The sequence below is a fragment of the Choloepus didactylus genome, chromosome 23, assembly GCF_015220235.1.
Source record: "Choloepus didactylus isolate mChoDid1 chromosome 23, mChoDid1.pri, whole genome shotgun sequence".
Lineage (NCBI taxonomy): Eukaryota > Metazoa > Chordata > Mammalia > Pilosa > Megalonychidae > Choloepus > Choloepus didactylus.
Window position 1 is genome coordinate 13,997,966 of NC_051329.1, and position 143,461 is coordinate 14,141,426.

The following is a 143,461-nucleotide window of genomic DNA, read 5'->3' on the forward strand; positions in this document are numbered from 1 at the left end:
GTTTAAGACCAAAGCATTGGCCACACTGTGCTTTCTCTGCAAATCTGCAGCATTCTGGTCCCAGCTTGCTGGCAATCCTTGGGGTTCCTTGGCTTTCTGCCCATATGTCCTTTGCTTTGCATATCTGCTATTCCAATCTCCACTGACTGCCTGCTTCTTCTTCCTGTGGCTTCCAGTAATCTAGATTAAGGCCCACCACAACCAAAAATAACATCTTCAAGACGTCCTATTCACAATGGGTTCATACCCAGAGGGACGTGGATTCAGCTTAAGAACATGTCTAAACTGGGGTATATAATTCAACCTACAGCAAGCACTGCCCTGGAAATGGGTTGTCCCAGAAGCAGAACCTGCAGCAAAGATGTGCATGCAAGTAGTTTCTTTGGCGGATGACCCCAGAAAACACTGGCAGAGGAATCGGGATGTGAAACAGGGAAGGGAAGGAGCCCAGGATAGGGTGCAGTAAGGAGCAAGTTTTCACTGTGGCTGTTTGAAGTGGAATCCCAGCAGGGACTTCAGAGTTGGCCAGGCAAAGGGCACAGAAGCTGGGGTAGTCATTGGCTGAGGGCTTGTCCTTTCAGGGGCATCGACTCCCCAACACATCAGACTTGCCCCATGCACGGCCCGAGCATGTTCAGGAAAGCCCTTGGTGGAAAGCCCTTGCAGGAATTCATCAGCAAGCACAAGACAGTGAGTGTCAAGGAGACAGAAGGTGCCAACAGTGTCCGCCATTAACATCAGAATCAAAGGGCAGCCAAGGAGAGAATCTAGATGTGTAGCATGGGGCCCAGAACTTATAGAGAAAGGGTACATTAATTGTGGCATAATCAGCTTATTTGAAATTTTATGTCCTTTAGCTCTAGTAATCCATCCTTCAGAAATACTCACATGGCACACAGGGTTGTAAGAGGCAGCATTGTTTATAAACTACAGAAAAATGTAAACAACCTCTATGTCCAGCAAGAGGGGATTTGCTAAATAAATTGTGGCATGGCCATACTGTAGAACACCAGTCAAGGGTTTAAATGTACTGTCATGGAAATGTATTCATGATATATTATTAAATGAAAAAAAAAAAAAAAAAGGCAAGTTGTAAGAAAATAAGGTTAGTATTATCTAAGGTTTTCTATTTTTAAAAAACATTAGAAGATAAGGAAAGCTACTCACTAAACTGCTGCTGATGGTTTCCTCTGGGGAGTGAAATTGCTGGGTAGGGGCTAGAGGAAACTTACTTTCTGCTGTATACACATTTGCCTTTGGTTTTTTGTTTGTTTGTTTGTTTTTCAATTCAATTTTATTGAGATATATTCACATGCCATACAATCATCCAAAGTGTACAATCAACTGTTCACAGTACCATCATATAGTTGTGCATTCATCACCCCAATCCATTTCTTGAACATTTTTCTTGTACAAAAAAAGTGAAAATAAGAGTAAAAAATAAAAGTAAAAAAGAACACCCAAATCATCCCTCCCTCCCACCCTATTTTTCACCTAGTTTTTTCCCCCATTTTTCTACTTATCCATCCATACACTGGATAAAGGGAGTGTGATTAAGGCTTTCACAATCACACTGTCACCTCCTGTAAGCTACATTGTTATACAATCGTCTTCAAGAGTCAGGTATTTACTTCTAGCTATTCTAGTACAATAAAACCTAAAAAAGGGTTGTCTATATAGTGAGTAAGAATGTCCACCAGAGTGACCTCTTGATTCCATTTGGAATCTCTCAGCCACTGAAACTTTATTTAGTTTCATTTTGCATCCCCCTTTTGGTCAAGATGTTCTCAATCTCATGATGCCGGGTCCAGATTCATCCCTGGGAATCATATCCTGCATCGCCAGGGAGATTTACACACCTGGGAGTCAGGTACCACATAGCGGGGAGGGCAGTGAGATCACCCACCGAGGTGGCTTAGCTAGAGACAGAGGGCCACATCTGAGCAACAAAGAGGCACTTGGGGGGAGACTCTTATTGCCTTTGATTTTTACAATGAATCCATATGATTTTATAATAAAACCAAGGCAAAATTATGTGTGTAATGAAAATTCAACTCCTTGGCTAGGTAAGGTGGGAATTGAGCAGAGAACAGGAAAGGACAGCAGCAGGGCTAGCAACATTCAGCCACAGAGGTGACCAAGGCTCCATCATCTCCACCCACCCAGTGATGACAAAGAGCCATGGGCATATCCCATGGGTGGGACAACTACCTCCCCAAGCAGACTGGACACATTTTTGTGCTGCCTGGATCCCAGACAGAATTTGAAGGGCTCCAGGCACAGCCGGCTGTTGCTTCTCTCTGACATTCAATTGCCTTTTTTCTCTTTATTCAGCAAGAATTTTCTAAGCTTATGCCCCTACCAGGCCCTAATCAGAATCTGGTACTACCGAGGGAATGAAGCAAGCATGCCGCCTGCCCTTGGCGAGCTTCCTCCTAAAACAGGAAGAGAACAATAAACACATATTTGCACAACTAATTATTTAATCAGTTTGTGTTAAGTGTGGTGAAGAATTTCAGGAAGCCTCAAAACTATCAGGTAACCCACCCTGTCAAACACAGAGGCCACGAACAGCTTCCCCATTAATTGTTTGTTTGTTTACTTTAGAATAAAACAAATTATGTAAACGTGGTAGACAGTTCTTCTAAAGGAATTAAATATCCCTGAGGCATCATGAGCCAATACCCAAAGTAGAACAACTTGGGGACTCTTGCTGAACTCAACCAAAAGCCCAGACTGACTATGTGGTCTCCTCTCTTTCCTCTTGGTTTTTCATCCCAATCCACCAAGCACTTGGGATTTTCCAGCAATTACACTCACTCACTTCCTTAAAAAAAAAAAAATCTTAGAAAGCCAGCCTTGGAAGAGGCCTCTCTCCCAATGCAGCAACAAAATAATGTAATAACTCTGCATTATTCACAACATATTCACAAGTGCTTGATTGCCTCTGTTGACAGAGAGCTCATTGTCTTTCAAGGAAGCCCAGTTCCCATTCTTGCAGCTCTGAGGATTAGGAATCTCTTTCTCCTTCTGTGCCCCCTTAACTCCTTCTGAATTCAGCCCTCCGCTACCAAGGAAAAACCTGCATCCCTTTGAAACAAACCATTTTCTCCCTTCCAGTTCTTAATTTTTAGGGCTTCACAGTTTGTGCACTTGCAGAGGGGTGGTTGGAAGGTCAGGATGTCATCTGTGTGGAGCACATACAATTAAACCCCAGCCTCCACTTCCGTAGGACCAAACATCCACCCAGTCTTGGACTGGAATAGCCTTTTCTACATTGGCTTCTGTTTCCTGACTATGGGTTTAGTATTTTCCACTGGACCAAGCTATAAACTGTCATGCTGACAGTACAACCCCCACTACGAGGATGTATGGTGTTGTGTTAAAAGCATTCACACTAGAGCAAGACTGCCTGGGCCTGAATCCTGGGGTCCAACTAACTAGCTGTGTGGCCTCAGGCAAGTTGCTTAATCTCTCTGAGCCACAGTCCCCTCATCTATAAAACTGGAATAATAATGTAACCTACTTTATAACGTTGCTATGAGGATTAAATGAGGCAAAACACAAGGAAGTTCTTAGAAAATAGTGCCTGGTACCCGGCAATGGTCAGAAAATGTTAGTTACTATTATAATAATCACCTGTTTGTGCCTATTACAGAAACTTTTCGTTTACAATTTGTGATTTTTTCAACTTCTCCATAAAGTATTTACTATTTATTCCTGTCTTCCAGATTAGGAAATATATATGTGTGTGTGTGTGTGTGTGTGTGTGTGTGTGTGTGTGTGTGTGTAGATAGACAGATTTTTTTTTTTCTCAAAGAGAAAGAGAGCTCTTAAAACCTGCTATCTTCTTTAGCACTTACTAGGTGTGGTAATTTGTACTTTCCAAAAATGACCGTAGCAATATTTCTGGTCCTGCACGCTCTTGCAGAGCCTCACCAGCCCTGCTCAAGAGCTAGAGTCTATTTCCCCTCCCCTTGAACCTGGGCAGGTCTTTGTAACTTATTCAATGAATGCAACGTGGCAGAAGTGATGGCGCGTGACTTCTGAAACTAGATCATAAAAGATTGCGTGGCTCCCACCCCCCTCTCTCTAGGGAAACTCGCTCGTGGAAGCAGCCGCCGTGCTGTGCAGAAACCCAAGCCACGACAGGTGTCCTGGCCACTGGCCTCTGTTAAAGGGCATGCAAAGGAGTGAACCATCTCATGATCCCAGCCCCCAGCCTCAGCAGAGAGGAGCTGTCCTCCCAGAGCCCTGCCGAGTTTGCAAATCTGTGAGCAAAATAGGTGTTACTGCTGTTTTAAGGTACTAAATTTTAAGGTGGTTTGTTACATATGTTTTGGATTAAGAACACCTACCCAACTTAAGGCTGGGAAAAACCTAAATGATTTAGTACCCACCAGAGCCATAGTACCCAAAGATGAGTTCCCAAAACCAAATAAATCAATTTAGACGTTCTACTTCTTTCAAGAGTTATTTTCCCAGATTAAAATCTAGCAGGGAGCATCTTGCAAAGTGTCCCTCCTCAATGGGGCTCCTTGACGTCCTGCCTCCTGCTGCTGTATTCCTTGGAGAGACCCAAGATTGTGGGAATGGGATGTGCTATGTGTGGGAAGATGTTGTTTGGAAGTCTAAGGTTTTATGGGAATTCCTTCATCTCTGGGGATAAATGGTGGCTTAAACTGAGCCCCGATAAACACGCTGATTAACCTAGATTGAGGAGGCTTGTGATGGGAAAATTCAAACAGAAGCATTTCCTCCAACCCACCCCCTCCACTGAACCTGGAACACAACCCCAAGCACCAGCAAGAGTGGCCTCTCAAGAAGAAGCATTATTAAATAATTCACTAGTAATTATTGAGAGCTTACCATGTGCCATGGTTTAACTTGATCACATCAATCTTCTGCAGCGTGTATCATTATTGCTCCCATTTTATGGATGAGAAAACTGAGGCCCGGGGAGGTAATGTTTTGACCCAGGTCAAAGAGCTGGAAATGGAAGAGACAGACTTTGAACCCAGTTCTGTCTGATTCGGAAGCATCTGCTCTTGATAACTGCAAGACTGGTTCCCGGTGGATGACGAGCAGAAGGTACACCAAGTGGAAGGGACAAAGCAAGGAAGACGTAAAGCCAAGGAACCTCTGACATTACTGTGCTAAAGAGTAAAAAACATAAAACACTGAGGAGGAGGATGTAGAATGCATTAACTATAAAGCCTCCACCTTTGCCCAGGAGGAGTCCAAGAAGATTTACAGAAGGGATGATGTTTGATTCTTGATGTCCAACTCAAATGCCAACCACATAAGGAGCACACAAAGGGGTGGTGTCCATAATTATTGATGTTATTCATGTCTGTGGAGCGGTGAGGACTTCGTTGGTTGTAACCGACAGAATTCCTGCTCAAACCAGCTTAAGCAAAAAATATGGGATTCAGTGGTTCGTGTAAACAGGAAGAGAAAATGTGGATAGAGATATTCAAACAATATGGGCAGGTTTCAATTCAACTCTCCCCAACTCCCTTCTTGTCTCCCCTCCTGCGTTTGTCTCATTCTAACCCAGTTCAGCCAGCTTCTTGGGTTGGAGGATGGGAGTCTCAGGGCCTCAGGAAGCTTCAGGCTGACATCACCCCAATTCTCCAAACCTAAGAGAAAAGCATTTTTTCCCTCCAGCCTCCAGACACACCATGCCAGGAAAGGATCTGATTGGTTAGCCTTCGGTTTGAGGACTCTCTCTGAGCAAATCACTGTGGATCCGGAGGCTGTGATTGGCAGGTCTGGGTCACATGACCCCTTCTGGCCCATCAAATGGAACAAATACAATGCCTCCCTCATAAAGCTGATGTGGGCATGCAGTGAGTTCAAATTTGCCAGAGATTAGAAGAGTGTTCGGCATATGTTAAGTGAATATCGTCATCAGTTTACCCCTTTTTATTCCTTCAGGAGATCTCAAGCTCCTTGGCTGCTGAGAACAGACCTCATATGCCTCTGTTTTAACAGAATATACAACATACCAACATCATATTTGCTGTCCTCTAAGAATGCTATGAAAAGCTGTACATTTTTTGTTCCCACTTGAGAGATGAGGAAAACAAGCCTCAGCATCCAGTTGGGGGCCCGCACTGAGATTGCAAATCGATACACAGCTTTGGAAAGAATGCCTTTAGCAATGGAGGAAACAATCTCGGAGAGCAAATGCATCTGCTCATGTTTTGGGAGTATCAGAGATGGGGTCAGAATCCAAGGGCTCGGACTCTCAGCCCGGTATTCTTTCCACTACCTTGGCATGAAGTTCCAACTGATTGAATGCTTTTTATGTGCCAGGCCCTGGACCCAGCCCTTTGCAATGATTCATCTCCTCCATGTCTGCAAACCTGAGCTGCTGGCAGGTCAAGAATCTTCCTCGAGGTCATACAGCTGGGGCATGGGAGAGGCAGGGTGAGAATTTACGACTGTCAGACCCTGGAGATGACATTCCAAATCCTCATACCACAGTGCCTCGGGCTCAGATGACATTTACTGAAGGGGATTCGAGAAGGCTGCTCTGTGCCAGGTTGGGAAGAAGTATGGGGCCATGGAAAGGGTATACACTTAAGCGCCACTGAGAACTGGGATCGAATACCAGTTTTGCCATTTGTAAACCACATTACCTTGAAGGGTTTCATCTCTCAGAGCCCCAGTTCCTTCTCTAGGACATGGGGATAATTGTCTTGTTGCAAGGCTTGGGCTGATAGTTTGAAAAGATTTAGATAATTACTGTTAAATTGCTATCGCTTTATTTTTATTCTTATATTTATTTATTGGAGGAATGAAAATGTTCAAAAATGGATTGTGGTGATGAAGCACAACTATATGATTGTACTGTGAACAATTGACTGTACACTATGAATGACTGTATGGTATGTGAATATATCTCAAGAAAACTGAATTTTAAAAAATTGCTACTGCTGTTGTTAGCTAAAAGATGTGAATTTACATAAACCTGCCAAAGAACTGACCATGGAGGCAATGAAAGAATATTGCCACCAGGGGGCACCAGAGCTCCAGCAGAAGCGGTCGCCCCGCCCCAACTCTGGCCACGCCCCTCTGCGGACCTCGGTTGTCTTGATCAGCCCTTCCTTTGTGTGGTTGGAATCATAGACGGAAATTGCAGGTCCACCTTGCTTCAGGCAAAGCCAATTTTTAAAGAAACACAGACTTCTGGAATTAGAGCTGGCTGTGTGACCTTGGATAAGTCATTACCTTTCAAAGCCTCAGTTTCCGTATCTTTAAAATAAGGGTAACAACAGTAACTTCTTCCATGGTATTGTAAAAATTAATGAAAAGTGAAGCACTTCAGGCATAGAGTAAGGGTCCACAAACAATAAATAGTCGTTAAAAATAATTAAGCACACAGTGAATTTTTTTTTTATTAAAAAATTTTAAAGCTTGTGGAAAGAGCACCTGTTTATACTGAGGAAATTTTGGAAAGATGTAAGCAATGGTCTGTGCACAAGGATGTTTGCTGCAGTGCTTTTTAGATAGTGGAAAAATTGGAAAGATTGAAAGTCCAGAAATAGAGGATTGGTTAAGTAAGCTAAATGGTAATGGTACCAAGGAATACTAAGCAAACTTTAAGTGCCTCAACACTGACGTGGAGAGAGAGCAAGGATATATTATTAACTAAAATGTAACTGTAGCCTTCAACTTCTCTAATTATATATATATATTTTAAAAAGTAACTGTCATGAGCTAGCAAGTGTGTCACAATCCTATGCATGCAAAATTACCTGTGTGCGTGTGCATACATGTCTGAATTCTTAAAGAATTGTCTGAAAGGAGGTTCATCAGGTATATACAGTGGTTACCCTTGGGTAGCGGGATTTGGAGGTCACTTTTCTAAAATAAAAGTTCAAATTTGACCGAGAAATTGCAGGTATAGTGCAAGGATTCCCATATTCTCTTCAGCAAGCTTCTGCACATTGTCAATGTTTTGCCACATTTGCTTTATCTCTATTATACATCTATACCTAGATCTTTTTTTTTTAAGTGGAAAAGATGTTTATTAACATTCAAACTCCCGTCATACAAGGCCATATAAAAATTCTTAGCTTTTTGATTATACATAAGTCTATACAGTCTACATAGTTATAATAATGTATAATATAATTTAGCTTTTCTTAATACATTGTTAAAATACGTCTGTTAAACATAAGCACTTATTTTCAAATCCAATACTTGAAATAAACAGTTTTCTTCTGTACATAGTTTAGCAGGACTAATAAGCATAAGATGCTCTTCATTAAGAGGTATATGATTTGAGCATCAACAGTTGGCTGAAGTTCATTATTTGTATGCAGCATTTACTTTTTGCTTTGATCACAACCACATAAAACACTTAAGGATACTGAAAGTCGGTAAGTAAAGTTCAGAGTCATTACTTTAGTTGCTGAATCAAATTCACACATAACATCATACTATACCTATATTCTTTACCTGTAGCTATAGCTATACCTCTACCGTCTGTATCATTACATTTATACACAAATATATATATACACATATATATAAACATGCTATGATTACTATTTTCAAAGAACCATTTGAAAGTAAGATGCAGATACCAGGACTTTGCCGTAAGTTCTTCAGCATAAATCTCCTATGAGTAAGGACATTTTCTTACCTGTCACAGAGCAGTCATTTGTATTATCTGATATGCTAACCACATGCAAATTTCATCAATTGTCCCAATAACATGGGGTATGTATATTTTTTATTATATGCATTCTTATTGGAGATCATTTTTATTTTCCTTTTCATGCTTTTTAGAATTCTATTTTTTTGTTTCCTGAGGACAGAAAACTCATTTTTGCCATTGGAAGGAACCATAATGTTATTTTCATTTGAGGGAAAATAATAAAATGCAACTCAGGGACTTGATGGGTCCTCTTGAGAAAAGCGCTAGTCAGAAAGTAGCCACCAGGCCCTGCACCCACTGGGACCCCATCACTGCCCTGGAGAGCTGCCCTCTGCCTTCCTTGTTCTATCTGGGGGTGGGGGGTTGGGGGGTAGAGCTTGGGTATCAAGGGATCTTAGCTGGGGAGATTCATCCTGCCTGGGTCATCGAAGAATCCAAATGTCACCCAAACCTCACTCAGATAGTCATCGATGGCAGGAGAACCCACTCCCATTCTGCTCTCCTCCCATCTCCCTACCTGCTTGCTTCAGCAGGTCAAAGGAAAGGCCCTTGGGCCATTTAAGGTTATGGACTAGACATCTTTCTCTTACACTTTTTTTTCCCTTTATAATGGACCTTTGGGGATGGATGAGATAGGACGAAAACAAACACTCCAGGTACCTGTAATTCTTCCCCAGGAGACCAAGTGTAAAGGCACGATAACGACTTTATTTAGTAAAGTTGAATATATGCATGCCCCGTGCCCCAGCAACTCCGCTCCTGGGTTTGCTCCTTGGAGAAACTCAGCTGTGTGTGCACCAGGAGATGTGGCCAAGGAGGTTGCTCACACATCACTGCGTGTGACAGCTCCAAAGGAGAAACAACCCCAACATCCCTCTACAGTAGAAGGGAGAGGTGGTGGCACAGTCATACAGTGAAATCCTACACCGCGACGAGAATGAAGCGACTCTGCCTGCAAGGACACGGAACAATCTCACAAATGGAGCCTGGAGGGGAAGCTGCCAGAACCCCTAATTCCCTAGGGCGTGATCCTATTCCTATTGAAAAGAAAAGTGGCAAAACTAAACATATTGCTTAGAGATGCTTACATAGGAGTAAAACAATAAAGACAAGCAAAGAAATGATTTTCCCAAAGCCAGGGCAGCGGTTATTTGTAGGAAAAAGGAAGCGACCCTGGGGGAATTCTTGGTTGCTGGCAATGTTTTGCCTGCTGCTAACACGGATATTCACTTTATAAACATCGGTTAAACTGTGTATATCCTGTGCAGTTATGTTTCATGACAAACAGGCTATAAAATAAAATAAAAGGATTGAAGTATCCCATCGTGCTTCTTGCAGCACCACAAGAAAAACATTTAACATGTGTGTTCATGCCAGTCGCCCAGGCATAGGAGATGGGACTTCCGAGTTCTCCAACGTTAATTCAAATGTGCCAGGTAGAGTGCTAAATGCTGATGGATCTCTGATGAGTAAGACGCAGTTTCCACCCTCGAGGAGTTTAAAATCTAGACGTGAGACAAGTCAACAGGCAGGCGTGACAATGTCACATGATAATATGTACACAATAGGGCAAGCTCAGTGGGCTGGAACGCTTCCTTGAAGAAGAAGCCCCCAAATGAGAACAAAAGAACAAGTAAGATTAAGCCAGGGATAGAGGAAACCCAGCATGTTCCAGACAGTGAGAACCGAATATACGAAGTTCTAGAAGCAGGGGTGCATCTGCAGGAAGAGTAGGTAATTTGATGAGGTTGGTCCATGGAGTATGGGCACAGTGAAAGAGTGAGATGAGAGATGAGACCACGGAATGCAGACAGTGCCCTAAAAGTCCTGTTAAACAGTTAATCCAAAGGCCACAGGGAGCAATTGAAGGATGTAGAGCAGGGGTGTGAGCTGCACTGGGGGAGCAGAGAAAAGACTGTTGGGCTGATGCAAGTGAGAGAGGACGATGGTCGGGGCTAAGGCCATGACAGTGGACAAGGAGACAGGGGACACCAGAAACAGCAAACGAGGCCAGTTCTGGACATAATTCAGAACTGATTCGATAAGAGGGGCAAGTTGAGAACCCCCATATTTATATACCCCCAGGTAAGATGTCTACTGCCAGTTCACAGACCACACTTTGAGTAGCAGCAGCTTTCTAAATGCCACTGGGCCAGGCTGGGTGGATATCCACTTACTCATCCTAAAGGTGTCCTGCGCACAGGAAAATGAAGACTGAACTGGCCTCAGTTTTCAAGGCTGCAAATTGGGTGCAATAGTACAAAGCTCAGTAGGGTTCTGGTGAAGGTTAAACAAGGCCATCAGTCTGAAAATGGGAGCTCGGCTGTTTGTTTCATCTGCTCTCCGTGTCTGAGCCCTGGCTGCGTCCTGCTGCTGAGCCATCCTGCCAGCTCTGACCAGCAGAACAACAGATTCCTCATCAGCCTGAGCCTCATCTTTAGGAAAACAAAATATCATCAAGTGGACCTCAAAGGCAAAAAAAAAAATAAATTAATTTTAGATTAGGGATTCTCTGTGGTGCTGTTCTCCATGAGTGCTGATGGATTATGAAGTTACAGTATGATTAGCATGTACTCTGAGCTTGGAGCCACACAGATTCGTCTGCATTGCTCTCCAGGCTTCCAAAGGTTATCTCAGAGCCCTCCTTGCCCCAGCTGCCCTACCACAGAGGATTGTGCATCGGGGAAAAAAGGCAGGGGGGACATTCTGATCACTCTCCCAGGATTTTTGGTTTTTAGTAACATGTATTGGCTTTGATCTTTTCATGTTAAAAAAATATATAGGTTGGATGAAATAGATAATAATTGCCCCCATTTATTGCATCCCTATTAAACACTTTGTTTTGCATTCTTTATCTCTCTTAATCTTTCTAAATTCTTATGATGAGATCCATGCTACTATCATTTCATTTTGCAGCTGAGCAAACTGAGGCTCAAAGATGACCTTGCTTGCCCCAAGGTCACATAGCTTGTGAGCAGCAATGGAGCAAGGGTGTGAAGCTGGGTTTCCCCCTTCCCAGTGTGGGTGCAGGTTCCACTAACCCATTATCTAAGAACTCCTGAGAGGAATAAAAGAAAAAATTAGCCCTGCTCAGCCCATTGACATTTTGGTATATTTTTCCCAGTGTCTTTATCTCAATATTTTTAAACAATAAGTTTGGGAGCATACTTTATATTCAACCTCATTGGATATTTTTGTGTATATTTTATGCTATAAAAGTAGCTCATACATGTGTTTTATTGTTTTGTTGTTGTTGTTGTTTTTAATTAAAAGAATATACAAATACATTCAGGCAAAAGAACAAACTCACTCTTCCCCAGTGCCCCTGCCTAGATGTCCTCACTCATCGCCACTGGATCTTTCTTTCAATTTGCCAAATAGGTATTTAACCTGTTCTATGCCAAGCCCTGTGCTTGGCATTGGGATCAAAAATGGGTTAAAAAGATTAAGAAGACACAGCCCTAACCTTTAAGGCCTTCCCTCAGTTGAGCCAAGGCAGGAGGGTTAGACAAGGGATCTCAAACCCTGAGAGATGGAGTAAATGTGAAAAGGAGAAAAATAAGGTGCTTTGTTGCACTGTAAGACGGAGCCCATCCAGAGAGATTTTCTGGAGAAGGTGAAAGGTGAGGAGGCCCTGGCAGGAAAGAGGAGGAAATCATGAACAAAATCAAGAAGGGTTGTCTGCAAATCCAGGGAGAGCACATTCGGGTCATGCACTGCAGTTCAGGGATGAGATGTTACCCTAAAGCAGTGGGTCCCAACCAGGGGATGTCACCCCCCAGGGGACATCTGACAATGTCTGGAGACAATTTTGATTGTCACAAATGGGAGAGGGCATTCCTACTGGCAGCTAGGGGGCCAGGGATGCTGCTAAAGCTCCTACAGTGCCCAGGATGACCCTTATCTGGGCCAAGAGGTCACTTGTGCCGAGACTGAGGTCTCCTGGCCTGGGTGGGTAAGTTAGGAGGTGTACGATGCTCTGGAAAGCAAATCCCAGGGTCAGATCCCAGGTGGGCCCCTTCCTAGCTAAAGCACCTTGCAAAAGTCCCTTTACTTCTCTGAGCCTCAGTTTCCTCCTCTGTACAATGGGAAGATCATGGTAACACCCACCTCGTAGGCTTGCGAGAAAGGTAGATTAGTTCAATGAGCAAGTTTAAATGCACGGCCTGGCACATGGTAAGCACTGATAAATGTTAGGGGGTAAAACAAGAGGCAGAGGCCATGGGGAGGTTGCAGAGGTGGGGAAGTGTCCTTGAGTGCCCCAGACAAGACACAGATCCTCCATTTGCATAGCTGATGCCTTGGAAGTATTTCAACATTTGCAAACTTTGATATTCAAGATAATCACCTGATTTTTAAAATATCCCTTTAAACACACACACATACCTGTTAATTCTAGGGAGATGAAATAATGTGGGAGTATTTTTAAAAGTTAGGGAGGGGTGTACATTTTACTTCTTTTAGCAACAAGGTGTGTATTCCTTTTGCAATTCCAATTACATAATTTTAAAAGTGTCCAGTTATGGTGGGGTCTCCAAATGGCAAAACAGAGCAATAATAAAATACATTACAAAATAAAAATAATATAAATAATTCATCTCTAATAAGTCTTATTAAAAAAATTATTTGGTCACAGCTAAAGAAAGCAATCCTTGAACAATTCAGTGACACACATGTTAACTCTTATGGCTGCTTGGTACTTATTTCAAAGAGAAATATGGAGCTACACTTCCGGAGTTTTTTCCACAGAGCACTCTATCTGTGGCTCACTCACTCAGGTCTTAGGCATAGCAAAACTGACAGCACTGTCATTTAAGAATAAAAGCTAGATGTTCCTATTACTGGAAATACGTGTCAGGGGGTGGGGGTAACGTTTTCACCTGTATTTCCAACATAAACCATTTCTAGGTGGTTCTGAACTTGTATTTGTGCAATGGAAGCCAACCATCAATGCCCATGAACCACCAGGGAACTTATCCTTCAAACCTTCCCAATCGCTCCAGAATTGCTGAGTTTGTGCCAACGCTGAAGGTGCCCTGGTGCACAAAATTCCCAGTTTGGGACCTGTTTACTTCAAAACCAGCAAAAGCTTAACAGGTCTGCCCTGAAAATCCTAGTTTCCAGCAGCAGATTTTAAATTCAAGAGAGTTGGGAGGGTACAGAGTCATGCAAAAGATGGGAGACCAGGAGTCGGAAGCCATCCATTGGAGTGTGGAAGGTTCTGGGTTTGCAACCTTGTGACCCTGGGCACACTGCTTAACCACTCTGACCCTCCGTATCTTCCTCTATTCAGATGGGACTATTGCCTGTCAGCCCTGTCAGGCTGTTGTGAAAGTCCAGAGAGGAAAAGGAAGTAAGGGGGTTCTGAAAAAATACCCAGGACTATATAAGGGGCCTTCATTGTTACATCCTCAGTGTCCCCAGACAAAAACTGTCACCCAGTTTGCCTCCTGGGCAGGCTGTTTAGGCCTCTCCAAGGAGACTCCTTATCAGCCAGGAATGCTGGGAACACCCAAAATGGAGCCATTCCGGGCGTGTCATCAGCAGGACTGAACTCCCTTTTGAAGTTTGGGATGATTCGATGATTCCTTGATTTCGCCTTTTGAAAGGGATGGTGAGGGGTGAGATTTCTTATCGGGAGCCCTTTCTTTGCATACACACTCACTGGAAACCAGGAAAGCTGCTCTACCAGATCATCCATGTCAGCACAGAAAATGTGGGTCCAGACAAATTGAGAGAGACAAGAAGAGAATGACGACCTAGAACATTGTCCGAGAGACTCCCAGTCCTGCGAGGTGCAGCTGAGAGGCTGAGAGAGTCAGTCCCAGCATCCCAAACAGGATATTATTTCTCCTGGAAGAAAAGGTGTTGATGGAACCCGTGCTGAGGCCTCTCGGGAGCGCCATCTTGTGGCCGAGTTTGGAATTTAACTTTCTGATTGCTCACCACCACCACCACCATCCTCTTTTTTTTTCTCAGCAGAGGAAAGTTCGTCCCATTCCCGACTGGAATTGGGTGTAAATATCATTGTGTGAGACTTGCTAGACTGGAAACCTTAGCCTGCAGTCCAGTTAGTGCCAGTTCTCTCTCTAACTTGTCAGACAGGTCACTTACTCTAACAACAAAAATAATGAGTGATAATAATGTACATTTATTTTGAGTTGTGACCATGTGCAACACACTGTACTTTAAATACATTTTCTTATTTAATCCTCATAAGAATTCCGGTCTCAGATGGTGTTATTATCCTCAATTTACAGATGGGGAAAAGCAAATTTGCTCCTGGAGATGATGGGAAGTTATCATAGATACTAAGTAATGGACAGGGGGAAGGAGAAAGGGAATTAGGAACAGAGCTTCTGGGATGTAACTTTGGACTGGGGGTGTTGGATGGAGGGAGGGAGAGGACAGGGGTCTGGAGTCAGGTAGATTTTTATCCCCTTAATGCCAGCACAGTCCCCTCCGGGAGTAGAGTCCCATTTTAGAGATGAAGATTCAGATTGGGGTTGGGAGATTAAATGTGTAGCCTGAAGTCATAAAACCATCAGGGTGAGCAGGAGAGTCTTGACCTTGAATCCAACCCAACAATAAAATTAAAGAGGTAATCTCTCTAATCTCAAGAGGCAGATTGGGTGCTTTTGGAGTAAGGAATTACAGAAAGAAATCCACTATCCCCTTCTGATCTCTGTGCAAACAAATAGGATTAGCACATCAAAGACGAGGTTCTTTGGACTGTAAATAGTGCTGCCCACTGAAGTGGGAGGTGGGCCAGATAGAAGATAGAATTAACAGAAATTGTTAATTCAGTGACTTCTTAGGCTTCAGTCCTTATGAGCTGTGTGACCTAAGACAAGTTACCTAACCTCTCTGTGCCTTACATTCCACATCTATAAAATAGAGGTAGCATTAATAATATCTCCCTCATAAACTTGCTGTAAGGATGAAATTAAAATAACACTAATGTTTATTGATCACTTACTATGTGTCTGACCTTGTAATTAGGTTTATGGTTATCTTTGTTAAACAAAAGGGAGCAGGAAAGGTGAGAGGAGGTGGAAGGAATGGCAGGTTTACAGGTAAGTGGTAGAGACAAAATTCTGAACCCAGGGGTTTGGATGGCAGTGACATCATTTAATGGTGAAGACCCAAGTTTGAATTCAGACTCCAGCAGGTGCTGTGTGACCTTAGATGGATTTACCTCTCTGAACCTGCATTTCCTTATGAAAATGAGTGACCAGAAAAACACCGAATGGATAGCAGCAGCAGCAAAATCACCAGGACGAGCACTAAAACCTGCTGGCCCTTGCTGAGCATGTTTTTGGTGCTGAGCAGTCTAGGAGAATGACCTCATTTTGTCCTGACAACACTGTGATGCAGCCCAAATGTCATCATCCCCACTCCTAAAATGTCCTTGTCAAGGTCTTAGCACAAAGCCTGGCTCAGAGGGAGCACTCAGAATATAAGAGCAAAATTAAAGGGGAAAAGCTTCTCACTGCTTTATTTTTTCATCAGTAGGGAAAAATAGGGGCCGGATCCTTGACAATTCCTTCTCCTGGTTCCCTTGTCCTAAAGCCGCATTGTCATAAGAGGCTTTCAGCTAGTGGAATTTGCTCTTTTTAGTGATACAGGTTTCATTTTTACCTATCTAAAACAGGGTGCTGCGGAATGTTTCCTAAGACAATCCAAGGTGGGGGAGAAAAACTTGACAAATCAAAATTAATAGATACTTAAATGTTGACCAAATGTAACTTTATGTCAACCACAGCAACAACTCAACTCTATTATCTGTTAAAATTGTATATATTATGACTCCCGGGGATGAATCTGGACCCAGGATCATGGGATTGAGAACATCTTCTTGACCAAAAGGGGGATGCGAAATGAAACAAAATAAAGCTTCAGTGGCTGAGAGATTTCAAATGGAGTCGAGAGGTCACTCCGGTGGACATTCTTGTGCACTATATAGATAACATCTCTTAGGTTTTGATGTATTGGAATAGCTAGAAGTAAATACCTGAAACTACCAAACTCCAACCCAGTAGTCTTGACTCATGAAGACGATTGTATAGCAATGTAGCTCACAAGGGGTGACAGTGTGACTGTGAAAACCTTGTGGATCACACTCCCTTTATCCAGTGTATGGATGGATGAGTAGATAAATGGGGACAAAACCTAAATGAAAAATAGGGTGGGATGAAGGGGATGATTTGGGTGTTCTTTTCTACTTTTTTTTTTTTACTCTTATTTTCACTTTTTTTGGTACAAAGAAAATGTTCAAAAAATGGATTGGGGTGATAAATGCACAAATATGATGGTACTGTGAACAGTTGATTGTACACCATGGATGATTGTATGGTATGTGAATATATCTCAATAAAACTGAATTAAGGAAAATTGTATATATTAGGTAGTGTGGGTGCATTTTAAGATGTAGGGGGAGGGCCCCCCAAAAGTCAGAATGCTTGGGACCTACAAGATCCTAAAAAGATCCTTGTTCAAAATTTTTGGAACTAGGTGATAGGACAGGAGGGTTTGTTACACTGTATATATTCCAGGTTTTTCATAATGGAAAATAAATGCTCTTTTCCCCAAATTCCATTTCTTTACCGATTCTTCCCTCTAAAACACTTTTTCATTGAGTCCATTCCTGAAGTCCCTGATCCTGAGGTGGTTTGAGATCTCTGGCGATGACAAGAAGAATGAATAAACAAATGTTTGTTTTCTCCTCTTTTAAAATTCCTGGAGGCACGAGGCAGTAAATGAATAAATTAGATCTTTTTGCGGATTTGGCCCTAGAAGGCTCGGCTGGCTCCAGAGGTCTCTTATCTTTGTTTTTCTCAACTCTGTTCCTGTTGTCCCCAGTCGGTTGAAAGGCCATCCCACCCTTGTTTTCAAAGAGAGGTGGTTGCATTTCAGCGTCGACTGAGAGGCTCCGTCCCAGGCTGGGATTCCCCGACCCAGTGGCGTCTTGCTGTCCTTACAAAGACAAGAAATCATTATCCCTAATTAAGTCCTCCCCAGCAGACAGACCAGAGCAGGATGACTTAGGAAAGTCTTCATTCCTTCCCTCCTTAGGAGGAGAAAGGGAAGTGAAGGAAAGCTGAAAGGTCTCTTTCCACGTTCTCCTTCAGGGTTGGTGCAAGTGGGGATGTGTAAAGGCCAGTTTGGTGCCATGTATCACGCATCTTAGAAATATGCTTATCTTCTGCCCTTCCCTCTCTTGGAATTTATCCCAGGGAATCTGGAAGATGGGAATGCTAAGGTGAATGTACAAGAGTATAAAGAGCAAAAAATTGCAAATTAAATATCTGTCTGGATGTAATCGTGATACAGTCATAGGATGCTTTGGTTTTGCAAGCAGTAAAATGATGAGGGAGGGGAGGGCAGGCTGTGGGTATGGGCATGAAAAAATGTCCTTAATATTGGCAAGGAAAAAAATCAGTTACTAAACAATAGTCTTTTTATTAAAAATTACACTTTAATGACAACAGAAGCAAAGTCATTGGGAGGAGGGTCAGAAAGAGTTCTGATTTGAGATCTTTCCCTGGCTGTCTGTTTCGTTAAGATTCTACCCCAAATGTCACCTCCTAGAGACCCTTCCTGGACAGCTCTATCTAAATTGGCCCCTCCCCGGCACTCTCTCACATCAGCCTGTTTACTTTTTTCATAATCAGGATCTGAATTTATCATGTGCATTTTTACCTGATTGGGGCTCTTTCTCCTCCCCAACCTCCCCCACTTAGCTGTGAGCAGTGACCTTGACTGCCTTGGTTCCAGCTGTGTGTCCTAAGCAACTATAGATAATGTACAATGTGACAAACACACTTCATTAATACTATAGAATAAGCTACTAAGTGAATGAGTGAGCAGGCGAGTGAGTGAAAGAATGAATGAGTGGGTGATAGAGTTAGTGAGTGAATGAGTGAGCGAACAAATGAAAGTTAGTGAATGCATGATTGAATAAATGAATGAGAGACTGAGGAAATGAGTGAGTGAATAAGTGAGTGAGTGAATGCATGACTGAATAAATGAGTGAGAATGAATGAGTGAGTGAATGAATGAGTAGGTGATAGAGTTAGTGAGTGAATGAGTATGTGAACAAATGAAAGAGTTAGTGAATACATGATTGAATAAATGAGTGAGAGACTGAGGAAATGAGTGAGTGAATAAGTGACTGAGTGACTGAATGCATGACCGAATAAATGAGTGAGAGTGAATGAGTGAGCTTTGCCTTTACAGGAAATGACTTTTCTCTGTGCCTGACCCAGCTATGTTGGACTGTCCCAAGCATGGTCACCATATTCAGCATTGGCTGGAAGAGGAGAGACAAACGGGCCTCCCAAAATCTGGAAGCCCAGGCCCCCGCACCCTCCACTCTGTTAGCTGACCCTGCTCAAGGTTCAAGGGATGTCAACAGCCGTGGATCTCTGTCCCCAGGGAAGGACCCTCCCCTGGGCTCATGTTCTCATGAATGTTTTGCACACACGGTTTCCTTTGGTCTTTACAACGACCCTTTGGGAGCTGTATGATTATATTCTGCTCTGAAAAGGAAACCGAGACCCAAAGAGGCTAAGTGTTTTGTCCCAGGTCACAGAACCAGCAAATGCCCTCCGTGCCCAGCGTGCCTCTCGGAGAGAGGAACAGCATTTTTACTACTGTTATCTCCTCTGATTCTTGCAACATGATTTTCATTTTCCCATCAAATCTAGGATTTGCTGGGGAGGTGGGAACAACATTCCTCAGAGATGGAGCCGTGGGAAGAGACTTCAGCAATCACAGTGTATATTAAATCCTCAGGACAGACATGCTTGAACGAACAATGAATGAATGAGACATCGTGAAATGGTTGGGAGTATGCACTCTGGGCCCAGGCCTGGATTCAAGCTCCGTCTCTCCCAAGTCCCTGTTGACTGATCAGAGACAAATGACTGGTTTACTGAGCCTCCTCTTCTCCATCTGAAAAATGGGCATACAACGATTGCTGTGCTCATTAAATACTCTAATGTCCATTAATGCTTAGCACAATATCTGGCACAAAGTTAACCTCTGGCCTACAGTACCTCCTGCAATCAGTAAAGATTATTTTTGTTATGCTATTTAAATTGGAAGCTGTCTATTGAAGACAAAATTGTCTCAGCTTTGGAATCTGAGGAATCTGGATTCAAATCTTGTGTGACCATGAGGATGTCATATAACTTCTCCAAGACAGTTTCCTCATCTGTAAAATGAAGATTACACTTGACAGGAAGTGGGGATATTTAAATGATACCATTTCCAAAGGACTCAGCACATAGGAAAATAGAAGTTTCTGTTATATTCTTATTATAGCTAAAAGCGGCCCAAGAGCTTTGCCTGAATATGGATTGGAAACATGGCATAGTTTCTGAGGATGATGCTGATGCTGATAGTAAATTGACTGAATATAAATAGACAATACCATACTTTCTAGATATGACCCTTCCAGCACCTCCTTTTGGAAATTGATAGATCAGAATGGTAGCATGTCCCCCACAAAGGCTGATACCATGTTCTTCATCTTTCTGAGTACTTGGAGTTCTGCACACCTAATATTAAAACCTAGGTTAACCATTTGCCCAGTGATCGCATCTCTTGGTTGAGTTCTGAGAACTGAACTCCTGGAGTGACCACACAAGATTCAAGCCCATGGATCTGACCAGAGTAATCCCTCTTACAAATCCTGGAAAGAGAGAAAGTGATAAAGCTGATCCTATGCATTCCTGATCATAAAAACAACTAGCAATGACTGAAGGCTTGCTAGATGCCAGATGTCGTTCTAACCATATTAGATGTGTTAAAACTTTAAATCCATACCACAGCCCTGTGGGGGGAGATATCATTGAATCATAATCTCCACTTTACGCATGGAAAAAATTGAGCTCAGAGAAGTTAAGTAACTGGCCAAAGGACACACAGTTAGAAAGAGGCAAAGCTGGGCTTTGAATGCAGAGCCTCTGGCTCCAGAACCTATAAGCCCTAGACCAGTGTTTCTCAGCCTTTTTTTCATTATAGCTCCTCCCCATCCAAGGACTGCTTGTGGACACTTTTCCCTAATGGATCCACCCCATGGCATTTTAATGTCACAGATATGCTGCATATCTGTATATATACAATATGCATATCTGTGCTTTATACATTAAAAAAAAAAAAGCAAGATTTTTGGTCTCCCTTCCTTTCTCTTACCAAACCAATTTCTGCCCCAGTTGGGAATGCAGGCACCAAATACCTCCCTCAACAACCACACCTGACCTCCACTCATGTTTTCAGGCTGGCTTTAGGGGGAAGGAAGAGATTTGTGGCTGCTGTCACCCCCTGAAAAACACAGACCACGGCTGTCTCTCGGGGTCTCATCTTAAACAGTGTATTAAAGCTGTTTCTATTCAGAAAATGGAATTTGTCCCTCATACCGGCCATTTCCCATTTCCGAGTCTGTTCTTTGGCCACAGTCTTTCGTGTCTTGAGATGATAAAAGTGGAGAGGGTGGGGAGACCCTTCCAAAAACAAAGTTGACATTTTTTTTCTTTAAAGCATAAACAATATGGATTCTTCTTGATTTTCAGTCAAAACCTTACGCCTTCACCCTTCAGGAGCCCAGCGCTGGAGAGCATGGGGCCCCATCACCGCTCCCCACTTTAATTAATCCCTGAAGACTCGGGGTCTGTCTGAAGTGGTCCTCAAGAGCCTCCCCGGAGCTGCCAGGGGCCCACTTGAGCCTCCCCGGCGTGGACAAGGGCTCTACATTCTTCTCCCATTTCCGCCCAGTGACCCTCAGAAAAGGGAAGGAAAACAAGGCTCTCTTTGGAGGGCCCTGGCATTGTGATGCCAGCCTTTGTGGCCTTCCCAGTGTCAGCAGGCGGGCCCTCCCCCTGCCCGGGCCCCTCCGCCGGGCACTTCCTCCTCGCTCTTATTAACCGAGGCCCTCTCCAGAAAGGACGGATTGTTCTCCCCGCCCGCCTGGCGGCGGAGCGCACGGCCAAAGCCTGGGAGTGGAATCGAGGAAGCACCCACCACCCCGAAGACGGAAAACTCATTAAACCTCCTGCCAAAGACGCCCCCCATCTGTGGGCGTCCATCCTGACATTCAACAACAAAGCAGATCCTGGCATTCCTGATGAGGGAGGGGCCCGTCTTCAGTCCCTTCTGAGCTCGTAAAACGAGCACTGCCAGGGAAAGGAAATGGAACGGGGGTGTTTTTTGAAGTTGAGAGGAAAGAGTAGATGATGGTGATGGTGTTCATTGGCTATAAATGGGCATCTTTCTTTCTTTCTCCAAGATCCCATGGCCTTCGGCCAATTCAATGCTGTAGTTCCATTAGCGAGACAAGACTTCAGTTCTAAACATGAGGAACCTACCAGAGACAGAAGCCAGCTGAGGTGGGCAAGACACTGGCCTTGAATCCTACAGTGATAGTGTTGCCAATGACCTTGGGGATATTTTGAGGCTCCCATTTCACAAATGAAAATAGAGGACTCGGAGGAAGGAAGGGGGGGTGACTTTAGCTCCCAAAGATCAACATGTGGTAGTTTCTGATACAGCTCCTAAAATACGTCATTTGCTTCTGCTACAGGCCCAAAGCTTTTCACTCCATTTTTTGAATGAAGAACAATTAGGGGAGTCTATTCAATTGGCGTTATAAAGGGATACAGAACAGGATGGTGGCTCTGAAATTTCAATCTACTTCTTAACTGGACAAGCAAGCTACCTCTTCAAATTTGTTGTCTTGCTATCTATAAAACTGAACCTCTCTACCAACCTCACAGGGTCATTGGGAAGACTAAGGTTGATGTTGTATGATGGGTATACCCAGCACCTACCTCGAAAGACCCACAATTAAATTATTCTTGAGACAACCCCAAATCACATTAATATAAATCCATCTTTCAGAGAGTTGCAGAAAAGAGCTAATTCCATCCTCAAAATGTGGATTCTTCTAGAGCAAGGAGTTTCAAACTACATACAGCCCAAGGGCCTAATAGGGCCTACCGCTGGATTGCGAATGGCCCACAAGCAAGAATGGTCTTTGCATTTTTTTAATGGCTGAAAACAAATCAAAAGAAAAATTGTATTTCCATGATATGAAATCCAAATTTCAGTGTCTATAAATAAAATTGTGTTGATTCACAGTCATGCCCATTTTTTACACCTTGTCTATGTATGACAATAGCAGAATTGAGTAGTTGAAATAGAGATCATATGACTCACAAAATTTAAAACATTTACTATCTAGCCATTTGCAGAAGTCTGCAGACCCCTTATCTGGAGAATCACCAGACACATCAGTACAAAATTCAGATCCTCAGGACACCTATGAATAAATTCTGATTCAGGAGCTTTGGGGTAGGATGGGGCCATGGAATGAGTGTTTTTAATGGGCAACTCATCTATGTAGAATGGACCGATTCACAATCCCACTGAGTCAGACACATTCATCATAAATCCACCTTATGAATCTATGAGGAAATCTGCCAAGGAAATCAGTTTCTCAAGTTCCCTGAACAAGGCATCCTCTGCTCTAGAAAAATTTAGTGGGGAAGTAAGATCCATTCAGCAAATTGTCCAATACTCGTACATTCACAGGATGGAGTCAGGTGGGTGATTTGAAAAGTACCATGACTTCTGGAGGCAATATCCTCAATCTCAGGGATATTCTTGTCACCTCTAAGTCCAAGTAAAGGACTTAAGAAGTGCATTTCAACATAATTGGTTTCCTTTGAAATCCTATGTGTTTTATTTTATTTTATCCATTTAAAACACAAATCTATCAAAGATAGATTCACAAATCTACAAAAGAGGTTTATGGCTCAAAAAAGACCAAGAATGTCTAGGGCATTAACATCCCCTCCCTTAAACAGGTACTGAACGGGCAATGAGCTCCATGGGTGTAGGGTCTGATCACCACCGTACCCCTTAGCAAAAGTGCAAGGCATATAGTAGATGTTCAGTAAGTACCTTCTGAATAAATAAATGAATTTGTTCATTCTTTCTGTGACCATGGTAAGGCCATCTGTCTGGCTGCAGTTAAATTCTTCCTCTCCATTTTTGGCCTGGTACACATTTGGTTTCTCGGGTGCCTTTTTAACAGACATACGTTCTACCAGGATATAAAGATGGGCAAATTGCTGTTCTGGTTTTCCTGTGCATCTGCTGACTCCCTGTGCCTCATTCCTCAATCATCTCTCTTCTACTGGTCAGCTGGTCAATCCCAATTTGTCATTGGTGTCTCAGCTCTGGTGAAACTTTTTCAAAGAAATCTTCCCAGATTACCCTAAAAAAAGTACACCTCCCAAGTTATTCTTTTACCTGGAATCCCATTCTCTTCTTCCAGAGAATGTCTCACAATATGTAAGTTTCCATTCGTTTGTGTTTTCTTCTTTGAAAACTGTCCCCTCCTACAGACTAAACTCCATGAGGACAGGGATATATCTCATCATGGAGCACAATGCCTGGTACCCAAGCAGAGGTTCAGTAGATAGGTGTTGAATGGACTGGTGGATGGATTGATGGATGGATAGACAGATGGATGGATGGATGAATAGATATCAGTCAATGAGACAGGAAATACAGTAGGGAAAATGCTTGGTTTTCAGTAGTGAGAAGAAAGGATAATGGATTAGGTTGAATATATTGTCTTTGAGATGTGATTGAAATCTTTAGATAGAGACACCTAGTAGGTCCATGGGCCTGGAGCTCAGGAGAAATATCTGTCCAGATTTTGAAATTACCAACATACTGATGATTAAGGAGCCCCCATATCTAGGAGACCATGTGTATTGAGAAGAGAGGAGGACTAAGGACGTAAATTGAGAGGCAGCCTCGTTTAAGGGATGGGCAAAGGAAGAAGAACCTGCAAAAATGTCTGGAGATGTTGGGGGAGAATCACAGGGCCATGGAACCAAGGAAAGAAAGGAAAAAGTTTCAAGGAGGCATGGTTAACGGGGTCAGTGAAGCCAAGAGAGTCAAGAAGATAAGGCCATGATCATCAGCCTTATTGGTGCCATGTTGCCATGGAAGTTGGACAGCAGTGGATTTAGTGACAAGGGATTTAGCTTGAGCCCTCCACAATCTCTTTACTGGAATACACTTAATTTGACTTAAATCTTGTTTCTGGAGCAATGACTTTTAAACTTTCAGGAGGAGGGGCATAGGTATCCACTTACTCTGTTTTTTTTATGAAAACCATGGACTGTCCCCAGCATGGGGAAAAATGAACATCTACAGATCCTCAGCAAATTCTGCATGAAATTCTGATCCTACTTCAGGCAATAAGCTTAATAAGCAAATTTTGGGGCCAGGGTTCAATGCCTGTCTTGCTCTTCAACTCCTAAAAACAGTTTACTGAAGAGATTATGAGGACCCTGTAGGGGTTACCAATAGTCCCAAAAGGTTTATATGTTGTTTGGAATCACCTGGGGAACTTTTAAAATATACTGAGGTCAGGGACTCTCCCCCAAATTCTGATTTCATCCATCTAGGGTATAGCCGAGGCACTGGGGGCCTTTAAAAGCCCCCCAGGTGAACCCAATTTGCAGTTGGGTTGCGAATGGCTGGCATGCACATGCAGTGATTGGAGAGAGTACACTGTTTGATTTTAAGCATCACTGTATGTTTTAATTCATACTCAACCCTTTTATCCTTCTTTTTGCTTGCAGGATTGGCCTTGTTTTTACTGAAAGCTGAGTGACCTTGAAATTGCTTCAGTCCTGACATCAAGGCTTGACCCTTTAGGCCTCCATTTCCTTATCTCGCACCAGGGGTAAGCCTGCCAACCCCCTGCTGACCTGCCTCGTGTGAGCAACAACAGTAATAAATAAACAAGAACAGAGGCAAGAAGCTTATGGACTCTGGGGCTCCTGGTTCTACTTGATGTCATTGGACACCAGTTTGCTTTTCTTCCGAGACTTTTTCTTTTGAACTGGGCTACTGCAGTCTATAAAACTTTAATGCATGGATTTCCCATTGTTCGGGTGTCCGTGGGGCACCAGCCTTCCTGTTTCACCATGGTGTGTGGACCAGGAAAGAAGCTGGCTGGGAGGTCTGGAGTAGTTACCTTGTTTCTGGACGCGCATGTGATTGCATTCACTTTAGCAGATGGGGGTCCCAGACCCCATAAATAATAATAATAGCAGACGTGCATCAAACTTACCAGTCCCTGTGTTCTGTGCTTGATCTACATTATCTCCCAACAACCCTATAAAGCAAGGATCATTATCAGCCCTGTTTTAAGAGGAGGGAAGTGAAGGCTCCAAGGAGCTCAGGCCCTTTCCCAGTCGCACAGCTCGTAAGCAACTTAGAAGAGCCAATGGGGGCAGGGGGCAGAAGTATTCGACTCCAAACTTCACCCTTTTTCTAAAAAATTAGTGTTTATTATTTTTTTGTTTTGTTTTTAATTCTGCTTGATTTGCTTGATTTTATTTTTTAACACACGCACACTTACACGCTCATACCATCGCCACTTGGATATTTCATAGGCCGGGAGCATTCTTTACAAAGCGGAGATTGCCAGGGTTTGAGCGTGCCTCCTGGATAGCGTTTTTATGGAAGCACAAAGGTTATTGACCTCACACACAAATTGGCTTGGCCCTCTAGAGTTGGCTGGCTCGCCTCTCTCTCCCAGGGGGGTTTTGTTCTGGCTCTCTCTCCTTGGCTACTGGGCCTCGTTCAACCCGCACAAAACAAACAGGGGCTGTCAGGGGAGAATTGGCCTCTTCAACCACACAATGAGAAGTAAGAGTGGAAACAATTACTCCAATAATTCAGACGTGGATGTTAAAACACTCACAACACAACCCCTTCGTTTACCTAAATTACCTGGGTAATTGCCTCCGTTTTCAGCTCAGATTTGGGTTTTGCAAATCCTGGGGCTTCAAAAATGATAAATAAGGAGATTGTCATTTAGGCCAAAGCTGAGAGGGAGCCTGGGCTCTGGGGCATGTTATTGGAGGGACACAGAAGGGTAGGCCCTAGGCTTTGTGATCAGGTCAAGCATCCACAGGGAACCTTGGGCAAATCACTTACTTACATTTCCAGAGCCTCAGTTTCCTCAGCTGGTCCTCAGTGAGGCCATTATCTGGAATAGAAACGAAAGGAAGAAAGGAAAGAAGGGAGGGACAGTGGAAGGGTGGTGGGAAGGAGCGAGAGAAAAAGAGAGGAAAATTATGGCAGCCTCTTTTGTGTGCATTGAATTGCTACAAGCATTAGAAAGGAATAAACATGACCTTATGTCTCTCTGTTCAGCCTAAAGAAAAGCAAATCACAAAAAAGTCATTCACTGGGGCCTCCGCTTTTGTCCCTCAGCTTTAGTCATTCTGCTTTTATTTCATTGGGAGTGGAATCTAAAACAAAGCTGATTTCACCTTGAGTCTGCACGATCCCCACCATTCATGTTCCTTTGATTCCCACAATCTGTTATTTTTAACCTTTGGCTGAGTCATTTTAATAGGAAAAAAGGGAAACTGCCTTCATCTTGCAACCAGTGGCCTTTCTCCAAGGTTGCAAGCCACCCTACCCCTGTGAGGTGACCCTTTGTGAATGAAGGGCTTTTCATTGAGGACCTACTAAGTGCTGGGTGTCTTTTTTTATGCTGTAGCTCATTTTTTATTACCAGCCTCCTTCAACATATTCGGAAATGGAAGTTCAGAGAGAACACTGGTCTGCTTTCTTCGTTCCCTCTCAAGGTAACAGTAACTTGGTCCAGAGTTGCTTGTGACTTGTACAGTTTTCCACTTTGAAAAAAAATGGGTATAGCAGCCACTTTTTCCTTTAGACTGGGGTCAGCAAACTTTTCTGCAGAAGACCAAATAGTAAATATTTTCAGTTTTGTGGGCCACACAGTCTCTATGGCAACAACTCAACTCTGTCCCTGCAGTGTGAAAGCAGCTGCTGCCAATATGTAAACAAATAGGCATGGCCCGGTTCTAATAAAACTTTATTTGTGAACTCTAAAATTCGACTATCATGTGAGTTCTACATCATTAAATATTCCTCTTCTATTGATTTTTTTTCTAGCCATTTAAGGATGTAAACACCTTTCTTAGCTCACAGGCCATGTGAAAACAGGTGGCCAGATTTGGCCTGCCAGTGGTGGTTTGTCTACCTCTGTTTTAGAGCATCAGAGCTGTAGAAGACTGCAGAAAAAAGCTAGAGTGACAGGTGGAAGAGGCCCCAATTGCCCTAATAGTTTCAAGCAGATGAAATGCAACTAAAACAAACTGACCAAGGTTAGCCTTGATCTGTAACATATAATCAGGCAAGAAGCCTTTACCAATTGCCTACTCTTTGCGAGGGCTCCTGCTAAGAAGTTCAGTGAAGACCAACCAGCTCCCTGCTCTTGTTTCTTACAATCTCTTAGGAGAGACAGTTACTAGACATCTCATTGCACAGTTCATTATCTAATTATAATTGTATCTGTTCAATGAAAGAGGTATTAGGGGTTGGGAGAACCTGTTGGAGGGACTGAGACCCAAACTGGGAGAGTAGAAAAGGCTTTATGGAAGAAGTGGCATTGATATACACGTGGAAATGAAACCAAGGAGAAAGGTGTCAAAGGGATGCAGGCTCAGGCAATGGTTCTCAACCGGGGTTTCCCAACCAGGGGTGATTTTGCCCTTTGATGGTGTTGGGCAATGTCTGGCGACATTGGTCATGCTGGAGGAGAAGGTGCTGCTGGCATCTAGTGGGCAGAGGCCACAGATGCTGCTAAATATCCTACAATGCACAGGTCAGCCCCACACAACAAAGAATTATCTGGTTCAAAATGTCAATAGTGCGGAGACTGAAAAATCCTGGCAAAGGCCTGGAGTTGGGTAGAAGGAGTGTGGTCACTTGGCCAAGGTAGATTGATCTCAAAGAACAGGGCAAGGAGAGGTTGGGGAGAGAGGTGGGGGCTAGATCAGGCAAGCTCCAGCAGGCCATGGTGAGGTTGGACTTAATGACGCTAAGGGCCTCTGGAGTCATTGGAAGATGATGCAGATCAGTGTCATAGGATCATCTTTCCTGCTGTAGCATGAACAATGCATTTGAGGAGAGGGGGGCAGGAGTGATTTAGGAAGCACCATCAGAACAGGATTACCTCCGGTGGGGAATGATGGTATGTGGGACCAGCCAAATCATTTGGAGGTGCCCTCAGTAAGTAAATGACCAGGAGGAGGGTTCAGAGATGGTTAGCTAGAAGACCACATCGTTTTGTTCTTCCTAGAGTCCTTTTAACCTATACCCAGAATCCCTACTCAATCAGTACTGGTTGAATTAAATTGCTGGGGATTGTTGCCATTGGGGTGAGGAAGGAATTTTCCAGGACATTCGAGAGGAAAGAAAAGCCACCGAAATAAACTCTGCTTTTGTTGGAATTAGTCACCTAATTCCAAATGGGGAAGGGAATAGGAACTATTGATGGAGAAGGTCCTATCTCCTTCGTGCTTCCCAGCAATCTCATCTTTAGGTATCATTATTCTCATTATTCTTTCTGAGGAATTGAGGTCAGAAAAGTTAAGCCACCTAAAGAACATCTAGCAAGTAGGTGGAAAGCAGGACCCCAGTGTGAATCTCTGCCTCTAAATCCTGCGGTCTTTCCCTCGACTCCATGCTCACTCCGTATCCCACTTTCAGGGAACTTCCATGAAACTTGCTTTACTGGAATGCAAGCCCTATGAAAAGGAAGACCAGATTTCAGGATTAATTATTTGCTGAATGAATGATGAATGAATGAATGAATGAATGACCCTGAGCCCCCCAAGAAGTCTTGGAGAAACCCCATGCACATCCCCATAGAACCAGAAGATGGCGGCAAAGGAACACCCTATCAAACACCAGGGAGAACGGTTGGCGTGTTTGTTTGTTTTTTAATTTACGTATCCTCCTTTCCCTGAGCTCTGCAAAACACGTAACTTGAAAATTTTTCCCCAGGAGGAACCAAAAGGTAGTGCTGACTGACTGCAGTTCCCCCTTCCTGTTTTAAGCTCTCTGCCCCACCTCAGAGAGGAGATCAGGACTTTCCAAGAAACCGGGAAATTAACACCAGGAGGACTTTAATGTCAAATAAAACCAGCACAGAAACTGCTTGTTTAGCAATGATCAGAGACAAAGCCCCACGTCCCCAGCACCCAGAGAGGCAGACAGGGGCAGTTGCCAGACACTGGCCTCACTATCCACATTTTTCTCATGACTTACCTGCGAGAAAGTCTTAGGGGAAAGCTTGGAGTGGAGTAGAGGTTGGTAGGGGGATTTGTTGTTGGGGGAAGCTAAGATGGAGATGTTAGGGGACAGGATGGTGGTAGTGGAAAAATGTAGGTAGCTTTAGCTTACATCATCTTGTTTGAAATCAATCTTGCCTGGGTGTCAGGAAGAAATACATCCTTAAGTGTAACCAAATAGGACCAAGAAGGTTTTTTTCAGGTGGGGCTTAGGGGTGAAGAGAGGCTTCCCTTGGAATCCTATTTTATCAGAGGGGAGGAAATGGGGAACAATCCCCTCTCCCCTTGAACATTCTGCAAATGTCTAGGATGTTTCTTTATGTGTTTGTGAATTTCCCTGTGCCGTTAGTTTCTTTTTCTGGATAAAGAGTGAAAGAGACCAATGAAGGCAGAATGGCAGAGAGAAATGGGGTGGCATTTTAAAATATATCCTTGACAACCTCTGCCTTCCAAGTTGGTGGGGTCCCTGGACATGTTTAGACTTGTCCCCACTCCCCTGCTTTGGGTGGGTACACACTTTGTTCTAGGTTCCACAGGAAGTAATTATAACGCGAGTTGTCTGCATTGAAAGAGACCCCAGCCTTCACGTTGTTAATTTTTGCCCTGAGGAAAAGTCTCAGGTGGACTCTCTCATCCCAAACTATCCTCTCCCCCCTAATACATGCACAGCTACTTGCCAAAATGCTGGCCCCTGAGTTCAGCAGATATGTGGCTTTAAGGAAAGAAGTCAGTCCTTTGGAAGATCTGAATGAAGACGAAAGCTGCCCACATCACCATATCACCATGTTGTATGGAGAGGTGGGGGGCAAAGGGGTGTAGAGGTCCAGGAAACTCCCAAGCTGGACCCCCATAATGTCTCCAAGAAGGAGACACCCCCTGCAGCTCCTATCACCCTAGATCTTGAGGTGGGAGGGATTTAGTAAAAAGTAATTTTGTTTTATGAAAACTGGTTTCCTTATTACCCGTGATAGCTGAGTGAGGCTGACCTTAGAGACAGGAAATTAACACAGAATTCATTGGGGGTGATAATGACTGTTCATAATCATTTGGTTGATAAGTTAATGCCATTAATTAATCAACTAATTATACAAAGGCTGAGACCTGGAGGCCTGGCTTCAAAATGAGCAAGGAAATAGTGTCCTTGGCTGAAGGTGACAGAGATGGCGACAGGGAGACAGGAATCCCACCCCAAACATTCCCTCCCGGCCATTTCTTTTTCACCCCAGAGCAGGGGTGGGTCTAAATTCGGTTGGACTCACTTAACTCTGAGACTCTGAGGGAAATTCTTGTCCCCCTCCTAAGTAAAGTACACATACACCCAATAACAGAAACTTTTGTGTGTGATTTCAGAGAACTCACTGAATTCTGGAAGCCTCTCCCGTCAAGAAGCACGCCCCAGAGAATGTCCAACTAGTTTTTGGAGAGTGGGAGCCAGAAGGAACACGGGGTGCGCCATTAGACCCTGCTAGGAGCTCACTCAGCACCTGGGTGCCGCACTTGGGAGGGGTTGGCGCCGAGGAGGGGGGGGGCACCAAAGTAACGACTTGAGACAGGTGGCGCTCCCCTGGCGCTACTGCGCAAGTGAGGGGCGCCTGGTCGTGGCATAAAATGAAAAATAGTACGTGGAAGATGTCAGCGCTGGGGTGGACCGCAACGCCCAAAAGTGGCAGGAAGTAAGTTCGCGCCCCAGTGTCAGTTCTGGGTCTGGGGTGTCCTTGGCGCTTTGGGAACCTTGGAGGGTAGGGGAGCGCGCCCTCCTGGGCCCGCCGCGCCCGCGGGAAGAGCGCCTTGGCGAGGGTTGGCTGGCGAAGGTTGGCTGGCGCAGGCCTGGGGAAGCAATCCTCTCGAAACCAGAGCCCGGGTCATTAGCGGGAAACCCAAGTGGCGCGGGGGATCGCATTTCAAAAGCTGAAATAGCCCGGCTGACTGGGATCTATGGGCTGGGCTGGGCTGGGGTGTGGGGTGTGGAGAGGCAGACGGCTCCAAAGATACCCTCCAGGTTCTGATGCCCCTCTCCCTACCCACCCCTACTCCCTCTCCCCTCAGTTCCGGGCGTTGAAGCTGGGCGCCCTCAGCATTCACCGGACAGAGCCCAAGCTGCACGGTTCAGCACGCCAAGGGCGCCCGATTTCTTTTCAGCCGCAGGGCAGAAAGTGTCTTGCGTTTGGGAGGCGAGAAGAGGGATACCTACTCTCTACCCAAGAGATCTGGTGTTGAACCCCTGCCCAGCTTGCAGCCAGACCCGGGCCTTGGCTCTGCGTGCCTGGGGCCTACAATTGTCCAGACTGCGAGAACCTGGGAACGCGGGGCTGCGCTCTCGGCACCCCTTCTCTCCACTAGCCAAGGGCAGGAAAAACTAAATCTGCTTAGATTCCTGGAAGCTGGGTAGAGTGGAACCCGAAAAGAGCAAAGGGTCTCCGGGCCGGCAGCGTCCCCACCTGCAGTCCCTGGGCTGCTCCGCGAGGCCTTCGCGGCCGGGTAGATGGGGGCAGCAAATGCTAGGGACAGGGCAAGGATCCCAAGCGGTGGAGGAAAGCCTGAAACACCCAAACCCGTCTCGCTCTCCGACCCCGCGGGAGAGGGAAACCCTGCAGTTAGCGAGGTTGCCCGGCGAACCCCGGCGCACGCGAGCGCTGCTGTAATTAATTCCCTCTCGCGCGCGCCTTCCCTCGCGGCTCCGACCCAGGCCAGACCCGGGATCCGCCTCAGTACCCCGCCGCAAGCGTTTTAAAATGGCGTTTTCCATCCCCAGCCCACCTGTGTTTTCATGTGCCTGGGAACAAAGGCCCCGAGCCCGCGGTGTTCGCCCCAACGGGACCTTCCGGGCCCTGGTGAGAGTCGGCCGGGGAACACAGCGCCGAAATAGAAATTGCACATGCACACTGCAAGACAGATGCCCGAAGAAAATTAAAATATCCTCGCACGAAAAGCGCGGGAGACACACAACACAATGCGGAACACACCCATAGATTTCTCCACATTCGGGACATCTGCACCGCAGGTATGTACACCTCAATTAGGACTCTTAGTTGCAAGTGGATTCTAGAGCCCCCTTCGGTTCGAATTTTGGCGCCACAATTTTCCGAAGTGTTCTTGGGTCCCTGACTTAACTGTTCTGTGCCTCAGTTTCCTCTGTGTAAAACAGATTTAAAAAATGCTACACCCCTTATATAGGCTTACTGGTGAGGATTAAAGGAGATCACTTTTGAGGGGTGCTTAACTGAGAGCCTGGTACGTGCACGTGCCGCTAACATGCCAGCTACTTTTATTATTGCTGTTACGTGTACTTCGAAAGCCGACATCTGCAACATATACATCTTGATTATACGCATCTTGATTATAAAACAACCAAATGCAGCTACATCCGGAACTGCCTTGCGCATGGAATTCTAAATGTAAATTGGAAGAGACGTCTACAGATGGAGTACGCACAACTACGCGCACACACACACACTCACTTACTTCTAACACCTGTGGTTTCTGGCCCCAGAATCCAAGCCCGAAGAACTACCCATGAACATACACGGTTACCTACAGAAAAACCCAGGCTGCCCGTGGAGGCTTCGCATCTACATCTCAACAGCCCCTCGGTTGGCTAGATGTCTTGAGGTCAAATTTGGAAACCAGCGAGGCAGAAAGCGCGCGGACGCGACGCGTTTCAAGCCTCTCGCAGCGCTCAAAGGCGGCTGCCTGTCTGCTGGCTTAGGTGAAAGGTCAGAACCCGGGTTTCCCTACTTGGATGGAATTTTTTAAAGGGCCTATGCACCGGGAACTTTCTCCACAAAGAAAGGGTGGGTCCGCGGACAGAGCAGATTCTACGCACGCACACACACACGCTTGCACACACCCCGCTCCTTCGAGGTTGCCGGGACCAGGGAGGAGTGAGCGCAGGGTCGTGACCTCGGGCTCTGCCCGAGCGCGCCCTTCGGCCCCTGCAATTAGCGCCGGGAGGTCAGCAGGAACCCGGACGCCTTTACCGCGGCTCAAAGCACAGCAAAAGGCGACCCCACCGTCTCCCCATCCGCGGGTCTCAGACACCAAGGCGCAGTCAGGCCAGGAGCCGACTTTTCCAGGAGCGGGGTCCGGCGGGCTCGGGCCAGCACCCGCACTTGTCACCTTAAATGTACAACTCCCAAGTCACTGAGCCCTGCAGGCTGCAGTAGCTGAGATCCGTTGAGGCCCTCAGCGACCGCTGCTGTGCCCTTTGTCCTGTAGAGGCAGTCAGATTAAAACACTAAAATTTCCAGAGTTCTAAAGTAAGGAAGGGACCATCCAAGCAAAGGAAAACTGCATCCAGGATGGAAATGGAGGTGTGTATATTGGGGAGGGGAGAATCCCTTCTCTCTCCATCCCTCCCTCATGAATTCGGGTTATCCCTCGCGGGGCGAGTCTGCCGAATATTTCTACTCCCAGCGGCAAGGTATTTGGCGAGAGAGTTATGAGAGAGGGTCTTTCCCTTAATTTCCAAACGCTCTTTGGAAACCCACAGGCGGGAAGGACTGTTTTTTTTTCATATGAGGCCCAAACAGAAATGAAAGTGATATCCAGGAAAGAGACGACGGCTGCTTCTTCTGAGGCTGGGAGGAAGGGGCGCGGGTTGGGGGTGGAGGGATGAGAAGGGGCCAAGGTGAAGCGCCCTAGTCCGGGAGAGCCCGCTGGGCGCTGGGGTGCCGAGCAAGCGGCGACGACCTGGGCGCATTCGTGAGCCAGACAGATAGGTGGCACTCGAAGCCCGGAAAAAAAAGGCGGAGGCGCCGTTCCCGACTGGCCTCCGCGGCGGCCGCCGCCACCATAAACCCTGCGGCGAAATTGCGACCGGCGCCAGGTGAGTAATAGGCAACGAAATCCATAGAGATTGCGAGCGGGTCACCAATCCCCACTTCCCCCCGCCCCCGTCCCGTCTATCAGCGCCGCCAGAGTTACTCATTAACACCACTATATACAAATAAGATACACGCGAGATTAAAAACACACAAAAAGGCAAGTCGCTGGGGGAGGCTGGACACACATATCTGAGCACTGTCCCCGAATTTGGGGAGGGGGGGGTCAGGTGGATGGAGGTGAGCAAATTCGGACCAAGAAAGGAAAGCAAAACATTTCTTCCCTCTTTGAGGCTGAGTTATCTTCTCCTTCACTCGGGAGAGCGCAGCTGGGGCGCAGCCAGCCGACTACCTCCTTCTCAGGGGCTCAGGCACGGCGCGTAATCCTTGGGTCAAAACTGGCCGGGTTTTCCTGCAGCAGCTGTGCGTAGGGCGCGCGCCCTGGGGCTCTCCGACTGTCGTGGGTGCTACCTTCCCAAAGGTACCCAGGCCCTTGGCTCAGGCTCTCCAACCCCTGCCCCCAACATCCACCACCTCCCCCCCACATCGGCGTCGACCCCTCTTGTCTGACCTCTCACCCCCGGAGACAGCGCAGGAGAGGCTGTTGGAGTCCCCGTGTGCCTGGTTGAAGATGGAAGGGGCTTGGCCACCCCCTCCCCAAAGGTCTCGACCTCGATCCCCTTCCAAGTACAGGATAGGGGAGGGGAGGGGGTCCTCCTCGCTGACTATTCCGGCGGCCCGAAGGTGACAGGGATGTGGGGCCGGGCAGGCGGGCTCCAAGGAGGGGGGAGGGAGGCAGCCGCCAGGCAGGCTCCGGCTGGGTTCTCACGTCATGGCCCCCAGGGCAAGAAAAGGCCGAAAGTTCCAGAACCTTCCTGGGCGCCCCCTCTCCCCACCCCTCCACACTCACACCTCTGAGGCGAGGCGGGGGGTGGGAACGCTGGCAGACCAAAAGACTAACACCGGCCTCGCCATTTTTTATTGAATGTTTCAAAGATAAATTGAACTTCAAAAGGCAACTCCCCAAACTGCCGGGAGGCTGGTTGGAGGGGAGAACTGGGGGAAGGTGTCAGTCTCCTGGGTGACTTTTCTCTTGGAGGGGGTCAGATTTGCGACCTGAAATTACCTTTCCCTCCCCCCTTGTGTGACACAGCCAACTTTGCGCTGCGCGGGCGCTTTTCGCCTGCGCAATTTGGAAGAAAGGTGGCTCCTGGGCTAGGGTCTTTTATGGGTTCTTTGGGCCAGCCTGGTTCAATTTGGGACACCCGAGAATGCTCGAGAAGACGTCCATTCTCATCCATTCCTCCTACAACCTGGAAATGAGCTGTCTTGCCAAGCCCGGTCTGGCAACTCAAAGATTTTGCTAGTCTTTTCCTGCACCGAACACACTGGTGCAAGATATTTTTGACTTGGATTCCCCAGATCGATGTGAAAAAGGAGAGTGAGCTTGAAAGGAAAACGAACCCAGTCCTCGAGCTTATTTTTGGCCCAATTCGAGTGGGAAAAACTGAACTTAAGAATCTGAAATTGCTTTTCTATCCGAATTCTAAGCAGCACCCTCCATCTCTCCCAACCCCCGTCCATCTCTCTTTTTGCTCCCTAATTTAAAGGAAAAGTAATTTCAGATTGAAGGGGCTCCCTTTGCCGGAGTAAGGGACTTTTGTTTTAGGTTTGTAATTTGAGTGATATCTCATCTTAGTTCACTAGCGGCGGTCTTAATTATTTAAAGGCAAAGGGAAAGGGGTTGGCAAAGAGAGAAGAAAAAGACTGAATCCCCCCCTCCCCACCGTCTCCCACTTCAGGACAGTTTCCTTTTAAAAAAGCATTTAACATGAGGCCTAAGGACATTTCAATAAAAATTTATTGAAATTTCAGTGATGCTTTAAAGAGAGGGAAAAAAATACAGAAAACCAAAGAGCTCATCAACAATTATAATGTAAAATATACCTTCATGATTTGTTTGTTTAAACCATCTTTCAGCACCTGACTTTTGAATTGTGAATTTATCTCTGTAGGCACCAATTCAAAACACCATCAATATTGACAACAGTAGTAAATTCCACTTCCTTTTGAGGAAATCAGACTAGCAAATACAAAAGAAAAATCAGAAATCCAAACCACAGCCTTTTAACTACCCTCCCCTTCCCCCCAGCAATCTCAGAATCGCTCTTGGGGGGCTATAGTTTAAGGAGTTTAAAGTAGAACTGGGAAGTGGCACCCCTTCTCTCCAATTTTGGCTAAAATAGGCAATGGCATTCTCCCCCTCCACTCCTTTGGACATTAAAAAAGAAATATATATTTTCTTCAGGCAACTCTTTTCAAAGTGTGTTGATGGTGCAGAAAGTGTGTTTTCTAGTTTTAAAAGCGATCCTGTGACCTTGAAATGAAACCGACTACAGGGAAATGAACAAAAACCTGACAGTTGCAATCCTATTTACATAGAGCTATGTACAATGTCAATAAATTAAAGTTTAATTTCCAAGCATTCATATTCCACCTATTTACAAGTTATCAAATAATTACATAAATACTTTGTCTAATAGTCTCGCTGCTTCTTTATTATTTTTCTTAAAACCTTGTTATTGCATACACAGGAAAGAGAAAGGACTGTCAAAGAGGGAAAGCATGAATCCTGCTACAGAGCTTAGATAAAATAAATTCGTTGTGTTTTTCCCACTCCTTCCCTTTAGATTTCTCTGATTTGAGGGTAGAAGATTGGGGAAGGGGTATGGAGTCATGTCATTTTTCTCTCTAAAAGCAAGCGTTCAAAATAAAAACCACAAAGTACATTACCATGGAACATGCAAGAAGAGACCTATAGTGGCTCTTAAAATGTTACAAGAATATTAAAAAGACACAGATTTCCTTAACATAGACTAAACAAGAATGACAGGGACATTCCTCCCCAAACCATGGTGCTCAGTCATTTATTCAGAACTGATATGCAAGTCACTATAAACTTTTTAACCTTCACAAACAGAATCACGTTAACGTTTTCAGGTGTCCCTGTTTTTTAATTTTATTTAATTTTATTTTATTTTTGTTTTCACTTGACACAGCGAAGGAAAAAATATAAATCCACCCTGGAGGAGGTGCCTTTCAGCATCTCCCTTCCCGGTGGGCTTGGCTACCTTTTTTCTTCGGCCACAGCTCCCAGACCAGCCTTGCTGGAAATTGCTCCGGACATAAATGCTTTAACTCCTACCCCCAATAGCTCAATGATGCAACAGACGTTTCTGAGCCCCCAGAATCTGGGCCAGACTCCAGATATATGCACCATGCCAAGACGACAGGGCCTATCGCTAGTATATTCTCTCGAGGAGTCTGGCACCCCTTCCCAGACTCAGCTGCAAAAAGGAAGGGCTAACTCCACGGCACCCCCGTGGTTTATCTGACATCCAACAAAGTGCACTGCAGACTCGACTGGACTGGAATGAAGAGACTTTTCTGGGGAGAGGTTTACGGGGACGCACTGCGGGACCTGTCCGGCTTGGCTTCCAAGCCGCTGACCAACCGCTGGATACTCTGCAGTTCGCTGGTGGCCGCCTCTTTCTCCGGGCAGAGTTTGGGCGACAAGGACACGGAGCTGGAGGAGAGCGTGGAGGAGCGGCTGTTGAGTTCCGAGCCCGAGTCCACGGCCACCGAGGCTGGGCTGGCGGCCAGGGCGGCGGCTTTGGCGTCCAGGGGCCCCGCAGCGGCCACCATGGTCGGCAGGGCGGTGGTGAGCAGGCTGCTGCTGTCCGGGACCGGCACCGGGATGGAGTAGGGGCTGTAGCGCAGCCGCGGGCGCATGGTGTTTAGGTTGAGGAAGGGGTGGCGGTGTACGGAACTGGAGGCCGCGGCGGAGGAGGCGGCCGCGGCGGCAGCCATGTACGTGTAGGGATAAGGGAACAGGCTTCCGAAAGGCGACATGGCCAGGCCCTGGGGGAGAAACAGAAATGCACGCCTCGAGTCAGCCGCAGCCGAGCAGGGCTTTAGGGTGGGGAGGAGCCTGCTGCGCCCAGCCCCCTATCCCGGGCAAGTCAATCCCTGTTCCTTGGGGGTGAGGGGCACCCGGAGGTCCCTAGGTTCAAATCTTGGCTGTGTCACTCTAGGGGGAAGTACTTAATTTCCTGTGCCTCAGCTTCCTTATATGAAAAAACAGGTTACCATTAAACAATTCATATGCTTATTGGGGACTCTGGAAATTAAACGTCTGCAATACCCTCATTGCAGTGCCTGCCTCTGGATTGATAGAAATTCTCCCATAAGGGTTAGTTGCTGCACCTGTTAAACGGGGCTACCGATTTAGTGTCCTACACAAAGGTGGCTGAGTGTAAACCAGAAGGCATAAATTATTAGACATAAATTATCATTACTTTTTCAGTTTTGCCTCCCCCAACCCCAGTTCTAGAAGTTTCTCAAAGATCTTAAGCAAAAGGGAAAAAAGGAAAGGGGGGGGAGAAAGGGTGTTTGCTATAAACAGGAACAAAGAAATCACCTAGAATGATATGCTGGTGTTACAGGTGGGGAAACTGAGGCAGGCCCTGGACATGGAAGGTGGGTGTGTGTGTGTGCCAGAAGTCAATCAACTAGAAAGTGGCAGAATTTAAAATTCAGGGATCACAGCTCAGGTCAGTTCTCTCTGCACCATGCCCCGAGGTCCCATTAGGGCCTCTTTGCCCAGGCAGCTCCTCACCCACCTATCACCTGCCCACCTTCTGGAGAAGCCAGCCAGGCAGGTGAGAGGAATTGAAAAAGGCCAGGAGCCAGCCCTTCTCTCGGCTCCCTCCTCCACCTATAGGGGGAGGCTCATGGTGCCTCCTGGCTCTGGGAAGGCAGACAAATGTGCTCAGACAAAACAAAAGGCAGGACCATACAGAAAACCCCAGAGAACCTTCTTGTTGGGTTCAGAGTATTTCCAGCCTCCTGAGACTTCTCCCCAGCCACCCTGCACCCAGACGGCACCCTGCACCCAGACGGCACCCTCGCGAACCAGCGCAGCTGTCTGAACCATACACAGGTGGCCAGGCCAGTCCCAGCACCCGTCTGCCCCTCTCTTCTGACATTTTCCACATGTGCACAAGCCATTAACCCTTTGGGGAACAGGCTGGCCTGCTGTGGGGTGGGGAGAAATGTGAATTGGGAAGAAAGGCTAGAATAACTTTCAACCCAGGGAGTCACCTTCCCTCCCCATGCCTCAGTGTCCCTCTTATCTAATTCCTGGGAGAGGGTCAGCTCCTGGAGAAGTCCCTGGAGTCTGACCACCCCAGGGTGGAGTCCTAGCTCCCCTGCCTACCAGCTGTTTGACCTTGGACAAGTTACTCAGCATCTCTGGGCCTCTACCCCTTTATTTGTAAAGTGGGGGTGAATAACAGTACCAACTCTGAAAGGTTGAATTAAATGAGTACTTAGAAGAACGCCCCACACAAAGAAAGTGCTTTGCCTAGCTATTACTATTATTACTAACTACCTCCTCTACTGCAAACAGTTCTTAACTTAGGAAAATAGTTTTTAAATTTTGTGAGTTTTTTTGGAGGGGTGCAGTGGGGTGGGGAGGGAGGCTACCATGCATCAATGAGATAAGCCTTGCACCTAGCAATGACAATAAAAATTATTATATTATTTAAAGCTACTGTGCCAGGGGACTGGGTGAGGGTCTGGTTAAGGTGCCTGGAACTGGAGCAAATGGAGAGGGGCTGGAGAGGCGGCAGGCGGAGGAGGGACCGTGGACATACCTGAGAAGCCAGGACGTGCTGCTGGAGGTGGAAAGGCAGGGTGGCCGCGGACGCCCCGGACAGTCCCTGCGCCGCGGCGGCTGAGGCCATGGCCGTGGAATCCAGGCCGGAGACGCCAGTGGAGGCCCCGGACACGGTGGCCAGCAGGGGCCCCATGCCGGCCGCCATGCTGGAGAAGGCGCCCCCCATGGCGAACTGGCCGGGGTGCAGGAAGAGCGGGTGCCCGTTGAAGAACTGCTGGCCGGCCAGGCCGGGGGCGAAGCCGAGGCCCGGCAGGGGGCCCTGGCCCAGGTGCGCGGCGGCCGCGTCGGTCTGCACCGTGAGCGGCGCGAAGGCCTCCTTCCCCGACAGCCCGCGGGCCTCCTCGACCTTGGCAGTGGCCGCGCCCTCGCGGCCCGGGCTCCGGCGCTCCTCGGCGCCCAGGCCGCGGGTGCTGGACGAGATGGTGGCCGGGCTATGGCGCGAGTCGGGCGACGCCTTGTCCAGCCGCGCGCTGTCCCGGGGCCGGCCGCCGGGCTCGGCCGCGAAGACGTGCGCCTTGGTTGCCGGGCTGCTCTTGCCGCGGCACGGCTCCTCCGACGTGGTGGTGGAGATTTTGGCCGCGTCGCAGGCCTCCGGGCCGTGATCCTCCTTGCTCTCCGCCTCGGCGTCGCTCTCACCGTCGCTGGGACACAGATCTACCATGGGGGGAAGGGAGAGGGTGGAGGCAAGAGGGTCTTAGCTTCCATCTGGGCCACTGAAGTCCCAGCTCCCCAGTTTGAATCCAAGCTCGGCTACTTACTAGCTGTGTGAACCCAGCAAGCCTCTTTAATTCTCTGCATCTCAATTTTCTCATTGGCAAAATGAAGGTTTTGCTACTTCTTGACTAATAATGCATTTAAAGTATTTAGATAGCACCCGAACCTCCAGCCCCAGCCCTTAGGTCCAAAGCTCTTTTCTTTGCTATAATGAATTTTACTATGTTTTCAGGACATCCACTGAGCTCCTGCTGCATTAGGCAGTGGAGCATTCTCATTTGATTGCAAATTCACTTTTGAAAAACCTAATTCACTCTAAAATCACTGCGGACACACATTCCGGCTATTATCAGTCTTTGTTTAGTGAGTGACCAGAGATCAGCACCTGCCACATATTTGTAAATTATTTTGGAAGAACCTGTTTGGAGAGGACCCTGACATCTGAATTCCTCATGGCAGAAATGGACAACCCTCCCCCCAACACACACTCAATTGGCCTTCTGTGTTTGCCCCCCCCCCCATCGCTCCAGAAGGAGATGGGTTGTGGGTGACAGCTCATTGCCATGACACAATCAGATTTTTTTTTCTTTCACCATACCCTCTGTGGGTGTCCTTCCAGAAAAAAAAAAAAAATAGGATCCTATTTTATGTTTAAAGCCTAAAAGGATTGAGGACATAAAGGACTTTCATTTTATTTTACTTAAAACAGTTTTCTTCCATTGAGAGTGTGTGTCTTTCCAAATATATAGCGCTTGCTCTTAAAACACAGGAAACCGACTGGGGATTTGAACCATCTCATCCCCTCCCTGGCCCCCACCCCAAATGAGATCCTCGGTGCTCTCCTCTTCAAACAGGTTAACTGCTGCTCCAGAGCTGGATGTTTTCTCAGCCACCTTCCCTATTCCAGTTGGTAGAGAATCCCTTGCCTCCCCACAGCCCAACACATTTTAACCTGGAGTTCAACGATGGTAAAATGTCAGTTGCTTGATTGGAGAGAGAGAAGTGCTTCAGACCCGCTATCCATCCTATCCCCAGAGAAGGAACACACAAACAGACACTACCCCAGCCCCTCCAGCCAAATTAAGGTTTGGGAAAGGGGCTCTGGCTCTCCTTGTGCTAGCTTTGGTGTGGGGGTGGGGGATGGGGACACACAGGAGCACCTTTTTTGAACTTTAGCTCCTGTTTGGCTCCTGTTCACAAACTTCTAGAGGGTCGGTAACTTTTGAAGGGCAAGTCACTTGGTCTGTGACACACCCCACCCCCAAATCCTTCCAGGCAGTGATGACCTGAACCACTTCTTTTGATTCAGAAATCAAAGAGGTGACCAGGCGTACCTTTGAGGTTCGATGTCCCCACGGTGGACACGGCTGGAGACGAGGACTGCGCAAAGCAGTTGAAGGCTGCTTGTTCACTGGAGGACTCATCTGAGGTCCCATTCTCCTTTTTGTGTCTTTCATCAAACACCCTCATGGACTGCAGGGTCAGCTGTTTTCTGCAGCAGAAGCCCACACCCAAGTACTACATTTCCCCTCTTTGTCTCTCTTGCTGATTTCCAAAGAGGCCTGCACACATACACACACCTGGCCCCGCCCCCTGACAACACCAGTGTCTGAAATCTGCTTGCTCCAGGGCAGCCACACTGACCCAAGCATTTTACAGGACCCTCTAACTGGGCAGAAGAGCATAGCAGGGTGGGACAGAAGAAGGAAGACTTCAGTTGGACTTATTCAAGATTGGGGTTGCATTAGGAAACTTGGGCTATGAAATCTTGCTGAAAAGGAAGAGGGAGGTTAGAGCTGGCAAGAGACAGCTGACCTCCGGCCTTACAGAGGGTGGGCAACTGGGTGCTAGATTTTATGAACACAATGTGGTCTGTCCCCAGCCTACCAACTCCTGAATGGTTGCTAAGAACGCAAGGAAGTGGTTATTTCATGGTGTACTTTGCTGTAATCGTTCCGCTAACACATTAATCGGAGTAAAATCTATTTAGATGTTAGAAATGATTTTTGTAATGCCACCGCCCAAGGGGAGAGGTTAAGTTTGGTGATTTTCTGGATTTTAGAAATTCTTTGAAAGGGGGTGGGGGAGGGGGGAGCTTCTTTCATATAATATCCAGCTGTCAACTCAATGGAAAATGATGATACATAAGAAGGAGGGAGCCAGAGATTTCTCAAGGGACCCTGGTTCTGTCTGACGGCATTTGGAAGACAAGACTGCAAAAATCCCAAAGCATTTTGTGAGTGGCTTAGGGCCTTTCTGGGACTTGCCCAAGATGGATTTAAATTAATTAGAAACTAATAGGCATCCTTATATAATCTGTTATCTGTGATACTTTCCTTCAAGAGACAACTATGTGTGGTCTAATTAATTTCCTTAAAGGTTATAATTAGGTAGGAGGTAGAAGAAGTACGATGTACTGAAATCGGCAAGTGAGTGGCAGGGGTGAATTATTTTCCACCCACCCTCCTCAATATAACTGCCTGTACCCCACTGCCAACATTTTAGACTTGGGTCCTATAAAAAGGATTTTTCTAAATTATCTGGGAAATAAATAACCGTCTCGACTCACCTTTTCTCTCTCCTGCCATTTCCAGTGTCCCGGAAACCTTTCGCGAAAGGGTTGTTGTCTATTTTTAACTGAGTTATCTAGAAGAGAGGCAAGTGAGAAAGAGAGATTGGCCTCATTTTCTAGAAAGTTTTAGGGGTGTTGCCCCCAACCCAACAGCTTCCTAGAAATTGGACTACCAACAAAAGAAGTGAGAAAGGCAGAGGAGATAATGGCAGAATTTTGAAGGCGACTGAGAAAAATCAAAGGACATTCTACCACGGCTTGTGTCTCCCACAGGAGGCCAAACCAGGAATTTAAGGCCAAATTTACCCAGCTTGGGAAATGCCTCATTTTTTAAAAATTTGGGCAGGTGACAATTTGGTTTTAAAAATGGAAAAGTTGTAAAAAGGGACAACCTGTAGATCCTAAAACTATGCTTCCATTTTTATTTTTTTACATAGTGCAATTAATCATAAAATATGTTATGGCATACGCCTCTGCCCCCAACACGCACACACACACACACGCGCGCGCGCGCTCACAAGCACACTCACACGTACACTCCAACCTTTACCAAGAATCTAATAAGATGATTTATGGGGTTTCATTACTCTTGTGCTGGAGTGGGTTTGATTTTTTGCTTGGGGGGAAGAGATTGGGGAATTACAATATTGACAATTACAGATTAAAAAGGACTGAGTGACCACTGAAAACATTTGTTTCCATTTATATGCTCTGCCACTGCCATTAAATAGAGAAGGCCCATGGCCTCTTTGTCTGATTAAAAATGTTACATTTTATTATTATATTAACAACCTCACTTCACAGGATTCAGTGTGTATTTTGCATCTGAGAAAAAAAATGCCAATAGTATGTAATCTCTCAAATCCCTTCCCTTTGGAGTTAAAAAATACACACACACATAGGGAGTCCCCCAGAGGTGGAAAAGGGGCCCCTTGGTTGGATTCTTATTCTTGCTGTGTGCAAGACTCCAGGTTTGTACTTGGCAGAGAGAGGCTGACATGATGTCTTAGTTCTCAGGCCTGGGAATCATATCTGGGACACCCCCATCAGGTGTCCACAGAAAACTCCTTCCTTCTAGCCCCAGCGGTGACAGTGAATTGAAAATACAGGGTGCTGTCCGGTAACCTGGGCTCTCTCTGGGGTCCAGGGTGAATCAGGGTGCTCAGTCCCTCACCCACACCCCCTATCTAACTGCCAACAGCCCTGCTGGGGGCTGGTGACTCAGCAGCAAGGCTAACTTTCTCTGTGTCTCCCCACTACATAGCCATGACCTTCAGACCACCACAACCCCAGATGCCAGGTACTGCTTGCTGCCCCATCTGGGGGTGCCCTAATCTCCAGCTTCAGACCCAAGGGAGAAAAAATTTAATCAAGTGGTGACTTTGACCACTTCATCTCAAAAGCCTCAAACAACTAGATTACCATGACCCTGTGATCAGGGCAGGTTTTTCAAACACACACACACACACATACACACAAATCATAAAAAACAAGCAGCATAAAAAGTAATAAAACCCAAATCTGCTACTCAGGATTTCTGCAAGGGGAGAAAAGCTGGTCTCCACCAGGATTCTCTTCCCAAAATCCCATGGCTTTTGCATTATTATTATTATTATTATTATCATTATTATTATTATTATTTTAGCCCATTCACTTCAAACCTGACTTCTTGATCCACCTTCCTGAAGGGACACTTAATGAACCTCAAAAACAACAGGACAAAGTCTGGGGGGTGGGGGTGCATCAATGAGAGTGGTTATTGGGGATTCTCTCTGGCAAAGTTAGTTGGGCATTTTTTACCCAGTCTTGGATCCCTAGCAGGTTGAGAGTGTTTTTCTATCTCCATGAGGGGCTAGCACCCCTGTCCCAAAAGTTCCACTAAAGGTCAAATCACAAAAGCAAAGTCATGCTCTCATCCCAATCCTCTCCTAACCTACTCATCCTTAGGCAAAACAGCTTAAAAGGGAGGAAAAATATCACCATTAAGAAGAAAATACCCTCTGGTTACCTTATCATTCTGGTATGCAGTCACAGCAATGAATTCGGTTTCGGGGAACAAGTATGTCCGAAATGTGCTATAAGGAAGTTTCAAGATGTCATTGGCCCTTACAATGTGGAACCGGGGCTGGTATTTGTGCATGGAGTTCAAGATCGTCTGCAGTAGCAGGGGAGGGGAGAGACACACATGAAAAAAGGATTTAGCAGGACGCGAGGGATCTTAGAACCCCTGCCAAGCTGACATCTTTCCCACCACAGGGTCCTAAGATTGGACCGAGCCCACCTCCTCGGGGTACCCCCTTGGGTACATTTCACTCCACAGATGTTGCCTCCTGGAGAGTCCAAATTGTTCCTCAACTTCCAAAGGGTCCTCCCCCCCCACCCTCACCATCTAAGGTTCATTCGTACCTTGAACCCTAGCCTACCTGAGTACCAAAACTATTATTCCCCTGCCACGTTGCGTGATCACTTGGGAAGGTCAAAGTCTTAAAAGATAGAGAAAAACATGCATTTTAATTTACAAAGTGATTCAGTACTTTAAGCGCCCACTAATTGAGGAGCCCAATCCACTTAAAGCCCCTGAAAGGCTGAACTCTAGAGAGGAATATTTATGCCTTAATCAAATCAAGGGCTGCAAATGCAATTCCTGCCGGCTGAAGACATTTCCGCACCGTGCATGTCTTCCTGGGCTAATCTTTCTGCTTATGCCTCGCTTATCACTCTGGAAATGTTGGGGAGGGATAAGGGAGGAGGCAAAAGGTCCCTTGCCTGACTTTTACAAGCAATCTAAGTCTTCCAAAAGTTTCTAAATGCCGTCTCGCTCAATCCATAAACACCGCTCCCCCAGCAAACGCGCACACACACAACTTTTATACCAAAGATATGTCCCGTTTCTAGTAAACCTGACTTTCACTTAAGCCCCATTCTTTTTACAGTAAAAGAAAAAAAATTTTTAATGTAGTCACACCATTTAACACAAAGGTACTCAAAGGCTCTGACTCTTAAACTCATCCAAGAAACAACATGGCTGGTTTCAAAATAGAAGTATACGATTTTAAAACCAAACAAATTCATTATGAAAATGCAGCTTTGAAATTGATTTCCAATCTGAAGGATTTGTTTTCAACTTCACTATCAGGTCGGGAATTTCCCAAGGCCCTGGAATCACCATAGAATATAAGCCAGTAAGTTTTCTGGCCCGCATTGCTTTGGGAATGCCAGGCCTTCCATTATCCGAAGAGAAACACCGCGGATTCCTCTCTCCGGCTCTGTTGCAGATGGGACAAGTTTGCTACACTTGGCAACAGAGAGCAAGAAGTCCAAGCAGAAACTCATGATTTTTAGACAGAATGGGGAGGCACTGCCTTTGCAAGAGTGAAAGAATGAAAAAAGTTTTACAGCAGGGAATGTGGAAACTTACGAATCCGTGTTTGTCTGAAATGTTGTTGGTGAGTTTCAGTTTGTGGAAAGTGACAACTTTAGACATCCACTGTTCTCCGGTAGCAGGGCTGTCCGGGTGAATGTACATTCTCTTTGGCATTTCAGGATCAGCCTTGCCTGCCACCATCCACCGAGAATTGTGAAATTTATATCGACAGTCATCTGCTGCTATAATGTCCATCAATAGAATATATTTGGCTTTTTTATCCAGCCCAGAACATCTTACTTTAAATGGGGGGAACATTCGCCTACAATAGCAGAGAGAAAAAAGAAAAAAAAATCACGTAGAATACTGGGTTTGATTTCCTAGTTATCCTAAAATATTTAAACCAAGTTTAAAATTTTTCTATTGCGAACCATGAGCGAGCTTATATTTTTCAGAGTAGGGCAACTGGGCGCAAAATTGTTTTCTTCTGCAACCGAAATATTATGTTCACTTTATCTTTAAACGTCCCAAGATTCAAAACAAATGAATTGTGGCTTTGCGTTTCTATTTCTCTACGTCCCCTAATAATTTCTTTCAAAAATTACCTTTCCCTTCTGACTTTACAAATTGCCCTCTTTATACAGACACTCTCCCCCAACCCCCATCCCCAACTTCTGTGTGTCTGCTTCTAAACAGCTCGAGGTAGGATTTAGTGAAGTGCGGTCGAACAGACAAGGCTAGAATTTTCTACCACCCATTGATGAGAAAATGTTAGACTTATCAAGGAAATAAAACCTCCAGCTATACCCCTCCCTGCTGCGGAAGAGCCTTCCCGCGGCTAGCGAAATGGAACTGGACTTTAGTGAGTTCCCAAAACAAATTTTGCAGATTGGGGTGTACTCCAGGGCCTAACTTATCTGCCCAGGCTCGAACCACATCCCCCACTCCTCAGGCCAGTCCAAAACTGCAAGATTTGGTGCCACCAAATTGCTGTTTATTTCACAGAAGTGTTGGTATTCTGTACTCTTGACTTAAAAGGAAACTCTTGGCAGTGAAACTGACTAAATGTCTTCTGGGTTTGAGAAGGATTTTATGCCAAACTTTGGCCTCATTTAGCTTGCAAGAAGAGGGAAAGCTGAAGACATCAAGAGGGGGCTTTATTTTTGTCCTTTCAACTCTATGTCTTTATATAGGCTTCAATGCCCCAAAAAACAAATTGGCATTTTTAAATGACTGTCAGAGGATTCTCTATTCCAGGCAGGTTTCAGTCAGGCAAGAACTTCGAAACATTAGGTAAAATACGGCTTGTAATAATTCACACATTAAAAAAGCAGTGTGTGTTCTCAGTGGCTCCTTAGGACTGCCAACATAGTTTCAATTATTCAAAATTGCCTGCTGAACTCTCCCTCAATTACAGAACTTGAAGCAGTGTGAGCAAACTAAAATGCCCTTAGATTTCCGTCTGGCCCTGGCAACTCCAAGCTCAGGCCCCTTCCAGACCCAGAGGCCAGGCTGGAGGGTAGTAGTAAGGCTGTGTCAGGCCTCTCACTGCCACACAAAAGAAAAGGCTTTAAGTTTTGCAATGAGGAAAGAAGAAACAAAGAAACACACGCAACATGACATCAACAAAGAAATAAGGATGTTCCAGAAAGATTTAAATCAGTGAACTTCCTACAATAGGGTGGGTTTCTTTTCCCCTGCAGACGTCTGTGCTCCTCTGAAAAATTCTGCCTCTCCCTAGGGAACCCGGGATGCAGAGCCATGTAGGAAAAACCTCCTGCTGCAGACGCCCAGGTAAGTTGAAATTTCCTGCCATTGGGGCAGGGCCGGGGAGTCTCTGTGCACATTTCTAGGGAAACTAAGTTTTCATCCAAGCCATAATAAGTGGCAAATCGTTATGTGTGGGGAGGAAAAACAGAGAAGGAGGGGAAAAAAATGCCCATAGCTTCGGGGAGGGGCCCCCGGCCGCTGGCTTACCTGCCGGACTTGGTAATCACCATCTCCGTGCCCCGCTTGTGGAATTGATCCCAAAGTTCTTTAGCCTCGAGGTGGACCTTGGGGTCGTCCTCCACCTCTTCCTCGGGCTCCATGGTCTTCAGAGGCCTCAGATGAGCCTGGGGCCCCAGGGACGAGAAAGGGATGCCGGTCTCGGCCGCCCCCACCAATTGATCCATGATCGGCTTGGCCAGGGCGCCCGGCAGCGAAAGCGCCGCGGCGCCGTTGGGAGGCAGCGTCAGCGCGGGGAAGAAGGGCGGCTGGTGACCCAGCACCGCGCTCATGGCGAAGTCCGGCGCCCGGTGAGGTAGGAACGGATGATAGGCCATGCTTGTCCCAGGAATGACCGGATCTCTCATGGAGAAGCTCATCCACTCCAGGCGGGGCGCTGGGCTCCAGCCAGGGGCAAGTCCGCAGCTGCCGGGTTGTTGCTTTTCTTTTCTTTTTTTAACAGCAGCACATAATTAAAAAAAAAAACAAAACAACAAAACAAAGCAAGAAAAACAAAAAGCAAAAACAAGAGGAGGAAATCACAACTAAAAGACCTCAAAGGGAGGGGGGGAGTGTCTTTTGGGGAGGAAAAATGCCGCTTTCCAAAGAGTACAAGGCTAGAAATCAGGAGACATGGTCGCTTGGGTGACTGTCCTGGTGGCCTGCGTTTTTAAAAAGCCGCTCCTGGAAGTCAGTTTCGACTCTCGCCTGAGCCCTGCCGCTCAGCTCGTAATAGGCACTCCAGCCCTCGGTCCCAGGAATCTCTCCCCAGCCCCCAGTCTCTTTGTTGCAAATGCGAGCAGCTCTCCTAGAAGACTTTTCACCCTGGCTTCTTCTTATCCTTCTCCCCTTACCCCCCAATCCCTTCCTCGCCCTCTTTCTCGCAAAAGGCGTCTGCAGTTGCGCTAGACTCGGATTTAACAGGGAGCAAGAGAGGGGGGATAATGCGCTCTCCTTAAAAAAAAAAAAAAAAGGAAAGAAAAGAAAGCCTCTGATTGAATACCCCTTCTACCAGCGCTATCAAACTTGAACTGCAAACTGGCTTCCGTTCGCCCTCCTTCCTCTGCCGGAGCCTGCGGAGGGTGCCGATTCTTGCTGAGCTCTTCTCCCCACGCCTCTCTTCCTTGTCCTAAAATGTGAGCGAACTCGCTTCCTAAATCTGCGTCCAGACGCGTAGGGCAGGGAGGATTTAGGGGAGAGAAAAATGAAAAGGAGGGAGAGCGAGCGAGAGAAGGAGCGGGAGAGGGAGCGCGAGGAGAGGGAGGGCGCGAGGGCGGGAGCGAGAGCCAGCGAGCGAGAGCTGCTCGCCACCCTCCTCCGCCTCTAGAACTCCCGGGGCGTCTGCTCGGCGGCTCTAGAAGGTCGGGCTCTGCTGTGGGCCGCGGGGAGCCGGAGGCCTCTTGATTGGCTCTTTGACGCTTTCGGACCAATTGTGTTGCTGCATAGGCGTGGTTTTCACAGGTCGAGTGCTGGGGGATAGAGCCGAGTTATAAAAAGAAGGTGTCGGAAACTGTAACGTCGCTGCGCCGCGTCGGTACTACTGCCCGTTCCGTGAATATGTCAACATGATCAGAGGGAGGGCGGGGGGCCACTGGGGAGCGCGCGCACCGAGTCGCCTCTAGGTGGCTTATCGAGAGATCGCCGCAGCCTCAGAGCTCGCTCGCTCGCTCGCTCGCGCTCAGCCAGGGTCTGATCTGCCTCAGTCATCCAGCCCCGGATCGAGGGAGGAGGCAGGGCCAGGGAGGAGGGAGGGAGGCTGCGAGCGAACGGGAGAGCAGGGCGGGGAAGGTAGAGAGCGCGCCCCAGCGCCGGGCAGGGGCGCTCGCCTCCCGCGCGCTCCCTTCTCCTCTCCGGCCGCCGCTGCCGTTTTTCTCTACCGCTCTCCCTCTTCCGCCAGCTCCCTGGCGAGCCGCGCGGGCGGCTGAGCCTCCCGCGAGCTGCCCTTCGGCCGCGAGGCGCCACAAAAGCCGGAGGCCGCCGAGAGGCGAGCGCCGCGGTTCCAGGCTTACGCTCTCTCCAGCCCCACGTGGAGTCAAGCCCCTCCCGGCCGCGCTCCAGGGCTCCCGAGCTCGGCTGTCCCTCGGCGTCGGTCTCCCCTGCATCTGGGCTCGCGGTAACACGGACACACGGGCGCGGCCAGATCTCAGCACGCGCGCGCGTGGGCTCCCTCGCCACTGTGCTCCTCCGCAGCCTTGTGCGGAGACCCCAATACCCCAATGCATCCGTAGGCGAACACGCGCCAGCACACTCAGACCGAGCCACACGCCGAAAAACACGTACACACCACCATGTACACGGCCTGTGCGGCTGGCCCTGACTGCGCTCCCTCCGGGAGGCGGACTCGAGAGTTTTCGAAATGCATCTACAAGCCCTTTAGCTATCTTCTTGCATTTGGATGCGGGCTCCCGGTATTCCACCTGGATGTGTGGGTGGGCATCTGGGACAAAGTGAGCGCAGCGAGGGCCTAGGTTCTGGGCCTGTCCCCGCTGAGCCGCTGCTCTCACCTCGGCGGCCGGCTCGGTGCGGAGCTGCCCCTAATGGGTGGGCAAGCTGGTAGGGGGAGGTGCGCCAGCCTCGTATCTTCGCCAGGCATCGCACTTATCTCTCGGTGCCTCTGTTCTTTCTTCACCCGGGGACTTATCTCGTCCGAAGTCGGGGGCGAATTTGTAAAACAAACCGTGAAACGCCCCCACCCCAGAGGCGAGGTGACTGGTTCCAGTTCAGGTAGGGTGGGGGCCTCAGCGAGGGCGGAGGGGAGGGAGGGATCCCCATCTTACTGATCAGATCTGTCGCCGAACTGGGAACTCTGTTACCGCCACTTCTTGCCGGTGACAGAGGATTCCTCCAAACTCACAGCTCTCACTTTTGGGGACAATAAGTTGGGACTTCCCGGCTTAGATGGCAGGAAATCTTGAGGACAATGCTCTTTACCCTTTCTGAGTTGAGAGCTTTCCGGGTTGGAAAGGGAAGGGCTGATTTCAGGGCCTAGGGGGGTTGAGAAACCCAAGGGCTCGGCTTTGTGTGTTTGTGTCTGTAGGAGAACACGGTTCTCCCACATTTTGCCTGTGTACCCCCAAAACCCTCAGATCCCGGAGTCCTAAATGGGGGCAAGTGGAAGGCAAAAATGCATTTCCACTGTGGGCTAACCGCGCCGAGATAGGGGCGGAACTTGTGAGGCGACAAGATTTCCAGCCTCGCATTTTTGACGCACATGGCTAAGAGCGCTTGGCGCCAGCGCTGAAAAGTCCCTGAGGTCACCAGAGAGAATAGAGTGTTCCGCGAACTCGGCCTGGCTCGTCATCTCTCTCTCCTTTCTTTCCCTTTCGGTCTCTCTTTCTCTGGCATCCTCTCCCTCCCTCCCTGCCGGTGGTTAAGAAGAGAGAAGGAAAGAGAGAGAAGATTGAGGCTGCGGAGGCCCCGAGCGTTGGCTGGGTAGAGTAGAGACCAAATCACAACAGCCCCCTTCCAAGTCCCGTGCGGCCCGATCTTGAAGGGTGCGGTAAGCCCGGCCTTCGGCCGCCTCACACCGACCCGGGAGGTCACTGCAGGGTTTCACGAGACTCCGGAGGCAACAAGCACTCCCTCCCCCACCGTGATCGCCTCCCGGGCCTGGGGCCGCGTCGCTGTGCTTTCAAGAGCCGCCTCCGCTCTCCGCGATCTGGCTTTTCCTGCACTCGCCGGCCCATCTGCGCCCGGCAGCTTCCAGCGGAAGGGAAGTAATTCTGCAGCCGCAAAGTGGCTGATCCCTCCTCACCCACTCGATACTTCCAGTGTCCAAATGCACCGGGGGGAAGCCTTTCCACCCAGTTTTTCGCATTCGGGCCTTCGTCTTACTGTGGAAGGGGAGCTTGCTGATTTGACTTGTAAATATCTCGATTTGCCTCTGGCTCGGCTGGGGAACGAGCGTGATTTCTGCCCTTCACGCAGTCCCCCTCCCTCGATTGTCTTTTCTTTGCGCATAGCTCTAACTTAACGCCGGGGTCGCCCCAGTTCGTTCCCTTAACCCCTACCCCCTCTTTGGAGCGCAAGGGAGAAAGGGAGAGGAAAGTTTGTGGGGTTCTGAATCGAAAACGCCGACATCTTGCTAATGGTCTGCAAACTTCCGCCAATTATGACTGACCTCCCAGACTCGGCCCCAGGAGGCTCGTATTATGCAGGGAGGCCGCCGTAATCTGGGATCAAAAAGGGGAAGGTGCGAACTCCTCTTTGTCTCTGCGTGGCTGCCGCGCCCCCCTCCCGGTGGGTGATAAACCCACTCTGGCGCCGGCCGTGCGCTGGGTGATTAATTTGCGAACAAACAAAAGGGGCCTGGTGGCCACCGCTTTCGGGTTAAACATTGGCCAGCGTGTTCCGAAGACTTGTGCTAGGCCTGGCGGCAGGGAGGACCCGCAGGGCTAGCGGGCCTCCGCCCTGGCTGAAGGCTCCAGCCGCGGGCCCTTTTTTTTTTTTTTTTTTTCCTCTCTCTGCAGATCCTCGACCTTCTCTCCCCTCGTGCCCAATAAAAGACACGGGGAATGCTGAATGCGCTGCCCCTTAAGGGCGGGAGAGGGGGCCCAAATACTGGATCGGGAAAGACATACGGAAATTCTGGTGTCCCCCAAACACACCCCAGCTTTTGCGAAAAGTGTTTTCACTTAGCTCTAGGCCTGGAATATATATAGTTCATACTTTTTAAAAACCTTTCCAGATCTGCAGCGTGAACCGCGTTTAAGGGGCAACAGTGGTGCTGTTTTGTGGGTGCCCGTAGGCGTGTGTTAAGGGCAGGGAGGAGGGGGGCAGAGGAATCTCAGCATAAAAGTTCTATGTGCAAAAATATAATGAAATAAATTAAAAAACAAAAACAAAACCATCAGCTATCCTCAACCCAAACCACGATGCCAGAAGCTAGCCTTTCCTGAGAAACGCCAAGCCTCCTCCGCTAGGATCCCACTATTCCCTTAGGCAGAGCCTGCTTCAAACTATAAAGGGGACAAACCGACCCTTTTGTGACCGAATGGTGTTTATCTGAAGTTTACAAAAAGGGGACGGGGGAGGGGGAAGGGATGGTGGGTAGGCGGAGTCGTTTACTTTGGCAAGTTTGCTGTAAATATTCTCTTCAGCATGTGTGAGGTCTGGAGAAGGGGCTATTACACGCTTATTCCCCCTTAAACTTTCACCCCCGTTTGCCGCCGAGCTTTTTTTCAGTCCGAGGTGTCGCTAATTTGGGAACTCAGTTGACACAAGGGCATCCGTGTTTCTTCTGGGGTCTGGGGCCTACTTGAGAAATTTCCTACAGGGGTCTGTCAATATACAAACTTTTCCTGGGGAGGAGCTTTCTGGCAGTCTGGCAGTTAAGAAATGGCTCTCATTTCAGTTAAGAAATCCCCGGGCATGTGAGATCCTCCGAGAGCGACTCTTTGAGATTGGCCAGCTCTCCGATATGGATGAGTTTTGAAACTAGGAGCCCACCTTCGGTCTCTCATCCTCGTTTGACTCGATTTTCCCAACTGGGGGCTTGACTCTCTTTACGCAGATGGGAAGGAGGCAGCTCCCTCTGGAGTGCCTGACTTGCTTTTCTAAGTTCCTCCCACACCCCCCCACCCCATAGCACTCATGGACTAGCCAAACCCTGTCTCCCATATGCAGTTCTGAACTCAGTGGAGAACCTCTGCGCTGACCCGGGAGACTTACTTTTTCTCCTGGAGACTCTCACTGTCCTCCCTCCCACCCCTCCAAGAGAAAAGAAAGAGAAGAAGAAGAAAACTTGCTTTAAGAGCTGAGTTCCTCCTAGGTGAGAAGGTGCTGATCTGTAGCTCTTTGAGACAGTGTTGGTTTCCAGGGGCAGGCACAGGTCCTCTTGGTTGGATCGGGCATGACACCCACCTTTTGTTTCTTTTTCTCTTTCTTTTCTCACTGCCTCCCTGGCTTCTTTTTATCTCCTCTCAGGAGCCCGTGGATGTAGGTCTGTGTCTTTCTAACTGTTTCCTTCTCCGTTCTCTGCTCTCCCTTGCACCTCTCCTTTTCTTAGTTTCTATTTCTCCTCCATGGCTGTCTCTACCTCCCAGCTTTTAATTTCACTTGTTCTCCTTTTTGGCTTTATTTACTCCATTCTTTCTCCTGATTTTCTCTATCTTTCTTGATCTTCTCTGAGTCCTCTCCTGTCTTTCTGACCTGGTGTGACTCCATTTCCTCCTCTCTCCCTCTCTCACCTTTTCCAGTAACCATGACAGGCTGGCGACCCCTCTCTGTGGGGTTCAAGCAAATACCTTCCCTCACTTCCTTGGCCAGGCAGATCAAATGTCTGAGAGATACAAAAGGGTGGGACCCATTTGTCGAGGCTTGAAGTTTCACCTTCTCCTCTAGACATCCTCAAAGACATACTTATCCCCAGAGTTGGTCCCCCATCCCTGCTCCCCACACTCTGATCTCTCTCACCATTCCAGGGCAGGAGCCCAGGGTCAGGGGCTGCACGTCAGACCCCAAAACCTGAGCTCCTAGCTTCTGTCTTGCCCCAGCAGCATTGGGTTTTCCTGTATCACACATTTCCCTGTCCTCTGACAGCCCTCTAAATTATTGATCAGGGCAACCCAGTGCAAGAGTCTGAAGCATGAGAGAGAGAGAGAGGATTGCCAAAGTTGTCTTGGCTTGGGGGAGCAGTAGTTTTTGTACAGAGGCTCACTTTGGCGCCAGTTGGTTTATGCTGTTCCTAGAGCATCATTGGTTATGCACTTAATCCATGCTCAGCATACCTCCTTTTAATGTAAATATGTTTTTGGCAGAGGCGACATGAAAAGATTTCACCCTCTGCATTATTCTTATTAGCACCCAGTTTTCATCAAAGCTGACTGCCCTGCACAATGGCAAATTTGTACATAGTCAGTGATTTAGATAAGTTGGAAGGGAAACGCAGGGAGAGAAGAATGAAGGAAGTGTGTGTGTCTGGGAAGGTGCCCTTTATACATCTGCTAAAGTTTTTTCCCTCTCTCTCAGGAAAAGGAACTAATTGTGGTTTCCTAATTTCAAGCCAATCCACATCTTCAATGCTCTCTTTGTGTGTGTGTTTTACCCAATTACTTAAAAAAAAGAAAGAAAGAAAGAAAGAAAGAAAAAGAAAAGGTAATGCAATGGACACTCCCTAATCCAGCAGAAATGAATTCAAAAGGAAGAGGTTGGGAATTTTTCCTCTCTTCTTATCTGACCTAGAATCACCAAGATACAGGCCAGTGCTGACTTTCACGCTAGGCATTTTTGACCACCCAATCAACACCTTTCTTTCTTCAACATCCTCTTTCCTGATTTTCAGTCAGGACAGGTAAGGGTATAAATAACCCCTCAGTGATTTGTGCCAGGAATTTGGCTTGTGGGGTTTTGGGGATAGGGAGGACAGAATACTTAAAAAGGATGGAGGGAACATATAACTATACACTCTCCAATCCCCATCGGCAAATTGAGGGTGACAATTGGACAGGAGACCTTACAACCATGGTTTCCTGCTATTTTATTCTTTCCATTATTATTGGTGGTGGCATTATATGCCAGGGGTGTGGGGGCAGTAGGGTCTCACCCTGTGGGAGGAGGTGGGGCAGATGGGACAGAGAGCTCCATAAATAAGAGGGCATGGCAAATTAAGTGGCTGCTACTGTCAGGAAGGTTGGACAGGCCAAAGAAAGATCAGCTCCTTCAAATCTGCTGAACTAACTGTCCTCTCCTAGCCACAGACACGTTTTCTCAATTTGAGCCCAATATCTATTACTATTTCCCTTACTGGGTTTCAATTAAAGTGAGTGAGAGTGGAGAGTGAATGCAGGAGATAAATGAAATGGAGCAATGGGCACAGAGGTTGTGCCCATCTTTGCCCCCTTTCTTGCTTCCATTTTCTCTTTGTATCCTCTGTTTCTTGCAGTCATCCAGCCTGCCTGTGTTCCCAAAGGTAATTTTTTCATGCCTCCCAAATCCAGTTAAGAGAAGGAAGGTATCCTCTGATACCCAGGGAAGCCCCCCAAGAGATGTAGGTGTCCCTGGGATCACCAAGGCTATGAGGAGGGATTTGCCTTCTCTGTCTGGGCACAGGGAGTATGTGAAGGGTTCCAGGTTTTACTGTCACACTGGAAACTTATAAAAACCCATTCTCCTTTGCACACCCCACTGGAAAATATAACTGTTCCTGCAGCTCTGCTTTTGTGATTCTAGGACACTGGGTGGTGGGGGTGAGGGTGCAATTTCCCCTGTTTCTATGAGACTGCCTGGCAGGTATGGGGAAAGGGAAACTTGCTGCCAAGGGCCGGATACAGGTCCCGGATTTAGGATCCTGACTCAGGCCTGGCCTGCCACTCAGCCACTGCCCTGCAGCCAGGCACTCTCTAGCCAAACTGGCTTCTAGCACATTTGGAACCAAGCACCAGCTCTTCCACCCTCTCGGCCTTCTGTGATCACTGACCCCGTACCAGAGCCACCCAGATAACTGGGCAGAGGAGTAACTGCACCTCTGAGTCAAGTCAATGTCAATCTTAATTGACTGACAATCTGGATTACCCCCCACCCCCCGCCCCCAATGTCAGTAAAAGACCCTAGAAGCCTCAATAATGAATGCAGCTCTATTTTAACTCGGGAAGTGAACCCTTCCCAACTGGATCATCCCTGCCTCCAAATAACGCACAACAAATCCTATATATTTGTAAATGTCCTAAATCTTGTAGAATACTCAGTACATTGGGGGCGGGGAGGGGGGGTCAAGACTGAAATCTCCGTTTTCTCTCTCTGAATCTGAGCCAGGGGCTTGGGTGGAGGTTTTGGCCTCTAAGATCCCAAAAGCCCTTAAACATTCCCAGCTTGGGTTTTGAACACAGGAGGGCTAGAGAAGTTTTTCTTTTCTTCCTTTTTTTTTGGTTTTTATTTATCCTTTAGAGGGAGGAGAGAAGGGGAGGCACATGCACATACATAAAAAGAGAATGTTTGGAGTTGTGAGTGTTTTTCCTAAAGAGTTGCTTTTGCCGGCGCCCAGGCCCCAAACTCATTTCATCTCCAAGCCAAATATTACAAGTCCTTCCAGCGGCCTTCCCAGATCTAGGAACCTGCCCTCACCTTCCCTCTGAGTCCTTTCCGCCTCTCCCTTGGGAAAGGAAAACTTCGGGCTCCAGGACAGAGTGGGAGCGAGCGACAGCCCAGGGCACCGCGTAAGGCCCACTCGCCAGGGGTGCCGCCTCCGGGGACTTCACCTACCTTCCCTCCCCTTTACCCCGGTTCCAAATACGGAAGCTGGACGTGTCTTGGTGCGGGTCCAGGCCTCGCCGAGCGCCGAACTGGAGAAGGGCACTTACTGCTTCGGATTACACTCGCTCGCCGGGGCGAGGTGCTCCGAGATTGCCCCAAACGGCGCAGCAGCCCTTGGCAGGAGGAAACGAGCCTCGGACCCGCTGGCCTTGCCCAGCGCTGGGTCGCGATACGATCCCGAAAGGCCAGCGAGCCGGCAAGCTGCGTGCACTGACTCCCCGCGCTAGTTACCTGCCTTCCCTCTCCAGCTACCGGGGCGGGGCCAGGCGGGCTTCCCGGGTGGGAACGAAGAAAGCGCGGCCGACCCAGTCCGCTGAGCGAATGTCTTTTCTCCCTGAGAACTAAACCCGAAATTGCAAGTGGCTTCTTCAGAGCAGGAATTCAGTTTGGAGCCTCTCAGCTACCCCCCAGTAGGTCCAACGTGTAGCTTTTTGCAGCCTAGATTCGTACAACCGCCTCCGACACAAACACAGCCTCTACGCTTGCAGTAGACAAATTGTGATTGCATGGTGAAGACCTTAGCTGGTGGGGGGGGGGGCGAGGCAGAAATTACCAAAAATGAAAGTAATATAGCACTTCTTTGACTCCCAAGGTGATGGGAAAGCAATTGCAAGGAGATGCTCCCCCCCACCCCGGGAGAAAATTAGAGGTGCAGAGAAGCAAGCTGAGCCGGAGAGGGAATCTTCCTAGGCGCAGCAGGGAGGGCGGGATGGAGGGAAGTTTCTCTTCTCCCACCCCCACCCTCCCTGTTCTCGCTGAGGTGTGTTTTTACATGTTTTCTTAGCAGCCTGTTCTTAAACAAGTCAGTCCTATGCTGCCATTTGAAGGAGTTTAGACGCCCCTTTTTCCTCCCCCCCCCATGCCACAAGCCAAACGTGCAGGGGGTCGGGGGACAGGAAGGGGGACGCTGACTCTCACTTCTGACTTAGAGAGTGTATTTGCTTTTGAAATGGCTCCTCTTGTCTTCAGACGGTAAAATATTAGTTCCCCACATGTTTGAGTCTGGTATTCTGGTACCTCAAGCATGGCTTGGGGTGGGGGTGGGGGCTGCTCTAATTACTTCTGAGTTGGGTGGGGGCAGGGTGGAGGGATACTGTCTTTTCAGCCTGGCCCTGCTGGGGTGCCGGCACATTATTAAACCCAGACGCTCAGTTCAGGAGTTGGGGCCATGCGGAAAAGATTTACAATTAAGCCAATTGGGGCTGAATACAGCCATCCGAAGTTTGCAGGTGTAAATAATGCACCGCTTTTTTTTTTTTTTTCCATCCAAGCAACTTCATTTCGCCACCCCCACCCCCTTTCCTATGACTACAGTCTTTCTGAGAAAAGGGGGGAGGAGGAAGGAGGGTTCAGCAGAGTTAGGAGGTTTCTATTAGACAAGTTAAAATATGATGTTGCGTTCACTTTTACATTCATGTATTAATGCATGTATAACTGTGGCAGGCGTCTCCAATTCATTTCTCCGTCTAGAATTCAAGAATTGTTGGAGTCGATGAAAGGCCTTTTGACTGTGGCTTATGATTTTTTTTAGGGAATGGGACAGATATCTAAATAACAGAGATATTGGAATTGAATTATTGTAAGTTGTAGAGATGGGTGGGGGAAGGATAAGGGGCAAAGGAAATTCCCTTTAGTTGGGATAACAGGAGATTGCCCTAGACTGAATCCAGAGGAAAGGTGGGCCTGGTTTTCTGGGGAGAGAAGAGCCACGACCCTTTCTAGAACTTCAGTTTAGATCTTCCTAACTTTTGGAGAGCTTGCTATATTCAATTGCATTATTTAAATTCAAGAGAATTTGCATGTATATGTCTAATATGTTTTATGTGGGCACAAGTGTGTACATTTAGATATTCCAAGTAGCCCAAAATATGAAATTAAATCTCAGATTAAAAAACGCAATGCAATCACACCCCATGGGCAGACTCCCATTTGATCAATATAGACAGTGAAATTTGTTTTGCAGCTACACAGTTACTCCTTTTTTCTCCAAGCAATAAAGTCTGTCTGTTACAAATTACCAGGGAATTGGAGAATATGCCCCCCCCCAAACTGTTCGGTGTTTTTAGTCTCGCAGTAACCCGCTCAATAATATATGTAATATGTGTGTACACAGGCACTTTTCCAAAAAATTAGCGATAACATTCCCGGTGTATGAAGAGTGGCAGTTTTCTCCCTCTGCGTTTAGGATTCAGTGCGTGCTAAAGAAACCCATCACCAGGAGGATCGATACCCACGGACACCCCTAAAGGAAGCTTTCCAGCCTTCCTGGATTGCGTGCAAGAGTAGGGAGTTGAGGCACCTGACTCCGACCAGGATAAGGTCGTAGGAAGGCAGGACTTACACACCGTTCGGGATGAAACCCCGCGGCCGCCACTGCAAAGTGTCCAGACAGCGGTGGCTTAAAAACTCGTTTGTTCTTTTCTTGTCGTTTTTCTCCTCCTTGTTTTATTCCGTCCAGTGCACATGTTGTGCATAAATAAGGGGTGGGGGGAGTGGATTGAACATTCTGTGAACCCGAATCAGTTTTAAGCCGTCTGAGGAGTATGTGGAAAGGGTAGGAGACCGAGGTGCCCTAATTTCGGGGGATGAAGTGGGGGAAGGGACTGCTTCCTGCTTGGAAACAAACCTGTGCGCCTTGCTTCTGGAAAGGCTCTGCGAGAAACTCTGGGGAAAGTGCCCTCGTCGTCTCGCCGCTGGATGGCGCTCGGGAGAGACGCGGAGAGCGGACGGTCTTCTTACGCGCACTTCTCCGGGCCTGAGCGAATCGCTGCGGACACGCGGGGTTAGGGCGAGGCCTCAGTTTTGAACCCTCGCAGGGGCTGTTCCAGATGCACCAGGAGGTGGAAGCTCTTCCTGGAGGCTGGGGCTGGAGAGGGAAAGAGGGGTCACACGGGTTGGGGTTCTTCCAGAGTTGGCCCAAGAAAAGCTGAGCAAGAACCCGGATGCGGGGGAAGAATTCTCTGGCGCTGATGCCTCATTTCTTCGGGTGCCGTCTATATCAGCTACTGTTTACCGGAGATGGGTGGGTGGGTGGGTGTGTGTGTGTGTGTGTGTGTGTGTGTGTGTGTGGCGGGGGGGGGAGCAGCACCGCCAGAGAGGCGCGCAGATGCGCAAAGGTATGCGGTTTGCGGAATCTCGCACCCTTATTTGCAAAGGCTGATTCGGTGCCGCCCTAGCGGACCACCGGGTGGAAATCTGAGTGGCTGGCTTCATCCAGGGACCAGTTTGAATTGTACCTGGAATTGGGAACACCAGGGCTGGTGTACACGCCAATCCCGTGGACATCTAGGATCCTTTAGGGACTGGGCACTGCGAATTGCTAGACCAACTCGGGCAGCCATCGGAAAGGGTCTCTGCCAAGGCATTTCGGATCTCAGGCTGTTTCGCAGCCAGAGGAGGAGCTGTGTACTACAATATCGGACGAATGAATTCATCCAACACTTACTGAGTGCTTGCTATGTATCAAGTATACTAGACTTTGTGGTCTTGTCAAAAGCTACTTAAAAAGCTGGGGGGGGGGAGACAACCATAACCAAACGAAGTCAACAGGCTACCTGGTGTGTGTTTGTGTGTGTGTGTGTGTGTGTGTGTGTACTATTTGGTTTCCCTCTATTTTGTAAGCTCTGAGAAGGATGGAACTTATTCTATCCCCAACTCCACCACAGCACTTGGTAATTGGTAGGTGCTCAAAAAATAATGGTTCAATATAGGAATGAAAGTCAAAGAAGAAAGGGAGAGGAGACTAAAAGGAATATTCTCCCTATGTTTGAAAAACAAACGACCGTTTCCAAAGTACGTTTTTTTTTTTAAAGAAAGTGTCAAACATTGCTACTCCCCCAAACGGATTCTGATCTGTAAAATGAGACAGTGAAAAGTAGACCTGTTCTAAAATGGTAATGGGAAGAGAAGTTCGGTATAATGGATAGAAAAATCCATTAGGTCATTCCACAAATATTTATGGAGAGATTTCTATGTGCCAGATAGTGTGCTAAGCGCTGGAGTCTCCAGGACCAACAGGAGAGTATCTCTGCCAGTTTCGTGTTTACTGTCCTGAGTTTTGTTCCCTGCGGTAAAAAATATGATTTCTAATTTGCACTCTGAATTGGTATGAATTATTCCCATTTTAAAGATGAGGAAAATCGAGGCCCAAGAAGGATGAGGTGGGGAGGGCTTAAAGTCAAGTTCTCAGTACTAGAAGACCGTACTCAACCCATCCCCAGCTTGCCAGTGCGCCTGAGAGAGTTCAGGTTGGACTGGTTTTCCCTCCTGGGAAGGGGCAACTAACCACTCTCCGCCCTGGAAACCCCGATGGCGCTACTGACCCGCGCAAGATCATCGCCGGCGCGGGACATAGGCGAGAGCCGATTCTTGCGCTCAAGACGCCACCAGGTCTGCTAGCCCCAGCTCCGAGCTTGGGGCGGTGATCGAGGATCTAACGTCTAGCCTCTCTCATCCATTTCTTCCTTTCAGCGTATCTCACCTTGCTGAGAAGTGGGCAGCACGGCCGCTCTTCAGAGATGTGGAAACTGCGGGGCACATAGGTGGGGAAACTCGCCCAAGTCGCATTGCTAAGAACCGACAGCAAAGAGGCCTCTAAAATCACTCCTCCCGCCAGGGATTTACGTTCTGGTTCAGACCCCTCCCTCCATTAGTACCCCAATGCCTAGCACAGTGTCTGGCACATACATGGGTTCATCGAATGTTTGTTGATTGACTGAATAAACTAATTCTTGTTTGCTTTTTGTTTAAAAAAAATAGAACACAACCTACAAATGAATCAATGATCGAATAAGGGGGAGTGGAATGATAAGCTCGTTTTCCCAACACGCTGCATGGGAGTGGGAATCGCTTTCTTCTAAATCCTGGGCTGGGGTCACCGGCATGTCCTCCCGCAGCGGCTGGGCCACTTCCCATTAGCTTTGCAAAGACGGCTGTGATTCCGTCTATATTTTTGTCCTCGACTTTGCGCAGATGATCGATGAAGGAGACAAGCCGGCTCACCGTGAGGTCAATGTAATCGATGCGGACCTCGCCAAGGGCTCCCCAAAGTGAGAAATCACCCACTCGGCTGCGTGCCCTGGGTTCCACCCAACAGGTCTGGGACTTTAGGGTTTTTAGCTCCTCGCGTTCGTAACCGAACTAAATGGAGGATGGGGTGAGGGAGGATGGGGTGGGTGGGCTGAGCTTTTGTGTACACAAGGCCTGGAGAGCGACCCCACCCCCACCCTAACCGCGGAGCGCTCTCCTTACCAAGGACTGATGGAATCTTCCAGGCTCGCTAATAGATTTCGTTCTTGACCAACCCAGCGGGCTTTGTAATCTGACAGCCCAGCGTTGTGCAGGCCGGTCCATTCTCTTTAGACTTGGGCTTCTCATCTACGAAATGGGTTTGTTATTAAATGAGAATTATTAGAGAACATTGTGAAATAATCACAAGGATGATAATGTCCAAAGACCTTTCCATACATCAGCTCGTTAAATACAGCAATCCAAAGAGGCGGGCTCCTTCTCAGTGATCTCCACTTTCCGGTTGAGGAAACTGAATCACACTAAGAGGTACAAAGAGGGGCCCCAGATCGCACAGCTAGTTAGTTATGAATGGAGCAGGGATTCAGCCTCGGGCTTGTATAACTCAGAGTCTGGCTTTTAAAGACAAGGCACTAGGTGCCAGGCACACACAGTGGGCGTACAGAAGCGATCTCCTTCATTTCTTTACCCTTTAGTGGGAGCGATTCCATTCAACCTTTCCTAGGCATGTCTGGAAACTGCTTTTGTCCTTGGATCCCTTCCCCAGCCAAGTACAATTGGGGCGGGGGTGGGTGGGTGTCGGAGGGAGTCTGACAAAACCTTATTAAACTCTGGAAATCCAAAATTTTCAAGATTTTTTTTTTTTCCACAAAGGAAGGAAGGAGAAGTGTGTGTGTGTGTGTGTGTGTGTGTGTAGAATCAATATGGTCCAGACAGCCCTTTACGAAGGGGCTCCAGGCGGGCGCCTTGGCCTCTCGGCCGCCCCCCACCCCCACCTCGCCTTCCCCAGCGGATTAATTGGGCCCTGAAAGAAGGGGCGACGTGGCTTCCAGTTAATTAGTCAAGAAATGAATCAAGCTCCAGCGGCCTGGCAATGGCCCCTGGGGCGCGGGTTTTGTGCAAGCCAAATTGGTCAGTGAGGCGCTCCTGGTAGGATTGGGGGGACGCGGCGGGAAAAGCAGCCTGCGCGCCCGGGCAGTGCAGTGCCCGGCGTCCTGCGCTCCGCGTCCTGCGCCACGAGCCTGTCCGCGCGCTTCCGCCGGCTCTAGCTTTCGTCATCTCTTTCCCTTTGTCTGTCTCTCTCCATTCGCTTCTCCCTTCCCTCTTTCTGTCTCGACCTCCCTCCCTCCGCCCCTCCCCAGTTCTGTCGTGCTCTTTGAACTTTGGCCCGGCTTCCTACCTGCCCGCGCCCCATTTCCCCACCCCCGGTCGCGACCGTCTCCAAATCCTCCGCTGAGAACGCCGCTCTCCCTACACCTCTGGCTACAGCATGGAAGGATCTGGGGGGGGGGGTGGTTTGGAGACGGCGCTGGGGATGTCGGGAGTCCCTGACTTGGGAAGACAGGGTGGAAACTTGGCTTTGAGCCTGGAGACCTTCTGGTCACCTTGGTCGCGAGATCCTGACAGCAGTTAGAGGAACCCTATGAGTTCATGAAGGGCTGTGAAAGCGCATGGGAACCGGTGACCTGTGTCCTCACGCCATAGGGACTTAGATTAGAAGTAACAAACCTTTACCACATGAGCAATTATTGGGCCACTTCTGTGTGCATGTCTTAGCCTTATATACATCCTCAAGCACCATCTGCAGTCACTGCGCGTCAGCCCAGATCCTGGAGTTTTTGCCAAAAGCAGCTCTATTAGCCTGAAGGGAAGAGAGACACAAATCGCCACTTATTTCAAAGCCACGTGCTGGCTGCTCTCCCGGGCACTAAAGGGACGGAGTTCGAAGATCAGGGAAGTAGAAAGATATTGTTGGAGTATCTCCTTGCAAAGGGAGGCGAGGCTAAAGTATCACCTTCTAGCGGTACATTTGGTGCTCACCGTTGGCTCCGCGAGGGTCGCAAGGGACCAGGTGTCCTCCCAGGTTGGCCTGGAGCCAAGTGCTTATGGGCAGGACGAGAATGGTCGGAATCTTTCTCTGTCTATCCGTCTCTCTTTCTATCTCTGTCTCTGCTTGGGTCACGTTCTCTTTCCCTCCCATGCCTCCTCCTGTCTCTCTCTTCCTGAATGCACACGGAATCCAGACTTGTAAATTGAGGCCAGAACCAACTCCCCTTTTCTTCTAATTATCCGGGTAGCTGTCCCACGCCTGGCGGCTGGAGGCTTAGTAGACTCCCATCGGCCTCCAACTGCCAGGATCCGAGGTGTAGAAGCAAACCCGAGCGATTCCACGTCCTCCCTGCCCTGCCTACCGCCCGCCCCTCCGCAAGACTTATCCAAGAAGAGACTCCAGCTGATGATTCGAGAATGCATGCATTTTAAGCTGCTGCTCGGAACCGCGTTTTTCCTTCTTTTCCTTGCCGGCTTGAACGACTTTGGCTGCGCTCAAGGCCTGGAGGTGCCTGCGCCGCGCTTGGCTTCGGTTCCCGCCGCTCGCGGGAGGCCCGGGACTGCGGTTTCCGCTTGCCACATCCCTGCCCAGCGCGCGCTAGGGCTTGGCGCACCTCCTGCACGCGCTTAGAGCCAACTGCTTTGGGACTCAGTTTCCCGGCTCCTTTCGGACAAAACTGTTGGAGAGGAGAGGGTGGAGAATGGATTGACTGCTGGTGGCACCGTAGTTGTTATATGTGGAGTGGGAGTGGGTGGAGGCGAGACTAGAACCCAGACTGCCTGCCTTCCAAAGCCCTGTGCGTCCCAGCTCAGCCTTCTCAACATATTTTTACCCACTTCCATCTGCAGGTGAGGAGATGAAACAGCCTAGTGCATCTTCAGCTGGCAGTGTGTGTGCCCGGCTGCATGTGTAGGCAGTGCCAGGTCAGGAGGTGCACACTCATAGGGTTGCCCAGGGCCCTGTCCTTGTGTGGTTGCCTCCTCCATTGTAATTTCTGTTGGAATTGGTGCATTTGCACATCCCAACTGAGCGTTAGCCAGCCAAATATTTGCACACCTCCCTCTGAGCATTTGGAACTTTAGGAGAGAGTCCCGGAGCCTTGGATGAGTCCATTAATCCCTGTAAGCCTCAGTTGCTTCCTCTGAAAAAATGGGGGCTAACAGGACCTGCCACACAGGGCTGCTGCAAAAAGTAAATGAGATCATCTGTGCACACATCACTCACACCTGGTGCATAGTAAGTGCTCATGAAACGTTAGCTGTTTGGGCAGGTTAACCTCTCCGTGCCTCAGTTTCTTCATTTTTTTAAATGGGATTACGTAAATATATATATTCTTAGAAAACTACCTGGCAAATATTAAGCCTTCTCTCTACTATTATCACTTTCTTGCCCAGTTCTGCTTCCAGCATTACCTGCCCTCTTCTGAAGTGATCCTACAGAAAAATTCTTCCGCAAGTCTCCCACTCAAGGGCCCCTAGGGCTCCTGTGGGCCCCTATCCCCAATCCCAGGATCTCAAAGCTTCAAGGGAACCTAGAGACAAAGTGCTTCCTTTTTCCCACTGCATTGGAGTTAGGGTCCCAGCTGAGCTTAGAACCCAGGGGTCCTGACTTCAAATCCAATGTGTTTCTACCACTCCCACTCTGAGGTTGAGGAAAAGATCTTCTCTGCTCTGCTAAAGAAAAAGTGGTGCGGAGAATGAGGGCATCTTGCTGGGTGCTTGGACTCTCCCCTGGGTGGAGCCCTCAGCTGTGCTGGGCCCTGCACGAGAGGAGGAGGCTGCACGTGACTGGGGCTGGAAGGGATATCTGGCACCCCAGCCTCAGTGGCCTCCACAGCCTCCTGGCTCTCAGTCTGGCTCTGTGTGGCCAACACCCCCACTCCCGCCTGCAAGCGGCAGCTGCCCAACTCCTAGTCAGCAGCAGGAGCCCTATACCCCCTCTCTAGTCCTTGGCAGGAGGGGGGAAGCAAGGACTGCCCATTCCCAGGGGAAGATGGAGAGAGAGAAGGAGGGAGGGAGGGAGATGACACTTAGGGAGGAGAAAGCAGTGGGATAAAAACAGACAGACCCTGAATGATGGGCAGAGAGACATATATCTGGGGAGACTGGGAGAGGCCTGGAGGGGAGAATGGATGAATTAGAGAGACAGAGAGAGAGAGAAAATTGCAGAGGGGGTGGGTATGGGTAGAGGGTGAAAGGACAAAAACAAAGCAAAAGCAGAGAGTGAGACAGGGAGTTGTAGACAGCCAGATGCAAGAGATAAAGAAAGAGAGAAGAAACTAGAAAAAGAAGAAGGAGGAGGAGGAGTTGGAGAAGAGGGTAAAAAGTGGAAATAAGAAAGGACCGTGGAACGAGGATGGCTTGAAGGAGACAAAAGAAAGATGAGGAAATGGGCACCCAGGGAGACCTGGAGCATCTCAGCTGCACCCCAGGGGCCTGCCTCCTCATGTTTTACTTAACATGCATATAAGATTATCTAGCACAGTATAAATGCCTCCATTAAATCATGATTGAGCTACTCAAACCAACCAATTCCCGAAGTAGCCTCCAGCCCTCAGGGAATATGGTTTTCAAAACCATATAAAGCATCAGATACAGCAACTTAGGAGATAAGTTATCATTCATTAGGGGTTTCCAGGGGGGCCCCCTGACAAGGCCTTTGGGGTGGGGAGAGGGGGGCGCGTGTGGCCAGGCACTTGCAGCTCAGTGTATTTCTGGCTTTGCCAATGGCCTCCCAGAGAAGGCTCCCTTCTCCCCAGCGCCCAGCCACTCAAATCCACAAGGGAAGCCCAGCTGGTAGGGTCTGGTGGGACAAGAGAAACAGGATGCCCCTGAGTCCTCTGGATTCCCAGAATGCATTTGGCCAGATGGATAGGGGTTGCACAATTTCCTAGGCGTTCCTTGTGGAGAATGAGGGGTTGGGGAGTGGGGAGACGGGAGAGACGAGGAGGTTGATTGGAGATCAGAGCGGGGCCTGGTGAAGGTGCAGCTCCCCCTTCCCGGACTCATGGCTCCAGCTAGTTCAAACAGTCCACAGTCACCCTCCCTCCGCCCCACACCACCACCCCCGCCCCCGCCCCCGCCACCTCCCAGGCTGCTGAGAAAGGTATTTTAAAAGAGACATTTTAATGGTAGCAAATAAAAGGATCTCTTTTCGTTTTCTTTTCTTTCCTTTTTTTTTTCCTTTTTCCTTTTCCTTTTCTTTTCTTTTTTGGTTGCAAAAGCCTGTGTTTGCTTTGCTTTAACAAACAGCTGATAGAGTTTGCTTTACAAGAGCACTAAAAATGTGGTACCCACAGGGCAGGCTGCGAGTTCGCAGTGAGCATGTCCGGCTCCATGAATGGGTGTGTGTTTAGGCCTCCAGAGCGGGCTGGTGGTAATAAATGGGCCCTGCTTCAGGTGCAGAAAGCCGGGTGGGGGCTGGGTGGGGTGTGAGCCAGGAGGAATGCTTGGACAGATTTACACCTGTCCCTACAGATGCCATTGACAACACTTACAGCCTCCAGAAATGACCCTTGGTGCCGACTTGTCTGGAAGCCATCAGGGTGAGTTTTGAAGCAGGAATCTTCAAGTGGACCAGAGGGTGAGCGCTTTGCTCACCCCACCCCCACAGCCCAACCCCTGGCCGCCCCCCAGGACTGCCCAGAGAAGCACCGGCTTCCTCCCTCCCCCTCCGCCCCCAACACTTCCCTCTCCGTTTCCTCTGCAAGAGGGTTCATCGTTGCCACCCGACCCTCTCCCCAGGAGCTGGGCCTGGCCCCAGGAGTCTGTGCGGGGTCGGGACCCCCACCCTCCGGCCGGTTTCTGCCCCCTGCCACTGGCCCCGCTCCACCCCGCTGGCCAGGCAGTTGAGTGACTGATACTATCCAGACGCCTCTGGAATCTCACTTCCAGTCCTCCCAGTCTGGCTGCCTGGTCTGCAGAGGTGGGAGGGGAGTGGGGGCAGGCATTCTGCCCTGAAACTTGTTGCCACCTCTCAGAGGCTGATGAAAGCCCCACTCAGCTGGGCCCTTCAAGACTGGGGACCCTGGAGCCAGGGCACTCAAAAGGGATGTTTGACACCCATGCTGGGAACTTTGAGTCCCTGACTCTTTCCCCTGCATCTCACAGAAGTCTAGGAGGGTGCAGAAGGGGTAGACTGCAGGCTGCCAGTTGCTAGAGAAGCCGCGGGCAAGGGCCAAGCACTTTGCCTGGGAATTAGCACACCCTGGGCAAAGGTCAGGGCCTCGATTGCCTTCTTTGTAAAATGGGAGGGATTTGCATGTCTCCTGTCCCATGTAGATGACGCTCCCATCCTATATCTTGCTATCACCTTCATAATTAATTCCTTAAGATGAATTTCAATAACCAACACACTTTTTGAAAACACTTATTTTGTTGAAAATGAAAACTTTACAGCTACGGTAAATGGAACACCTGTCTTGCTTCCCAGAAATAAAAGGAACCTGTAAAATGTTAAGCGATGAAAACAAAGCGCAGTTGTATGGCTGGGAGCCTGAGGTCCATTCTCTCTTTGATAATGTGGATGGAGGTCAGCAACTGTTCGAAAGGGATTCAAGACATGTAAGCACTAAACTGAGACTGAAGAAAAATTGAAAGGGGAATAATTTTCTTTGTTGGATTCAATGCCATATAAAATAAGGCTCACCTCCCACCCTCATACCCCAATGTCATTTTGGGGAGCACAGGCCATGTGTTTTTCTAAAGCCTTTTCAGCAGGGCTATAGTAAGACCAAGGATTGGGTGTTCAGAATTAGGCTTTCTAGAGTCTGCTACTCTCTTAGTCTTAGAATCCTGGCTTGAGCCTTCTGCTGCATTCTCTCCTATCACCCAGGCAGAGATTCATCACCTCTTTGCTTCCATGGAAACAGACCCCATGGTCCATGGGCCACAATAGTCTTGGGAAGCCTATGGATAGACACCGCCCCAGAATAATCTTTTTGAAAGACATAGGATTCTACTTTTAAATAAAAGTGATATTAAAAATGTAAAAGAAACCCACATTTGAGGTATAGTAACAAATGCCTCTTTACTAGTGCATTAAATAATGTCTCGTGGTGGCTCTAATTATTGTAATTTTGAAGTTGTGATGAGCATAAACAGTATTTCAGGATCTTTTCCTGTAATACGACAGGAAAAGATCTGTGATTTTTATTGGTGACCAAGCCACAGCCACTGCTAATCCTCCTGTGGTTTGTTGCCTACATCCACAATGAATGGGAACACTGATTTCACTATGAGTTTAAAGAAAATAGAAGATATGATTTTGTTTCCATCCAAGTTCACAGACTCCTGAGCTCTATCCATGGATTGCACAACCCCCATAAGGGTCTGTTGGAGGGCACTTAGGGTGGAACCCCTGAGTCACAGAGGGACTGAATTGGTCTCTAGATCCCTGCAGGGACCCAGGAAGATTCTCCTGGGAAACAGGCACAGCTCTGGAAGCTGGTGCAACCTGCTGATATACTGAGTCCACACAGATGGGTTTCGTGGAAGAGGGAAGCTGTTCACTAGGCAACATTTCAAGGCATGTTTCCCAATGGGTCCAGGAGGGAATGAGGTCTGGCTCAGGCCTGTCTTGGCTCAGAAAGGGGCTTGGGGAGTGAGGTTTCTTCTAAAAATGTCTCTAACACTGTCCATGCCAACATACCCACACTCCACCTCTGGGGTGAAATTCTGGGCAGCTTTGGCAGATCCCATTTCCCCATCTCCCTATCCCTATCCTGCTCTAAACACTTGCAGCTCCTTTGCCCCAAAGGATGTAAGGGCAAATTTTACCTTAGTGTTGGGTAACCCTTCAGGAAGATTAAGTCAAGGGCTGATGTGGTTTCTGCCTTTTTAGAACACTTAATCAAAAAGCCTTTGCACCCAGAAGGGAAGCTGTAAATGGCCCTAGGACAATAGTACTCACTTTCCCTGATGAGGTACAGCTCAAAGAACTCTGAGCCCCTGGGACCATCATTTGGAGGCTGATTTAAGAGATAGCTAGAAATAAGAAAGCTGGAACTGTCAGAACACCCAGAGGTAAGTTGGGTGTAGCTTAAAGTTGGATTCTGGGGCCCCACCAAAATGAGAACAAAAACATTTATGTACCATTTATAGGTCTTTGTGCAAGACCTATGCCATGTTCTCTGCTTGCATTATCTAAAGGCACTGATACCAGCCCAATACCAGCCCAATATTTCATTCATTCAAGAAATATCTATTGAGCACCTGCTGGTTCACCCAGGATACTGCAAGTAACCGAATGCATAAAAAGCCCTCTGCTGAAGGAGCTTACCCTCTACTTGGGTATAGAAATATGAGAAACAAAATAAACAGGTAAAATATATCTTTGATGATGGGTGATATGGGAAAAATAAAGTAGGAATGGGAGAAAGGGAATGTGGGGTGGTGGGATGGGGTCACTGAGAAGGTGACATTCAGCCAAGACCTGAGGGAGGTAGGGGGAGGGTGATGTTGTTGTCTGGGGGAAGCTTGGGGAGGGCAAGAGACCCAGCTTTTACTGATTACCTGCTATACATTGAACTCTGAGCTAAGTGCTCTCTATCCTTTGTCTTAATTTCCCACAATACTAAAAGTTAGTTATTATTTTCTCCTCTCTTTAATCATTCAGGAGGGTGAGGCTCAGCGAGGTTAAGTGACTTGTCCAAGGTCACCCAGATGGTCTAAGGCAGAGTTAAAATTTGAATCCAGGACTCAATTTCTCTTTCTTCCACAGCAGGCTGCCTCTGACACTCCCCTGGGAAGAGAGAAGAAGGGAAGAGAAAGAAAGGTAATGGAGGAGTGACAGAAAAAGAGGAATGAGTAATATAGTGAGGCCCAGAAGGGAAAAGTAATTGTCCAAGGTCACAAAGAAAAAAAAAACAATCAAAATGGCTAGATGTCTTAGCTCAGGGCTCACCCCACTCTACTTGGAAGTTTTCTTGTCTTGACACCATATGACAGGTCACTTTGGTTCTCTGGGTCTTTCCTTATCTATAAAATGGGGGCCTTTCCTTATCTGTAAAATGGGGCTAATTATAACAATCTCCTACAATTGCTGAACAGGAAGGACAAGATCACTTTTGAGAAAGCATTTATCCCAATGAGTGGCAAAGAGTAGATGCCCAATAGATTTTAGATGTCTCCATTCCTTCTTGGCCAACCTATTCTTGCAGCATTTGGCCAGGAATAAGAATGAAGTATCTGGTGAATTTTGAGGTCTACACCAACGATATCCAAACTTTTTGCAATGAAAGATGTTGAACTTAAAAAAGTAGAGAGAACAGTATATGACCTCCCATGTAACCATCACCCAGCTTCAACAATTATCAACTTATGGCCACTCTTGTTTCATCTACACCCCAGTGACTTGTTTTAATGCAAATCCATACACCATACAATTTCATCTCTGAATACTTCTGTGTGTATCTCTAAAAGATGAGAACTATTTAAAAAAAGCAACACAATATTATTATCACACACAACACCAAAAGACAACTGCATAATATTTTAAAATATCCTGTTAATACTCAAATTTCCTTCATTGTCTCAATTATCATTATTTTATTACAGACAAGGCCTATACGTTGTGTTTAATTATTATATCTCTTATATCCAACTCCCTCTTTTTTTTTCTCCTTGAAATATTTGTAAGTTTAAAGGGGAAATTTCAGGTTGCATGTATGTCACTAGAATAAAAATCTAAAAAACTGTCCATGGAACTATACAGCAGACAGTGAACCCTAAGTTAAACCGTTAATAGTACAATTATAAAAATGTGCTTACATCAATTGTTACCTGATGATCATTTTCTAGATGGATCCATTACTTCATTAGGGGTTTGCAAAATGGTGACACTTCTTTCATTCCTTGTTCATTTATTAGGTGGAATACTCTGAAATTTCTTGAGCAGACACCCCATGATTTGAGTCTTCCCTGTCCAATACCAATATATTTGTGAATTTCTAAATTATATACCTATTCTGCAGAATTGCTACAGTATATACATTAAAATGCATTAAAAATGGAAATTTAAAAAAGGACCACATTTAAAAATAAATGTGCGGAGAAGTTCTTCCTGTGCTCAGGGCCCACTCTATGCCCCATGGAGGGCTATGTCACAATTTCTTCACTGTTTCCTTAAATCTAAGGAATAGTCAGGACTCCCCTTGCAAACCAATTGCAAAAGGAGACTTTGAGACTCTGTGAAAAAGTGTCCATCCATCTGGTTCCCCACTATTCACTGATTCTGGAAGAATTAAAGTATGGCTCTTCTGTGAAAGCTGGACCGATTGGGGAGGGGGGTGGGTCCAGTGGTCCCGTGCTTACACACCGGAAGTTGCATTAGGGAAGCATGTGCCTTTTTTTTTTTTGTAATTTTAAAATCCTAACTCCCTCAGAGAAAACGGGAGGCAGGTCGATTGCTCAGCCCAGAGACTTTAAACAAACCACATTGCCTGCAGGTCTGCTTTGCGAAGGAGGGGATTTACTCTTCACCCCTAAGCTTGACGAGTGTTAACAGCAGAATTAAGGGTGGGGAATCTGGCAGGGGCTCTCCGAGGCTGCCTTGCTGCGGGGGACGTGTGTCTGTGCCTCTGTGCAAAGGCATTAATCACTTGTTTATAGAGGGGAAAGGAAAAAAAAGTACACAACAGAAGGAAGAAAGTGTGGGCTCTTCGGTCTTGGGTTTCCTTGGAGGCAAAGTGCCCAGGTCTCCGTTGGGGTGACTTGGCTGGCTTTTGTCCTGGGTTCCAGAGCAGTGTGGGTGGCGGGCCAAATAAAGTAGTCATGCCAGAGTGTATTTTTTTAAAGGATGATTTTTATTATGAATTTATTTACATGGGATGTCTTTTAATAGTTTACATTTAAGGTATCATCCTTTTTAAAAAAGAGTCTACTTTAGACAAAATGGGCACTCTGTAGGGAAATGGTGGTATATGGCAGCTGGGGATAAATTGCAATGTCAGGCCAGGTGTTACCCAGACACAAGCTGTTTTTGCTTCATCTTTATCAATAATAAATGCAGTACCCCATCAGCTGGACCTCAAGGATTTTGCCTACACTGCAAGCAGATCTTGCCAAATGGACAGAAACTGTCAGGCTGAGCAAGTGTACTGAAAACATTTATGTCCCGGCCGGCGGGACGTTCAACGGAAGCTCCAAATCCTGTGAGGGAGGAATGGTATGGGACAAGAGACACGAGGAATGACAGCAAGACAGGTTTCTGATCAAGCTGCAAAACTTTATTGAAGAGGCAGGGTATATATACTCTAAGGTAGAGGGAGTGGCTAGTACGAACGGGTGGCGGCCTAGGATTGGTGGCTGCAAAGGCGGGTGGCGGTCTAGGATTGGCTGCTGCTGTTGCTAGGGCGGATGGCAGATGTAAGGCTAGCACAGGATTGGTGGCTACTGTTGCTGGGGTAGAAGGCAGGTAGTAAAGCTAGCACTCTAGATGTGAATCTTAGGCACGAACGGCTATCACTTCCGTAGAAGGCTGAGGGCAACTTAAACTGTTGTTATATCAGCCCTAGTGGTCATGTTGCATATCTCCGGCATCGCTGAGGGTGGATTTTATACATGCTACCTTAATCGTCCCCAACACATTTACATCTTGAAACCCTCAGCGATTTGGCCATGTGTTTAACAGTGTCGTTCTCCAAAGGTTTCAACTGAATCTTTTGTGTTCTGTTTTTGGCAACGAGAGCCACTTTATTGTGCCCATGATGGGGACAGGACTTCTACAATCCTTCCTGGTCAGTTCAGCCTGAAACCCTGCTGTCTCAAATCCATTTGCAATGGCTGTAAAAGGTTGTCAGCCCAGGCGGGCAGTAAATCTTCCCTTGTCGTTCAAAAAGGCTGACAAGGGAGAAGCAGCTTGATTTTTCACCCCAGTCTTGCAAACTTGCAGCCCTGCAGTGCTGGCCTTCTGTTTCTTATGTTCGACATGCATGATCCATTTTTTTCCACGTTTCTCCCCCACGATGGCCTAGTGCAAACTTGAGTCCGATACGTGGTTTTGTGATGATGAAAGAAAAAGGTCGTCACCCAGCCCCTCTTCCTGTGTCATTGTGAAAAAATGGTGAGATTTTGCTGGCAAACGGGTTTTTCTGGCTGATACCCTTAAGAAGAATGTTTCCCTTGACTGAGGGAAGCTAGGGGTTGCCAGGAATGTTTGCAGGCAAAGGAGGCTCAGTGATGTTTAGAAGACCCTGGAACCAAGAAGCAAAGGACTTGATTGTAAACCCATTTCTGAACTTACCCTCTTAGGTTAGTCACTTCCCCAGGTAATCAAATAGTCATAGAAAAACAGCCTCAGCTGGGCTTATTAACTGTAATTTTGTGACCAGGTCAGGCAGGCAAACTGTCAGAAAGGCTAGATGTGGATTTGGAGGGAAAATAACTCACTGCAGATTCATCTATTCCTGATATTGTGGGGAAAGCTAGGCAACCTCTCCAGTTTTTGGTACTTGGTCATTGAATGGGGCTGAAGCTTTCCATTCTGCCTCCTGGGACCCTTGGATAAAATCCTTGGCAAACTGTGGAGTGCAGAAAGTTTGGAAATTATGTAATTGTTATTATGGTAATTGTGGCAATAAAGGACACAGCTCTTGGGGGTGAAATTAATTTGACGTTTGTAAAAGATGTGAAAATCTTGCTGGAAAAGTGTGAATCCTTAGGAGATTGTGAGGTGAAGCAATATAACTTCTGTTATCCCGGTTGATATACAGATAAGCTGCTCTTCAGATGCGTTCACAGATAAATCTTTGGGCGGCACATTCTCCGAGGAAGAACTGGGGGTGTAAATGTGGAGGCATAAACACATGCACGTTCATACATATTCAAACACCTGCAAAAAGAAAAGCTCTAGGGCATATGGAATTTCTTGGTATCTTGCCCTTCTCCAATCTCTTCCCCCTACAGCAGCCGGAGGATCATTTCAGAATCCAAATCTAATCATTTGTCACCACCACACTTAGACATCTTCAATAGCTCCCCAGTGCCCTTAAGAGAAAGACCAAAATGTTCAAAAAGTCCTGTGAAATGCCCTTGCAGGATCTAGCCCAGCCCTTCTCTCCAGCTCTCTGACTCTCCAGCTCTCAATTTTTTTTTTTCCTGCTTCTGACTTGTGGTAGATTGAATTATTGACCCCAAACTTCAGTTCCCTGTATCCATCCTCTTTGCCTTTTTATTTGGCAGTTTCTCTTACTCAAGGCCGAGGTTACGTCCCTGACCTTTAACCGTGGGCTTGGTCATGTGGCCCGTATTGACCAATCATATGTGGGCAGCAGTGCTTCCAGTTTTTCCATCATGGCGGCGGGTCAGGGTGAAATGGGGAATTCCAGGCGGCAACTTTACATACTCGTGAGGGAGGGCGGAGACAAACAGACTGGTGCAGCCAAGGTGTTGGTGCAGTTCCCACACCCCTGTGTTTTCTGAAGGTAGATACACTGTCAGATCCTTTGGCATCAGAAGAAATGAAAAGATTGCCATCCACTGCACAGTCCGTGGGACCAAGGCAGAGGCAATCTTGGAGAAAAGTCAAAAGGTGCTGGAGGACGAGTTAAGGAAAAAAAAAACACCTCTCAGATGCTGGAAACTTTGGTTTGGGGATCCAGGACCACAACCATCTGGGGACCAAATTCTACCCCAGCCTTGGTGTCTGCGGCCCGCGCTTCTATGTGGGCTGAGTAGGAGGCCGGATGTCAGCACCGCAGACCGGAAGTGTAGGACAGCCGGCCGCCGGGCCAAACAGAGTCGGCAAGGAAGAAGCCCTGTGCGGGTTCTGGCAGAAGAATGATGGCATCGTCCATCCTGGTAAATAAATTCTCATTTTTCTATCCAAAAGGCCAATAAAAAGTTTTCAGTGAAGTGTAAGAAAAAAAAAAAAGTGGGCAGGGATGACAGTGGGCCAGTTCTGACCCCCAGGCCTTAAGAGGCATTGCATTTTTATACCTGCCCTCTTATGCCTCACCCACTGCCAAGACAAGAGCTTTCTGGGATTAGCAGTTGCTCCTTCAGCCTGGGTCCCAGGGTAAGCACACAGCAGCTGGTAGGAGCTAAGCCCTGACAGACAGCAGCTTGAAGCAAAACAGCATAGCTGAGCCCAGCCAAGATCAGCCAACCTGGAAACTCATGAGAAATGAATGTTTTCTTACAGGATGCCACTGCGGTTTTGAGGTTGGTTGTTTTGCAGCAATAGCTGCATAATAGCTGACTTTTGAAAGATGTTCTGATCTTCTTTTCATCACTCATTGTTGCCATGCCTCCCCTCCGGAGGACCTAGGATGGTGCCTGAGTGTCTTTCCCGTGGGTAACTCCTTTTCATCTTTCAGGTTGCAGTTCAAAGCTTGAGAAGCATTCCCTGATCCCTCAGGTTAGGTCTAAACCTGGTATTATAAACGTTTTAGCACCATACCTCTCCTTGATGGCGCTTGTCTGAGTTGTACTCTGTGGAACCATTCAATTGTTGTCTGTCTTCCTCCCTAAAGCACAATGAGGGCAGGAACCCTCTGTTTCACATCTATATCCCTAGTATACATAGCACAAGGCGTTGTCAGGCCATAGTTGGGACTCAGTACATTCTACTGAATGAATGGATGAATGAATAAATGATTAAGGGGGCAGAGTACAATTTATCAAGGTTAGAAATGTTACTATCTAAGATGAACAGCTTATGTAGCCTAAAAGAGCAATGCAGAAGGAGCAAATAAAGACATGAAACAATAACGAACACTGGTACCCAGCAGCATATCCAAAGGTGTATGGATCTCGGTTGAGGAGATGTAGGGTACAGTAGAAAATAAGATTCAGTTGTTGCATTCATCATTCATTCATTCATCAAGTACTTGTTGAGAGATACCTGCATGCCAGGCCATCAGAGTCTGCCACAGGATCCTAGGGAAAGCTTCTAGAGTAAGCAGATTTTGAATTGAGCCTTGAAGGATTCTAACGTCAGAACATGAAAAGGGCTATAGTTGTGGCTACAGCTGCTAAGTGCTGCAGAGTCTTGGTCCTGCAGAAGGGTGAACTGTCTGGGGGACTCGAGGAAGGCTTCTCAGGGGAGGAGGCTTTTGAGCTGGGCCTTACAGATAAGTTGAGTTCACCAGGTGGTGTTGCAGGGGAAGTATCCAAGACAGGGACTAGCACACAGAAAGATGGATAGGGACAAGAAAATGTTTAGAGGCTACCAGTTGTTTGGTGGTGTGAACCAGGGAAGGCAAGGCTGTAATATGCATGGTTAGCATTCGGGTTCACAAATAACAAGGGTTACTATTTATTGAGTGCTTACCCTGTGCCAGGTACTGTGGTTAAGCCCTTGAGATCCATTAACTTATTTAACTCAGAGAGGTTGTCACCCCATTTTACAGATCAGGAAACTGAAGCACAGGGAGGGTGAGTAAGTTACCCAGGATCACAGAGCAAGGGAGGGACATGGTCAGGATTTGAACTCAGCCAGTCTGACTCCAGCCTGGCATCGCCCTACCCAGTAGGCAATACTATCAGGAGCCTATGGAATGCTAGATTTGGCCATCAGGATGTTGTTCTTGAGCCATGGCAAATCATGGGTTTTTGCTCAGGGGAGTGATGTGGCCAGCAGGGGAACTTGTGGGAGCTGGGTTTTTGACAGTAGCTCAGAGCATGCATTGGCTACATTGACACAAAAGAAAGGAGCTCCTGGGGGTGATGAGTTAACTGAGTCAGAGGTGAATTTAACAAGCAGCCAAGGCCCTCTTGAGAAGTTCTCAGAAGCAGGAGAGGACAGATTGGCAGCTTGTGGGAGAAAACGAGAGAGTCAGTGAGATGGGCAGGAAAAGATAAGGAGGATCTAAGTAAATATTTTGATGGCGGTTGGTGGGGGGAGCCCAATGCGTGTTTTTTTTTTTGTTTTTTGTTTTTTTTTAATGCCCAGACCTCAGTGCAGGAGCTAATGGGAAAATATCTAACCCTGGGTTATGGAGTAGGGTGGGGAGAAAGTCAGATGGAAAAGATAAAGATAGAGTTATTAAAAGGAAAGGCTAATGGAATGAAGCAGGAGACATTAAAAGGCAATAAAATCTGGCAGCCTGGATGGTATTTACCCAGGAATTCTGCAGAGGATGGTTAACTCTTAGAACCCTGCTCACCTGGGGCTGAGGCCAGAGGGTTCCCCCTCCAGGCTCCCATCAAGGGTTTGGACCCATTCTGAGAAGAATCAGTCCTGAGAGGAGATGAGTTTCCAGGTTGGGAGGAGCCCAGGGAGTCTTGGGAGGCAGAGAGGAGCCCCAAATTGTGAGAAGTGAGGCTCGCAGAGGGGTTCCATCACCTAGCTCACTGGGGAACATTCCCTAGAAGAGTTAATCAGCCCATGGGGTAGGGAGAACCACAGGATATAATTTATTTACCGACTCCCTGACAAAAGCCTTCCCAGAAGGCTGTGGATGATAATTCGCTGTAATTATATCTCCAGTGAGGTTCTGAAGCCTCTTAGGCATGTTAACTCATTCATGCCTACTGCACACCTGGGAGGAAGGTCAGAGGGGTGATGGCTAGCCTCACCAGCCAGATGGGGGAAACTGAGTCCCTTTTGATGGGAGAAGAAGCAGAATTGGAACTGTGATTTCCTAAGTATCAAGCACTTAAAAGGAGGAAAGAAAGACATTAGGTGTTGGGGCCTGGGTTCAATTCTCCTACTACCTGTGCTCTCTGTGTGATCTAAGGAACATCACTCAACTCCCCTGGGCCTTGATTTCCTGATCTACAAATGAAGAGAGTGGGGTGCAATGGACTTGAAGGCTCCTGACTCAAGAGCCTTAATGTTTGGAACTTTTACTTCTGACTGAGTTATGAAGAAATCTTGTGTGTTGTAGGATGGTAAGGGTGGATTTAGGTGCAATTATAGATTAATTTTGCCACGTTGTCACAATCGGAGACGTGGTGATGAGTGCTTCATGACTTTCGTAGGTGGGTAAGGCTGGGCTTAGACTCTTCAGCAATGAGGAATGGCTAAGTGAGGATAACTGCCTTGTGTGATATAGTAAATTACTTGTTGGGGGTGAAGGAAGATGACAAATGTGGTAAATTCCAAAGATGGCTATAAAAATTCCTCCCATGCTCCTTTGCTCTCTGACTTTGCCCCTTTTTATCAAGAGGTGAAGACTCTTGAACCTGGGCTGGTCTTGTGCCTTGCTTTGATCAATTGGAGGAGGCTGAAGTGTCGCATGTGACCTCAGATGCTGGGCCTTAGAGACCTTGCAGCTCATGTTTTCACCCTCCTGGGGACCAGGTGCTGTGTAAAAGAAACTCACATGATGAGATGACATGTGGGAAACCCCCCGCCTTCCACATCCCTGCCAATGCACCTGGCATTTGGGGGTGAATGCATCTTAGACCTTCCAGCTGCAGCCAACCCAGCCAAAATAATACATCAGGGTTGTTTTAAGCCATTAAGTTCGGGGTAGTTTGTCTCAGAGCAATCAATAACTGATATAATGGAGAATTATGATTTTTCTGGATTCAGGAGTCTTGTTTTTCTCACTTTTTGGCACAAATACTGATGCCTTCTGCTCATGATCTGGTTGGCTGAAGACTCTTGTAAGCTTTGCCCTTTCACCTGTAAGAGTTTCAACTTGTCTCTGGAAATGAAATAACAGCTGCGGAGATTTTTTATGAACCATGAAGCAATCCAAAGGTGTTGATAAGATGATTGTTATATTTTTTCTTGCTTCCTTCCTTACTGGGTTAAGAACAGGAATTTGAGGAAAGGAAGAGGGAAGTTAGAGAAGGAGAGATGAAGAGAGATGAGAAGGGGAACAACCATTTACTGAAAATCCACTTTCCAAGTACTATGTCATCCACTCGACAATTCCATGGAGTGGACATTACTCCTCTTGTACAGATGAGCAAATTGAAGCTTGGGAAAATTAAGAGGCATACCGAAGATCTTATGGCCAGGACGTAGCAGAGCCAATTACAGGGACGGGGCAAGTAATAGATACCCAGACTTGGCCTCTCGTTCTACCCTCCCTCCTGTCTCCTGCTAGTGCTTCCCAATGGCTGAACCCAATTAGAAGCCAGAGGGCCAGGGGCTGGTGATGCAGTCTACAGGGGTCAACCCCGCTGGGCACAGAGCAGGGCAGAGAAGGGTAGAGAATGGATTTGTGGGCATTGGTGGTGGCAAAGGGGTGGAGAGTGAGCAGCAGAGACTTGATCTGTGAGCTGGCCGTCATCTTCTTTTGAGTCTCCAATTGGGAACACATCTAGTGACCCTGAGTCCATTTTCTGCAAAGAAAGGGGACTCTTGGGTGCATTTCAATAGGTACACTAAGAATTTCCTGGAACCACGGGTGTGTTCACCAAGCCTTGTGCAAAACACTCTCTCCACCTGTCAGCGCCCGATAGGCTCAAGTGGGTCACTGTGGCACTTGGAGAAGAATTTGGAGTGTGTGTCTCCCAGCCCCTCTCTAGCCCCTTATTCTATTGAGTCTTGTTTTAAAGGTATTGAGTCTTGTTTTAAAGGTAGCATTTATTAGCTTGATTATTATTTGCCAGCTGTGTGACCTTGGGGTACAGCTTATTGGGGCAGTGGCAAAGTTCTCTTCTCCCAGTGTCCACCTGAGGATCAGGCGTAACCTCTCTGGGTCTCAGTTTCCTCATCTGTAAAATGGAGGGTTATAACGAGAATTAAATGAGAATATCCATTTGTAGCATTTAGAACGGCCAGACACCTATTAATCACACACTAATTGATAGTTCTCTTTCTTCTCCTACATCTCCTCTTCTCCTTCCTTCTCTTTCTTCTTCTGTCATGGAGGACCTTGTGTATGTTTCTGCCAAGAGGACAGGCCCTGTGTATCACAAAAAGGAAAAGAAAGATGCTGACCTGGGGATTCTTCCACTGACTTGGAGAATCACAAAAGAAAAAATAATGGAATTCATAATTCATTGAATACTTTTTAGGTGCCAGGTCCTGAGGTAGGCCCCTGGTAAATTCGGTTTCTAACCTTCACAACAGCTTTGAAAGGTTGGTATTTTCAGTCCCTCAGAGCTGATCAGGAAATTGAGGCTCAGACATTTAACTGCCCAAGGCCATCCTCCTCGTAGGGCCAAGATGAATGTGGTAGGAACAGCCAAGATGGAAACACAAATCTCAATGGGCAGAGGCCCTTTTTCTTTTTGCAATAGCAAACCTTTTACTGACCGCCTACGATGAGTTAGATAAAGGGATAAAAGGCAAGGGAGTTTGGAAGCCTGCTCTTAGGCGTCTGAACATGCCTGTGACAAGACAGTTGTTTACACGAAGCCATGTTCTCTAAATTCCACGTGGCTAAAGGTGAGTCTGGCTGGGTGGCAGAGGAACTGGGAGGCAAGAGGAATCAAACAACTGGGGAAGTTTGGAGTGGGAGCTTGAGTGAATCCTGGCTGGGAGTACAGGGGAGATGAAGTGGTCAATTCAATTACTCCTTGGACCTGTGGCCATAATTTTAGAATTATTCACTTAAAAAATGTGTGGAATTATGAAATGGATGATAGTCAATCATTTTTCCAAAAGTGGCGATTACTTGTGAAGTCTGATCTGCGGTTCTCTGGAGAGGACAAATGTCTGTTGTGCAATCTGGTTGTTGCAGTATCACTGTCACATGTGTTCTTCTATGTGAACATCAGAGACATGTTTGCAAGAAAATTGGCATGTGGGAATAAAGGAAAGCCAGCTAGAACCTCTCCCAAGTTTAGGATGGTGTTTCTCTTGCTATGGCTGTTTTTCTGGGCTGCATATCTTTCTCCTTGTCCTTCACATTCACATCCACAGGTGGTCTAAAGCATGCACCTCCAATCTGTGTTTCTTGCCAAATATGAGTTAACTTACTTTCTTCCATCCCTTCCTCTACTCCAGATAATCCTTTTATTAGGGAAGTACATCTGCTTTCCATGAAGGATCTTGTTATGGGAAGAACAGGCAAACTTACCTGTACAACAGTGGCTACAAGGTCCTAAGCACATATACAAATACATATACCCACATACACAAACAACTTCATCACTGGGACATCCTCTTAAAGGGGGTACATCATAATCCCTGTGTTACAGATGGGGAAAATGAGGCATTGGGAGATTATATACCTTCCCTAAAGTCACACATGCTAGTAAGGGTCAAGGCTGGACTTTGAATTCAGGCTAACTGGTTCTAGGTGCTGTGCTCTTAACAGCTATGCTATCTGTCCTTTTACAGGGCTGATGAGTCCCTTTGGGGCCACTAGAGTGAGGATATGATGAGCCCCAGCTCAGACAGGTTATTGGGGGCAGTGGCAAGGTTCTCTTCTCCCAGTGTCCTCCTGAGGATCAGAATCCCATGTGTTAGGATAAGATTTCCTCTACATCTCACAGTCACTGGGGCAACCTGCATATCTGTGGCCTCTTTTATTGGGAACAGGAAGTGACAGCTGAGACCTGCTTAGTGACAAGACATCATGGGAACTGGAGAGCCCTGGCTTTGAGGTTGATGTGATGATAGTAATTACTGGCCTCCTAGCATGAGGGGGAGGATGAATGACACAGCACATGGAAGGGGGTTGGCACAGAGCTGCACAATAAGAAGGCATCCAGTGCAGGGGTTATGGTTAGCCTTGTGGATTGCTCTGTAGTCTGTTAATTCCTGGGACCAGAAGCCAAATTCTATGGTTTGAGGGTACCTGATCGAACTTGTTTGTGCAGGAGTAGGGAACTTGCCCAAGATCTCTCAGCTGGTAAGAGATCTTGCTCAAGATCTCTCTTGTTCGAGATCTCTCAGCTGGTAAGGGGTAGAACTGGGCTTCCAAGCATATCTTTTAGCCTCCCTTGTACTTAATGTACTTAATCCCTTTCCCTTATACATCACTAATTTCTCCCTCTTGCGCTACTGCATCATTTCTTGTGGCATACAAACATGTTCTAATGTCTCCAGAACTTTTCTTTATTGACAGATGTGCTGGTTTGGATGTATTATGTCCCCCAAAATGCCATTATCTTTGATGCAGTCTTGTATGGGCAGGAAACATATTGGCGTTGACTGGGTTGGAGACTTTCGATTGGATGTTTCCCTGGATATGTGATCACTCAGCTGTGGGCAAGATCTTTCACTGGATAATTTCCATGGAGGTGTGGCCTCGCCCATTCAGCATGGGCCTTGATTGGTTTACTGGAGCACTATATTAGCTCAGACAGAAGGAACAAGCTTGCTACAACCAAGAGGGACACTCTGAAGAATGCCCAGGAGCTGAGAGAGGAGCTACAGATGAGAGACAGTTTGAAGATGGCCATTGAAAGCAGACTCTTGCTCCAGAGAAGCTAAGAGAGGACAAACACCCCAAGAACAACTGAGAGTGACATTTTGAAGAGGAACTGCAGCCTAGAGAGGAACGTCCTGGGAGAAAGCCGTTTTGAAACCAGAACTTGGAGCAGTCGCCAGCCACGTGCCTTCCCAGCTAACAGAGGTTTTCTGGACGCCATTGGTCATCCTCCAGTGAAGGTACCCAATTGTTGATGACTTTGGACAATTTATGGTCTTAAGACTGTAACTGTGTAACCAAATAAACCCCCTTTATAAAAGCCAATCCATGTCTGGTGTTTTGCATCCCAGCAGCATTAGCAAACTAGAACACATTTTGGTACCAGAGAAGTGGGGGTGCTGCTGAGATTGCAAGTACCAAACATGTTGGAATGGCTTTTTAAATGGATAAGTGGAAGATTCTGGAAGAATTGTGAGGAGCTTGACAGAAAAGGCCTAAACTGCTTTGAAGAGGCTGGAAATATGGACTCTAAAGATACTTTTGATGAGGCCTTGAGCAGAAATGATGAATGTGTTGTGAACTGAAAGAAAGGCGATCCTTGTTTTAAAGTAGCAGAGAATTTCACAAAATTGTGTCCTGGTGTCAGATGGAAGGCAGAATTTGAAAGCAACAACTTGAAATACTTAGCTGAGAAGATCTCCAGACTACTATGTGTGGAGGATGTACCCTGGCTTCTCCTTGCAGCTTATAGTAAAATGCGAGCAGAGAGAGATAAACTTAGAACTGAACTCTCTGGTTCAAAGAAACCAGAAGCTGATAGTTTGGAAAATTCCAGGCTTCCAGGGGGTGGAACCCCAGAAGCTACAGCCCAACGTAAGGATTTAACCAAACATGGAACCCGACTGCCATTTCAGTACAAGCAAAGATTGGAGATGGAGTTAAGCAGAAAGGATTTGTGGAAAGTCCTATTGTCTGACAGCTTTGACCCCTGTGTGCTTCATGCGAAGCCCACGGAATTTTTGCAAGATCTTCACAGACAGAGCTGCTGCCGGTCTGGACTGGATGAGACAGACAAGGAACAAATTGAAGGAAAAATTTCTTCAAAGACAGAGCCGTGGAGGTTGAGGTCTGAAGTCAAGTGGTCTCGGGCTGGGAGAGCAGAGTGGCCCACATGCATGGAAAGGGTGAGTTTGTCCTGGAGGTCGTGGGCAGACCTTCACCTTGATGCTCAGGAAAAGTTCTGCCACCTCAAGCCCCAAAGAGGGTGGAGCACATTCCCAAGGAATTGGGGAGAGTCTGGCTGCCACCCCACTGTTCTGAAGGGGTTAAGCGTGTGCCCCGGAGATGGAAGGGAATCCAGGTGCTGTCCCAATGTTTGAGGAGGGTGGGGCCGAGAAGGTGGTCTCCCCAATGTGTGGATATGTTGGAACACCCACCCAAGCGTTTAGAGAGAAAAGGGCTGCTGCAAAGACCCTTAGGAAGGGTTAGACTCCCTCTCTCTCAAGTCCCAAGGATAAAATGTCATTCTGTTAATTACTCTCAGACTTAGAAATCTAATGGAGTTTGCTCTGCAGGTTTTAGGAACTGTTTGGGTCCTGTTAACCCTGTTTTCCTTTCAGTTTCTCCTTATGGCAATGGGAATGCTTACCCTATGACTGTCCCTCCTTTGTATATTGGAAGTACATAACTTGTTCTAAGTTTCACAGGTCCACAGCTAGAGGGGAATTATGCCTTAGGACAAACCTTGCCTGTAACTGATGTAATGGGATCTTGTACTTAACTATTGTTACTGAAATGATTTAAGTTTTTGTGATATTGTGATGGAATGACTATATTTTGTATATGGAAAGATCATGTCATTTTGGGGTCCAGGGGGTGGAATGTGCTGGTTTGAATGTATTAAGTCCCCCAAAACGCCATTATCTTTGATGCAGTCTTGTGTGGGCAGGAAACATATTGGTGTTGATTGTGTTGGAGACTTTTGATTGGATGTTTTCATGGAGATGTGATCACTCAACTGTGGGCAAGATCTTTCATTGGATAATTTCCATGGAGATGTGGCCCTGCCCATTCAGCATGGGCCTTGATTGGTTTACTGGAGCACTATATAAGCTCAGACAGAAGGAACGAGCTTGCTACAACCAAGAGGGACATTCTGAAGAACACCCAGGAGCTGAGAGAGTAGCTGCAGATGAGAGACAGTTTGAAGATGGCCGTTGAAAGCAGACTCTTGCTCTGGAGAAGCTAAGAGAGAACAAACACCCCAAGAGCAACTGAGAGTGACATTTTGAAGAGGAATGTTCTGGGAGAAAGCCATTTTGAAATCAGAACTTGGAGCAGTCGCCAGCCATGTGCCTTCCCAGCTAACAGAGGTTTTCCGGATGCCATTGGTCATCCTCCAGTGAAGGTACCCGATTGTTGATGTGTTACTTGGACAATTTATGGTCTTAAGACTGTAACTATGTAACCAAATAAACCCCCTTTATAAAAGCAAATCCATTTCTGGTGTTTTGTATCCCAGCAGCATTAGCAAACTAGAACAAGAGATAATTTATGTACAATAAAATTCACTCTTTTTGGTGTACAGTTCTATGGATTTTTTTTAAAATGCAATTTTTTTGAAATATAGTCACACACCTTACAAACCATCCCAAAGTATACAATTGCTGGCTCACAGTATCATCACATAGCTGGGCATACATCCCCACGAAAAATTTTAGACATTTTCATTTTTCCAGAAAAGGAATAAAAGTAAAAAAGAAAACCCAAATCTTCCCATACCCCTTATCCTCCCTCCATTCTCCCCTATTATTGACCCATAGTATTGGTATGGTACATTTGTTACTGTTGATGAAAAAATATTAAAATATTAGCATTAACCATAGTCCATAGTTTGCAATAGGTACTGTTTTCCCCATATACCTCTCTATTATTAACTCCTTGTAATAGTGTTGCACATTTGTTCTAGTTTATGAAAGAACTTTTTAATATATTTAATCACAGACATCATTCACCACAAGATCCACTGTGTTATACATTCCCATGTTTTAACCTTCAACTATTATTCTGGTGACATACATGACTCTAAACTTCCCCTTTCCACTACATTCACACACCATTCAGTACTGTCAATCATTCTCATAATAATGTGCTGCTGTCACCTCGATCCGTTTCCAAACATTTAAGTTCAACCTAGTTAAACATTCTGCACATATTAAACAACCATTTCCATTCTTTAGCCTTATTGTATATCCTGGTAACCTATATTCTATATTTTATGTCTGTGAGTTTACATATTATAATTAGTTCATATCAGTGAGCTCATACAATATTTGTCCTTTTGTGTCTGACTTATTTCACTTAACATAATGTCCTCAAGGTTCATCCATGTTGTCGTAGGCTTCAGGACTTCATTGCTTCTTACTGCTGAATAATATTCATCATATTTATATACCACATTTTGTTTACCATTCATCTGTTGATGGACACTTGGGTTGTTTCCAAATTTGGCAATTGTGAGTATTGCTGCTGTGGACATTGGTACTTAACTGTCTGCATCTCCGCTTTCACATCTTCTGGGTATATCCCAAGTAAGGCAACTCTATCCTTAGCTTCCTGAGGAACTGCCAAACCATCGTCCACAGTGGCTGTACCATTTTACATTCCCTCCAGCAGTGAATAAGTGTTTCAGTTTTTCCACATCCTCTCCAACACTTGTAGTTTCCTGTTTGTTTAATAGAGGCCATTCTAATAGGTGTGAGATATCTCATTGTGGTTTTGATTTGTATTTCCCTAATAGCTAGTGAAGCTGAGCATTTTTTTCACATGCTTTCTAGCCATCTGTATTTCCTCTTTGGAAAAATACCTATTCATGTCTATTGCCCATTTTTAATTGGGTTGTTTGTCTTTTTGTTGTTGAGTTGTAGGATTTCTTTATATATTCTGACTATCAAATCCTTATCAGATATGTGGTTTCCAAATATTTTCTCCTTTTGATAAAGTCTTTTGCAGCCCTGAAGTATTCAGTTTCTAGGAGTTCTCATTTATCTATTTTTTCATTTGTTGCTTGTGCTTGTGCTTTAGGTGTAAAGTCTAAGAAACTACTGCCTATCACTATATTTTGAAGATGTTTCCCTACATTTTCTTCTAGGAGTTTTATGGTGCTGGTTCTTATATTTAGGCCTTTGATCCATTTTGAGTTAATTTTTGTGTAGGGTATGAGATGGGGGTTCTCTTTCATTCTTTTCGTTACGGATATACGGTTCTCCCAATACCATTTATTGAAGAGTCTGTTCTTTCCCAGTTGAGTGGACTTGAGAGCCTTGTCATAAATCAAATGACCATAGACCTGAGGGTCTATTTCCCAACTCTCAATTTGATTCCATTGATCAATATGTCTATCTTTATGCCTGTACCATGCTGTTTTGACCACTCTGTCTTTATAATATGCTTTAAAGTTTTGATAAATGCAAAGTCTTGTTACCCCCACCATTTTCAAGATCTAAAGCATTTCCATCAGACCAAAAACTTCCCTTATGCTCCTTTAGAGTCAGCCCCTACCCTCCCACCCCTAGCCCCAGGCAACCCCTGATCAGTTTTCTGTCCTTTTACAGAATGTCATATAATTGGTGGAGTCATACAGTAGGTAGCCATTTGAGTCAGGGTTCTTTCATTTAGCATAACACATTTAAATATCTTTAGTCTAAAACAAAACAAAACAAAATACCCCTTTCTAACTAGTGCCCTATCTTTCTATTCCCCTTCAGACAGATGTTTCTTTATAGAGTTGTCTGCACATGCTGGCTCTACTCCCTCAGTCTCATTCACTGCATGCTCTTGAATCTGACATCTGCTCCCATATGCTCCTGAAGTGACCCACCAGAGTCACTGATGATGTGCTTGGGGCCCAAACCCAATGGGCTGTTTTCGATTTTCACCTTAGTCCCCTTCATTCTGTCCCCATTCCCACTACCCTGGGTGGCCATGAGCCTCCCCTCCTCTGCTTCCCCTACCACCTCTCTGGCCATCCACTCTCGTCTCTGTTGCAGGCTCTTCACCCTCCTTCATCTCTCAATACTGGCATTGCCCCATTCTGGTCCCTCTTCTCTTCACTATGTCCATGCTGGATGCTCTCATGAAGTCCTGTGGCTTTAAGTGACAGCTATTAGCTAAATGGGTGTCTTCATCCCTCTTCTTTTCTGAGCTCTGCACTGAGAAATTCAACAGCCCACCCAGCCCCACCACTGGAGCGACATTTCAGATATCTCATCTCTCCCCTTTGGAGACCTTCTCCTCAAGTTAGGACAATTCTCAGTAAACGACTTCACTGTTTCTCTAGAGCTCAAGCCCCAGATATTAACTTCTTCTTTTCTCTTGCTTTCTACACTCTAATCCAATCTTTTACTGAGTTCTGTCCAACTTCCCTTTGAACTCTGCTCCCAATATGTCCACTTTGCTCCAAATTCACAGCCACCTGGAGATTCCTGTAGTAACCGCCTGTGGTCTCCCAATCTCCCTCTCTCCTCTCCTATCCATTCTCCAACCAGTGGTCACAGAAGTTTTGGGACTGTAAATTTAGGTCATGTTATTCCCCTATGAAAAACCCTTCAATAACTTCCCAGTGCACTTAAAGTAAAATCCAAACTCCTCCATGTGACCTCAAGGCTTTCCAACAACAACAAGCCTGTATTATCTCACAGTGTCTGTGAGTCAGGAATCTGGGGGTGGCTTAGCTGGACAGAATCCAGTTTAGGTCTCATGAGACACAGGCAAGATGTAGGCTGCAGTCATCTGAAAGCTCGTTTGGGGCTACAGCATCTGAACTGTCTGGCAGGTCGGTGCCGGCTTTTGCCTGGAGGCTTTAGTTCTCTGCATGTGGGCTGGTTGAGTTTCCTCATGACTTGGAGCCTCCCCAATGTTTCAAGAGAGAGCAAGGTAGAAGCTGTCATGTCTTGTGATGATGGAGACCTGGAAGCCACACTCCATCATTTCTGCAGTATCCTGTTAGTTTTGCAGGCTGGCCTCTCCAGTGTGGGGGGACTACTTATGGGTGTGAATTGTTGGAGGCCATCTAAGAGGCTGAATCCCACACACACATACTTTTCCCTCTGCCTGGAACCTCCACCCCCTGCTCTTTATTTGTCTTCCTCATCCTTTAAATCTCAGCTTAGAGCTTGTCTTGTAGAGACCTTTCCCAGCTGCCCAGTTTATTCAGGCCACAATTATTTATTGACCATCTGTCATGTGCAGGCACTGTTCTAGGTGCTGGGACACAGCAGTGAACAAGACAGAGGTCTGGTTGGGTTTATCTTCAAAATATATTCACAATCCAACCACTTCTTCCCATATCTGCCTTTACCACTCAAGTTGAAGCACTGTCCTCATCACCTGCATTGCTGCAGGAGCCTCTTAGCTGGTCTCCCTGCTCTAGACTCTTCTCAACAACAGCCAGAAGGATCCTGCCCAGTACCCAGGTCGGATGGCTAAGACCCTCCTCTCTTCTAGACCCTCCGTGGCCCCCCTCTCATTCAGTATAAATGCCAAAGTCCTTAAATTGTCCTGGTCAGGCCCCTCATCACCCCTCTGGCCTCTTTGCTTCCTCCTCTTTCTCCTCTTCCTCCTCCTCCCCTTGCTCACTGACTTCAGCCGCACTGACCTCCTTGCTAAACCTGGAACCTGCAGGCTTGCCCTTACCTCTGCCCCTTTGTATTAATTGCTTCCTTTGTCAGCAGTGCTCTTTCCCCAGGCTGCGTGGCTTATTCCCTCACATATTCAAGTCATATGTCACCTTCTCATCGAGGCCTTCGCTGTCGCCCCATCCAGAATTGCAACCCTCTCCCTCTCCATTCTGTTATGCTCTTGTGAGTGCATGTATGTGTGTGGTTGTATGTGTGTTTTCTAGCACTTCTTGCCTATTCACAAGCCATTTAATTTCCCTACTTATTATGTTTAGTTTTCATTATATTTTGCTAAACACTAGAATGTAAGCTCCATGAGTATTTTTGTCCATGTCCCCAGAACCTGGCCCTTTGCCTGGTACATAGTAGGTACTCAAAATAGTTGTGGAATAAACAGATCTAGTTCTGACTTCAAATCGGGTGCTCTTTCCATCATACCTGCATGTTGTTCTGAGGGTCACGTTCCATATCTGTTTATTGGGAGTGGAGTAATTATATCAGTTGACATCTTAGTCTTTCTCTGAGGGTCAAACACAGTAGTGGATGAAAGAGCATCCTGTAAACAAAGTGTTTTGTTAGTGAACTTGAGGGTCCTTGCCCAGGGACAGGCACTCCCTTTTGCCTCTTGTTTGTGCTGCTCAGGATCTTTTGCTGGCTTGTTTTCATCTCCTTTTCCACCCCAGGGACGCCATGTGGCCGCCTCATCATTTATAATGGTGGCCGAATAATTGAATTGTTATTGGTTTGGAGGGGGCTGAGGGTGGAGGAGAGATTTTTGCTAAATTGTTTCACTTTGGATAATGTTCATCTCCTGCCCAGTTGTGATTTATTTCTGCTGTTGGCAGTCTTGCTTTCTGGAAATTAATTCTTTTATTGGAATGGAAAAGGAAGTTGGGGCGGGCATTTCTTTTGGACATGTGGTCTAGATGAAGCACTGGTCTGCGAGTGGCTGGAGGGAGCGGGCAGTTTGGGTGCTGAGGATATCAGGGTGTCCAGTCTATGTTCCCTGCCTTTGTCTGAGCTGCACAATGTGTTCTGACCTCTTGAACCAAGAGGCCCTAAGTCCTTGGTCATCTGCTGTTTGTATAAACACATTCACTTTCAGGATCACCTTTGGGGGATTTTTGTATCCGCATGTTGAAGATGGGAAAATTGAGGCTCAGACTGGTGAAAATGATTCTTCTGGTTATCTACTGCTCTATAACAAACCACCCCAAGCTTAATGGCCTAAAAACAATAGCCATTGTAGTATGCTCACAAATTCTGTGGGTCAGGAATTCAGACAGGGCACAGTAGGGATGACTTGTCTCTGCTCCAGGATGTCTAGGGCTTCATCTGGGCAGGTGTGAATGAATGAGTAAGGGCTGGAAACGTCAGAAGGCTGGTTTCATTCACGTCTGTCACTGGAGCTGGAATGGCCCAAAGGCTGGGTTCAGCTCAGACAATCAATTGGAACATCTCCACATGTCCTGTCCTTGAGGCTTGAGGTTCTTTATGTCATGGCAACTGGGTTCCAATTGAGTGAGCACCAGAGAACAAGTGTTCCAAGAGAACCTGGTGGAAGCTGAATGGTCTTTTTGACCCAGCCTGAGTCAAGCAGCATCATTTGTGAGAGTAGAGTCCAAACCTAAAATATGACCTGGTACCCGATGGGGAAACAGAGCTAGGATACTTCTGGGGGAAAGCACCCCACCCCACCCTCAAAAAGAATGCCCATTGAAGAAGCCACCCTAGGGATGCCCCAGTCAAGATCACTTTGGGCCATGGAAAAGGTGTTGTATCTGCTAGGGATTTTTAGGAGGGGGCTACAACTAACAAGAGCTACAAAAGTAAGAGAGTTAGTCATTTTAATGGTTCAAAAAGTCATCATGATCCAGGTTTCTTCTGTCTTACCCCTCTGCCAATCTCAGCACATCGGCTCTGTTCATAGCTCACTTCTCCACATTATCACAAAATGGCTGCTGCAGTTCCAGGCACCACATCGAGACACAATAACATTTACCAGAAGATGAGGTCCAGTTTCTTCCTATTTGACTCTTTAATACCAAGGAAACCTCCCCTAGAACCCCTAACCCCAGCCCCCAACCCCTGCCCTGCCTAGCAGTCCTCATGTCACTGACAAAATGCCCATTTCTAAAGAACTCAGCAACAAGGTGAATGTTGATTGGTTTAGACTAATGAGGATTTACTCCTAAGTAATATGAGGGCAGAGTAGACATACTCTAAACATGTTAGGGCCTTTGCTAGCAAGGAAGACAAGTGGTGGGAGGATGGGAGGAATGACTTTGGGGTAGACAATATCTACCTTATTTGCTAGAAAAGATCTATGTATGGAAGACTCCAAAGCTTCTGATAAGCTTCTGTCCTTTCCAACTAGTACCCTCCACTGTGGGCCCGAGCTCATTTTCCCTGCTATGAAATAATAAGTAATGCTTATTGAGACAAGCACTTTTCATGTATTCAATAGTTGATCCTCACAACAATTCTATGAGATGAGTACTATTATTACCCCCATTTTATAGATGAGGAAACTGAGGCTTAGCAAAGTTAAGTAAGTGGCAGGGCCAGGATTTGAACCAAGGCAGTCTGGCTCCAGCACCCTTGCTTGAAAGCTACACTTGTCTTGTTTGGGAATGAGATGAGCAAAGGACAGGAAAGAGAAAAAGGCCCATCCTACTGAGCAAAGGAAGAGGGAGCCTGCTATGGCTAAGCATGGGGCTGGCCCCAGACAGGCACCATTTACAGATGTGGAGGCTAGGCTCAGAGAGGTTGAGTGGCATCCTCCCTCGTCCTGGCTGGCTGAGAGGGACACATGCACACTCTCAGGGGTCTTTCTGAAACGGATGGTTAATTGTCTCCGGGCCAAAGAGACCTGAAGAATTAGGGTTTTCCGGACTGGACCAGGGGACATGGGAGGCAAACCTCACCCCCCAGCCCCTGGACTCTCTCAGTTCCTTGCCAGCTCTCCATTCCAGGTCAATTTCATAGCCTGGAGCTTCAGGCTACCGGAGCATGGGGTCCCTTCTAGGGTCACTGGCAGGACACGCAGGTCAATTTTAGCAGGAAATTGGCATGTACGAGGTGCTGGGGCAAGTCAGGAATCAGAAAGGTGGCTCTGAGCTCTGGACTAGCCTCGTCTTTCCACCTGATTTTATAAATTGGGAACCTGAGTACTCTAGGAAGTAACATTTATTAAGAAGCACTTATGTATATCCCAGGCAAGGTGGGAGGCATTTTCAAATTACTGCTTTTTGTGATCCTCATAACCCTGAGAGCTCCAGAAACCTTCTTACTAATTCCCATTTTTTTAGATGAAAAAGCTGAGTCTCATAGTGGTTAAGGAGCTTGTTCAGGGTCACACAATTGGGAACTGGCCAAGGGGGGCTTGAACTCTTGGGCTCTGGCCCCCCATGCCCAGCCCTCTTTTCACTTTAACCTTGAACCTTTGAACTCCAAAGCAGGTGGAAGATTCCCCCGAAGGAACAGATAGAAGAAACCACACCTGATGGCAGGTCCCCTCCTACCTGAGGCTTTCAGCATGGGAAGAGGAGTGAACTTCGGAGCTAGCTCCCTACGACCCACCCAGCCACCCACCAGAGGTGCCATTAAAGTTAATTGTTTTTACTGCCAGTTTGACATAGTCTTGTAAATCTTTTTACGATGTGGCCTGGGAACACCGCCCTGAGTGTGGAATTGGGGGCTAAATATAGTTTGAAAATAGGACGCTCTGGCCCCACTACAACTAGAGGGGTAAGATGGGGCGGCCCTCGGCATTCCAGGAGCAGCCCCTTCCCTCAGCCTGGAGCCTCAGGCCCAGGTCCGTCTCGGGGATTACGGTTCTCCCACGCGAGGCTGTGACTGCGCCCAGAGAGGTCACGATCCCCCACCCACCTCCACCGGTTGAATGGGCTATCCTCCTTGACCGTAAATTGTGGAATCCTCCGGGATCGGAGGTCTTCTAAGCACTGGTGCGAGGTTCTGGAGCCTTCGGAAAGGTTGGGGGTGACACCAGTGCAGAACGCGTTGCACTACGGGTGCTCTGCCTCCCGCAGACGCGGAGACGCAGCAGGCTGGCGGAAGCTGGAAGCAGCGCAAGGCTGGCGGTCGGGGAGCGAGGAGCGCACTTTCCAAGGTGCGGGGACCGCGGAGGAGCGCGCCTGTCTCGGACGGCAGTCCCGCGCCTTTTCCGCCGTTCCCTACCGGGAAAGCCCAGCTTTCTCCCGCCGCTCCGGGAGAGGGAAACAGTAGTTGCCGATCCCCCGGCCGACCTAGGCTTCCATGAGCCTGGGGCCCGGGCTGACTTTCCCTGAGTCTCGTCCCTCTCCGTCGCAGTTCCTGGCGTCCCCTGGCGTCCCCCAGCCTCCGTTTGGACATTGGTAAAATGGAGATAATGACTTACCTTTCAAGGTTTTTGCCTACGTACGCATGGCTACTCGAAAGGGGAGCAGTACAGCACCCGGCACACACACAACAGCTGCAAACGGTTGGCATCTTTAGCGTTAATGATTAAGCCGAATATTTATTACACACTTATTGTGTGCCCAGTCTCGTGGAAGGACCTAGGGATTTACGAAAAAGACTGGAGTGCCTGTCTTCAAGGGGGTTTTAGTCTAGTAGTATGTGTAATATTAGATGGGAGAGAGGAACATGGAGGACATCAACGCAATATATGGAGCAGAAATTCTCAAATTGTGTCCTGGGACCAGCAGCATCAGCATCACCCAGGATCCTGTTAGAAATGCAAATTCCCTGGCCCCAATCCGGACCTCTTGAATCGGGAACTCTGGGGGTGGGGCCCAGGAATTTTTTTTTGTGGACAAAAGCATATGTATCTGCTTATTATTTTTTAAAAATTCAGTTTTATTGAGACATATTCACATACTATACAATCATCCACGGTGCACAATCAACTGTTACAGTACCATCACGCAGTTGTGCATTCATCACCACAATCAATTTTTGAACATTTTTCTTACTCCAAAAAGAATGAAAATAAGAATAAAAATAAGAGTTAAAAAAAAATACCCAAAGCATTCCATCCCCCATCCCACTCCATTTTTTCATTTAGTTTTTGCCCCCATTTTTCTACTCATCTGCCCATACATTGGATAAAGGAAGTGTGAGCCATAAGGTTTTCACAATTGCATAGTCACACCACCAGCAAGGTAGTTTTAAGCAAGTCCTCCAGGAGATTGTGATGCTAAGGTTCTACAACCACTGAAATAGTGTAATAATGCATTTAGGTGCATGCTCTGGAGAGAGGAGTTGTAAGTTCGTAGGTTCGAATCCCCTTGCTCAAGAAATTATAGGAAGCTAAGTATGGTGGGGGAGGGAAAATGATGGGGACGGGATCACTAGTTCGGTGAGGAAGAAGTGAAGGGATTGAATAACCAGCCCTCTTCCCAAAAGGGTGTCCTGGGTCAGATGCCAAGTTTTTCAGCGGGATGGACCATTGGGTTCGACCGTCTACGCGGAGGTCAGAAAGGCATCTCAGAAAGCGCCCCGATCTGAAACGAGTAAGCTTAGGGTACTGGTAGCTGCGTGCCTTTGGGTGCACCCTAACCTAAGCTTCAGTGTCCCCGATTTTGCGGGGTTACTTAGTCTCAGATGAGATTAGAAATTGAACAAGCACCTTGGAAACTGCAGAGATCGAGTCAAAGCCAATTTCCGTCATTCCTCCAGTTAGAGGTTTATAAAAAGTTGCTCTCTCGTAGGGTCGACCGAAGCCAGAGCTAGAGAAGTTGGACGCGGGCACTTCCCGGCGAGAGGCTGCCGGGATTCTCTAGCTCGCGCGCTTTGACCTTTTCCGGGAATAATTCACTTGTGGTGGTGATACCCGGCAGTGCGAACTGGGCGCGAAGTAAATGTCGAGGCTTTTTTCTAAAATGTCGAGAATTATCCGGCGAATAAAACGCGTGTTCGTAAAGCTGAGTTGTCCGAGGGTGAAGGTGGATGCTTTAACCAGGGAAGCTGGAGCCCGGCCGCACTCACCTAGGAGTGCGCTGGGTTTTCCCATTTCTGTGAAGTGAAAGGCGGTGGTGTTGAAGGAGATTTGGGGGTGGAGGCGGGTGCAGGGCTTTCTGGAGTGGGGGTTGTCTTGATCCCCCTCTGGAGGGGTCAAGTCAAATACTGCCCATCCCTCTGCCTCAAACCTTGAGATTTCCAAATGCTCAGTTTGAGTAAAACTTAAACTGTGCCCCCCCACAGCCAATGAAGGACCCAGTGAATGAATGCTCTAGCTCTGCCTCCCCTTCAGGACGCAGCTTTTACCACGTCCTTGGCCGCGACAGCCAGTTGGGAACGCCCTCCCCACGACCCCAGGCCCTATTTGGGTCCAAGCTCCGGCCACTGCTCCCGCCCCCTCTCATTTCCAGAGGCCGACACGTGGGAAGGGGCAAGAGGGGTCGCTGGCCCTCCCGGGTTAGGGGAAATGGAGCTCGGGCCAATTTTCCCCTTCCAGCCCCTGAAGCGGAACAGCGCAGGGGCTGCGGCCTGGCCCCGCGGCCACTGCCCGCTCCCTCCCCCCGCATCACCCCCGCCGGGGTTTGAAGAACGCGTTTTTTAAACGAACTTTTCCATTTTCCTTCTGGAGGCGTGTTTGTTCTTCTCAGTCACCTCGCTTTTTAAAACTGAGCTTCAGAGCTGCTCTGCACGTTCTTCTCTCCGTGTAATTTCAATTTGATCTCTCCCTGGAGCGGCTTTTTCCCTCTTGTTGCCTGCCAAGTCGTTTGAAGGCTGCGCAAACATTCTTCCTCCCTCACGGTCCCGCGAGTCTCCGTCTACACCCGCGAGGGGAGGCGGAGGCGGTTACCGGGAGAGTTCCGGTGGAGTGGAAGCTTTCAGTAAATGCCTTCAAACCATTTGGGAGGACGAAATGGGGGAGGGGAGGTGGAACATCCGGACAGTTGCCCTCATGATCCTTTTTTCTCATGGATTATGATGGGAGGGTGGGTGTGGGAACGGTCGGGAACCCTTATTAGAATGCAGTGGAGATACTCAAGGATTAGGGCTCACCCTGAACTTCAGCACTGCTGACTGTGCAGCACTGTTATTTCCATGGCTTGCCTCCTCCAATATTTTAGCTATTCTCTGGCAAGGAAGTATTAGCCCCATTTTACAGACGAAGGAAATTGAAGCTAGGCTATGAGGTCAGTTTCTCAGCCACCCTGTTGGGATTCAAATCCAATTTTGAGCATTGACTTTGATAAAAATTATCATTGCTTATGGCTTAATGTAACATTTCTCAATACTTTCAAGTGCCCTATATTAAACACCTATGTGCCAGGTTCTGTTCTAGGCCTGCTCATTTATTTCTCACAAAATGTCTTTATGAATTATGTACTTTTGTTATAATCCCCATATGGCAGATTGGAAAACCAAGGCACAGAGAAGTTGAGTAACTTGCCCAAAGGTCACACGGCTAGGAAGAGTCAGGATTCCAACTCAGGCAGAAGCACGCCTAACCACTAGTATTTATGTCTATCTTTCCCCGCTCTCTACTGAGTCACTTGAAAGAAACCCGGGTCAACTGGCCCTGGGCTGCATTTTCCTCCCCAAGGTCTCTTTGGGGACAAACAGGAAGATTGGGGGCGGGGGTAAGGGGGTTATGTAAGGTGGTGACTTCAAAGGTGGCCTCCCCTGGGGTGCACAGCCTTGGCTCTGGGCAGCTAGCCTGGGGCAACAATTGGCAGGGTAGGACCATCCATCTTAGTCCCTGACCCTACTTCCTTTTAGCCATAGGACCAACCCCATGTAAATTTGGCACATTCTGGGGGAAGCGGGTGCTGACCCTCTCTCATAAAAGCTGCAAAATAAAACGAGAGGGGAAAAAAAATAGAATGAGAAGAGTCTCTTGGTCTCTGTTCAGAGATGGGATGTATATGTTTCCTCATGAGAAGTGGATTATGAACCCATCATTGGGCCTCCTCTGGGGCCCAGTGAGCCCAGTCCAAGGTGGTGGGAGGTGCAGTGGGGAAGGGTGTGCCTGGGAGTGATCAGGCTTGGCCTGTGGGTCTCCAAAAACATGCCAGAAAGCCTAGAAGTTCTGCATGCCATTGGCTGCATGTATGTTTAACCAGAGCAGTTTATGCAAGTATGCACCAATTCAGACCTGCATAGACATGGCCTAGGGTACTCCAATTCAGTGTGGGCCCAGGGCACACCCCCACCGAGCCCACCCTCCTCCTCCTCCTTATTCTTGTTATTTAAAGGCTAGACTCTTTCAAGCCCTTACTGCCAACCAGCTATGTTGCAATTTATGGTATAATGTTTGCGAGTCAGACAAGTGAAGATACTTGCCTAAGAAAGAGTGATACAGATAGTCAGAGGAGGATAGAGAAAGAATAGGGGAGCATGCAGCCAGGCGATGAGACACAGAGAGAAAAAGCCCCATCTCCCCATCCTAAATCCGGCACTGGACTAGACCATCTTTGACATGATCACAGATACCCAAAGCCAGAGTCCAGGGAAGAGGATCATTCCTTCAATTACTGGTGTCATTTATGCTGAGAACAATATATCCAGAAATGTCCAGAGGAATGCTTTGGGAATGATTTATTTCAGATATTTCCATTTCTTGTGACTCCGTGTGAACGCTGACCTTTTCACTATAGAAATTGCAGTCTTTGGTCCTCTGCTCCACAGAAGGAGGGAGCTAGTGCCCAGTAGACAGGGATGCCCTTAGGACCCAGCTGGGAGGACCATGGTGGGGACACCTAATTACAGTCAATCAACTACCTTTGTGGCTAGGCACCTGGCTGGGCACTGGGTGGACAGTGGTGGATAAAACCTCATCCCTGCGTTAGAGTTGAATGACACTTTGGACATTATTGTACAGACCCAGAAAGGGGCACTGACTTATCCAAGGCCACACAGGAATCAGGGATGGGGTCTGACCCTCAATGAGGGAGTGATGTCAAACTTGCTCTTGCTGGGTGCTGGGGGCTGCCAGCGGCTCTCTGTGCTGCTGGGGGGGCGTGGTGTGGAGGGAGTGGTGATCGTGAGGTCTCCTTGATGGCTCCAGGTATCGGGTAGGGGTTAGTTCGAGTCTGACCCCCATCCTTGGCCGGTCCGACTGCCACCCGCCCACACCCCAGCCACGCTGCCGACCGTGTGCCACGATCGGCTTGGAGCTACGCGCCTCTCTGCGCTCCCCGGGGGGCGGGCGGGCGGGCGTTTTTTCCCACTAGAAGGGCTGGAGAGGCGGGCCCAGAGTGTCCCCCTGGGGGAAGGAAGGGAAAGCGCGCCCCACCCCCGAGGGGTGGTGGTTCGGGGCGGGGGGGAACGGGGCGGCAAACAAAGGGGCCCGCGCTGGATCAGGCAGGGCCGCTGAGTGATGATCCACAGGCCCTCGGGGGTGGGGCGCGCTGCGGGTAGACCTGGGGGGCGGGGAGTGGGAGACCCAGAGAGACAAACTCACAGGAGAGAGTCAAAGATAGGCACACAGAGAGAAGGCACGAGACAAACACACAGCAAACAGACTGGGAGATGGAGGTTCTGTCAGACACATAGAGACTCAGAGAGATAGAGATGAGAGACTCAAGGAGGAAGAGACAGAAAGAGAAACAGAGACAGCAACCCAGAGGGACAGAGAAGAAAACATAAACATAAGTCTGGGAGAGAGAGAATAAAAATGGAGAGAAAATAAAGACACAGAATTGATACAGACAGGCAGGCAGGCGGACAGGGAGTCCAGACAAAAGACAAATTGTGTGAAAGAGACAAACTAACCTAGGTATATGCACGCGCGCACACACACAGAAGAAGAGAGCAGAGATGTGTGAGATGGGAGAACAGTTGATGTGATTTGTAGCCGACAGTGGACAGAAAAACAAATCAATGTAAATTCATGTTGCAGCAGGGATCTCAGGTTATCTATGCTGGGTCCTTGCTGAATCCACTCAACTCTGAGTTTCTGGTTGTGTGGGTGGGGGGCATCTGCCAATCCTGAGCTTAAGGGTTTTTGACCATGGTTTCTAATGAGGTTAGTTCCTTTCCAGAGAAAATGGCTTTTATAAGTGGTTTTTATGTCCCCCTTCCCCCACAGCACACCCCATCTCCAATTACACAGTTTCACCTTGCCACATCAGGAGTGGGTATCCTAGCATGCCTTACACATGCACGCCTGCAGAGGGTGACACAAACTCCCCTAGTTTCAAGCAAATTCACCACATATGTGTGCACACACCCTTGCGCAGAGGCAAACCCACCAGACCAAACAGCATGCAGCAGGCATGCACTTTGCTGAGGATCTACCACATGCTGAGTGTTGGGCTGGGCATTGAAGGCGGAGAGAAAAACAATAAGTTGAGGGGCCTCTCTCTCTCACCTCCTAGAGGCTGGGGCCCCAGTGAGGAACGGGGACTGGGTGAGCCTGAAGGAGGCTGGGCAGTGAGCATGGGGGCTGTCCCTCAGCATCCAAGGAATAATACCCAAAGACAGGGTCTCTGCAAGGTCGAGTTTCCCCCTCCTGCTGCACCCACCTTAGCTGAACTCGGGGTGAGTTTGGGGCCTTCCAGAGCCAGACACTTGGGGGATAGAGATTCTGTCACCACCACCCCCCTCTCCTGGGATGAAAAATCAGAGGAGGGCTGGGATTCCCACCACCCTCCATCAAGCCTCAGAACTTCCCTCCTTCTCTGTTTTTGTGGATGGGGGTCCTCTCCCTGTCAGGTTTAGGAACCTGCTGGCTCCCCTCTCCTAAATTTGGGAACTCAAGGGGATCTTGTGGGAAGGAGGGAAAGTGATTCAAGTTCCTCTTGCACTTGTCCCAGCATCTTAGGCTGATGTGAGGGTAAGAACAATAAAGTTTCTGCTCCCAACCCCAGCTGGTCCTTCTTGAGTTTCATTGCAAACATCCTAATGAACGTAACAACAGCTAACATTTATTGAGTGTAAATGCTTTGCTGCAGACACTGCCTCAGGAAAACCTCAAAGAAACGCATAACCTGGTGGTGTGATTATCATGAACCCCATTTTATAGATGAAGAGACTATGGGTCAGGGAGGTGAAGGCATTTATTCAAGACCAGACAGCAAGAATTCAAACCCAGTCCAGCAGACTCCAGAAGCCATGCTTTTAACTAACATCCGTCCTTGCGGCAAATAGTTCTGGTTTATCTCTACAGCCTCCGGAAGTGGACAAGATGTGGTGATGGTGGTAGAGGTGTGTGTGCATGTGCGTTTGCTTGCCTGGGTGCTGTGGGGCATATGACTACCAGGAGTTGGCCAGGAGCTACCCAGGATTCAAACAGCAGAGGGCCAGGCGGGAGAGCTTTCCAGGAGAGCAGCCATTTCCTCTGGCTGCAAAAGGGATCTTCCTCAAGCCCACCAGCTTTTTAAACTCTGCTTTGGTCCTGCTGCCGGGCTGTAGAGCGGCCCCGGCTCTGCGCCCAGCCTGCCTGCCGTGTAACAAGATAGTTTATATTATACCGCTGAGCAGGAATAAAACTACTGAGTCAAACATTGCAAACAGATGCTGCGGCCAGGGCCCAGCGTCCGCCTCCATATGCTCGTGTGAGCACCCTGGGAGGGGAGAAGCAGGGAGTCTAGTCCCTCCAGAGCCTGCAGGTTGGCAGGGGGTGCTGCTAAGATTGGAGGTTTGGGGGCCACTATGGGGCCTTCTGAAACAGAGTGGGGAGGAGGTAAAAGAAGGAAAGGGCATAGCTTTCCTTTCTCTTTTTTATTTACTTTTTTGTCACGCATACTCCAGCCTTGTAACTTGCCAGTTTCTTGCTTACAATGGCCTTTCCTTCCATGAAGAGTTGAAGCCAAGGAAAGATGGTCTTAGCCCTCACTATGGTTCCCATTAGTTCTCCTAAAATGCCCCCAGTAAGTCCCCTAAACCTCCTTCCAATAAGATTCTGCCCCTAAGCTCATAACAAAGTTCTGGAACTTCTGTCCTCCTGTGGTTTCCTAATTCATGTCTCCTACTCACCCCATGCTCTCCAGCTCATCTTATACACTGCAACCAGCATGACCTCTTTAAGCCCTGTACTGACACAAGTCATGCTTCTACTCCCAAATCTTCAGTGGCTCCCCAGTGCCCGTGGGATGCTTGTGAAAAATGCAGACTCCAGGGCCACACAACTCCTTGGGGCCTAGGAATCTGCACTTTACTGTAAACACTGGATTTTGGAAGGAGGCAATGTATACTTTTTTCTTAAGTGAGCACATTGTAAAATCATCAGGGTGGTATCAAACTGAAAGTCAGTATGACTTCATTCAGTCATTTGACAAATATTTGGGGCACCTACTATGTGCCAGGCATGGTCTTGGGTGCTGGCGTCCAATGTGGAAAAGGTCATTAAGGTTCTGGCAGCCTTGGCCTGTACTTCCCATGCCTTCAGAGGAGGGAGAGGTGAATGGTGGCTGGGTGGTCCAGAAGACATCATGGGGAAGCATCTTGGGGCCAGCCTTGATGGGGAAGTAAAATATCTGTGAGGAGGTGGGGTTGGTGGTCTACCTGCAGGGATTCCTGTTAGCGTAGGCTCTGAGGTGGGAATTGCAAAACAGGATTTAGAGCAACTTACAGTTCAGCAGCATCGCAAGACTTTGGAAATAGGTGAAAGGGATGAGGAAACGGGGAATTTCTCTTATCTTTTTCAGAAACTGAAAAAACTGGGGACCATATCTTTTTCTAACTGGAAGCCAGGTGCCTAGAGCACTCTGGAGATGTTTGTTGAATGAATGAAAGAGGGTGGTGGGAGAAGAAGGGTGAGAAAAAAAGACAATAAAGGGAGGAAAACATTAAAGGAATGAGTAAGGAGATGGGAGAAGGAGGAAGAGGTGGAAAGAGACAGACCCATTTTGTATTTCATAAACTCCAGAAGCTATTGGCTATTTTGAGTAGGAGTAAAAATAATGAGTGTGTATGTGTGTGTGTGTGTGTGTGTGTGTGTGTGTGCGCGCGCATGTACAGGGATAAAGCCTTAGAAAATATCTAGAGTCTGTTCTTAAAAACCAAGTTATCATAAGAACCCTGAAGTGGCTCCTAACCCTACCTTCCATTCTACTCTCTGCTGGAGGAGGAGAAACGGGTGGGGTGGGGATTACAAAAAGTGGTGATGACGGTGGGGTTGAGGATCTGAGCTGGCTGGAGGTTGAGATCAGTGTGGACAGCCACAGAGGCTGCTGGGAAAGGTGGTGATGGTGGTGGTGGTGGTGGTGTGTGCATGTGTACATGTGCGTACATGTGTGCATGTTACAGAAGAGACTTTCAAAGCAATCAGAATAACCCTGATTAACATTCTCTCCCATCCTCTCTCTCTCAGACCCATTTCCTCCCAGCCAAGGCCCAGGGCAGACACGCTTGACTGTAACCGTACGAGGCAGAGGAAGCTTGAGCAATTATTTTGACACCAAAAAAAAAGGCCCCTCGAAGATGTGGGCGTGCTTAGGTCCCCGGCTGAGCTCTTTGAGGCTTGGCAGGGGCCCTCCCCACCCCATCTCTGGAGTGTTCCTTCTCCCCCACCCCCAGATGGTCTGGCCTCTATCTTCTGCCGACCTGTGACAGACAGGCCAGGCCAGGCACCCCCAGGGACCACCCCCCTCCCCAGCCTGGGGCCTGTCCCCTCTGAAACTGATCCCATGCCTTTGGACCTAATTTGTTTCTCTGCCTGGTTTGGGGGGGTCTTGCCTGGAGATGTGGTGGTCACAGGTGACATCAATCATGTCTGCATCTTCGGAGGGATGAGGATAGGATATCAGAGAGGTGACCAAGCATTTGCCACATGATTCAAATCATCTCAGCATTGATTAATTGGGTTCATCCTGAGTTTCTGAATCATAACAACTGTTTTTCTCCTTCACCTAACGTCAACAGGCCCTTAAAGGGGCAGGATCCATTTATCCAACGCATGTGGCGCATTAAGTTGATCAGCTCCTATTAAATGTTAAATGCTGGATGCGTTTTAGACAAACTCGATTTGCTCAAGATACTTTTCAAAGGTTCTGCGATGATTAGACATCTCTCTCCCCGCCTCGCCCCTTCCTCTCCAGCTTTTCCTGGGATGTGTTTTGGCTGCAGCCTCTGACAGATGGGAAGAGGGAATGTGTGGGCTGATGAAGAGGGTCCTTTGGTTGGGGGCGTTCGGTGAGGGAGAGCCCCCACAGGCTGTGTGAAAGAGATACCCTTTCTGAAAAGTTTAATAAGGCAGAAAACAATCATGGATGCCAAATTTGCCTTTCAAAAACTAAATATCCGGAATGCCTCCTGCCCCTCAACGAAGGAAACAGAGAATTCCCTAAGCCAATAAAGCAGTTTTCTAGAGAAGAGAAATTCTGTTTCTGCTCTGGTATGGGTTGTGGAAACTTAATGACCAAGTCGGCTTGGCATGGAAACAAAACCCAGTTCTAAGGAAAATCAGTAGGGTGAGGATGAGGGGGCAAAAATCAAAGCTAGGGCTAGTTTCCTCACTATCTTTCCTATTTATGAAAAGAGATGCTTGGAAGGCTCCTATCATGCTGGCTTTGTGACCTTAGACAAGTCCTTTTTATTTTTTTCAGAATCTCAAATTTTCTGGTTTTAAATAATGGGATTGATAGTCTTCACTGGTCTATTGAGAAGTGTAAAGTGAAAAAAAAAAAAAGAAGGTTAGTGACACAAACCAGCAAATGCTGCTCTCTTGGTGGACACTGATAAATGTGTGTGTTTTGGGGTGGGGTGGGGTGGGGAGTGGTGGTGGTGCAAGGGATGGGGTGGCTGTAGCAGGAGACCCTGGCCCTCCATATGGGTGAGTTTGCTTGGTTCATAAAGTTTTGAAATGTAGATGAGCTCCAAGGTTTGGCCAAAGGGCCGTTTTTTGGCTGTGATAACTGTTGGAAAACATGCACACTTACAGCCAATCTGCAGGTGTGGGCTTGGCAGCCCCCAGCAATGTTGGAATGGTGAATTGGAAATTGATTGGCATATCTGGAAGGTTTTCAGGGAGAATGGGGGCTGCTCACCCCCACCTAGCAAACCTCCCAAGAATGCTCAGCAGCCATATTTTCTTTCCAGGAGCATGTCCAGATATTTGAAATGACCTTGGTCCTCTATGAGCCCAGACTTGTCGTTGATGTTGGAGAAAAGGTGGACAAGGCTTGGGGCAGGTTCACCCAAAGCCTGCATGCCGTGGGCTGGCCCTGGTGGGGTAAATATCACCATCCCCCCTCCCCAGCAGCTGCCGCTGAGTTGTTCTGTGGAATGGCTGAGGGTTCCTGGTGCCTGGGAGACAGAGGATGGGACAGACATGGGGAAAAGAAAGGTAGAGACAGAAGTGCAGGGGGGAATGCAGAGAGTGACAGCAAGAAATAGGATAGAGAAATACAGACACAGAGAGAAAAGCAGGAGAGAAAGAGAATCAGGCAGAGAGAGACAAAGACAGAGAAAGGGACAGAGAGAAAAAGGCAGAGGTTAAGAGTGTGATATAGAGTGAAAAAGGAAGCCGTCGAGAGAGAGAGGGAGAATGAAATCGAGTTACCACATGTAGAAATACAGAGGAAGAGAACCAGGGAAGAGTCAGAAACAAAGCACAGCCGCAGCCACGGAAGGAGCAAGAGACAGCGGAGAGAGAAACAGCAGGAGTGAGCGAGTGCACTGTCCTGGACACGTGGGCGCTCGGTTCACAGGATGCCGACTCTCATTTCTCCAGAATACGGAATCCCTATCAGCGTCGCCAGGCTTCAAAGTCCCGGGTAGCTTGACAACTGCTGGGATATCACAAATTAGACATCAGGGCTGCAACGCAGGATTATATCGGGGGGAGATGGTGGTGGAGAGGATCAAAGGGAGCCAGGGCCCTGGTTTCATTGGCAGGACTCCCAGTGGGGCCCACAAGCCTGAGTTCCTGGCTGAACCCCCAGGAAACATTCTGATGGGCAGATAGGGAAGCTTCAGCCATAGGCTGCCTCCTCCCTCTTCCGCTGCCTTTTCCCTGTCCACTGAAATCAGAATGTCAATGAATGCTTAGCTCAACGCAGGGGAGACAGGGCATGCTCTGGGGACTCAGTTTCCTTGTCGCTAGCATGAACACACAGGAACAGTCAGGATCCACCTACCGAGTTGTCTGAAGCCCCAGTGGAAAGGCGTGGGTGCTCGGGAGGCAGAGGAACATGCTGGCGTGGAGGGACACAGGTTTGAGATTAAATGAAGCCTCTTTCCCCGAACCTCTGTCTCCTCGTTGTTAAAGGGGGCTGCTACAAACCTCTCTCTTACTGCATTGCTGTGGGCATTAAGTGGACCTACAGATGCTAAAAGCTGAGCTCAGTGTCTGGCACATAGTAAGTGCTCGACACGTGGTGGCTGTGGAGTGCCCAGAAGACAGAAGCCAGATTGCTAACCTGGACAGGGGGTAATATATGCCATCGAGCTCCGGCAGAGAATTGAATTCAATCCCAGCTGGAGAATTAGAACATTGTGATTAGAAACAAGAAGAGAGAAGGGACAAAACAACCTGTCTTCAAGTGCATGATGACAGAGCACAGACTCTTCTGGCAGCCCGAGGGGCTGGGGAAGGACAGGGCAGATCATATTAATAACAATAAATTATATCTGCACCATGATTTATGGATCCTGATGTGTTTTGCATTATGTTATCTTACAGTTCCGTGGTAAGGGTGTATTATCCTGATTGTTATTTGTGGCAGTCATTTTAACGTAATCATTGCTATGAGTGACAAAAGGGTTAGCAATGTTCTTGTTCCTGGTTTCCAAATTGGAGAAACTGAGGCTCAGAGAGAGCAAGTGACTTGCCCATGGAAAGAGTTGGAGCCAGGATTGAAATCCAGGCTTTGTACTCCAGGATTTTTCCGACTGCTCCCCGGTGTCCTTTCTGAGATGACCCCCTCCCCACCCTGCCATTTGTAGCCGTCATGGTCTGAGTCATCTTGGTTCCCTCCTTTCCTCAATGGACTGCCCCAGCTTTCTCTTCTGGTCAGCTGAGGGGGCTCAGGGATCCTGCCAGTCTGACTCCAAGGCCCTTCATCTGTCTAAAAACCAAAGCACGCCATCACCAGCCACCTTCTCCCACTCATGGGGGCTCTAAATGAGGTAAGAGTTCCCACCTGGAGCAGCCCAGGGTGGGCAGGGGTGACACACATCTGGACTTGAACTTCCAAGCCCCCCTTCCCTTGGCTGGCCTCACTTCTCACTATGAATCCAGCCATCTCCTGGCTAGTGGTGCTCACCCCTCACCATGCCCCTCACAGCTTTCTCCTTTCCACCCAGAACTTCTGGAAACCCAGAGCCCGCTGAGGACCGAGTCAATTTGGGGGCCAGGTTCATTTAGCATTCACAGAGTGAGCTATTTCAAGAATGTGCAGATTCAGTCTTGGAAATGGCAGAGAAGGAGACTGGCTGGGCTTCTGAGCAGGAGAACAAATGAGCCCCCCTCCTCCCTCCATCCTGCGATTTCCTTTGTCTCAATCCAAAATCCCCCTTTACATGATCCGGAGGCTTCCTAATAAAATAGAACTGTAACTTTATCTAAGACCAGTGCAGCACATGTAGGATGGATAAGTTGTAATTAATAACAGAAAATAATGTTTCCCCCCTCCTGACCTTTAACCCCCATATAAGTGTCTTAAGTTTTATGACAGTTAAGCACAAAATTAGTGTGTGTGTGTGAGTGTGTGCATGCATACATGTGTGTGTGTGTGCGTGCGCATGCGTTTGCACTGAGACTATGTCTGTCTGGTAAGTATTCACCTAGCCCTGGCTGGAATTGGTTTATGTTTCTGGGTAGACTGGCCTCTCGCTGAACCCAGGCACTGCCTGAAACCGATCTGATTTCTTGAAGTAAGGATTCTGTCTCAATCCTGAAATACCTGTATCTATTTACATGCAAAACTTTGGACAATGCAGTGGATTGCCTATTATATTTCAGAGCCCCAGTGGATGGTGGTATTGGGGTACTGTCACAGTGGGCAGGAAACCAAGATGAGCATCTCGTTGGTTTCCATGCTGTAAATCCTTGGGCATATGAGAGTCTCATTATGGAAAATGTGTTCTTAAGCAGTTGCAGCTCTCCCCCTCTAGCCCCCCACACCCAATGATGGCATCATCACCGCTTTTTACATAGCACTTTGTCCTAGAGGGGCAGGGGCTGTAGGAGCCAGAGGAGGGGTTGATGGCGAGCCCCATCTGTAAGTCTCCCCAGGCTGTTGTCAGCCGTTGGAATGAAGGACACTCAAACCAGTCCTGTTTATCTTAATGGTTCCACAACTATGTTCGTTTTAAGTAATATTATCTTGCTTTAAAGGTCACTGGGCTGGCCCAAGGTACTGGCTTCTTGTGATTCATTACGTTTGCGATGCTTGACTTTTCGAGAAGTCTGCAGCACCAACCTCTGGGTTAATGGAAGCCACACCAGCAGCAAAGCCAGTAGCTTTGAATCCTCCCCGGATGGGGAGGCTTGGGCAGCGTGGAGCGAGCTGCTTCCTTTTGATCAGCAGCCGTGATGTGAACCAGAGGTCATGCATGTTTGGTGCCTGCATGTCAGCTCTACTAGACAGCAGCAACTGGGCCTGCGATACTGCCTCCCACCCCAAAGCCTGCGAGCTTTATTTTCCATAGCTGTCCCTCTCTGGGCTGACTTTTCCAGGACCCCAAGGGCACCAGAGGGACTTTGGGGGAAGATCAGGAGCCCTAAATCATTTGAGGAGGCCCCCTTGTCCACTCCTCTGGCCTTCCTCCTTCTATCCTTGCCCCTTCTGATGCAGAAAAACCAATTCCTGCTCCCTTGGGCGTTTCTGCTCACCGGTGATAGGTGACAGGCTGGATTTGGAGGGAGATCTCTTTCTCCCAGGGGAGTCATTGGGCTGTGGAGTTTTTTTATGGGCTAGCTTGAACTCTGGAGGGCCCCGAAAACTGACAGCCATCTCTGTCCGCTAATTGATCGTATGCTTTTCCGTCATTATGTCATCCCACCATCCTTCCACAGTTGCCTTTGCCTGACATATTTTTATGGCTCTTCTTCCAAGAGGGACCCTGTGGAGGGTGGGTCAGTGTGATTTATCTCAAAGGAGAGGGGAAGGAGAATTTCTTATCTCTGGTATCAGAAGATGGGATTTCCCTCTTATCACCCCCTCTTTTGCTTTTGGGTTTAAAGACAACCCCAACTGGTTGGATTAAGAAGTTTAGGGACATCTTTAGGCTGCCAGCTTCATCAATTTGACAATGACCAGAAATGGAGGACTCAACTGTCTCCTAATTTCACATCCTCCTAGCTACTAAAATCACAGTATACCAGTCCTGCAGTTTGTTGCCAGGATAGGAAGATCTTGATTGGATTAAAATATTTCCCGGTAGAGGCATTGAGGCTTTGGCAAATATAATGAGTGAGTAGCTCAATTAACAACAACATTGAAAAAACAAACAAACGAACAAACAAAAACCAAAAGCCAAACTCTTGAAAAATTAAAGAAGTAATATATATTCATTATGGAAAAAGTAGAAAAGGTGGATAAGGTAAAAGAAAATAAAAATCACCTGAAATGTCATCACACAGAGCTAACCATTCATATTTTATTATCTATCTTTCCAGTCTTCTGTGCATGGTATAGGCATTTTAACAGAAAATAAGATCATATTGCATGTGCTGTTAATAAATTTTCAACAAAAATTCAATATGCATATTGTAAAATATTTAAATAATACAGAAAATAATAGCAACAAGAAAAACAACAAAAGCCCCAAATTGCACCCACTGTCTACCTTCTGGTGAATGTCTTTCTAGGTGTTTCTTAACATACTGTTTGATCTGCTTTTAAAAAATCTTCACAATATAGAATGGGCTTTTCCATGCCAATAAATCTGTCTCTACCCCATTATTTCTTAGGAACTGAGTCGTTTTCCATTGTAAGGATGCAATATAGTTTAAATGCATCCCCTGCGGATGGACAGCTAGATTGTTTCCAGTTGTTCTTGAACATTTCTTCTCATGGCTTAGTCTCTGTGTTGCTAACATTTCATCAAGTGGATTTGTGGTCATCCACATCCCATCAAAGGTGATCCACCCTTCTTGACAACCTCATACAGCAAAATGGAAAAACTAATCAAATAAGAAGGCTTTGAGTAATGGAAAGTCCAACTATTTTTCTCACGTGATGAATAGCCCAGAGGTAGGCTGCTGCCCATGTTGGCTTAGCTGTTCTGTGAAGTCATCAAGATCCTGGGCTTTCTCTTTTGTCACTTCACCACTTTTGGCCTTTTATTCTTGGCCTGTCTTCGTCATATTCAAAGATGTCTGCCTCAGTTCCAGGCATCGTATCTACCATTCAGATAAGAAGGAGAAAAAGGTGACATCAGAAAGTTTTCCTCTTGAGCCTGTCTCTTTTGTAAGAGAAATCTCCCCCCAACCCTTCCAGCTGACCTCTCCTTGCACTTCATGGGCTCTAGCTGCGTCACATGGCCAGTTCTAGCTGCCGAGGAGACTGGGCTATTGAGTGTTTCATTTTTCAGACCCTCTAGTAGGAGGAAACAAGGGAGAAAGGTGTTGGGAATGTGGGAATGGGTGTTGGATCAGCTATCTAACAGTTTAGCTATCTAAAACATGTTTACTCACAGCTGGGGGTGTCCTGGGGTGTTCCTCCCCCATCTACTATGACTTTCTGTATCTTATTTATGTCTTTCAATTGTCAATCCCTGCTCCAGACTCTTCTCATTTTGGTCTGGCTTCTTGGTTTTAGAGACACATTTAGACTGCCCCACACTGGACTTGGCTTTTCATCCAACTCTTGTCTCTGGCGGCAGGATGTTTTCTAGTTTATAAAGTGTTGGGCTATTGGAGGAACTTATTCATGTGAAAATAGATTCAGTGCTAACCTCCACTAGTTAAAGGGTCAGGAGTTCCTTCTCTGAATTTCAAACTTCCAACTTCTAGTGCAATTCGTGTTCGTTAAATCCAAACAGAGGGAAAGCAGTGGGGCATTTTTTAAACCCTGGCTATTCTACAAGTCTAAGGGATGTAGGGTTGACAAAGAACAGCCTAAATGTGATTCTCCCAAGGGCATTGCTCTGGTGGCCTGTGGCTAAATCATTATTTGGGAAAGTTTTCCTGAGAGGAGTCACTCTATAGCATTAGCTTCTGCATCCTTGAGAATGAATTCTGCTTCAAGACCAGGTATCATGGGATACTTTTGGGTTTGGACCACTCTCCATTTTCCCCTGGGAGGGTTTTCTCTGCCTTGCAGCCCCAAAGACCATATTACAGGTGATGTCTAAAGCTGTATGGAGAGTATCTTTAGCTATTTTGCCCTGTGAATCTGCAGCCTTAGAGTCAGATCCAGATTCATTAAGATCATGTCATGATTTCATTTACCAAAATGACTCCATGGTCTACACAGATGGAAATAGCTAGAGAAACCTGTTTTCCCAGTGTTTATCAAGTAAAACTGCTTTGGAGAGGCTCAAGGGACAAATTTGGGGAAAAATAACTTTGGCTATAAAGAAGAAAACATGAAAAAGAGAAGGAAAAGAATTAACATGCTTTGGGAGCCCATTTTGTGCCCTGGCTCTGAGGGAGGGTGTTATAGCTAATTCAATCCTTAAAACTATCATTTGAGACCATGTTCTGGTTACTGTTGCTGGCTACCGGACCACAGCTTACAACTCATGGGTTCTATGGGTCAAGAACTAGACCAGGTTCTTTCTGATGTAAGGAAAATGTTCAGAGATAGATTGTGGTGATGAACGCATAACTATGTTATCATACTGTGGACAGTGGATTGTATATCATGGATGATTGTATGGTGTATGAATGTATTTCAATAAAACTGAATTTAATAAAAAAAAATCAAAAAAAGAATAAACATTATGGCAGCCTTAAAAAAAAAAAAAAAAAAAAAAAAGAACTAGACCAGGACTCAGCAGCCGATGGCTTGTCTCTGGCCCAGGAGTTCTCAGGGCTCAGTTGGGAAGACTCTAGGAACGGTGGTGATTTGATGGGTCTGGACTGGAATCATTGGAAGGCGCTTTCATGGTATCTGAAGGATCTAGGCTGTGATATCTTGAAGCCTTGGAGTGCCACCCAGGCTTCCTCACTTCATACCTGCCTCAGCGTAGTTTGACGTCCTACATGGCTGCTCAGGACTCCGAGAGCAAGCATTTCAGTGGACAAGGCAGAACTGCATCCCCTTTAATGACTCGTCTCGGAAGTCACACAACATCATTTAATTCTGCTGCAGTCTATTGGTTGAAGCAGTCACCAGCCCACCCAACTTCAAGGGGAGGGAGTATAGAGCCACCTCTGGATAAGAGGAGGATCAGAGAAGTTTAAGACATCTTTAAAAATTGCCAGAGGTAGATATAATGGAACCCCATTTTATGGACAGAAAAGTGAGGCCGGGAAGGTTTGATGAGCAGTCCAAGATAACACATACTGTACGATGGAGTGCCAGGATTTGAACCCAGAGTTACAGAATAGAGGACCATCTCTTCGGTTAAAATTATGCTGTTTGTGATATTGATAAGAAGAAATTATCTATACAGTGGACTAAGCACGGCTGAAGCTATTTACTGAGGGGGTAGTTATTGAAGTTGTTGGTAGGGTAAGAACTATTGGACAGAAAAAGCAGGTGGTTGTGGTGAAGTCAACTGGGTAAATATTATTGGCAATATATGATGTTTCAGAGTGTGGTCATCCTGGCTTTGAGTGGACAATCAGTCCAGCCTTTGCCTTTAAGTAGAGCTTCTCAGAATCAACAATGGACTCAGGTGTCAAGCCATTTTTTTTTTTTTTTTTTATTAGGGAAGTTGTAAGTTTACAGAAAAATCATGCAGAAAATACAGAGTTCCCATACATCCTCCATCACAGACAGTTTTCTCTATTATTAACACCTTGTATTAGTGTCGTACCTTTGTTACAATTGTTGGCACAATATTATTATAATTATATAATCATAGTCCATAGTGTACATTAGGGTTCACTCTTTGTGTTGTACAGTCCTATGATTTTTTAAAAATTTTATTCCACTAACATATGTACAACCCCAAATATCCCCCTTTTAACCACATTCTAATATATGATTCGGTGAGGTTAGTTATTTTCACAATGTTTGAATCCTGGTCCTACATCATAGGTTTCTGTTTTGTTGCTTTGAAGTTTTGGCATATGTAGAGGTTGGAAAGGAGAGATCAGCTGTGTCTCCTTGGGGAGAGTAGACCCTTTAAATGTGGACAAGTTTCATTTATTTCCAGGAAAGAGTGAGAGTGGTTCACTCATTCAATCCACAAACATTCCATTTAGGGAATGTTTCTATGTGCCTGGCACTGGGCTAGGGGATGATTTTACCCCTCAGAGGACATTTGGCAATGTCTGGAGACATTTTTGATTGTCATGACTGGGGAGGAGGTGTGCTACTGGCAGAGTGGGTGGGGACAATGGGTGCTGCTGAACGTCTGCAATACATCTGCAATGCACAGGGCGGCCCAACAACAAAGAATTGCCTGGCCCAAAGGTCAGCAGTGCTGAGGGTGAGAGACCTGGCTTAGGCCCCAGGGTTATGGTGGTGAACAAGACAGGTGAGGTCCTGCCCTGGCCGGGTGTCCTTGAAACATGTCATTTTTTTTTTAAATCATTTTCTTTTTATTGTAGACTATAACATATACACATAAAAGTGGTCACTTTCCAAGTGCAATTTAACAAGTAGTTACAGAGCAAAATTTCAAAGAATATCATAGGTTACAATTCCAGTTTCAGTTATTTCCTTATTATGAAATATAACATAGGTACAAAAAGCTACTATCTTTCAAAGTATTATTTAACTAGTAGATATATAGGATATTTCCAAAGTGATTATGAGTTATAGTACCATAGTTTCAGTCATTTCCTTATTGTGAAATCTAACATATATACACAAAGGTATGGCTTTCAAATTACAATTTAACCAGTAGCCATATAACAAATTTCAAAGAATTACATGGGTTACAGTTCCACCATTTCAATTTTTTCCTTCTAACTATTCTAATATCCTAGCAACTAAGGAAGTTAAAATTATGTAAAAATTCAGTATTTATAAGCCTTTGTTAAATTCCATCTTGTCTGTTATTACCCCTTCCTCTAGTTTAATCACTTTCCCGATCTTCAGGGATGTCTAGGCAGTGACCATGAACTGCATCTTCTTAACTAGTTCTTGAAGTTGATAGACTTTGGAGAGGGGTCCCTGTGCGGGTTTGGATGCATTATGTCCCCAAAAAAGCCATGTTCTTTGATGCAGTCTTGTGGGGGCAGACGTATTAATGTTGATTGGAACCTTGGATTAGGTTGTTTCCATGGAGGTGTGGCCCCATCCATTTGGTATGGGCCTTGATTACCTCACTGAAGCCCTGTAAAAGCTCAGACAGAAGGAGCTCACAGCTAGCTGCAGCTGAGAGACACATTTTGAAGATGGCCATTGAAAGCTGACACTGACATTTTGGGGAACGCCATTTTTAAACGCCACCTAGGAGCAAGAGGACACCAGCCACGTGCCTTTTGAGCTAACAGAGGTTTTCCGGACACCAATGGCCATCCTTCAGTGAAGGTACCTGATTGTTGATGCCTTATCTTGGACACTTTATGGCCTTCTGACTGTACTTTGTATCCAAATAAACCCCCTTTATAAAAGCCAGTCCATTTCGGGTATTTTGCTTAATGGCAGAATAGCAAACTGGAACAGGTCCGTTTAAGGAAAACACTGATCTTTCTTTTTCCCACTATCCAGGCATGTGCGTGGTGGGCCTGCTGTTGTCCTGTGATGGCTGGTGAGTGTGTGTGTGCGCGTGTGTGTGTTCAGAGCCTAAATTTGGACTCATGTGGTTGTCTGTTTATGTCTGTGTCCACTGGTGTGGCTCTGTTAGTAAGAACTTCTCTGTCATTTCCTTCCCCTGCTTGCCAAAGAAGCATGTGCGGCTTGCTAAGACCCTTCTGAGGTTGATTCGTCATCAGACAATATTAAGAAATCATTAGAGAGGACTCTGCTTTCTTCCTGGTCTCTGCTCCCTTTCCTCTCTCCACCCTCCCCATCGCCTCCCACCTTGGAGATAAAACTGGAGGTCATAAACCCACCTCTGAGTTGGAGCTTTGAACTTGAAATTTAGTTTAGGCTAACTCTACCGTGCCTGCGTTGGTATCCAGGAAGCCTGAAAAGTTGTGTGTTTCCGAGGAATCAAAGAGCATCTATGAGAATGACTGATGTAGTCCAGGGTTTCTCTAGACATTGCCCAGAGTCCCATGGGGTTGCAAAATTGTCTCCAGTTGTGAACCACTGATCTACAATGACACAGAGCACCACGGGTGAATCTCATAAACTTAATGTTGAACGAAAGAGCCGGATACTAAAGCATTTCACTGAATGGCTCCGTTTGCATAAAGTACAAAACAGGCAGAGCTAATCCATCCTGGTAGATGTCTGCCCTCGAATGGGATGGGAGTAATGATTTAGGGGCACTGAGGGGGCTTCTGGGACGTCTGCATTTTTTGTGAGATTCTGGGTACTCATGATTTGTGCACTTCTGTGTACGTATATTACACCTTGAATCAAAAATTGCATGTGTGTTGAGGGGGGAATACATATTAAATGAATATTTTTGGAAAATCAGAAAAGGTTATTTAAAAACATATTCCGAAACACACAGGTTTCATCTTCTTCCCAAACTCCCATCATGGAGAGTTTATGGGTAACTATTTAACCGATTCTTCTAGAATCCCTCCAGCTGTTTCTAAAGCAACAGGAACAATAAGTCTACCAAGAAATGATCTGATTGAGAACACGTTGTCAGCCCTTATACAAACACACACTTACACATACACATACCCCGAACAGAGATGTCACCAGGGCTGGGTTGAATTGAATCTCCTGCCCTTGTGTTCCCTGGGCAACCCTGTGGAGAGGAGCAAGCTGCAAACCGATGCATGGAACGGACCAACAAGCTGGGTAGAGACTTTTGCAAACACATTGCCCTCTTAATTTTCTGGAGGTGGAAAAAATAATCTGCATGTGTTTCATCCATTAAAAGAAAAAGCTTGGCCTCACACCCCTTTCCTGCAACTTCCGCACCCACGCTGGCCCCATCCCAATCCAAGGACCTTGGATTACAAAGCTTCTGAAGTTTCAGGGCTTTATGAACAGCGACGCAGCTAAGGGAGCTAAAGGCAAAGGCTATAGACATTTTATATTTTCTTTAACATCCCTCTTTGATGGAAACCCAAGGAAGAATCTGGAAGCAAGCAGGCCACAAGATGTGCCTGAGAGACCCCCATTGTTCATCCCGGAGGCCTCCTTGGGCATCAGCATTTGGGAAAAGCCCGGTGGGTGTTTGCTGCAGCCTTCCCAGCTGCTCAGCATTTATAAAGTGGGGCACATCTGCTCTTGACTGTTAGCATGGAGAAGGGGAGGGGTTGGGTGAGGGGAGAAAACCCCAAACACTCAGACTGATCCCGCCTAGTGCCAAGAGAAAATTGCTGTTCGGCTGGAGCCATGGAGAAGTGCTTAATGAAGGAGCAGAGGCTCTTCATCAAAATGCCCCTTCCTTGCCGCTTCCCCTCCCATCTCCTTCCACCCCTTCCTCTTTCCTTCTTTTTAGAACACTCCAGGTTCTAGCCAGCCTTGAGATTTATGACGTGTTTCGCTTTGTGAACACCCTAAGATCGTATTTGGGTGATGAAGAGCTGAGAGGTCTGCAGACGGCCTGTTGGTTGGAAAAGAGAGCATAATGAAGACAGTATATTTCCCCGTCGCTCTTTCATGCACATACATAAAGTTATAAATGTCTCTGGGCACGGGGGAAGCTCAGAGGAGCCTCTGAAAACACACAGCAACATGCTCAGAGACAGCAGCCCCCCCTGCCTGGTCAGAGAGGCAACATTTGCTTGCAGACACATGCCGAAGCCTGTCCATACACATGCAGGCTCACCCCAACATATCGAACCGCAGGCAAACCCACTTCCAAGCATCAGACACCTCCCTGCGGCCCCTCTGAAAAGTTTAAATGCAATGGGCTTGGCCAGACCCCGTTAATTCCTTCTTCTCGCCTCAGTTTTCCTTGCAATCCAGACATCTTCCAATCCCAAACCACACTCCATTCTGCTTCCTGAATAAGACCTTCAGGCCGATAACAAAGCAGAAACTCTCAGAAAGCAAGTCTCAAGGAGTTCTAAGCACAGACCCAAGACGGTGTGGACACTGCTGTTTCTGCCTTCACAGCTGCTGCAATAAACTTGCAGGAGGAAAATTTGCATCTCAGGGGTGTTACTGGAGACCCTAGCAGAAAGTGAATGCAAAAGATAGATGATCAAAGGGCAAGTGATGGATAAGACCTTTGTCAATAAGGACAGAGAATTACGTGGGGTCTTGCCGAGAGACAAAATAAAAACTGGCCCCAGCAATCTTTCCTCCTTTTCTCCAAGATCTAATTACAGATGTCTTGACGTTCTTTCTGCATAGAGTTTCCTTAAAAGATTTGCCAAGAAGAAACGTTTGGAAACTGTGTTTTAGGTATAATCCCGTCTGGGAATCAACTGTTGCTTGCTTTGTCGTTAGATGACAAAATGCTTAATTACGATGGCGATGTATACCACATTTGGAAAACTGGATTCTTGACCCACACTATATACCCCATACTGACAATGGCCTTTTGGCAAACTTTGTCTCTGATCTCATGTTAATCACTACACAAATATTCTTATTGCGGGTACTGAGTTTATGTGATGAAGTCCTCTTGACACATGGTCACAATAAAAACACTTTTTTTCCCTTCCCCTGACCCTAAAAAAATTTTTTTTTTCAAGACGCTGTTTTAATGGCCTGAAAGCTGTCTGATGAGTGAGTGTTCACCCTGCTTTTGTTCTTTTTCTTTTCTCCTTTTATTAAAAAGCCTTTAAAACCAAGCATTCCTGGTTTGTAGTTCCCTTCTTTAGTTTTGCTTTTATGCGGGCAGGAGAGACAGATTAGATTAGATTAAAGACCAAGGGACACCTCGTGAAATGCATTCCATTCAGAGGCAATTTGGTTGATAGGGTCAATTTGTGTGTATGTGTGTGTTTTGTCTTGTGGCTTGCTGGTGGTCTTTTCGTAAATACAGGGTTCTGGTTTTTAGGAATGCATTTTTCCTTTTGCCTTTTCCTCTTCAGAAATTTGCAGCCTTTGATTGTGGCCTGATTTTTAGGGATATGTGGCGTTTGAGGGAACAGTAAATCTTCCTAACTCTTCCCTTTAGCTTCTCATGATTTCTCAAAACTTCTTGAAGAAACAACAGCAGCTTCCTCTCAAACTGCAGATGGGAGGGACAGTTTGTTTCAAAGCACCAGGCCCCCAGGTTTGGCTGATGATGTCACAGCAGTAACCATAGCAACACACGGTGACATCACAAGCAAAAGGCTCCTGACCTTGGCCTGGAATTCAAAGGGAAAGCAGCCCATAAACTTCTAAGGCAAGCAGGAGATAAATATCCTTAGTCATAAAAGAACAAACGGAGTTTGGGGTGGGGGTGGGAGACTGGGAAAAAAAATAGCAGAACTTTTCTTTTCTTTTTTTTTTTTTGGAAATACTGTAAAATGCACTGCCAAGTTTTCCAGGAAGTGCCAGTGGCCATTTTGATGATGTGAACTAGACTTTAAAACAGAAAGAGGAAAAATGAATGTGGCAGAGAAGTCTAGTTAACAATATTAGAAATAATCAGGTAAAGCTTTCCCCCAAACTCCATAATCTGTAAAATGGGGTGGCAGGGGAGGGGTAGCAGTGGCAGTGAATCAGAGCAAAACAAAACAATAAGCAAACAAATCCAGTTCTGTGTATGTATGTGTTGGAGTGGGGGGTAGGGGTGGGGTGCTAGCTGCCAGGAGAAAAGGAGAAATCCAGAGTAAGGTGTTTATCAAAAATTCATCCTGGGCACCCAGCCTGGATCCTGGAGCAGAAAAATGAGTGCAATTCAAATCAAGTGTGGAGATCAGTAAATAGTAATTGTTAATGGGTTGAATCGCATCTCCCTGAAAAGAAACGTTCAAGTCCTAACTCCCAGTACTTCAGAATGTGACCTTATCTGGAAATATGACCATTGCAGATCGAATTAGGATGAGGTCACACCAAATCAGGGCAGGCCCTAAATCCAGTATGACTACGGTTCTTAGAAGAAGAAGGGGTGAGACACGGAGGCAGAGACACCCAGGGCAGAATGCTCCGGGACAAAGGCAGAGCACAGAGTGACGCAGCTCCAAGCCAAGGCACCCGAAGGATTGTTGGCAAACAAAAGCTGGGAGAGGCGAGGAAAGATTTTCCCCTACAAGCTGCAAAGGAGCACAGCCCTGCTGATACCAAGATTTTGGACTCCTGCCCTCCAGAACTGTGAGGCAAGACATTTCTGTTGTTTTAAGCCCCCCACCCCCAGTTGGCGGGACTTGGTGGTGGCAGCCCTAAGAAATGAGGACAGTCTGTACCAGTGTCGGTTTCTTCGTTTTGAAACATGCCAAGTTAAATGCCTTATGATAATTTGAGGGGAAATGGAACCTGGGTGATGGGTGTTTGGGGCTCTCTGTACTATCTTTGCAACTTTTCTGTCAATCTAAAATTTTTCCAATATAAAAAGTTTATTGGAAAAAAAGAAAAGAGGAAAGTGGGGCATTGTGCTTCAACCTGAGCCCTGGAAAGTCTTCTGTGTTTTGGTCTGGAAGTTTTACTCATCCCTGGAGAGTGTGCAGCCCATGTGCCCACAAAGTGGATTTCAGCAGTGGTGGAAGTAAGCAGGTGGCTTGCTGGATCCACAGCAAAGAGATAGAAGGCCCAGAGTTGCTCACACTGAGAAGAGAAAAGAAAGGAAAAAAGAAAAGAAACAAAACGAAAAAGTCTCCTGGGCCATCCTAAGTAGTTTTCCTTGTCCTCAGAGCCTTCCGTGAATAACCCGGCCCTGTTTTCCATGAACACTTCTTCCTCTAAATTCCTGAGGTTTGTTGATCACATAGCCTGAGGAGTTGATCACCAGAGGTAGGAAGGGTGAGGGGAACAGCTTTGAACTTGGAGAGGAGAGATGCTGGGATCCTGTGCCTGCATTGATATGAACTTGCATGTGCTATTGGGAAAGCCAGTGTTGTCCCTGGGTCTCATTTTCCTTGCCCAGCAAATGAGCTGTTGGAAAGCAGATCACATGGGCAAGCAGACTTCATGCTGGCTGTAAGTTTGGATTGACCAGTAGAGACTGGATGGGCACCTGTGCTGAAAAGACTCCTGAGCCTGGGATCAGTGAGGAGGAGTGCTGTGATCAATTAGCAACATCTGCCATGAATGTAGGAGGGGAAAGTGGGGTATCTGTTTGCCATTTCGGGCCCCTGGACACTTGGGCCTGGTCTCTCTGGGACCTGCTAGTCCAGACAAACTCTTGTGTTTCCACCAACATCACTGTGAGAGAGCAGACAGAAAATAGTCCCTGGAGTCAGCTAATCATGGTGTCCAGTCCTGGTTTCCCTCTATGTTCTGGTGGCTGTGTGATGTGTCCACGACATTTGCCAAATATTAACCACAGTGTGCCAAGCCCTGTGCATACCCTCTGCCATCTGGGGTTCATAGTTTGGTGGAGGAAAGGGACAAGTTAATAAGCAGCAAAATGCACTGCGGCCAGTGCTCTGATTGTAGTTAGAAAGAATGTTCTGGGAGTGCTGAGTAGGGGGACCTGACCCACACCTGGGGAGGAGACTGGGGAGACTTCCTAGGAGAAGTGGCATCTAAGCTGAATTCTGAAGGTGAATTTAGGGATTATCCTGGGGAAGGGAGCAGGGAAAGGCGAGGATGGACGAGGCTGGGCTTAGATCATGTAGGGCCTGATCAGCCTTGTTGGTGCATTTAGGCCTTATTCTGAGGTTAATGGGAAGCCACTGAGGAATTTTAAGCAAGGGAGTTTTATAAACAAAAGAATGTCTTTCAGGCTTCAGATATAGATTTGGGGTAGGAGCAGGAATGAAAGCCATTTTTAAATTTCAAGCAAGAAATGATGACTGCTTGTGCTAGAAAATGCTAATGGGCCAGAGGGAAGAAACCACTGAGAGGTGTTCAGGGGATTGAGTGGTTAGGTGTGTGTGTGGGCGGTGAGGGGGGAGGGAAGTGACTTAACTTCCCAAGCCTCAGTTTCCACATCTGTGGGAAGCTATTTGCCTTGACAGTAATTGTGAGGTTTAAATGGGATATGTACACAAATGCTTAGCATGGTTCCTGGTACACTGTAAGTGCTCAATAAATGCTAACTGTAACTAATGCTTCCTGAGACTCCAGTGATCCATTTAACAAATGGCAAAGCTGAGGCCCAGAGAGAGGTGAAGGATTGACCAGCATCACACAGTGGGTTAATGGCAGAATCCTGATTTGAACCCAGCATCTCCATGATTCCCAATCTGGGTTCTCACCTCTTACTGCTTCTCCAGCCAGCTCCCTCCCTGGGAGCTTCCCTTTTAACTGAATTCTTTGATGTCAGAGCAAAATGAGAACCCCTAAATGGGCAGCTACTCTCAGCCATTGACAATTGCATTGGCTCCAAGCTCTGGGAGAAGGTTTGGAAAGGAGGGGAGGTGGCTGGGGAAGAGGACAGAGAACCTGGGGGCCTGGGGGTGGCATCACAGGTTTCCTCAGAGTCACTTTAGCCAGTGATATGGTTTCTGGAGTGTGCACGTCGGTTGTCAGAGATGTCCAGCCTGAAGTCAAAGCCTTTGTTGTCCCCAGTAACCTTGAGGAATGACTCAGCATAGAAGAGAAATGGTCAATTCATCTACAGATGAGAACCTGCCCTTGCTCAAAGGGAGACAAAGCAAAAAAACAACAGCAACAATATGGCAATAAAAACCACCATGGAAAACATCTTCACCTGCTGCCTCCACCTTGGCCCAAGCCACCATCATCTCCCACCTGATGACCCAGTGCCCTAACCTCTCCTCCCTGCCCCCACCCTGGACCCATCCTACACCATCTGATTTGCTCTTTTTTGTTTGTTTGTTTCTATAGTTCATTTTATTGAGGTGTAATTTATATGAGATACAATACACCCATTTTAATTTAAAGTTAATGAGTTTTGATAAATGTATACATGCTTGCAACCACCAGTACGACCAAGGTACAGAACATTTTTATTGCCCCCAAAGGGTTCTCTCTTGCTCATTTTCAGTGACCTGCCCACCTCCACCCATCTATTTCTGGCCCCTGGCAACCATTGATCTGCTTTCTGTCGCTGTAGATAAGCTTGATCACTTCTTGAGTTTCATATACATGGATTCATACAGTGTGTACACTTTTATGTCTGACTTCTTTTGCTCAGCATGATGTGTTTGAGATCCATTCCTGTTGTTGCTAGATCAATAATAGTTTGTTCCTTTTTATTGATGATTAGCATTCCATTGTATGGAAGTACTATAGGATATCCATTTCTTGTTGATGGATATTTGGGTTATTTCCAGTTTTGAGCTATTATGAATAATGCTGATAGGAATATGCAAGTATAAGTCTTTTTGTGGACATACATTTTTTTCTTGGGTAATATCTAAGAATGGAAATGCTGAGATGTGTGGTAAGCGCATGTTTAACTTCTTAACATAAAAGATAAAACGTAAAGGGGCTAAAACTATATAAATTCTAGAAGAATTTAGTGGAAACTCTGTGACTTTGGGCTAGGCAAAGATTTCTTAGGACACAAAAAGCATAAACCATAAAACACTTTAAAAATGATAAATTGGACTTTATCACAATTACAAACCTCTGCTCTGAAAGACCCAGGGTATGTTGTTATGGGGCCAAAGGAGCCCAGCTGAGCCTTCAGACACTTTCCCTGCTCCTTTGAAGTCTGGCAGAGAAAGACAGTGAATTTGTTGAAGCTAGCCCCCATTTTCCATACAAAGAGGGAAAGGTCCTGGGGAGAACACAGGACTGTGTAGGACTGGGGCCCAAAGGGGCTGCTCCTCTGAGATGGGTTTAAGTTGTCAGGAATTGAGCTGAACTTGAGGTCATCTGGCCTAGTTCCCTATTCCACAAGGTGGGGAGACTGAGGCCTGGGGATGGAGGCAGTGAGGGATGTGCAAGCCTGGGTTGGGCCTAAGCATTTGTTGGGACAGTATTTTACTCAAATTGGTGCAGTCTTTCTGAGTGAAGACCTTTGCCAAAGTGTGGAGGTAGAAAAGCAGGCATGAATGGGTGGTTGAGGGGCTGGGGACAGCCAGAACACAGGTCAGATTTGGCTATGCTACTTACTAGCTTGTGATCTTGGGCGAAGGCTTTCCCTCTCTGAGCCTCAGTTTCCTCATCTGTGAAATGATAATTCTAACAGCCACTTTGCAGTGTCCTTAAGTTCTTTAAATGAGGAAATATAGGCCACTTAGCTCAATATCTAGCACTTAGTAGGTGCTTAATAAAAATGGGTGGCAATGATACTTATTATGATTTTGATTATACTATCTAGAACTGTAGTGAGGTTAGCCGAGGAATCGGAGCTAGGAGAGAGCTAGAGTGAAGGAAGAGCTAACAGTTAACTATACACCACCAGGGAGTCTGTAGAAATCCAAATCTAGCATTCAGCTGCGGACCACTTTGAGAGCCCCATCTGGCTTGAGCATTCCCAGGGAATCTAATTTTGGGGGTGGAGGGAAGAGAGCTAAATGACCATCAGGAAACTATTGAAGAGAAAGAACACTGTCTTCAGAATCAGGATTCCTGTTCTCCCATTCGTAACAGTTTTTGGGCAAGTTACTGAGCTCTCAGTTTATTTTATCTGTAAAATTGGGAAGGATAATCCCTCCCATACGTGATTGTGGAGATGGTGAAATGAAATGGGGTGAAGACAGGACTGAGCGTCCACTGGCATTCAGAGCTCTTGGAGTCGTGGAAGCACGTGGGTAGCACCAGCCAGTGCCTTCACTTGGCTCTAGAATAGACTCCCAGGCGTTTTAAGTGCTCCGGACATGCCTGAACTTGCAGGTGTCAGTTTGAATCCAAGAAGTCCTTGATTAGGAGAGAGTTCAAGGAAAATGTGTTTGTTCAACTTCTTGTAACTCTAGACCAATGCAGATTTCCTCCTCATCCCAGGGAGTAAGGCAGGAACCCTTGGCTTTACAGAGCTTCTTACAGACCTCACACACCCTTTAGCTCATCTGCTTGTCACAACAGCTGGGGAGATAGGCCAGGGAGATGTTAATGTCCCCAAGATAATGAGGAGAGATTCCTTCTGACTTCAAAGATGCTGCATCGGGCTTGGGGGATGGAGGAGGAAGCAGTACAACAACTTTGCAAGCAGTTAGGTCCCTGGCCAGGGAGACTGCTGGGCCTTGGATATTCGTTCAGACCAACCAGTGAAGATGTTGATGGGGGTTTGTGACTCCATCTAGGTCTTGCAAGACACCCATTTGCCAAGTGAAATGAGGAAAGTCAAACCCATCAGCGATAATTGGGAGGGAAGAAGGAAACTAACATTAATTGAACTCCAACTGTATGCTATGGGCCTTACGAGGTAGGACTACTGATACCCATTTGATAGATGAGGAAGTGAAGGCCTAGAGCAATTAAATATCTTGCCCAGGGTCCACCCAGCTATTAAGATAAGAAAGAAGGGATTGGCTCTTTCTATTATACAGCACATTTCCTCTGACCCTCAGTTTAACTAACTCATATTAAGCACCTACTATGTGGTCGTTTTTGGGGGCTCCATCTACCTTTCTGACTGGTTTGCATCTCTAGCTACTGCATTCTCTGTTTTCTGGGTTCCAGGCACCCCAGCTGCTTTTCCTTCTTTGCTTAGGCCATTCCCTATACCCTTCCTACTCAACTTCTGTTTGTCTTTCAAGCGCCTGCCCTTACCCAATTATATGCCCTGTACTTACCCACCATGGCATTTGTCACCACTTGGAAACAAACTTGTGAGATTTTTAGATTAGTATGTGTCCACTGTACTAGACTCTAACCCCAATGAAAGTAGAGAAATGATCTGCCTTGCCCATGATTGGGTCCCCCACACCTAGCCCAGAGCTATTTGGTCAAACAGTAGGGAAGTTCCCCAGAAGCCCCCAGCCTAGGGTCAACAAGCATGCAGACAAGGAGCAAGGCAGAAGAGCCCCGAGAGTAGCCTTAAAGCTGCCCTGGGGAGAGTTTTTCTCATGCCTCCTGTCCCAGCCACTCAGATTCCAGGCAAAGGTGAAGGGCCAGACGATCTCCAGGGCTCCCGCCATCAAGCTAATATGTATTTTGTATGCCATGTGTTTATGTTTTTCCCTTTGAAGACCGCCTGGGAAAGGCTAACAGTCATGGAAGTAACAAACACATTGTCTTCTCTTCTCTTGCCAAAAGCAATCTTTAATCACCCTACCAAGTAATGGGCTCAGAATAGCATAATGGAAACAAAGTACTTAAAATACTTTCTTGGGTGGATAAACACAGCAGAGGAAAAAAAATATCTCACACACCCAGCCCCATCCTTTTCACTGTACACACAGCCAGGAGATGTGGAGGGAAAAAAAAGAAATCCTTCCCAAACAGGTAATTGGAACTAATCAGAACACACATATTTTGAAATGGTGACATGGTAGCTCATCCCCCTCGAGGACAACATCTTCAAATTGCTGGCTTTCTCTTTTTACTGTGTCACCAAATGACAAAAAGTGGGTCTGACATATAACTAATCAGTGGGAGGGACTTTTCAAAGGGTCTTTTGAGCAGGGTCTTGCTCTCTCAACTCTCTTTAGATGTCGGATCATTGCGGGGAAGGGGATGGGTGGTGATGTGTGGTGGCCCTTGAGAATCTGGATATTTCACTTGTTTTCAAAGGAACAGAATCTTTGTTGATGCCCACTTTAGGTAAAGACAAAACCAGAAAGAAAGCAATAAAACTCTAGATTGTAGAATCTAGAATGCAGTCTCTGAGTGGGGGATGATGAGTTCAGTATGAAAGAAAAGAGATATTTATGCCATAATGATAGTCAATTGAAATGACCACCACCTTCAAGTAGCCTCCCTGGATTTCCTCAGCCAGAGCTCATCTCTTTCTTGTCTTGAAGAAGACAAGAACTAGGAACTTCTACCACCTACTAACTGTCCTAACTTGGTGAAGTTGCTCCTTTGTTCTTAAGTTTAGTTTTCCTTTCTGTGACATGGACAGAAAAACATTTTCTTTGTATTACAGAGTTTGTGGTCAGTTCCTTATTCAGTCCACCTGCCCCAGGCTGCCCTGCAGTTGGAGTTACACAGGTTTGTCTCATGGTCTCAAGGTGTGAGGGAGCAGGGGAGGAAGGTGGGCACAGAGTTAGCAGTTATTTCCTGGCCTGTTATGTCTTGGCCACTGTGTTAGACCTTTTAACACACATTGTGTTCCTCACAATACTAGTGTTTTCAGGTGGTATAATTATCTCCAGTTTTCGGGTAGGGAAACTGAGGTTCAGAGTGTTCAGGTAACTTGTCCAAGGTCCAAAAGCAAGTGGGGTTCTGCCAGGGCAGGGAATGGGCTAGTGCCCCACCTCCTTGTTCCCTGGTGCCTTGGTCCAGGGCTTGGCACATAGTAGCTGCCTCCACCTCTCTCCTGTCCATTCCCTGACTGATCATCTATGAACAATTGCAAATGTTTTTGACATTTTTTTTTCCTATTTCCAACCTGATTATCAGATATAGATTTGTTAATCTTGGAGAAAACTAACATTTCTGAGCACTTATATGAATATTGCATAATGGACACTCATGTTCCCAGATGAGAAGTGTGATGTGTTCATTGAAAAGTGCTGTTTGCTAAGGTCAACAGAAATGGCCTGTGTATAGGGGGAAAACACACAAGCAAGATGTTTGATGAGGGGTGTAGGGTCATCTTTGCCACCAAAATGAGATTCGTGAACATGGAATGTAAAATAGAAGAGTTGATCGAGCTGGAAGCCAAGTAATGCTGGTCAGCCCGCTTGACTCTGTAGACTGCGGACAGGGGAGACCAAATATAGCTGGAAGCTTGATACTTGAGAGTCTGAAGCACCCAAATCTCCTGGCTCCTGGGTCTTTCTGTTTGCAGCTAGGCAGCCCTGGGGACACGCTGATACTGTTGGTTCCCATTCATCTCCTTTTTCTAGCCCTCCTTGCCCTGTGGCAAGATGGAAAGATTCTGGGTTTTGGAGCCCAGAGAACCAGATTGGACTCTCCCAGCCCTGCCACTCACTTGTTTTTGCATAAATCACTTTAAATTTTCTAAGCTATGGGTTCTCCCAATTGTGAAAATAGTAATAGGTTTATTGTGGGGATTAAAGGAGATAACGGAAGTAAAAAGGTGTTCTTGGGAGTGTCAGCATCACACTCATTCATTTGTTTATTAAACACATGCTTATCTAGTACTGGCATCTTCCAGGTGCCATTCTAGGTGTTGGCATACCACAAGGAATAAAGCGAAGTGCCTACATTCATTTGAGGAGCAACAGACCATCAACAGCCATAAAGACCCTAAAGCAGACAAGGGGATGGAGAGTGATGGGAGGAAAGAGCTGTTTTATAAAGAGTGGTCAGGAGGTGACCTTGGAGCAGTGACCTGAAGAAGTCAGGGACAGTGTAAAGGCTGGAGTTGGCATGTTCGAAGAAGAGTGAGGAAGAGACTACAGAGGCTACTGAGGTGAGAGGAAGGTGGTAGGAGATGAGGACAGAGTTGGCGGCAGGGAAAGGCGCAGACCACGTAGATACCGTCGATTTGCATCTGAATAAAAGGGGAAGCTAATTCGAACAAGGAGAGCCATGTCTCCCTTACACTGGCCCCAAATTTATTTATGAAAAATTTCAGTTATATAGAAAAGTCCAATAAAGTATATGGTCGTGAGGGCCCAGGGCCTGGGTCCCCGCCCCGGTCTCCATTATTGGACTACACGCAGTTGCCTACATGACCAGGCAAGAGGCCGTCCCCCCCACCCACGGGAAAGCATGAAAACTTCACTCCCGTAATCACTGTTAGTAACCAAGTCTCGCGAGACCTTGTTGTAACCAAATCTCACGAGAAACTGCGTTGTCACAAACCTTTATAAGCAGGATACACCCCCCCCCCCCCGCCCCAAACTCGCGCTCTGGCGTTTGTGTCTGTCTTTCTGTGAGGAACCGCGGAATTCTGGCTTCACTTTCCCGACCCGCTGCCATGGGGGAAAAAGCGTCTCCTGTTTTGTAAGTCCCTAATTAAACTCAAGGGTAACTCCGTTCCAGGCATGTTCTTTGGTCTTCTGGCTATTTTGGGTTGGAACAATGGTGAACACCCATATACGCACCAACTGGATTCTACAGTTAACATTTTGTTATATTTGCTTTATCACATGTGTTCATTCATTTATCCTTCCATCCATCAATTCATTGTAGTTTTCTTGCATTTCAAAGCAAGAGGCAGATTAGCAAGTTACCTCATTCTCAAATACTTCAGCCTGTATATCCCTAATTAGCTTAATGTTTGTTTAAAGTTTTTTTTTTGTTGTTGGTGTGGAGAAAATTTACACACAGTGAAATGCACAAATCTTAAGTGTATCATTCTTGAGTGCTGACAAAGGCACACACCTGTGCCACCCAAACTCCTATCTAGATAAGAGAATATTAGCTTCACTCCAGAAAGTTCCCTCATGCCCCCTCTGAGTCGGTTTCTTCCTCCCTTCCCCACCCTAGGCAACCACTGTTCCGGTTTTTCCCCACTCTGTTAGTTTTGCTGATTTCAGAATTTCCTGCAAATGGAATCACAGGGTATGTAGTCTTTGCATTCTTCGGCATAATATATTTGCGATTCATCCATGCTATAACGTGCCAGTAGTTCCTTTTTTTTTTTTTTTTTTTTAATTGCCAAGTGGTATTTCTTTGTATGGCTGTATCACAGTTCGTTTATCCTTTTCCTCTGGATGGAAAGCTAAGAGGGTCCCGCTGACTGGGGTGGAGGAGAGACTGCCTGCTAGCAGCTGACCAGCTAGGAAGCTGTTGTAATTGTTCAGGCAGGAGACACGATGGCAGCATTGTTTTGACCTCAGTCTTAAGTGTTAAGCTTTTTATGTACATATTATCTCAGTTAACAAATGTTTTCGTGGCTTAGAAAACTCTTTTCCCCTGGAGATAGCCAATCCTTTTTTAAAAGGAAAGACAAGATTGTTATGCTTTTTTTTCATATGCAATCATGTTACTCACTTGAGTCAAAGGTTTTCCAAATCTTCTCAGCTACTCATTTGCAATGAGGCATCTTTGTAAATGGGCTCAATCAGCTGAGGAACCTTGTTGGGGGATGAATACCAGAAGCTTCTTAAGGAGCTGTCTCCAACGGGAAACACCAATTGGGAGATTAAAAGCTCTAAGGTACCTGTGATCGGAGGACTGGCTTTGGGGTGGGCTGTTGGAAAGTGCTTTTAGTAACTGCTCATGTTTTTGAATACTTACTATAAGCCAGATGGTGTGCTCAGCACTTTCCATGCATTTACTTAGGGATGAGGCTGGGTTATGATCATCCCTAATTTACAGAGAGCAAGGATTGGAAGCCTGCACTCTTAACCACCATGGCTATACAAAGCCCCTTTCTGTTGGAAACGATGGATGGAATAGTTATAATTGAGCAAATTGATTTTCTTTCCTTCCCAACAAAGTTGCCCCAAATTGGTTGATTTCTTTTCTGAAATCACTATAGTAAAGGACACCATTCAAATGGTGACCTATGGCCAAAGTGGGCTGTAGTGGGTGCTGTGGTGTGTTTTCCAAATCCCTCTCCCCTTTCAATGAGGTCGTCATTCTCCCAGCTGCTGAGAGTTGGCTGCTCACAGCTGAGGGTATTCCCAGGAATTGCCCTCAGCTGAGGAGAGCTCCCTCACCTGAGGCTACACCCTCTCCCCTGAGGGCAGCATCTTCTAGTGCCAGGTTGAGGGTTCTAAGGCCAGCCCCTCTGGCGATCTTGGCTCCAGAGCTCCTTCTGGGACTAGCTGAGGCCTCTGTGCAACTGCAGTGCAATCCTCCTCCTCTGTCCAGGCCTGCTTCTCTCTCTCCTTCTGCAGTTAATCCAGAGAACCCTCTCCAGCAAATCTCTGCCTCAGGGAATCTGACTAAGACATCACCTTTATGACCTCAGAGGGATAGAAGAGATTTTTCCAGTGTTTCAGGGAAGGTCTCTGATTGGTTGAACAGGGTTATACTCCTTTCTCTGGTCCAATCACTGTGGTTGGGGGGATGGGGGGCTGTGAGAGGGGAGGTACTGATTTGACAGCCCCTCCAGGACCCCAGAGCATGAAGGGGGGGGGGGCGAGTCCTGAAGGAAGGGAGATGGGCTGACACAGAGGCAGATGCTCAGTACAGTGCGTGATTCTGGGTTCTGCTTTGCCACAGAGCATCTTGGGGTGGCAGGAGCATGACACAGAGAGTACATTGTCCTCTCAGTTCCTGTAACTCTGTGCCCCTTGTCAGTCATTGTGCTTGCAATGCTACAGTTATTCATCAGATAGCTGAGTTCCTACTTGACGGGATGTCACTTGTGCCTTATTTCCTGGGGACCAGCAGGGTGCCTGGTGCAGGGTGGTTGCTCAGAAATGGTTCTCAAATGGATGAAGGCAGAGGAGTCCTAGGATCCAATCCGAGATCTGCCCTTAATGTATCGGGCAATTCATTTCTCCTCTGTAGGACTTGGTATTTCTATTAATTAAAATAGTTCACTACTTTAGTGCTCTCCAAACTGGTTATGTATCAGAATGAGGTGGGAGATTTGTGTTAAAAGTTTCAAACATATCCAAAGGCAGAGCACATACTAAAAATGAACCTCCATGTATGCCAATAGTTATCAGTCAGGCTAATGTTGTTATATTCATTCCTCACCAATTTTTTTCTCGCTCTGCTACATTATTTTGAAGCAAATTCCAGGAATGAAACCATTTCATCCATAAATGCTTCGGTATATAGATCTAGACATAAGGACTTTTTTTTTTTTTTTTTACATAATTACATTACCTTCATCACACTTAAAATTAATGTTTCCTTAAGATCATTAAATATCAAATATCTATCCACTATACAAAATTTCACTGTATATGTATATAAATATATATATTTACCATTTTTTTTTTATTAGCAAAGTTGTGGGTTTACAGATCATTCATCCATGCATAACACAGTTGGTTTGTTTGAATCAGGATGCATACAAGCTCCATACATCGCCTTTGGTTGTGTCTCAAGTTTCTTTCATCTTCCATATTTCTGTATTTTCTATATACTCTCTTCCTTTTTTTTTTTCCTTCCAATTTCTTGTTCTACAAATTGGATCCCTCATCCTAGATAATTTTCATGTGGGAGTTTAAAAAATACATATTCTTGGGTCCTACCCATTCCTCCTGAATCAGAATTTTCAAAGCCTAGGTCCAGGAAGCTGTACTGTTTTCACCAAAGGACTCTCCAGCTGAACTTGATGCCCTTTTAGCGTCCCCCCACCACTCCCCGGCATTTTCTAGTTTTCCCTAACAAAATTCCTCCTTCCCCAACCCACTGTCTACAAATGTGCTTTTGGGGTGTGTTCAATGATATCTTACCTTACTAGTCTTTGTTGAATATTGTTTCAGTAGTAATAAATATGCCTAATATGTGCTGAGTGCTTGTACTCTACCAGCCACCATGTTAGGGCATTTTGCATACATTTTTTCATTTGAGTAGCCCAGGAGCCCAACAGTGATACTGGTACTATTATAGGTTGAGCCATAAGATATTGCCAATGTATTTGACCATTTCAACATACAAAACTTGCAATTTCATGGGTTTTGACCTAATATTATCCCCATTTTGTCAGATATGGAGACTGGGGCTCAGACGTATTCAGTAATATAGAGGATGAAAGAAGGAACCAAGCCCAATTAAGTCATCCCAGTCTCCAGAAAAAGCCCTAGATGGTTCCAGTCTCTGCTTTGCCACTACGTTGCTGGTGAGTTTGGCTGGATGGCTTTCTGTATCACTTAAAGATCTGTGATTATAAGCAGCAGAAAGTGACTTGGGCTAACTAAAGCAAAGAAGGAATTTACTAGAAGAGTATGAAGGAGCTCATAGAATAGAACAAGGGTCTCTGGGAAACAGGAGGTAGGAAAGCTGGGTAGTAGGAACTGATGGATTCAGTGATGACATGAAAGCATCATACCTTCAGTCCTTGCTTCAGATGCAAATTCCTGGACAGGAGCATCTGATTGGCTGAGCTTGGGTCATGCACCCACCCTTTGGTAGGGACACCATGATTGGCAGCTCCACTACCACTATATCCAATAAAAGAAGTTTGTTTCCCCAAATAACTGAGAAATTATTACTCCAGTGGAGAGTATTGATGTGGGATAGGAGAAACTAAGGAGCTGCTCTTTGCTTCTTAATCTGTAACCTGAGTGGTTAGACCGTAAGTATCTAGATGAGCTCTTTCAGGTCTAATACTTGGAGATTTTTATTTAACCAGGTCTGAAATAAGCTTGGAAAAAAACATATTTATGAAACCAGGATCTTGCCGTATTCTGTGGAAGAGGCAAGGGAGGCAACACATTTTCCCCCAATCAACCGCCTTGCCTTATGGCTGACAGACAGTGTGGGCATCTACGTTTAGATGGTTGTCTCCAAACCCTTCTGAACTTTGTTTTGCTCATTTACGAAATGGGGATATCCCTCTCTGAGTGTTATGGGGGGGTTAAAAAAATAGAAAACATATTGGTGATTTATTGAGTGCTTATTGTGTATTGGGCTTATTAGTGTTGGGCTAAGTGCATGACCATGTCTCAAGTACTTCTCCCAACACACTTAGGAGGTACTGCTGCTTTATACCCAGCACCCAGCAGGGGCCCAGTAAATGTACCTTTTCTTCCCTTTGCATCTGGACAATGGCATGGTCTCCTAACCATCTTCTCCCTCTCCTGCCTCATCCCCTCCTCCCAGCCCTGCCAGCCCCACTATTTTGAAGAAATTCTGAAGTCTGTAACTGGTGCTGAAGGCGGAAAGTAGTGGGTATGTCAGTGCCCGCCTCCTTCCGTTGCTCCCTGCAGCCAGCCCAGATGCTAGGCAAAGAGATCACATGTGAGCTCAGGGGCAGGGTAATTAAAAATTTTGGTGTGGGGAAGGTTCTAGAATCTCTCAGATAGTATATTGGGAGGGTAGGTCCTCCCCACTCCTTTTTTCGCTGGGATAACAGGGTTACAATCAATGTGAAACTAGCCAACTGTGGGCTGCCCAGCTGACAGAAGGTCACAGCTGGAGCAAGAGCAATGGCTGTGTTCTTTCTAGTTGCAAACGAAGGGGTCAACAACTTGTGGGAAAAAAAAAATATCCAGGCATCAGCTGGTGGAAATGGTCCTAGAGTTCATAATAACTAAAAGGAAAGCAAGGTGTCTTTATTGTTTTAATTGGCAGCTGTCTCTGGCCTTTTATTTATTTTTTTTTAATTTTAGAGAGTTAAGAGATCATAACCCAGGCAGGTGTGTGTGTGTGTGTGTGTGTGTGTGTGTGTGTGTGTGTGTGTGTGTGTGTGTGTGTGTGTGTGTGTGTGTGTGTGTGAGGGAAGGTGGAAGAGGGAAGAGCACTGTGTGTCTGTGAATGTGAGAATGGAAAAAACTGGGAGAAGAGCCAGCTGTGTCTGTGTTGGATGTGAGGTAAGGAGGGAATCAGCCATCTTGTGTGTGTGTGTGTGTGTGTGTGTGTGTGTATGAGAGAGAGAGAGAAATCAAGAGTATGAATGGAAATGCTACAGGGAAGAGAAGAACAACCTTCATTGTGTGTACACACATATATACGAGAGAGGAAAATTACGGGTGAAAGAGCAGGAAAGAAAGGAAACGTGTGACCGTGAGAGGAAACCACGCGTGGTCCCTGAGAGGGCAGGAGACAGGCCCTAAGCCAGCCTGGAGTCAGCAGCGACACTAGCGGCTCCCTCCTGCCCCGTCCAGAAATAGTTTCCGGGAACCGCAGAGCTTTCCCCGCCCCAGCTCTCGGGCCAGCGGGGAGATAAAGCTGCCCGCCTCGCTTGTCTTGGCTGCCTCTCATCGGACCCTGCTGACAGGCCGCTTTGATCTCGGGTTATCAGGGCCTAACCCTCTGCCCCGGGCAGCTCTGCCAGCTCCCGCCCGCAGTTCACCTCTGCTGAAAGGGTGTTTCGTAAGGTCGCTGTGGGGAGGGGCCCGCGGGTCACCTCGGAGCAGGCAGCCGAGTCCTCTGCCCGCCAGGCCTTGGAGCCTGGGTACTTGATGCAATCACGAGGGCACAGCTTTAATTCTCAGAGCTGGGATGAAAAGTGGGCCAGGCCGGGAGTAAAGAAGCTTTTGAAGTGGAACCCCACAAAATGGCACCTTCTGAATGGCCTTGGAGCTTGGTGTGTTCGTGTCTTCACTGGTTGGGCCTTTATACTCCAGATGATGAGTGGAGGAAGGAAAGAAAACAGGACTGGCAGCCAGGAAACTTGCTTTCTTGTCTTAAAACTGCTGCTGACTCATTGAGGGACCTTGGGCAAGTCCAATTGATCTCTTTGGAACTCAGTTTTCATCCCCCATCTTGTAAAACCAAAGTGTTTTTATAACTATAGAAACCTCTCTTCAAACGTAATCACGTGTGGAAATTCAACATATAAAGCAGAACAAAGGAAGAGCTGGAATGGTTGAAGGGGATGTGAAGACTTGGTGCCCCAATACTCAACTTTGTCTTTGATCTCTGTTTTGGTTAGTTATCCACACCATCCCATATCTCAGCAGCTTAAAATAAAAACTATTTTATTAACTCTTACGACTCTGGGGGTTTAGCTGGGCAGTTCTTGTGCTCCAAGTGATGTCAGTTTGGGCTGCAGGCAAATGGATTGGGCTGGGACGTCCAAGTTGGTGTGTGTACCTGCCTGGTAATTGGTGCTGGCTGTCATTCAGGGCTCAGTTGGGGCCGCCGACCAGAGTACCTTCATGTGACCTCTCCATGTGACTTGGGCTTCTCACAGCATGGCAGTTTGGTTCTGAGAGGGAACTGCCCAAGAGGGAGGAGGTGGAAGCTTCTAGTCTTGAAGGCTAGGCTGTGGACAAGCACAGTGTTGCTTCTACTGCTTTCTCTTGGTTAAGCAAATGCAGGAGGGAGAAGAAATAAACTCCACCTCCTGTTGGGGAGAAGGACAAAGAATTGTTGTTTTTGTGGACAGAGAAAGAAAGAAGTAAAGCATGATTTCCAATTTTTTGACTTTGGCTATTGGGTAGTAACAAAATAAATTTTATGAAATCAACACACAGCCCAACATTTTATGCATAGGAGAATCACAGCATTTGTGTCCATCTTTAATTCACCACAGCCTCTATGATGGACCCTGTGGGACTCCAGAGAGCTTCCCAGATAGTTTTCATATTGCTAATTTTTTCAGCATCTTTTCTTCTCTGGCACATCACAGTGCTCTTCTCATTGGCCAGAAGAGTAACAGATGTAAAAGAAACAAGGATACTAATTTACTGGGTGATTTGGGAGAAAAATGAAAGCAATGACCCCAGACACACTGTTTGAGCTTACTTGTCCACGTGTGCTTTGGTTGGGAGGAAGTAGCTGATGTGGCAGATGATATTTTTTGGAGTTAGCCACACCAGAATCTTTTGCCCACCTTGCCACTCTCCATGGGATTCCCTCCACATGAATCTAGGTGCACTTGTGATTGTTTTGACCTAGGGTATGGCAGAGTTGCTGCTGAGTGAATTCTTAGTCTGGGGCATAAAAGGCCATGTAACCTCTGCCTTTTTACGTCCCACTTGGAGTCCTGAGCTGCCTTGTAAGAAGTCTGACCACACCGAATCCACCAGGCTGGGAGGGGGTTCAGGCTTCATGCAGAGGCTCTGTGTGGACACTCTTGTTGACAGTCTTAGTCTTCAGTTCATTCCAGTGCAGATGTCAGGCATGTGAGTGAAGAAATCTCAAGATCATTCTGGACCTTAGCTATCAAGACAACTCCAGCTTTTGGTCTTCCCATCTGAGACCTGTGATTTTATAGAGCAGAAACAATCCGTTCCCACTATGCTCTTTTCTAAATTTCTGACTCATAGAGTCTGTGAACAAAATCAAATGGTAGTTGTTTTAGGTCACAAATTTTGGGTAATTTGTTACACAGCTCTAGTGACTGCAACAGGTGGCTACACTGAAAGAGCATAGATGCTGGCATCAGACCTATCTGGGTTCAAGACCAGGTCTCCCACTAACATCTTAATCAGTTCTATTTATATTTCTGAACTGAGTTTCCTAGTGAGAAAAATGGGGTTTGATTGAGAGGACATCTGTAAAGTCCCTGACATCATAGTAAATACTTGATAAAGGCCTTTTCTCTCTCTCCTCCCTTCCCAAATTACTCTGCTGTAATGCTCCTGAGATTTAGGGGAATAAGTCTAAGTTTCTGATTCTGTGGGAAGCCCCTGGGTCCCAGGAACCAGATCCTTATTTCATGCCTGCTTGGAATAGGGAATGTGTTTCTTTGGCAAGTTCTATGTTTGGAGCCGCTTCCCGGTGCAGACTTTCAAGACAATTTAGTCTGAGCCAACCTTGGTTTCTTGTTACCAAAGAGAAATTAGGCTCATGCAAAAGCCTTGCAGAACGCCTCCGACATCAAACAGCAACTACGCTACTGCGTCCTGAAGAGCTGAGTGTAAATAAATCAAAACCATACCCGCTGCCTTTCCCTGTAAGTACACACACGTAATTTCATTACAGCTGGAATGAAGTGCTTCGGGCAAAACGTGTTTGGGGCTTGGCTGAACCCAGAGTGCTCTTGGAAGATTTAGGTCTGTTGGACCAACTGAGGAGGGGCCCGTTTGCCTTTTTCCCTTCGTTCTGCTCCTCTGGGTGATCTTTAGGCATGGGACTGGCATGAGAGCATTTGGTTTGAGAAGTTCATGGAATCACAGGTGTATGTTTTGAGAGTCATGAGCAGCTTTGAAGAACTTTCAGCATCTTGGGTTCCCTTTGAGAGTTGGGCAATGGCACCATGGGCCCCTCCTCCCCTCCACATTTATGCAGTATCGGTGGCCCGAGGTCTCCCTGAAGCTCAGGTTAGGTTCTTGTGTACTGAGAGAACTAGAGCATTTTTACAACTGTTGAAGAATAATCACATGGTGACTAATAGCAATAATAACATCTAATATTTTGCAAGCATGTGGTGTGAGGCACTGTCAAAAGTACTCTACATTTATCATATAATTTTATCTTGACAACAATCTAATGGGGTAAGTACTGTTAATAGCCCCATTTTACAGATGAGGAAATTGAGACTGAGAGAGGCTATATAACTTACCCTAGACCAGTGATGAAGCTAAGATTCAAACGCATATCTGTCTGACTTGAGGGCACCCTTTCTAAAACACTGAATTTTGCAACTGCCATTATGATGTCAAAGATGTTTTCTTAACGATTGTGAGGTGACTTGACACATTGATTATTGAGATCACCATGATGCTAAAAATTAATTCATTAACATTAATTGGGCACCTCCCATGGACTAGGTACTGTGCTAGATGCTGGGGATGTGGTGATGAACAGGACTTGGTCCCTGTCTTCAAGGAGCTGAAAGTCCATATGGGTAAGCAAAGTTGTACTAAATCAAGTTATTTTAGTTGCAAGCAATAGAAACTCAGATCTGACCAACTGAAGTCCTGTTGTGGATTGAATTGTGTCCCCACGAAAGATGTGTTCAAAAAATCAAAGTGACTCTATTTGGAAAGAGGGTCTTTGTGGATATAATTAGTTAAGGTGAGGTGATACTGGATTATAGTAGCCCTAATTCAATATAACTCTTGTCCTTATAAGAAGAGGACAATTTGGATACACAGGGCAGAAGGCCATGTGGAGATGGAAGCAGAGATTGGAGTTATGCTGCTACATACCAATGAATGCCAAGGATTGTTGGCAACCAGCAGAAGTTGGACAGACATGGAGCAGGTTCCCCCTCTGAGTTCCCAAGAAGGAAACAACCCTATGATGCCTTGATTTGGGCCTTCTATCCCCCAGGACTTTGAGAGAATAAACTACTGTGGTTTTAAGCCACCCAGTTTGTGGTGATTTATTATGGTAGCCCTAGGAAACTCATACAAGTACCAGAAAAGGAATTTAGCTATTTACTTACCTTGGCAGGAGAGTGGGGTATCTTACAGAATAGAAGGAAGAAAGGTAGGAATGAGGGCCTGTGACTGAAATCAGGATTCACTACTACCTGATCCCTTTCTCTCTTCTGTTTGCCTCCATCTGGATTCCTGTCTCAGGCTCCCACTGTAGACACTACCCATGTGGTGGGAGAAGTGGTTTCCAGCATCTTCAAACAGCTCCTTAATCCTGGTGGGAAGAGAGAGTGTCTTCCTTTCAGCCACAGTATACGAATCCCAGGGAAGGGCTCTGATTGGCCCCGTTTTGGTCCTGTGACCTTCTTTGCCCAGTCACTGTAATTGTATGAAGTTCTCTGGTAGGCAAGGCCTAGGGAGTATGCCCAATTTATTGGGTAAAAGGGGCAGAAGAAATGTGATGAAAAAGATTCATGTGCAGACAGAAAAAAACCAAAAAACTATCACAGCCTACTCCAGAAATAATTGTTAAAGTCTTAATCAAGGTTTCTTGGTTGTAAGAAACAAAACTCCCCCACAGACTGGCTCAAGCAAGATAAGGCAGTCATTGGAAGGGGTCAGAATGGGGAATTGAAAAGTCAAGATTAGATGCTACTTTCTGTGTCTCCCCAGGGCCATCTGGCATCTCATCTTGGCTTCTCCCTGTACATCTGTTTCATTGAACAGACCCTCTGTGTTTTAACTCCTGAGAAAATTTCTGGATTCTGGGAGAAAGAGTAGCTTGATAGAGCTAGGGTCTAGGGTTATTCCCATTCTGACAGCTCTGGCAGGTTAAGTGGGGTCACATGGCACTAACGTAGAACCTAAGTAACCCTCCCCCCGCCCCAAACATGATTTTTGGTGTTGAGACATACGTAACTTGTGATAAAAGTAATTATAGGAGTATCTTTAAGATATGGGACACAGGAGAATAACATTTTCTGGAGTATTGTAGAAACACTTCTTTCAGGAGACATACATCGGGTTAGGTTTTGATGGATGAAGAAGTGTTCTTCCAAGGTAGGTGAATTAATCAGGATAGGCTAAGTTATGTTGTGATAACAAATAGGCCTCGAAGCCTCAGCCACTAAACATAGCAAGGTTAGCTTCTTGCTAACCCTACAGTTTGATTACAGCTGGATAGGGAGTCTGCTCCTCACAATGACTCCAAGACTCCATTGGGTTGAAGTGCCACCATTTTGTCATCTTGCCATTTGGAAGACTTGGTCTCCTTGGACACTGTGACAGGAGGAGAGAGATACTAGAGGGTGTTGCATGGGCTTTTTGTTGCTTCAACCTGAAACTGACACGTATTGTATCTACCTATTCATTGAGTAGAACTTGTGATCAGCCTCAGTCAACTGTAAGGGGATTGAGAAATGTAGGGGAGCATAGGGAGTAATTGGGGAGCATTACTGTCTCTGCCACAGTACCTAACAGTGAGATCATGTCAGGTCCAGGCAGTGGTTTTCAACCCCCCCAGGGGACATTTGGCAATGTCTGGAGGCATTTTTGGTTGTTACAACTGGGGGTTGTACCTATATCTAGTAGGTAAAGGTTGGGGATTCTGTTAAATACCCAAACTGCCTAGGGCAGCCCTTCCCACAACACAGAATTATCCAGGTCAAGATGTTCATAGTGCCAAGGTTGAGAATCCTTGGGTCAGGGGAACACCTTGGACAAAGGGAGAATCATGAAAGTGTTGGGGACAATTAAGGTAGCATATATAATATTCACCTTCAGCGATACCGGTAACATGCAACATGGCCGCCAGGGCTGATGCAAGAACAGCCTAAGCTATAATTAGCCTTCTTCAAGGAAGTAACAGTTCCCACCTAAGCAGTAGCTAGTTCGCGCCTAAACAGTAGCCGCCCATTGGCCATCCACCCCAGCAACAGCAGCCACCAATCCCAGACCGCCACTTGTTGTTACTAGCCACTCCCTCCACCCTTAGAGTATATATACCCTGCCTTTTCAATAAAATTTTGCAGCTTGATCAGAAACCTGTCTTGCTGTCATTCCTTGTGTCTCTTGTCCCATACCATTCTTCCCTCGCAGGAGTCAGAGCCTCGGCTGATCGTCCCGCGGGCCGGGACAGAAAGAATAGGGTGGGTTTGGAGAAGCGCTGTAGTGCCGTCATTCATGGTTATATCTGGCCTCCTTCACTTCTAGCAGCATGACCTCCAGCAAGTTGCTTGAGCTCTCTGAGACTCAGATACTGAGAATAGGGGAACTCAGCACATAGCCTGACACTTAGAAGTTCTCAGTCATGGCAGCTATTATTAAGATCATTTGCATCTGTAGTTTAGGGTGGCTGAAGCATAAAGAATATGAGGGGCATTGGTGGTAGATGTGACTGGAGAGGCTGGAAAAGGCAAGAACTTTGGCTGGGGAAGGGGACAGTTCTTGAAAACTAGGCGTGTGAATTCACTTTTTTTTTTTTTAATTGGGGTGAAATCCACATAACATACGATTAACCATTTTAAAGTGTTTGATTCTGTGGTATTTTTTGCATTGATGTTGTGCAACCATCACCTCTGTTTAGTTGTAAAATGTTTTCATCACCCCAGAAGAATACCCTATATCCATTAAGCAGTCACCCCATGTTCCCCCTCCCCCAGGCCCCGGCTTTCTATCTCTATAGATTTGCCTATTCTGGATATTTCATTTAAATGACTCTTTGCATCTTGCTTCTTTCTTTTAGTGTAACGTTTTTGAGGTTCATCCATGTTGTAGCATGTGCCAGAGCTTCATTCTTTTTTATGGCTTAATCGTATTCGGTTGTATGGAGAGACCACATATGGTTGATCCATTCATCTGTTGATGGACCCTTGGGCTTTTTCTGCCTTTTGGCGATTGTTGAATAGTGCTGCTATGAACACTGTGTACACGTTTCTGCGTGCACATGTGTTTTCACTTCTTTTCAGTACATACATGGGGGGAATTGCTGAGTCATATGGTAATTCCGTGTTTAACTTTTTTGAGAACTGTCTGACTGTTTTCCCCATTGGCCACCCCATCTTACCCTCCCACGTTTTTTGGGTGCTACTCTGTGCTGAGTGCTTTACATGGACCAGCTCACTCTGCCCCCAACACCTCTGTGCACCTTGTTACTATGATTAGCCTCATTTTACAGTTAAGGAAACAGAGGAACAGAGAGGTTAAGCAGCTTGCCAAGGCGATACAGCTAGTAAGAGGTGGAGCCAGGAAAATGCGACCCATGGAGGGGTTTTGAGAAAAAAGCAGGATGATGTCATTTAATTTCTCCTTTCTTACCCTTTGTTTTTCCCCTGATGTTTTCAAGCACTTGCTCTGGGCTGAGGGATAGCAGGATTAGGGTGTAGGAATTGGAGAGTAGGAAAAAAGATGTTACCACTCTTGGAAGAGTCTCATCCTTCCTTATGTGCTTGGAAATGGACATGCAGGAGGTATGCGGGCCAGGCCCAGGTGCTGGCTGAATGTGCAGAAAACCTGCTTTCTTGCTAAATCGCTGGGCTGCTTGACAAGGCTGGGAAAGAACCCAGGGCCAGCGGAGCTGCCTGATCTGGGCCAGCTCATTCCGACAGCAGTGGGAGTGACGTCACCAACACCCCATTTTCCTCTGGCTGTTTATAGTTTTCCCATCAGGAGCCCCAGGGTGTTGGGACACTCCTCAGCTGTGTGGAGTTGGTGTGTCAATTTTTGGGTGTGGTGGGGGGAAGCACAGAGAGGCCTGGATTCCTCCTGTTTTCTCTGGCCCCTAAGCGCGGGCCAGCGGGGTTGAAGGAGTCCGTTCATTCTTTTAACATTTGTACCTTGACCCTTGTCGAGACAGAAAGGGTGTCTGCTGTTGGTGCCTTCATGGTCCAGGGAGGAAAGCAGGCTGGACAGCCCCCAGTGGCATTGTTCTTTGGTCAGCCACCAGCATTTATTGAGCACCTGCTGTGTGCTTGCATTAAGTACTGGGGAATCAGCAGAGAACAAGACAGACAAGGTCCCAGCCCCTGTCGACTTCTTATCTTGTGAGGGAGATTGACAGTGACCAGAGACAGGAAGAGCTATGGGACATGTCAGATGGCAGTCAGAACTAAAAGCCGCCAAAGATGATAGAGAATGAAGGAGGATGCTGGTTTGGATCAGGCATAGGCAAGGGCCCCCATCCCACTCTTGGAACCTGGGAATATGCTAGTACATGGCACAAGGGACTTTGCAGATGTG

At 46.8% G+C, this 143,461-nt stretch overlaps 1 protein-coding gene and 2 long non-coding RNA genes across 4 annotated transcripts; 1 reads left to right on the forward strand and 2 right to left on the reverse strand.

Moving 5' to 3' along the window:
* Nucleotides 1–36,543: 36,543 nt before the first annotated feature.
* TBX3 (T-box transcription factor 3) lies at nt 36,544–50,031 on the reverse strand. Of its 2 annotated transcripts, XM_037816816.1 has the most exons (8): nt 49,068–50,031; nt 47,145–47,412; nt 46,150–46,209; nt 45,735–45,881; nt 43,724–43,800; nt 42,489–42,646; nt 40,418–41,094; nt 36,544–38,621 (listed from the first exon to the last, which is right to left on the reverse strand). In XM_037816816.1, the coding sequence occupies exons 1-8, from the start codon at nt 49,454–49,456 to the stop codon at nt 38,160–38,162; spliced, it is 2,238 nt and encodes a 745-aa protein (XP_037672744.1). In that variant the 5' UTR covers nt 49,457–50,031; the 3' UTR covers nt 36,544–38,159. The 2 variants fall into 2 exon arrangements, with proteins under 2 accessions (XP_037672744.1, XP_037672745.1); XM_037816817.1 differs by lacking the exon at nt 46,150–46,209 and having other exon boundaries at nt 49,068–50,030.
* A 1,640-nt stretch (nt 50,032–51,671) lies between these two features.
* On the forward strand, nt 51,672–94,928 carry LOC119519248. The gene is made up of 4 exons (XR_005213994.1): nt 51,672–51,800; nt 68,880–68,947; nt 72,124–72,177; nt 94,764–94,928. It is a non-coding gene; the product is annotated as an uncharacterized LOC119519248 (long non-coding RNA).
* LOC119519249 lies at nt 81,914–95,774 on the reverse strand. The gene is made up of 3 exons (XR_005213995.1): nt 95,705–95,774; nt 91,744–91,861; nt 81,914–82,210 (listed from the first exon to the last, which is right to left on the reverse strand). It is a non-coding gene; the product is annotated as an uncharacterized LOC119519249 (long non-coding RNA).
* Between the last annotated feature and the right edge of the window lie 47,687 nt (nt 95,775–143,461).

Excerpts from the sequence above, each read along its gene's own strand:
- TBX3 (XM_037816816.1), bottom strand. The coding sequence starts at position 49,456 with ATGAGCTTCTCCATGAGAGATCCGGTCATTCCTGGGACAAGCATGGCC. Across the intron at positions 47,413-49,067 it reads GTGATTACCAAGTCCGGCAG|GCGAATGTTCCCCCCATTTA; the intron begins GTAAGCCAGCGG and ends CTGCTATTGTAG. Across the intron at positions 42,647-43,723 it reads AATGGCAGGAGAGAGAAAAG|AAAACAGCTGACCCTGCAGT; the intron begins GTGAGTCGAGAC and ends CTTCTGCTGCAG.